The sequence below is a fragment of the Equus caballus genome, chromosome X (assembly GCF_041296265.1).
Source record: "Equus caballus isolate H_3958 breed thoroughbred chromosome X, TB-T2T, whole genome shotgun sequence".
Classification (NCBI taxonomy): Eukaryota; Metazoa; Chordata; class Mammalia; order Perissodactyla; family Equidae; genus Equus; species Equus caballus.
Genome location: NC_091715.1, coordinates 94,102,840 through 94,247,018, shown reverse-complemented (window position 1 = coordinate 94,247,018; position 144,179 = coordinate 94,102,840).

Sequence of the window (144,179 nt, the reverse complement as noted above, 5' to 3'; positions counted from 1 at the left end):
GCCCGGGCCTCACTCTTTCACAGCACGGGTGCAGATCACATTAGCACTCTTAGGAAATAGAGATTTCATGGGACGGTGCGGACAGAGGTCATAAAGAAGTAGCAATTGTGAGGGTCCGTTATCAATACGCCCCAGAAAAACAACCATGAGAATATTCCAATCTCTGAAGGCATCTGGTACACTTCCCCAAAGGAAGAAGGAAGGAAAACATGGGACCTGCCAAGGTGGACTTGGCAGAGTGCTAGGGGATGACACGATCATTGCGCATCAGAGGATTGCCTGGGCAACTTCAACTTGGGAGGGAGTCCAGGACTTTCTCTGGGGAAGGTCCAGCCACTTGGCCCTCTCCCCAAGACCTAAGAGATAAGAGCCAGGGTAATCTTACAGGGAAGAAACCAGTGTCTCGAGAGAATGGAGCAGGCCTTTCCAAGTTCGAGGAGAAAGTTAGAAACCGACAAGAAATCCAGAAAAAGGAAAACTATCCTACCTGGAAAGGGGGAGGAGTCAGACTGGTCTGAGATGGCTCTGAAACTCTGTGTGCTTGGAGGTTGTCAGGACAACTTAGCCTTCTGAGGTTGTTTATGACATCACGGTGAACATGTCCCCCAAGATGGCCGCATGGTTACAGTCTGAGGATTGGCCTAGGCTGGGCTATTAAAGGGAGACATACCCAGAAACAGCTTTGACAAACAGAAAGCGGGCACAGAAACTGGAAGAGAGCAAACAGACTCTGATTCCAGGCATAAGAAAGGAATCCTTGGCAAGAAGCGAGAATAGAGGGACAAGCACTGAGAGGAGAACATTGTCATCTGTTCAAGTCTATGGGGAGGCCATGCTGATTCAAGCTTGAAACTTGATTGGAAACCGGAGGCCGGACTTGGGCCTTATCAGACCTACAGTGTCCTTCTGCCTTAAGCATAATCCAAAGTCAAGAAGGATCTCTTGAGGACATTGAAGAGAAGAGTCGATGCCTCCTTTCCTAGGCCCCTAGCATTCTTTGAAGGTCAGTCTCACTTTCCATAGCTCTGGCGTCACGGGGGCCCACTGGCCACATGCTAATGCGTCCCAAGAGATGTCTTGGAAGCCTTGAAGGAATGGAGCCCTGTCATGCTTGGGGTAGGTCTCTTTGTTGGGAAGGGCTCTACAAGTGTGCTGAAAATCACCCTTTTCCAGAGGGCTTGCTTCCTTTGTGAAGGCTGCCCTCCCAGGCTACAGTGCTCACTTTGGCGCCAATGCCGTAGAAGGATTCTTGATTATGTGCTTTGACGCCATATGGAAGGAAGCTGGCTGAAAATGAGAACATTACAATTCTGTTTCCAGAAAAATAGACATGCCAGGGCTGAGGATGTAGGTCAAACCAATGGCACACCCTATAGACATAAAGTAAGCCCGTATCTAGAGGGAATCTAGGGCAACGTTCAAGGGTCAGGGGTCAAGTTCGAAACTTCCCAAATCCACAAAAGAGAAAGAAAAATATCTTTCCTGGAGAGAGGAATTCATCAGATTTGCCTAATTTGCCTCGGAAAAACATTATGTCCATGAAGGGGGTTGCCAGGACCACCTCGAATTTGGAGTTTCTGATCTCAGGATGTCAAACCAACCCAGATGACCACGGGTTCTCAGTGCTTCGTTTGACCTAGGCTAGGATAGCAAAGAGTCCTACAAGTGACCGGTGCAAATTCAAGACAGCAACCAAGAATCACGAAAGCACTCACACCTCGGCCTAGAGAACATACGGTGATTCAAGAAATACAAAATTAAACCCTGGGACTGAAGGAGAACGGACTGATAAGCATATCTAAGGGAGATAGCTGAGAAAGACCATGACGAGTATACTGTGGAAAAGAAAAAAAGGTCCCAGAAAATGCAAGGCGAACAGATATCACACCTGAATAATCCACGATGAAAGATGTCAGTCTTTAGACAGGCTCTGCTGGAACGTTTGAAAGTCAGAGAAAGTCACAAGCCAAAAAACGGCAGCGGAGGTCAAACCTGGGCTCACTGGGAATAGTGAGTTATGAGACTGCTCCAAGCGGGCTCTGAAGCCCTGTGTCCATGAAGCTTGCCGGGACAGCAGACACACAATTATGACCAATCCTCTGACGTCACAGTGGCCCCGACAAACAACCTGGCCTCCTCTACACAGTGTCAGAATTGGGCTCAAGCAGCATATTCAAGCCAAATTGCGCTCAACTGCAGGTTGCCAATGGAACATGAAAGGGGCCGGCCGGAGGTGCAGCGGTGAGGTCCGCAGCTTCTGGGTCGGTGGCCCGGGGTGGGCCGGGTGGAATCCTGGGGGTGAGCCTCCTCACCACTGCTTCAGTCATTCTGGGGCAGGCGTCCGAGGGGGTGTAGAGGCAGATGGGAAGGGACGTTAGATAGGGCCAGACTTCCACAGCAAATACAGGAGCATTGCCAGCAGATGTGAGCACAGCGATGCACTTCTGCCAAAACAGAACCAATTACAAGTTGCAAAGAATAGAAAAACGGAAGCTAAAAACAAACAAACAAACCAAAAACACAGCTTGCCAGTACGAAGAAGAAGATCTCTATGAAGAACCTTAGCAAAACAGGTGAAAGCTATGTCAATCGAAAACCAGCAAACGTTTGGGGAAAGAAATTCAAGAAGACACAAGGAAAAAGAAGGCTATTCCGGGACCTAGGAATGGAAGAATTAACACACTGGAAACGTCCATAGCGGAGAAATGAATCTCTGGATTCCATGCAATCCCAGTCAAAGTGGCAGCCATATTTGCCAGAGAGATAGAAGAGAGAATCCTAAAGTTTCTAGCCAGCAACAAGAGCCCCTGAATAGGCCAAGGAATCCTCAGGAAAACGAACAAAGCAGGACGTATCACTCTTTCTGATTTCAACCTAGAGGACGAAGCGCTAGGTACCGAAACGGCACAGTCCGGGCCCAAAAACAGGCACACAGACCCATGCAACAGAATCGAGAGCCCAGAGCCCAACTCAAACATACATGGACAGCCCATTTGCGACCAGGGAGCCAAGAGGAGACAGTGGACAAAGGAGAGTCTCTCCAATAAACGGTGCTGGGAAGCCTGCACAGCCACATGGAACACAACGAGAGTACACCATGATGTTCCACCTGGCACACGCACCACCTGAAATGGATGAAAGCCCTGAATGGCACACTTGAAACCGTGAAACTTGTAGGAGAAGACCTAGGCAGAGTGCTCTTTGCCATCTGTCTGAGCCGCCTATTTGGAAGAAGCCTGTCTGACTGGGCAAGGGCAGCAAAGGAGACAAGAAACAAACGGGACCACCTCAAATGCAGACGCTTCTGCCCAGTCAAGGAAACCATCGACTCAATGCAAAGACAGCACAACACCTGGGAGTGGATGTTTGCAAAGCACACATCGGACAAGGGGTGAAAAGCCCAAAGATACAATCAACTCACACGTCTCCACAAGAAAAAAACAAGCCAATGAAAACCTGGGCAAAAGATGGACACAGAGATTTCTCCCAAGAAGATCTAAAGAGGGCCAACAGGTGCATGAAAAGTTGTTCACCCTCATTAAGTCTGAGGCCAATGCAAATCCAAACCGCAATGACATAGCAGCTCACTGTGGTCAGAATGGCTATTAGGAGGCCGACAGGAAAACAACAAGTGTCAGAGAGGAGGTGGAGAGAAGGGAAGCCTCCTGCACTGCTGGTGGCAGTGTAAACGGGTGCAGCCACTAGGCCAAGCGGTGTGGAACTGCCTCCGAAATTTAAGAATCCATGTCCCATAGGATCCAGCTATTCCTCGGGGGCGTGTTTAGCCAAAGAACTCGGAAACACATCCGCCTAAAGACATGTGCACCGCTGAGTTCACCACAGCCTTACTCCCGCTCTCCAAGACATGGAAGCCGCCCTGGTGCCCAGCAAGGGAAGAATGGAGAAGGAACATGGGCTATAGCCACACAGTGGCATACCACTCAGCGGGAACAAAGGATGCAATCCAGCCATTTGTGACCACCAGAATGGCTGGGAGGGTTGTAGGGGAAGTGAAACAGGCCCCAGGGACATAGTCAAACACCGTAGCATCTCACTTACAAGGAGAAGAAAAAAGAAGCACTAACCAACAGGTGGCGCTGGACATTTGATTGGGGGTGCCCAGAGGCAAAGCGGGGCGGTGGGGGAGGGTGAAAGAGATGATGAGGCACAAGTGTGTGGTGAGGGCCTGTGATTCGGCTTACGCTGGTGAAGAGGATGTCACCTACACGGAAGTCTAAATCGATGAGGATGTAAATCTGAAAGACATAGGATGTTCTAATGCAGGGTTATGGCAATAAATTCACCTACAATCAAAAATCCAAAAAGGGGTCCAGAATGACGGCATACAGCTCTGGGGGCTGAAAGAGATTAGAGAAGGTGAACTTCCAAGGATGGAAAATCACCTCAAAAGGCTTACTGATGCTACAGAAGGGTAGACCATTCCAAATACATGCAGAGGAATACTACCAAGAGAACCTGATCCGTGCTAAGCCCAGGAACCAACGGAAAACGTTACCGTCCATGATGTTACTACTAATCACCTTCACGAATAATCCAAACAGGCCCACATCTTCCCAAGTTCAGGCCACAGGTTGGTCCAAAAGTACAAGTCAGGGCCGGCCCTGTGGTGGAGCGGGCAAGTGCCCACGTTCCGCTTGGGTGGCCCGGGCCTCACTCTTTCACAGCACGGGTGCAGATCACATTAGCACTCTTAGGAAATAGAGATTTCATGGGACGGTGCGGACAGAGGTCATAAAGAAGTAGCAATTGTGAGGGTCCGTTATCAATACGCCCCAGAAAAACAACCATGAGAATATTCCAATCTCTGAAGGCATCTGGTACACTTCCCCAAAGGAAGAAGGAAGGAAAACATGGGACCTGCCAAGGTGGACTTGGCAGAGTGCTAGGGGATGACACGATCATTGCGCATCAGAGGATTGCCTGGGCAACTTCAACTTGGGAGGGAGTCCAGGACTTTCTCTGGGGAAGGTCCAGCCACTTGGCCCTCTCCCCAAGACCTAAGAGATAAGAGCCAGGGTAATCTTACAGGGAAGAAACCAGTGTCTCGAGAGAATGGAGCAGGCCTTTCCAAGTTCGAGGAGAAAGTTAGAAACCGACAAGAAATCCAGAAAAAGGAAAACTATCCTACCTGGAAAGGGGGAGGAGTCAGACTGGTCTGAGATGGCTCTGAAACTCTGTGTGCTTGGAGGTTGTCAGGACAACTTAGCCTTCTGAGGTTGTTTATGACATCACGGTGAACATGTCCCCCAAGATGGCCGCATGGTTACAGTCTGAGGATTGGCCTAGGCTGGGCTATTAAAGGGAGACATACCCAGAAACAGCTTTGACAAACAGAAAGCGGGCACAGAAACTGGAAGAGAGCAAACAGACTCTGATTCCAGGCATAAGAAAGGAATCCTTGGCAAGAAGCGAGAATAGAGGGACAAGCACTGAGAGGAGAACATTGTCATCTGTTCAAGTCTATGGGGAGGCCATGCTGATTCAAGCTTGAAACTTGATTGGAAACAGGAGGCCGGACTTGGGCCTTATCAGACCTACAGTGTCCTTCTGCCTTAAGCATAATCCAAAGTCAAGAAGGATCTCTTGAGGACATTGAAGAGAAGAGTCGATGCCTCCTTTCCTAGGCCCCTAGCATTCTTTGAAGGTCAGTCTCACTTTCCATAGCTCTGGCGTCACGGGGGCCCACTGGCCACATGCTAATGCGTCCCAAGAGATGTCTTGGAAGCCTTGAAGGAATGGAGCCCTGTCATGCTTGGGGTAGGTCTCTTTGTTGGGAAGGGCTCTACAAGTGTGCTGAAAATCACCCTTTTCCAGAGGGCTTGCTTCCTTTGTGAAGGCTGCCCTCCCAGGCTACAGTGCTCACTTTGGCGCCAATGCCGTAGAAGGATTCTTGATTATGTGCTTTGACGCCATATGGAAGGAAGCTGGCTGAAAATGAGAACATTACAATTCTGTTTCCAGAAAAATAGACATGCCAGGGCTGAGGATGTAGGTCAAACCAATGGCACACCCTATAGACATAAAGTAAGCCCGTATCTAGAGGGAATCTAGGGCAACGTTCAAGGGTCAGGGGTCAAGTTCGAAACTTCCCAAATCCACAAAAGAGAAAGAAAAATATCTTTCCTGGAGAGAGGAATTCATCAGATTTGCCTAATTTGCCTCGGAAAAACATTATGTCCATGAAGGGGGTTGCCAGGACCACCTCGAATTTGGAGTTTCTGATCTCAGGATGTCAAACCAACCCAGATGACCACGGGTTCTCAGTGCTTCGTTTGACCTAGGCTAGGATAGCAAAGAGTCCTACAAGTGACCGGTGCAAATTCAAGACAGCAACCAAGAATCACGAAAGCACTCACACCTCGGCCTAGAGAACATACGGTGATTCAAGAAATACAAAATTAAACCCTGGGCCTGAAGGAGAACGGACTGATAAGCATATCTAAGGGAGATAGCTGAGAAAGACCATGACGAGTATACTGTGGAAAAGAAAAAAAGGTCCCAGAAAATGCAAGGCGAACAGATATCACACCTGAATAATCCACGATGAAAGATGTCAGTCTTTAGACAGGCTCTGCTGGAACGTTTGAAAGTCAGAGAAAGTCACAAGCCAAAAAACGGCAGCGGAGGTCAAACCTGGGCTCACTGGGAATAGTGAGTTATGAGACTGCTCCAAGCGGGCTCTGAAGCCCTGTGTCCATGAAGCTTGCCGGGACAGCAGACACACAATTATGACCAATCCTCTGACGTCACAGTGGCCCCGACAAACAACCTGGCCTCCTCTACACAGTGTCAGAATTGGGCTCAAGCAGCATATTCAAGCCAAATTGCGCTCAACTGCAGGTTGCCAATGGAACATGAAAGGGGCCGGCCGGAGGTGCAGCGGTGAGGTCCGCAGCTTCTGGGTCGGTGGCCCGGGGTGGGCCGGGTGGAATCCTGGGGGTGAGCCTCCTCACCACTGCTTCAGTCATTCTGGGGCAGGCGTCCGAGGGGGTGTAGAGGCAGATGGGAAGGGACGTTAGATAGGGCCAGACTTCCACAGCAAATACAGGAGCATTGCCAGCAGATGTGAGCACAGCGATGCACTTCTGCCAAAGCAGAACCAATTACAAGTTGCAAAGAATAGAAAAACGGAAGCTAAAAACAAACAAACAAACCAAAAACACAGCTTGCCAGTACGAAGAAGAAGATCTCTATGAAGAACCTTAGCAAAACAGGTGAAAGCTATGTCAATCGAAAACCAGCAAACGTTTGGGGAAAGAAATTCAAGAAGACACAAGGAAAAAGAAGGCTATTCCGGGACCTAGGAATGGAAGAATTAACACACTGGCAACGTCCATAGCGGAGAAATGAATCTCTGGATTCCATGCAATCCCAGTCAAAGTGGCAGCCATATTTGCCAGAGAGATAGAAGAGAGAATCCTAAAGTTTCTAGCCAGCAACAAGAGCCCCTGAATAGGCCAAGGAATCCTCAGGAAAACGAACAAAGCAGGACGTATCACTCTTTCTGATTTCAACCTAGAGGACGAAGCGCTAGGTACCGAAACGGCACAGTCCGGGCCCAAAAACAGGCACACAGACCCATGCAACAGAATCGAGAGCCCAGAGCCCAACTCAAACATACATGGACAGCCCATTTGCGACCAGGGAGCCAAGAGGAGACAGTGGACAAAGGAGAGTCTCTCCAATAAACGGTGCTGGGAAGCCTGCACAGCCACATGGAACACAACGAGAGTACACCATGATGTTCCACCTGGCACACGCACCACCTGAAATGGATGAAAGCCCTGAATGGCACACTTGAAACCGTGAAACTTGTAGGAGAAGACCTAGGCAGAGTGCTCTTTGCCATCTGTCTGAGCCGCCTATTTGGAAGAAGCCTGTCTGACTGGGCAAGGGCAGCAAAGGAGACAAGAAACAAACGGGACCACCTCAAATGCAGACGCTTCTGCCCAGTCAAGGAAACCATCGACTCAATGCAAAGACAGCACAACACCTGGGAGTGGATGTTTGCAAAGCACACATCGGACAAGGGGTGAAAAGCCCAAAGATACAATCAACTCACACGTCTCCACAAGAAAAAAACAAGCCAATGAAAACCTGGGCAAAAGATGGACACAGAGATTTCTCCCAAGAAGATCTAAAGAGGGCCAACAGGTGCATGAAAAGTTGTTCACCCTCATTAAGTCTGAGGCCAATGCAAATCCAAACCGCAATGACATAGCAGCTCACTGTGGTCAGAATGGCTATTAGGAGGCCGACAGGAAAACAACAAGTGTCAGAGAGGAGGTGGAGAGAAGGGAAGCCTCCTGCACTGCTGGTGGCAGTGTAAACGGGTGCAGCCACTAGGCCAAGCGGTGTGGAACTGCCTCCGAAATTTAAGAATCCATGTCCCATAGGATCCAGCTATTCCTCGGGGGCGTGTTTAGCCAAAGAACTCGGAAACACATCCGCCTAAAGACATGTGCACCGCTGAGTTCACCACAGCCTTACTCCCGCTCTCCAAGACATGGAAGCCGCCCTGGTGCCCAGCAAGGGAAGAATGGAGAAGGAACATGGGCTATAGCCACACAGTGGCATACCACTCAGCGGGAACAAAGGATGCAATCCAGCCATTTGTGACCACCAGAATGGCTGGGAGGGTTGTAGGGGAAGTGAAACAGGCCCCAGGGACATAGTCAAATACCGTAGCATCTCACTTACAAGGAGAAGAAAAAAGAAGCACTAACCAACAGGTGGCGCTGGACATTTGATTGGGGGTGCCCAGAGGCAAAGCGGGGCGGTGGGGGAGGGTGAAAGAGATGATGAGGCACAAGTGTGTGGTGAGGGCCTGTGATTCGGCTTACGCTGGTGAAGAGGATGTCACCTACACGGAAGTCTACATCGATGAGGATGTAAATCTGAAAGACATAGGATGTTCTAATGCAGGGTTATGGCAATAAATTCACCTACAATCAAAAATCCAAAAAGGGGTCCAGAATGACGGCATACAGCTCTGGGGGCTGAAAGAGATTAGAGAAGGTGAACTTCCAAGGATGGAAAATCACCTCAAAAGGCTTACTGATGCTACAGAAGGGTAGACCATTCCAAATACATGCAGAGGAATACTACCAAGAGAACCTGATCCGTGCTAAGCCCAGGAACCAACGGAAAACGTTACCGTCCATGATGTTACTACTAATCACCTTCACGAATAATCCAAACAGGCCCACATCTTCCCAAGTTCAGGCCACAGGTTGGTCCAAAAGTACAAGTCAGGGCCGGCCCTGTGGTGGAGCGGGCAAGTGCCCACGTTCCGCTTGGGTGGCCCGGGCCTCACTCTTTCACAGCACGGGTGCAGATCACATTAGCACTCTTAGGAAATAGAGATTTCATGGGACGGTGCGGACAGAGGTCATAAAGAAGTAGCAATTGTGAGGGTCCGTTATCAATACGCCCCAGAAAAACAACCATGAGAATATTCCAATCTCTGAAGGCATCTGGTACACTTCCCCAAAGGAAGAAGGAAGGAAAACATGGGACCTGCCAAGGTGGACTTGGCAGAGTGCTAGGGGATGACACGATCATTGCGCATCAGAGGATTGCCTGGGCAACTTCAACTTGGGAGGGAGTCCAGGACTTTCTCTGGGGAAGGTCCAGCCACTTGGCCCTCTCCCCAAGACCTAAGAGATAAGAGCCAGGGTAATCTTACAGGGAAGAAACCAGTGTCTAGAGAGAATGGAGCAGGCCTTTCCAAGTTCGAGGAGAAAGTTAGAAACCGACAAGAAATCCAGAAAAAGGAAAACTATCCTACCTGGAAAGGGGGAGGAGTCAGACTGGTCTGAGATGGCTCTGAAACTCTGTGTGCTTGGAGGTTGTCAGGACAACTTAGCCTTCTGAGGTTGTTTATGACATCACGGTGAACATGTCCCCCAAGATGGCCGCATGGTTACAGTCTGAGGATTGGCCTAGGCTGGGCTATTAAAGGGAGACATACCCAGAAACAGCTTTGACAAACAGAAAGCGGGCACAGAAACTGGAAGAGAGCAAACAGACTCTGATTCCAGGCATAAGAAAGGAATCCTTGGCAAGAAGCGAGAATAGAGGCACAAGCACTGAGAGGAGAACATTGTCATCTGTTCAAGTCTATGGGGAGGCCATGCTGATTCAAGCTTGAAACTTGATTGGAAACAGGAGGCCGGACTTGGGCCTTATCAGACCTACAGTGTCCTTCTGCCTTAAGCATAATCCAAAGTCAAGAAGGATCTCTTGAGGACATTGAAGAGAAGAGTCGATGCCTCCTTTCCTAGGCCCCTAGCATTCTTTGAAGGTCAGTCTCACTTTCCATAGCTCTGGCGTCACGGGGGCCCACTGGCCACATGCTAATGCGTCCCAAGAGATGTCTTGGAAGCCTTGAAGGAATGGAGCCCTGTCATGCTTGGGGTAGGTCTCTTTGTTGGGAAGGGCTCTACAAGTGTGCTGAAAATCACCCTTTTCCAGAGGGCTTGCTTCCTTTGTGAAGGCTGCCCTCCCAGGCTACAGTGCTCACTTTGGCGCCAATGCCGTAGAAGGATTCTTGATTATGTGCTTTGACGCCATATGGAAGGAAGCTGGCTGAAAATGAGAACATTACAATTCTGTTTCCAGAAAAATAGACATGCCAGGGCTGAGGATGTAGGTCAAACCAATGGCACACCCTATAGACATAAAGTAAGCCCGTATCTAGAGGGAATCTAGGGCAACGTTCAAGGGTCAGGGGTCAAGTTCGAAACTTCCCAAATCCACAAAAGAGAAAGAAAAATATCTTTCCTGGAGAGAGGAATTCATCAGATTTGCCTAATTTGCCTCGGAAAAACATTATGTCCATGAAGGGGGTTGCCAGGACCACCTCGAATTTGGAGTTTCTGATCTCAGGATGTCAAACCAACCCAGATGACCACGGGTTCTCAGTGCTTCGTTTGACCTAGGCTAGGATAGCAAAGAGTCCTACAAGTGACCGGTGCAAATTCAAGACAGCAACCAAGAATCACGAAAGCACTCACACCTCGGCCTAGAGAACATACGGTGATTCAAGAAATACAAAATTAAACCCTGGGACTGAAGGAGAACGGACTGATAAGCATATCTAAGGGAGATAGCTGAGAAAGACCATGACGAGTATACTGTGGAAAAGAAAAAAAGGTCCCAGAAAATGCAAGGCGAACAGATATCACACCTGAATAATCCACGATGAAAGATGTCAGTCTTTAGACAGGCTCTGCTGGAACGTTTGAAAGTCAGAGAAAGTCACAAGCCAAAAAACGGCAGCGGAGGTCAAACCTGGGCTCACTGGGAATAGTGAGTTATGAGACTGCTCCAAGCGGGCTCTGAAGCCCTGTGTCCATGAAGCTTGCCGGGACAGCAGACACACAATTATGACCAATCCTCTGACGTAACAGTGGCCCCGACAAACAACCTGGCCTCCTCTACACAGTGTCAGAATTGGGCTCAAGCAGCATATTCAAGCCAAATTGCGCTCAACTGCAGGTTGCCAATGGAACATGAAAGGGGCCGGCCGGAGGTGCAGCGGTGAGGTCCGCAGCTTCTGGGTCGGTGGCCCGGGGTGGGCCGGGTGGAATCCTGGGGGTGAGCCTCCTCACCACTGCTTCAGTCATTCTGGGGCAGGCGTCCGAGGGGGTGTAGAGGCAGATGGGAAGGGACGTTAGATAGGGCCAGACTTCCACAGCAAATACAGGAGCATTGCCAGCAGATGTGAGCACAGCGATGCACTTCTGCCAAAACAGAACCAATTACAAGTTGCAAAGAATAGAAAAACGGAAGCTAAAAACAAACAAACAAACCAAAAACACAGCTTGCCAGTACGAAGAAGAAGATCTCTATGAAGAACCTTAGCAAAACAGGTGAAAGCTATGTCAATCGAAAACCAGCAAACGTTTGGGGAAAGAAATTCAAGAAGACACAAGGAAAAAGAAGGCTATTCCGGGACCTAGGAATGGAAGAATTAACACACTGGAAACGTCCATAGCGGAGAAATGAATCTCTGGATTCCATGCAATCCCAGTCAAAGTGGCAGCCATATTTGCCAGAGAGATAGAAGAGAGAATCCTAAAGTTTCTAGCCAGCAACAAGAGCCCCTGAATAGGCCAAGGAATCCTCAGGAAAACGAACAAAGCAGGACGTATCACTCTTTCTGATTTCAACCTAGAGGACGAAGCGCTAGGTACCGAAACGGCACAGTCCGGGCCCAAAAACAGGCACACAGACCCATGCAACAGAATCGAGAGCCCAGAGCCCAACTCAAACATACATGGACAGCCCATTTGCGACCAGGGAGCCAAGAGGAGACAGTGGACAAAGGAGAGTCTCTCCAATAAACGGTGCTGGCAAGCCTGCACAGCCACATGGAACACAACGAGAGTACACCATGATGTTCCACCTGGCACACGCACCACCTGAAATGGATGAAAGCCCTGAATGGCACACTTGAAACCGTGAAACTTGTAGGAGAAGACCTAGGCAGAGTGCTCTTTGCCATCTGTCTGAGCCGCCTATTTGGAAGAAGCCTGTCTGACTGGGCAAGGGCAGCAAAGGAGACAAGAAACAAACGGGACCACCTCAAATGCAGACGCTTCTGCCCAGTCAAGGAAACCATCGACTCAATGCAAAGACAGCACAACACCTGGGAGTGGATGTTTGCAAAGCACACATCGGACAAGGGGTGAAAAGCCCAAAGATACAATCAACTCACACGTCTCCACAAGAAAAAAACAAGCCAATGAAAACCTGGGCAAAAGATGGACACAGAGATTTCTCCCAAGAAGATCTAAAGAGGGCCAACAGGTGCATGAAAAGTTGTTCACCCTCATTAAGTCTGAGGCCAATGCAAATCCAAACCGCAATGACATAGCAGCTCACTGTGGTCAGAATGGCTATTAGGAGGCCGACAGGAAAACAACAAGTGTCAGAGAGGAGGTGGAGAGAAGGGAAGCCTCCTGCACTGCTGGTGGCAGTGTAAACGGGTGCAGCCACTAGGCCAAGCGGTGTGGAACTGCCTCCGAAATTTAAGAATCCATGTCCCATAGGATCCAGCTATTCCTCGGGGGCGTGTTTAGCCAAAGAACTCGGAAACACATCCGCCTAAAGACATGTGCACCGCTGAGTTCACCACAGCCTTACTCCCGCTCTCCAAGACATGGAAGCCGCCCTGGTGCCCAGCAAGGGAAGAATGGAGAAGGAACATGGGCTATAGCCACACAGTGGCATACCACTCAGCGGGAACAAAGGATGCAATCCAGCCATTTGTGACCACCAGAATGGCTGGGAGGGTTGTAGGGGAAGTGAAACAGGCCCCAGGGACATAGTCAAATACCGTAGCATCTCACTTACAAGGAGAAGAAAAAAGAAGCACTAACCAACAGGTGGCGCTGGACATTTGATTGGGGGTGCCCAGAGGCAAAGCGGGGCGGTGGGGGAGGGTGAAAGAGATGATGAGGCACAAGTGTGTGGTGAGGGCCTGTGATTCGGCTTACGCTGGTGAAGAGGATGTCACCTACACGGAAGTCTACATCGATGAGGATGTAAATCTGAAAGACATAGGATGTTCTAATGCAGGGTTATGGCAATAAATTCACCTACAATCAAAAATCCAAAAAGGGGTCCAGAATGACGGCATACAGCTCTGGGGGCTGAAAGAGATTAGAGAAGGTGAACTTCCAAGGATGGAAAATCACCTCAAAAGGCTTACTGATGCTACAGAAGGGTAGACCATTCCAAATACATGCAGAGGAATACTACCAAGAGAACCTGATCCGTGCTAAGCCCAGGAACCAACGGAAAACGTTACCGTCCATGATGTTACTACTAATCACCTTCACGAATAATCCAAACAGGCCCACATCTTCCCAAGTTCAGGCCACAGGTTGGTCCAAAAGTACAAGTCAGGGCCGGCCCTGTGGTGGAGCGGGCAAGTGCCCACGTTCCGCTTGGGTGGCCCGGGCCTCACTCTTTCACAGCACGGGTGCAGATCACATTAGCACTCTTAGGAAATAGAGATTTCATGGGACGGTGCGGACAGAGGTCATAAAGAAGTAGCAATTGTGAGGGTCCGTTATCAATACGCCCCAGAAAAACAACCATGAGAATATTCCAATCTCTGAAGGCATCTGGTACACTTCCCCAAAGGAAGAAGGAAGGAAAACATGGGACCTGCCAAGGTGGACTTGGCAGAGTGCTAGGGGATGACACGATCATTGCGCATCAGAGGATTGCCTGGGCAACTTCAACTTGGGAGGGAGTCCAGGACTTTCTCTGGGGAAGGTCCAGCCACTTGGCCCTCTCCCCAAGACCTAAGAGATAAGAGCCAGGGTAATCTTACAGGGAAGAAACCAGTGTCTCGAGAGAATGGAGCAGGCCTTTCCAAGTTCGAGGAGAAAGTTAGAAACCGACAAGAAATCCAGAAAAAGGAAAACTATCCTACCTGGAAAGGGGGAGGAGTCAGACTGGTCTGAGATGGCTCTGAAACTCTGTGTGCTTGGAGGTTGTCAGGACAACTTAGCCTTCTGAGGTTGTTTATGACATCACGGTGAACATGTCCCCCAAGATGGCCGCATGGTTACAGTCTGAGGATTGGCCTAGGCTGGGCTATTAAAGGGAGACATACCCAGAAACAGCTTTGACAAACAGAAAGCGGGCACAGAAACTGGAAGAGAGCAAACAGACTCTGATTCCAGGCATAAGAAAGGAATCCTTGGCAAGAAGCGAGAATAGAGGCACAAGCACTGAGAGGAGAACATTGTCATCTGTTCAAGTCTATGGGGAGGCCATGCTGATTCAAGCTTGAAACTTGATTGGAAACCGGAGGCCGGACTTGGGCCTTATCAGACCTACAGTGTCCTTCTGCCTTAAGCATAATCCAAAGTCAAGAAGGATCTCTTGAGGACATTGAAGAGAAGAGTCGATGCCTCCTTTCCTAGGCCCCTAGCATTCTTTGAAGGTCAGTCTCACTTTCCATAGCTCTGGCGTCACGGGGGCCCACTGGCCACATGCTAATGCGTCCCAAGAGATGTCTTGGAAGCCTTGAAGGAATGGAGCCCTGTCATGCTTGGGGTAGGTCTCTTTGTTGGGAAGGGCTCTACAAGTGTGCTGAAAATCACCCTTTTCCAGAGGGCTTGCTTCCTTTGTGAAGGCTGCCCTCCCAGGCTACAGTGCTCACTTTGGCGCCAATGCCGTAGAAGGATTCTTGATTATGTGCTTTGACGCCATATGGAAGGAAGCTGGCTGAAAATGAGAACATTACAATTCTGTTTCCAGAAAAATAGACATGCCAGGGCTGAGGATGTAGGTCAAACCAATGGCACACCCTATAGACATAAAGTAAGCCCGTATCTAGAGGGAATCTAGGGCAACGTTCAAGGGTCAGGGGTCAAGTTCGAAACTTCCCAAATCCACAAAAGAGAAAGAAAAATATCTTTCCTGGAGAGAGGAATTCATCAGATTTGCCTAATTTGCCTCGGAAAAACATTATGTCCATGAAGGGGGTTGCCAGGACCACCTCGAATTTGGAGTTTCTGATCTCAGGATGTCAAACCAACCCAGATGACCACGGGTTCTCAGTGCTTCGTTTGACCTAGGCTAGGATAGCAAAGAGTCCTACAAGTGACCGGTGCAAATTCAAGACAGCAACCAAGAATCACGAAAGCACTCACACCTCGGCCTAGAGAACATACGGTGATTCAAGAAATACAAAATTAAACCCTGGGACTGAAGGAGAACGGACTGATAAGCATATCTAAGGGAGATAGCTGAGAAAGACCATGACGAGTATACTGTGGAAAAGAAAAAAAGGTCCCAGAAAATGCAAGGCGAACAGATATCACACCTGAATAATCCACGATGAAAGATGTCAGTCTTTAGACAGGCTCTGCTGGAACGTTTGAAAGTCAGAGAAAGTCACAAGCCAAAAAACGGCAGCGGAGGTCAAACCTGGGCTCACTGGGAATAGTGAGTTATGAGACTGCTCCAAGCGGGCTCTGAAGCCCTGTGTCCATGAAGCTTGCCGGGACAGCAGACACACAATTATGACCAATCCTCTGACGTCACAGTGGCCCCGACAAACAACCTGGCCTCCTCTACACAGTGTCAGAATTGGGCTCAAGCAGCATATTCAAGCCAAATTGCGCTCAACTGCAGGTTGCCAATGGAACATGAAAGGGGCCGGCCGGAGGTGCAGCGGTGAGGTCCGCAGCTTCTGGGTCGGTGGCCCGGGGTGGGCCGGGTGGAATCCTGGGGGTGAGCCTCCTCACCACTGCTTCAGTCATTCTGGGGCAGGCGTCCGAGGGGGTGTAGAGGCAGATGGGAAGGGACGTTAGATAGGGCCAGACTTCCACAGCAAATACAGGAGCATTGCCAGCAGATGTGAGCACAGCGATGCACTTCTGCCAAAACAGAACCAATTACAAGTTGCAAAGAATAGAAAAACGGAAGCTAAAAACAAACAAACAAACCAAAAACACAGCTTGCCAGTACGAAGAAGAAGATCTCTATGAAGAACCTTAGCAAAACAGGTGAAAGCTATGTCAATCGAAAACCAGCAAACGTTTGGGGAAAGAAATTCAAGAAGACACAAGGAAAAAGAAGGCTATTCCGGGACCTAGGAATGGAAGAATTAACACACTGGAAACGTCCATAGCGGAGAAATGAATCTCTGGATTCCATGCAATCCCAGTCAAAGTGGCAGCCATATTTGCCAGAGAGATAGAAGAGAGAATCCTAAAGTTTCTAGCCAGCAACAAGAGCCCCTGAATAGGCCAAGGAATCCTCAGGAAAACGAACAAAGCAGGACGTATCACTCTTTCTGATTTCAACCTAGAGGACGAAGCGCTAGGTACCGAAACGGCACAGTCCGGGCCCAAAAACAGGCACACAGACCCATGCAACAGAATCGAGAGCCCAGAGCCCAACTCAAACATACATGGACAGCCCATTTGCGACCAGGGAGCCAAGAGGAGACAGTGGACAAAGGAGAGTCTCTCCAATAAACGGTGCTGGCAAGCCTGCACAGCCACATGGAACACAACGAGAGTACACCATGATGTTCCACCTGGCACACGCACCACCTGAAATGGATGAAAGCCCTGAATGGCACACTTGAAACCGTGAAACTTGTAGGAGAAGACCTAGGCAGAGTGCTCTTTGCCATCTGTCTGAGCCGCCTATTTGGAAGAAGCCTGTCTGACTGGGCAAGGGCAGCAAAGGAGACAAGAAACAAACGGGACCACCTCAAATGCAGACGCTTCTGCCCAGTCAAGGAAACCATCGACTCAATGCAAAGACAGCACAACACCTGGGAGTGGATGTTTGCAAAGCACACATCGGACAAGGGGTGAAAAGCCCAAAGATACAATCAACTCACACGTCTCCACAAGAAAAAAACAAGCCAATGAAAACCTGGGCAAAAGATGGACACAGAGATTTCTCCCAAGAAGATCTAAAGAGGGCCAACAGGTGCATGAAAAGTTGTTCACCCTCATTAAGTCTGAGGCCAATGCAAATCCAAACCGCAATGACATAGCAGCTCACTGTGGTCAGAATGGCTATTAGGAGGCCGACAGGAAAACAACAAGTGTCAGAGAGGAGGTGGAGAGAAGGGAAGCCTCCTGCACTGCTGGTGGCAGTGTAAACGGGTGCAGCCACTAGGCCAAGCGGTGTGGAACTGCCTCCGAAATTTAAGAATCCATGTCCCATAGGATCCAGCTATTCCTCGGGGGCGTGTTTAGCCAAAGAACTCGGAAACACATCCGCCTAAAGACATGTGCACCGCTGAGTTCACCACAGCCTTACTCCCGCTCTCCAAGACATGGAAGCCGCCCTGGTGCCCAGCAAGGGAAGAATGGAGAAGGAACATGGGCTATAGCCACACAGTGGCATACCACTCAGCGGGAACAAAGGATGCAATCCAGCCATTTGTGACCACCAGAATGGCTGGGAGGGTTGTAGGGGAAGTGAAACAGGCCCCAGGGACATAGTCAAATACCGTAGCATCTCACTTACAAGGAGAAGAAAAAAGAAGCACTAACCAACAGGTGGCGCTGGACATTTGATTGGGGGTGCCCAGAGGCAAAGCGGGGCGGTGGGGGAGGGTGAAAGAGATGATGAGGCACAAGTGTGTGGTGAGGGCCTGTGATTCGGCTTACGCTGGTGAAGAGGATGTCACCTACACGGAAGTCTACATCGATGAGGATGTAAATCTGAAAGACATAGGATGTTCTAATGCAGGGTTATGGCAATAAATTCACCTACAATCAAAAATCCAAAAAGGGGTCCAGAATGACGGCATACAGCTCTGGGGGCTGAAAGAGATTAGAGAAGGTGAACTTCCAAGGATGGAAAATCACCTCAAAAGGCTTACTGATGCTACAGAAGGGTAGACCATTCCAAATACATGCAGAGGAATACTACCAAGAGAACCTGATCCGTGCTAAGCCCAGGAACCAACGGAAAACGTTACCGTCCATGATGTTACTACTAATCACCTTCACGAATAATCCAAACAGGCCCACATCTTCCCAAGTTCAGGCCACAGGTTGGTCCAAAAGTACAAGTCAGGGCCGGCCCTGTGGTGGAGCGGGCAAGTGCCCACGTTCCGCTTGGGTGGCCCGGGCCTCACTCTTTCACAGCACGGGTGCAGATCACATTAGCACTCTTAGGAAATAGAGATTTCATGGGACGGTGCGGACAGAGGTCATAAAGAAGTAGCAATTGTGAGGGTCCGTTATCAATACGCCCCAGAAAAACAACCATGAGAATATTCCAATCTCTGAAGGCATCTGGTACACTTCCCCAAAGGAAGAAGGAAGGAAAACATGGGACCTGCCAAGGTGGACTTGGCAGAGTGCTAGGGGATGACACGATCATTGCGCATCAGAGGATTGCCTGGGCAACTTCAACTTGGGAGGGAGTCCAGGACTTTCTCTGGGGAAGGTCCAGCCACTTGGCCCTCTCCCCAAGACCTAAGAGATAAGAGCCAGGGTAATCTTACAGGGAAGAAACCAGTGTCTCGAGAGAATGGAGCAGGCCTTTCCAAGTTCGAGGAGAAAGTTAGAAACCGACAAGAAATCCAGAAAAAGGAAAACTATCCTACCTGGAAAGGGGGAGGAGTCAGACTGGTCTGAGATGGCTCTGAAACTCTGTGTGCTTGGAGGTTGTCAGGACAACTTAGCCTTCTGAGGTTGTTTATGACATCACGGTGAACATGTCCCCCAAGATGGCCGCATGGTTACAGTCTGAGGATTGGCCTAGGCTGGGCTATTAAAGGGAGACATACCCAGAAACAGCTTTGACAAACAGAAAGCGGGCACAGAAACTGGAAGAGAGCAAACAGACTCTGATTCCAGGCATAAGAAAGGAATCCTTGGCAAGAAGCGAGAATAGAGGCACAAGCACTGAGAGGAGAACATTGTCATCTGTTCAAGTCTATGGGGAGGCCATGCTGATTCAAGCTTGAAACTTGATTGGAAACAGGAGGCCGGACTTGGGCCTTATCAGACCTACAGTGTCCTTCTGCCTTAAGCATAATCCAAAGTCAAGAAGGATCTCTTGAGGACATTGAAGAGAAGAGTCGATGCCTCCTTTCCTAGGCCCCTAGCATTCTTTGAAGGTCAGTCTCACTTTCCATAGCTCTGGCGTCACGGGGGCCCACTGGCCACATGCTAATGCGTCCCAAGAGATGTCTTGGAAGCCTTGAAGGAATGGAGCCCTGTCATGCTTGGGGTAGGTCTCTTTGTTGGGAAGGGCTCTACAAGTGTGCTGAAAATCACCCTTTTCCAGAGGGCTTGCTTCCTTTGTGAAGGCTGCCCTCCCAGGCTACAGTGCTCACTTTGGCGCCAATGCCGTAGAAGGATTCTTGATTATGTGCTTTGACGCCATATGGAAGGAAGCTGGCTGAAAATGAGAACATTACAATTCTGTTTCCAGAAAAATAGACATGCCAGGGCTGAGGATGTAGGTCAAACCAATGGCACACCCTATAGACATAAAGTAAGCCCGTATCTAGAGGGAATCTAGGGCAACGTTCAAGGGTCAGGGGTCAAGTTCGAAACTTCCCAAATCCACAAAAGAGAAAGAAAAATATCTTTCCTGGAGAGAGGAATTCATCAGATTTGCCTAATTTGCCTCGGAAAAACATTATGTCCATGAAGGGGGTTGCCAGGACCACCTCGAATTTGGAGTTTCTGATCTCAGGATGTCAAACCAACCCAGATGACCACGGGTTCTCAGTGCTTCGTTTGACCTAGGCTAGGATAGCAAAGAGTCCTACAAGTGACCGGTGCAAATTCAAGACAGCAACCAAGAATCACGAAAGCACTCACACCTCGGCCTAGAGAACATACGGTGATTCAAGAAATACAAAATTAAACCCTGGGACTGAAGGAGAACGGACTGATAAGCATATCTAAGGGAGATAGCTGAGAAAGACCATGACGAGTATACTGTGGAAAAGAAAAAAAGGTCCCAGAAAATGCAAGGCGAACAGATATCACACCTGAATAATCCACGATGAAAGATGTCAGTCTTTAGACAGGCTCTGCTGGAACGTTTGAAAGTCAGAGAAAGTCACAAGCCAAAAAACGGCAGCGGAGGTCAAACCTGGGCTCACTGGGAATAGTGAGTTATGAGACTGCTCCAAGCGGGCTCTGAAGCCCTGTGTCCATGAAGCTTGCCGGGACAGCAGACACACAATTATGACCAATCCTCTGACGTCACAGTGGCCCCGACAAACAACCTGGCCTCCTCTACACAGTGTCAGAATTGGGCTCAAGCAGCATATTCAAGCCAAATTGCGCTCAACTGCAGGTTGCCAATGGAACATGAAAGGGGCCGGCCGGAGGTGCAGCGGTGAGGTCCGCAGCTTCTGGGTCGGTGGCCCGGGGTGGGCCGGGTGGAATCCTGGGGGTGAGCCTCCTCACCACTGCTTCAGTCATTCTGGGGCAGGCGTCCGAGGGGGTGTAGAGGCAGATGGGAAGGGACGTTAGATAGGGCCAGACTTCCACAGCAAATACAGGAGCATTGCCAGCAGATGTGAGCACAGCGATGCACTTCTGCCAAAACAGAACCAATTACAAGTTGCAAAGAATAGAAAAACGGAAGCTAAAAACAAACAAACAAACCAAAAACACAGCTTGCCAGTACGAAGAAGAAGATCTCTATGAAGAACCTTAGCAAAACAGGTGAAAGCTATGTCAATCGAAAACCAGCAAACGTTTGGGGAAAGAAATTCAAGAAGACACAAGGAAAAAGAAGGCTATTCCGGGACCTAGGAATGGAAGAATTAACACACTGGCAACGTCCATAGCGGAGAAATGAATCTCTGGATTCCATGCAATCCCAGTCAAAGTGGCAGCCATATTTGCCAGAGAGATAGAAGAGAGAATCCTAAAGTTTCTAGCCAGCAACAAGAGCCCCTGAATAGGCCAAGGAATCCTCAGGAAAACGAACAAAGCAGGACGTATCACTCTTTCTGATTTCAACCTAGAGGACGAAGCGCTAGGTACCGAAACGGCACAGTCCGGGCCCAAAAACAGGCACACAGACCCATGCAACAGAATCGAGAGCCCAGAGCCCAACTCAAACATACATGGACAGCCCATTTGCGACCAGGGAGCCAAGAGGAGACAGTGGACAAAGGAGAGTCTCTCCAATAAACGGTGCTGGGAAGCCTGCACAGCCACATGGAACACAACGAGAGTACACCATGATGTTCCACCTGGCACACGCACCACCTGAAATGGATGAAAGCCCTGAATGGCACACTTGAAACCGTGAAACTTGTAGGAGAAGACCTAGGCAGAGTGCTCTTTGCCATCTGTCTGAGCCGCCTATTTGGAAGAAGCCTGTCTGACTGGGCAAGGGCAGCAAAGGAGACAAGAAACAAACGGGACCACCTCAAATGCAGACGCTTCTGCCCAGTCAAGGAAACCATCGACTCAATGCAAAGACAGCACAACACCTGGGAGTGGATGTTTGCAAAGCACACATCGGACAAGGGGTGAAAAGCCCAAAGATACAATCAACTCACACGTCTCCACAAGAAAAAAACAAGCCAATGAAAACCTGGGCAAAAGATGGACACAGAGATTTCTCCCAAGAAGATCTAAAGAGGGCCAACAGGTGCATGAAAAGTTGTTCACCCTCATTAAGTCTGAGGCCAATGCAAATCCAAACCGCAATGACATAGCAGCTCACTGTGGTCAGAATGGCTATTAGGAGGCCGACAGGAAAACAACAAGTGTCAGAGAGGAGGTGGAGAGAAGGGAAGCCTCCTGCACTGCTGGTGGCAGTGTAAACGGGTGCAGCCACTAGGCCAAGCGGTGTGGAACTGCCTCCGAAATTTAAGAATCCATGTCCCATAGGATCCAGCTATTCCTCGGGGGCGTGTTTAGCCAAAGAACTCGGAAACACATCCGCCTAAAGACATGTGCACCGCTGAGTTCACCACAGCCTTACTCCCGCTCTCCAAGACATGGAAGCCGCCCTGGTGCCCAGCAAGGGAAGAATGGAGAAGGAACATGGGCTATAGCCACACAGTGGCATACCACTCAGCGGGAACAAAGGATGCAATCCAGCCATTTGTGACCACCAGAATGGCTGGGAGGGTTGTAGGGGAAGTGAAACAGGCCCCAGGGACATAGTCAAATACCGTAGCATCTCACTTACAAGGAGAAGAAAAAAGAAGCACTAACCAACAGGTGGCGCTGGACATTTGATTGGGGGTGCCCAGAGGCAAAGCGGGGCGGTGGGGGAGGGTGAAAGAGATGATGAGGCACAAGTGTGTGGTGAGGGCCTGTGATTCGGCTTACGCTGGTGAAGAGGATGTCACCTACACGGAAGTCTACATCGATGAGGATGTAAATCTGAAAGACATAGGATGTTCTAATGCAGGGTTATGGCAATAAATTCACCTACAATCAAAAATCCAAAAAGGGGTCCAGAATGACGGCATACAGCTCTGGGGGCTGAAAGAGATTAGAGAAGGTGAACTTCCAAGGATGGAAAATCACCTCAAAAGGCTTACTGATGCTACAGAAGGGTAGACCATTCCAAATACATGCAGAGGAATACTACCAAGAGAACCTGATCCGTGCTAAGCCCAGGAACCAACGGAAAACGTTACAGTCCATGATGTTACTACTAATCACCTTCACGAATAATCCAAACAGGCCCACATCTTCCCAAGTTCAGGCCACAGGTTGGTCCAAAAGTACAAGTCAGGGCCGGCCCTGTGGTGGAGCGGGCAAGTGCCCACGTTCCGCTTGGGTGGCCCGGGCCTCACTCTTTCACAGCACGGGTGCAGATCACATTAGCACTCTTAGGAAATAGAGATTTCATGGGACGGTGCGGACAGAGGTCATAAAGAAGTAGCAATTGTGAGGGTCCGTTATCAATACGCCCCAGAAAAACAACCATGAGAATATTCCAATCTCTGAAGGCATCTGGTACACTTCCCCAAAGGAAGAAGGAAGGAAAACATGGGACCTGCCAAGGTGGACTTGGCAGAGTGCTAGGGGATGACACGATCATTGCGCATCAGAGGATTGCCTGGGCAACTTCAACTTGGGAGGGAGTCCAGGACTTTCTCTGGGGAAGGTCCAGCCACTTGGCCCTCTCCCCAAGACCTAAGAGATAAGAGCCAGGGTAATCTTACAGGGAAGAAACCAGTGTCTCGAGAGAATGGAGCAGGCCTTTCCAAGTTCGAGGAGAAAGTTAGAAACCGACAAGAAATCCAGAAAAAGGAAAACTATCCTACCTGGAAAGGGGGAGGAGTCAGACTGGTCTGAGATGGCTCTGAAACTCTGTGTGCTTGGAGGTTGTCAGGACAACTTAGCCTTCTGAGGTTGTTTATGACATCACGGTGAACATGTCCCCCAAGATGGCCGCATGGTTACAGTCTGAGGATTGGCCTAGGCTGGGCTATTAAAGGGAGACATACCCAGAAACAGCTTTGACAAACAGAAAGCGGGCACAGAAACTGGAAGAGAGCAAACAGACTCTGATTCCAGGCATAAGAAAGGAATCCTTGGCAAGAAGCGAGAATAGAGGCACAAGCACTGAGAGGAGAACATTGTCATCTGTTCAAGTCTATGGGGAGGCCATGCTGATTCAAGCTTGAAACTTGATTGGAAACAGGAGGCCGGACTTGGGCCTTATCAGACCTACAGTGTCCTTCTGCCTTAAGCATAATCCAAAGTCAAGAAGGATCTCTTGAGGACATTGAAGAGAAGAGTCGATGCCTCCTTTCCTAGGCCCCTAGCATTCTTTGAAGGTCAGTCTCACTTTCCATAGCTCTGGCGTCACGGGGGCCCACTGGCCACATGCTAATGCGTCCCAAGAGATGTCTTGGAAGCCTTGAAGGAATGGAGCCCTGTCATGCTTGGGGTAGGTCTCTTTGTTGGGAAGGGCTCTACAAGTGTGCTGAAAATCACCCTTTTCCAGAGGGCTTGCTTCCTTTGTGAAGGCTGCCCTCCCAGGCTACAGTGCTCACTTTGGCGCCAATGCCGTAGAAGGATTCTTGATTATGTGCTTTGACGCCATATGGAAGGAAGCTGGCTGAAAATGAGAACATTACAATTCTGTTTCCAGAAAAATAGACATGCCAGGGCTGAGGATGTAGGTCAAACCAATGGCACACCCTATAGACATAAAGTAAGCCCGTATCTAGAGGGAATCTAGGGCAACGTTCAAGGGTCAGGGGTCAAGTTCGAAACTTCCCAAATCCACAAAAGAGAAAGAAAAATATCTTTCCTGGAGAGAGGAATTCATCAGATTTGCCTAATTTGCCTCGGAAAAACATTATGTCCATGAAGGGGGTTGCCAGGACCACCTCGAATTTGGAGTTTCTGATCTCAGGATGTCAAACCAACCCAGATGACCACGGGTTCTCAGTGCTTCGTTTGACCTAGGCTAGGATAGCAAAGAGTCCTACAAGTGACCGGTGCAAATTCAAGACAGCAACCAAGAATCACGAAAGCACTCACACCTCGGCCTAGAGAACATACGGTGATTCAAGAAATACAAAATTAAACCCTGGGACTGAAGGAGAACGGACTGATAAGCATATCTAAGGGAGATAGCTGAGAAAGACCATGACGAGTATACTGTGGAAAAGAAAAAAAGGTCCCAGAAAATGCAAGGCGAACAGATATCACACCTGAATAATCCACGATGAAAGATGTCAGTCTTTAGACAGGCTCTGCTGGAACGTTTGAAAGTCAGAGAAAGTCACAAGCCAAAAAACGGCAGCGGAGGTCAAACCTGGGCTCACTGGGAATAGTGAGTTATGAGACTGCTCCAAGCGGGCTCTGAAGCCCTGTGTCCATGAAGCTTGCCGGGACAGCAGACACACAATTATGACCAATCCTCTGACGTCACAGTGGCCCCGACAAACAACCTGGCCTCCTCTACACAGTGTCAGAATTGGGCTCAAGCAGCATATTCAAGCCAAATTGCGCTCAACTGCAGGTTGCCAATGGAACATGAAAGGGGCCGGCCGGAGGTGCAGCGGTGAGGTCCGCAGCTTCTGGGTCGGTGGCCCGGGGTGGGCCGGGTGGAATCCTGGGGGTGAGCCTCCTCACCACTGCTTCAGTCATTCTGGGGCAGGCGTCCGAGGGGCTGTAGAGGCAGATGGGAAGGGACGTTAGATAGGGCCAGACTTCCACAGCAAATACAGGAGCATTGCCAGCAGATGTGAGCACAGCGATGCACTTCTGCCAAAACAGAACCAATTACAAGTTGCAAAGAATAGAAAAACGGAAGCTAAAAACAAACAAACAAACCAAAAACACAGCTTGCCAGTACGAAGAAGAAGATCTCTATGAAGAACCTTAGCAAAACAGGTGAAAGCTATGTCAATCGAAAACCAGCAAACGTTTGGGGAAAGAAATTCAAGAAGACACAAGGAAAAAGAAGGCTATTCCGGGACCTAGGAATGGAAGAATTAACACACTGGCAACGTCCATAGCGGAGAAATGAATCTCTGGATTCCATGCAATCCCAGTCAAAGTGGCAGCCATATTTGCCAGAGAGATAGAAGAGAGAATCCTAAAGTTTCTAGCCAGCAACAAGAGCCCCTGAATAGGCCAAGGAATCCTCAGGAAAACGAACAAAGCAGGACGTATCACTCTTTCTGATTTCAACCTAGAGGACGAAGCGCTAGGTACCGAAACGGCACAGTCCGGGCCCAAAAACAGGCACACAGACCCATGCAACAGAATCGAGAGCCCAGAGCCCAACTCAAACATACATGGACAGCCCATTTGCGACCAGGGAGCCAAGAGGAGACAGTGGACAAAGGAGAGTCTCTCCAATAAACGGTGCTGGGAAGCCTGCACAGCCACATGGAACACAACGAGAGTACACCATGATGTTCCACCTGGCACACGCACCACCTGAAATGGATGAAAGCCCTGAATGGCACACTTGAAACCGTGAAACTTGTAGGAGAAGACCTAGGCAGAGTGCTCTTTGCCATCTGTCTGAGCCGCCTATTTGGAAGAAGCCTGTCTGACTGGGCAAGGGCAGCAAAGGAGACAAGAAACAAACGGGACCACCTCAAATGCAGACGCTTCTGCCCAGTCAAGGAAACCATCGACTCAATGCAAAGACAGCACAACACCTGGGAGTGGATGTTTGCAAAGCACACATCGGACAAGGGGTGAAAAGCCCAAAGATACAATCAACTCACACGTCTCCACAAGAAAAAAACAAGCCAATGAAAACCTGGGCAAAAGATGGACACAGAGATTTCTCCCAAGAAGATCTAAAGAGGGCCAACAGGTGCATGAAAAGTTGTTCACCCTCATTAAGTCTGAGGCCAATGCAAATCCAAACCGCAATGACATAGCAGCTCACTGTGGTCAGAATGGCTATTAGGAGGCCGACAGGAAAACAACAAGTGTCAGAGAGGAGGTGGAGAGAAGGGAAGCCTCCTGCACTGCTGGTGGCAGTGTAAACGGGTGCAGCCACTAGGCCAAGCGGTGTGGAACTGCCTCCGAAATTTAAGAATCCATGTCCCATAGGATCCAGCTATTCCTCGGGGGCGTGTTTAGCCAAAGAACTCGGAAACACATCCGCCTAAAGACATGTGCACCGCTGAGTTCACCACAGCCTTACTCCCGCTCTCCAAGACATGGAAGCCGCCCTGGTGCCCAGCAAGGGAAGAATGGAGAAGGAACATGGGCTATAACCACACAGTGGCATACCACTCAGCGGGAACAAAGGATGCAATCCAGCCATTTGTGACCACCAGAATGGCTGGGAGGGTTGTAGGGGAAGTGAAACAGGCCCCAGGGACATAGTCAAATACCGTAGCATCTCACTTACAAGGAGAAGAAAAAAGAAGCACTAACCAACAGGTGGCGCTGGACATTTGATTGGGGGTGCCCAGAGGCAAAGCGGGGCGGTGGGGGAGGGTGAAAGAGATGATGAGGCACAAGTGTGTGGTGAGGGCCTGTGATTCGGCTTACGCTGGTGAAGAGGATGTCACCTACACGGAAGTCTACATCGATGAGGATGTAAATCTGAAAGACATAGGATGTTCTAATGCAGGGTTATGGCAATAAATTCACCTACAATCAAAAATCCAAAAAGGGGTCCAGAATGACGGCATACAGCTCTGGGGGCTGAAAGAGATTAGAGAAGGTGAACTTCCAAGGATGGAAAATCACCTCAAAAGGCTTACTGATGCTACAGAAGGGTAGACCATTCCAAATACATGAAGAGGAATACTACCAAGAGAACCTGATCCGTGCTAAGCCCAGGAACCAACGGAAAACGTTACCGTCCATGATGTTACTACTAATCACCTTCACGAATAATCCAAACAGGCCCACATCTTCCCAAGTTCAGGCCACAGGTTGGTCCAAAAGTACAAGTCAGGGCCGGCCCTGTGGTGGAGCGGGCAAGTGCCCACGTTCCGCTTGGGTGGCCCGGGCCTCACTCTTTCACAGCACGGGTGCAGATCACATTAGCACTCTTAGGAAATAGAGATTTCATGGGACGGTGCGGACAGAGGTCATAAAGAAGTAGCAATTGTGAGGGTCCGTTATCAATACGCCCCAGAAAAACAACCATGAGAATATTCCAATCTCTGAAGGCATCTGGTACACTTCCCCAAAGGAAGAAGGAAGGAAAACATGGGACCTGCCAAGGTGGACTTGGCAGAGTGCTAGGGGATGACACGATCATTGCGCATCAGAGGATTGCCTGGGCAACTTCAACTTGGGAGGGAGTCCAGGACTTTCTCTGGGGAAGGTCCAGCCACTTGGCCCTCTCCCCAAGACCTAAGAGATAAGAGCCAGGGTAATCTTACAGGGAAGAAACCAGTGTCTCGAGAGAATGGAGCAGGCCTTTCCAAGTTCGAGGAGAAAGTTAGAAACCGACAAGAAATCCAGAAAAAGGAAAACTATCCTACCTGGAAAGGGGGAGGAGTCAGACTGGTCTGAGATGGCTCTGAAACTCTGTGTGCTTGGAGGTTGTCAGGACAACTTAGCCTTCTGAGGTTGTTTATGACATCACGGTGAACATGTCCCCCAAGATGGCCGCATGGTTACAGTCTGAGGATTGGCCTAGGCTGGGCTATTAAAGGGAGACATACCCAGAAACAGCTTTGACAAACAGAAAGCGGGCACAGAAACTGGAAGAGAGCAAACAGACTCTGATTCCAGGCATAAGAAAGGAATCCTTGGCAAGAAGCGAGAATAGAGGCACAAGCACTGAGAGGAGAACATTGTCATCTGTTCAAGTCTATGGGGAGGCCATGCTGATTCAAGCTTGAAACTTGATTGGAAACAGGAGGCCGGACTTGGGCCTTATCAGACCTACAGTGTCCTTCTGCCTTAAGCATAATCCAAAGTCAAGAAGGATCTCTTGAGGACATTGAAGAGAAGAGTCGATGCCTCCTTTCCTAGGCCCCTAGCATTCTTTGAAGGTCAGTCTCACTTTCCATAGCTCTGGCGTCACGGGGGCCCACTGGCCACATGCTAATGCGTCCCAAGAGATGTCTTGGAAGCCTGGAAGGAATGGAGCCCTGTCATGCTTGGGGTAGGTCTCTTTGTTGGGAAGGGCTCTACAAGTGTGCTGAAAATCACCCTTTTCCAGAGGGCTTGCTTCCTTTGTGAAGGCTGCCCTCCCAGGCTACAGTGCTCACTTTGGCGCCAATGCCGTAGAAGGATTCTTGATTATGTGCTTTGACGCCATATGGAAGGAAGCTGGCTGAAAATGAGAACATTACAATTCTGTTTCCAGAAAAATAGACATGCCAGGGCTGAGGATGTAGGTCAAACCAATGGCACACCCTATAGACATAAAGTAAGCCCGTATCTAGAGGGAATCTAGGGCAACGTTCAAGGGTCAGGGGTCAAGTTCGAAACTTCCCAAATCCACAAAAGAGAAAGAAAAATATCTTTCCTGGAGAGAGGAATTCATCAGATTTGCCTAATTTGCCTCGGAAAAACATTATGTCCATGAAGGGGGTTGCCAGGACCACCTCGAATTTGGAGTTTCTGATCTCAGGATGTCAAACCAACCCAGATGACCACGGGTTCTCAGTGCTTCGTTTGACCTAGGCTAGGATAGCAAAGAGTCCTACAAGTGACCGGTGCAAATTCAAGACAGCAACCAAGAATCACGAAAGCACTCACACCTCGGCCTAGAGAACATACGGTGATTCAAGAAATACAAAATTAAACCCTGGGACTGAAGGAGAACGGACTGATAAGCATATCTAAGGGAGATAGCTGAGAAAGACCATGACGAGTATACTGTGGAAAAGAAAAAAAGGTCCCAGAAAATGCAAGGCGAACAGATATCACACCTGAATAATCCACGATGAAAGATGTCAGTCTTTAGACAGGCTCTGCTGGAACGTTTGAAAGTCAGAGAAAGTCACAAGCCAAAAAACGGCAGCGGAGGTCAAACCTGGGCTCACTGGGAATAGTGAGTTATGAGACTGCTCCAAGCGGGCTCTGAAGCCCTGTGTCCATGAAGCTTGCCGGGACAGCAGACACACAATTATGACCAATCCTCTGACGTCACAGTGGCCCCGACAAACAACCTGGCCTCCTCTACACAGTGTCAGAATTGGGCTCAAGCAGCATATTCAAGCCAAATTGCGCTCAACTGCAGGTTGCCAATGGAACATGAAAGGGGCCGGCCGGAGGTGCAGCGGTGAGGTCCGCAGCTTCTGGGTCGGTGGCCCGGGGTGGGCCGGGTGGAATCCTGGGGGTGAGCCTCCTCACCACTGCTTCAGTCATTCTGGGGCAGGCGTCCGAGGGGGTGTAGAGGCAGATGGGAAGGGACGTTAGATAGGGCCAGACTTCCACAGCAAATACAGGAGCATTGCCAGCAGATGTGAGCACAGCGATGCACTTCTGCCAAAACAGAACCAATTACAAGTTGCAAAGAATAGAAAAACGGAAGCTAAAAACAAACAAACAAACCAAAAACACAGCTTGCCAGTACGAAGAAGAAGATCTCTATGAAGAACCTTAGCAAAACAGGTGAAAGCTATGTCAATCGAAAACCAGCAAACGTTTGGGGAAAGAAATTCAAGAAGACACAAGGAAAAAGAAGGCTATTCCGGGACCTAGGAATGGAAGAATTAACACACTGGCAACGTCCATAGCGGAGAAATGAATCTCTGGATTCCATGCAATCCCAGTCAAAGTGGCAGCCATATTTGCCAGAGAGATAGAAGAGAGAATCCTAAAGTTTCTAGCCAGCAACAAGAGCCCCTGAATAGGCCAAGGAATCCTCAGGAAAACGAACAAAGCAGGACGTATCACTCTTTCTGATTTCAACCTAGAGGACGAAGCGCTAGGTACCGAAACGGCACAGTCCGGGCCCAAAAACAGGCACACAGACCCATGCAACAGAATCGAGAGCCCAGAGCCCAACTCAAACATACATGGACAGCCCATTTGCGACCAGGGAGCCAAGAGGAGACAGTGGACAAAGGAGAGTCTCTCCAATAAACGGTGCTGGGAAGCCTGCACAGCCACATGGAACACAACGAGAGTACACCATGATGTTCCACCTGGCACACGCACCACCTGAAATGGATGAAAGCCCTGAATGGCACACTTGAAACCGTGAAACTTGTAGGAGAAGACCTAGGCAGAGTGCTCTTTGCCATCTGTCTGAGCCGCCTATTTGGAAGAAGCCTGTCTGACTGGGCAAGGGCAGCAAAGGAGACAAGAAACAAACGGGACCACCTCAAATGCAGACGCTTCTGCCCAGTCAAGGAAACCATCGACTCAATGCAAAGACAGCACAACACCTGGGAGTGGATGTTTGCAAAGCACACATCGGACAAGGGGTGAAAAGCCCAAAGATACAATCAACTCACACGTCTCCACAAGAAAAAAACAAGCCAATGAAAACCTGGGCAAAAGATGGACACAGAGATTTCTCCCAAGAAGATCTAAAGAGGGCCAACAGGTGCATGAAAAGTTGTTCACCCTCATTAAGTCTGAGGCCAATGCAAATCCAAACCGCAATGACATAGCAGCTCACTGTGGTCAGAATGGCTATTAGGAGGCCGACAGGAAAACAACAAGTGTCAGAGAGGAGGTGGAGAGAAGGGAAGCCTCCTGCACTGCTGGTGGCAGTGTAAACGGGTGCAGCCACTAGGCCAAGCGGTGTGGAACTGCCTCCGAAATTTAAGAATCCATGTCCCATAGGATCCAGCTATTCCTCGGGGGCGTGTTTAGCCAAAGAACTCGGAAACACATCCGCCTAAAGACATGTGCACCGCTGAGTTCACCACAGCCTTACTCCCGCTCTCCAAGACATGGAAGCCGCCCTGGTGCCCAGCAAGGGAAGAATGGAGAAGGAACATGGGCTATAGCCACACAGTGGCATACCACTCAGCGGGAACAAAGGATGCAATCCAGCCATTTGTGACCACCAGAATGGCTGGGAGGGTTGTAGGGGAAGTGAAACAGGCCCCAGGGACATAGTCAAACACCGTAGCATCTCACTTACAAGGAGAAGAAAAAAGAAGCACTAACCAACAGGTGGCGCTGGACATTTGATTGGGGGTGCCCAGAGGCAAAGCGGGGCGGTGGGGGAGGGTGAAAGAGATGATGAGGCACAAGTGTGTGGTGAGGGCCTGTGATTCGGCTTACGCTGGTGAAGAGGATGTCACCTACACGGAAGTCTACATCGATGAGGATGTAAATCTGAAAGACATAGGATGTTCTAATGCAGGGTTATGGCAATAAATTCACCTACAATCAAAAATCCAAAAAGGGGTCCAGAATGACGGCATACAGCTCTGGGGGCTGAAAGAGATTAGAGAAGGTGAACTTCCAAGGATGGAAAATCACCTCAAAAGGCTTACTGATGCTACAGAAGGGTAGACCATTCCAAATACATGCAGAGGAATACTACCAAGAGAACCTGATCCGTGCTAAGCCCAGGAACCAACGGAAAACGTTACCGTCCATGATGTTACTACTAATCACCTTCACGAATAATCCAAACAGGCCCACATCTTCCCAAGTTCAGGCCACAGGTTGGTCCAAAAGTACAAGTCAGGGCCGGCCCTGTGGTGGAGCGGGCAAGTGCCCACGTTCCGCTTGGGTGGCCCGGGCCTCACTCTTTCACAGCACGGGTGCAGATCACATTAGCACTCTTAGGAAATAGAGATTTCATGGGACGGTGCGGACAGAGGTCATAAAGAAGTAGCAATTGTGAGGGTCCGTTATCAATACGCCCCAGAAAAACAACCATGAGAATATTCCAATCTCTGAAGGCATCTGGTACACTTCCCCAAAGGAAGAAGGAAGGAAAACATGGGACCTGCCAAGGTGGACTTGGCAGAGTGCTAGGGGATGACACGATCATTGCGCATCAGAGGATTGCCTGGGCAACTTCAACTTGGGAGGGAGTCCAGGACTTTCTCTGGGGAAGGTCCAGCCACTTGGCCCTCTCCCCAAGACCTAAGAGACAAGAGCCAGGGTAATCTTACAGGGAAGAAACCAGTGTCTAGAGAGAATGGAGCAGGCCTTTCCAAGTTCGAGGAGAAAGTTAGAAACCGACAAGAAATCCAGAAAAAGGAAAACTATCCTACCTGGAAAGGGGGAGGAGTCAGACTGGTCTGAGATGGCTCTGAAACTCTGTGTGCTTGGAGGTTGTCAGGACAACTTAGCCTTCTGAGGTTGTTTATGACATCACGGTGAACATGTCCCCCAAGATGGCCGCATGGTTACAGTCTGAGGATTGGCCTAGGCTGGGCTATTAAAGGGAGACATACCCAGAAACAGCTTTGACAAACAGAAAGCGGGCACAGAAACTGGAAGAGAGCAAACAGACTCTGATTCCAGGCATAAGAAAGGAATCCTTGGCAAGAAGCGAGAATAGAGGCACAAGCACTGAGAGGAGAACATTGTCATCTGTTCAAGTCTATGGGGAGACCATGCTGATTCAAGCTTGAAACTTGATTGGAAACAGGAGGCCGGACTTGGGCCTTATCAGACCTACAGTGTCCTTCTGCCTTAAGCATAATCCAAAGTCAAGAAGGATCTCTTGAGGACATTGAAGAGAAGAGTCGATGCCTCCTTTCCTAGGCCCCTAGCATTCTTTGAAGGTCAGTCTCACTTTCCATAGCTCTGGCGTCACGGGGGCCCACTGGCCACATGCTAATGCGTCCCAAGAGATGTCTTGGAAGCCTGGAAGGAATGGAGCCCTGTCATGCTTGGGGTAGGTCTCTTTGTTGGGAAGGGCTCTACAAGTGTGCTGAAAATCACCCTTTTCCAGAGGGCTTGCTTCCTTTGTGAAGGCTGCCCTCCCAGGCTACAGTGCTCACTTTGGCGCCAATGCCGTAGAAGGATTCTTGATTATGTGCTTTGACGCCATATGGAAGGAAGCTGGCTGAAAATGAGAACATTACAATTCTGTTTCCAGAAAAATAGACATGCCAGGGCTGAGGATGTAGGTCAAACCAATGGCACACCCTATAGACATAAAGTAAGCCCGTATCTAGAGGGAATCTAGGGCAACGTTCAAGGGTCAGGGGTCAAGTTCGAAACTTCCCAAATCCACAAAAGAGAAAGAAAAATATCTTTCCTGGAGAGAGGAATTCATCAGATTTGCCTAATTTGCCTCGGAAAAACATTATGTCCATGAAGGGGGTTGCCAGGACCACCTCGAATTTGGAGTTTCTGATCTCAGGATGTCAAACCAACCCAGATGACCACGGGTTCTCAGTGCTTCGTTTGACCTAGGCTAGGATAGCAAAGAGTCCTACAAGTGACCGGTGCAAATTCAAGACAGCAACCAAGAATCACGAAAGCACTCACACCTCGGCCTAGAGAACATACGGTGATTCAAGAAATACAAAATTAAACCCTGGGCCTGAAGGAGAACGGACTGATAAGCATATCTAAGGGAGATAGCTGAGAAAGACCATGACGAGTATACTGTGGAAAAGAAAAAAAGGTCCCAGAAAATGCAAGGCGAACAGATATCACACCTGAATAATCCACGATGAAAGATGTCAGTCTTTAGACAGGCTCTGCTGGAACGTTTGAAAGTCAGAGAAAGTCACAAGCCAAAAAACGGCAGCGGAGGTCAAACCTGGGCTCACTGGGAATAGTGAGTTATGAGACTGCTCCAAGCGGGCTCTGAAGCCCTGTGTCCATGAAGCTTGCCGGGACAGCAGACACACAATTATGACCAATCCTCTGACGTCACAGTGGCCCCGACAAACAACCTGGCCTCCTCTACACAGTGTCAGAATTGGGCTCAAGCAGCATATTCAAGCCAAATTGCGCTCAACTGCAGGTTGCCAATGGAACATGAAAGGGGCCGGCCGGAGGTGCAGCGGTGAGGTCCGCAGCTTCTGGGTCGGTGGCCCGGGGTGGGCCGGGTGGAATCCTGGGGGTGAGCCTCCTCACCACTGCTTCAGTCATTCTGGGGCAGGCGTCCGAGGGGGTGTAGAGGCAGATGGGAAGGGACGTTAGATAGGGCCAGACTTCCACAGCAAATACAGGAGCATTGCCAGCAGATGTGAGCACAGCGATGCACTTCTGCCAAAACAGAACCAATTACAAGTTGCAAAGAATAGAAAAACGGAAGCTAAAAACAAACAAACAAACCAAAAACACAGCTTGCCAGTACGAAGAAGAAGATCTCTATGAAGAACCTTAGCAAAACAGGTGAAAGCTATGTCAATCGAAAACCAGCAAACGTTTGGGGAAAGAAATTCAAGAAGACACAAGGAAAAAGAAGGCTATTCCGGGACCTAGGAATGGAAGAATTAACACACTGGAAACGTCCATAGCGGAGAAATGAATCTCTGGATTCCATGCAATCCCAGTCAAAGTGGCAGCCATATTTGCCAGAGAGATAGAAGAGAGAATCCTAAAGTTTCTAGCCAGCAACAAGAGCCCCTGAATAGGCCAAGGAATCCTCAGGAAAACGAACAAAGCAGGACGTATCACTCTTTCTGATTTCAACCTAGAGGACGAAGCGCTAGGTACCGAAACGGCACAGTCCGGGCCCAAAAACAGGCACACAGACCCATGCAACAGAATCGAGAGCCCAGAGCCCAACTCAAACATACATGGACAGCCCATTTGCGACCAGGGAGCCAAGAGGAGACAGTGGACAAAGGAGAGTCTCTCCAATAAACGGTGCTGGGAAGCCTGCACAGCCACATGGAACACAACGAGAGTACACCATGATGTTCCACCTGGCACACGCACCACCTGAAATGGATGAAAGCCCTGAATGGCACACTTGAAACCGTGAAACTTGTAGGAGAAGACCTAGGCAGAGTGCTCTTTGCCATCTGTCTGAGCCGCCTATTTGGAAGAAGCCTGTCTGACTGGGCAAGGGCAGCAAAGGAGACAAGAAACAAACGGGACCACCTCAAATGCAGACGCTTCTGCCCAGTCAAGGAAACCATCGACTCAATGCAAAGACAGCACAACACCTGGGAGTGGATGTTTGCAAAGCACACATCGGACAAGGGGTGAAAAGCCCAAAGATACAATCAACTCACACGTCTCCACAAGAAAAAAACAAGCCAATGAAAACCTGGGCAAAAGATGGACACAGAGATTTCTCCCAAGAAGATCTAAAGAGGGCCAACAGGTGCATGAAAAGTTGTTCACCCTCATTAAGTCTGAGGCCAATGCAAATCCAAACCGCAATGACATAGCAGCTCACTGTGGTCAGAATGGCTATTAGGAGGCCGACAGGAAAACAACAAGTGTCAGAGAGGAGGTGGAGAGAAGGGAAGCCTCCTGCACTGCTGGTGGCAGTGTAAACGGGTGCAGCCACTAGGCCAAGCGGTGTGGAACTGCCTCCGAAATTTAAGAATCCATGTCCCATAGGATCCAGCTATTCCTCGGGGGCGTGTTTAGCCAAAGAACTCGGAAACACATCCGCCTAAAGACATGTGCACCGCTGAGTTCACCACAGCCTTACTCCCGCTCTCCAAGACATGGAAGCCGCCCTGGTGCCCAGCAAGGGAAGAATGGAGAAGGAACATGGGCTATAGCCACACAGTGGCATACCACTCAGCGGGAACAAAGGATGCAATCCAGCCATTTGTGACCACCAGAATGGCTGGGAGGGTTGTAGGGGAAGTGAAACAGGCCCCAGGGACATAGTCAAACACCGTAGCATCTCACTTACAAGGAGAAGAAAAAAGAAGCACTAACCAACAGGTGGCGCTGGACATTTGATTGGGGGTGCCCAGAGGCAAAGCGGGGCGGTGGGGGAGGGTGAAAGAGATGATGAGGCACAAGTGTGTGGTGAGGGCCTGTGATTCGGCTTACGCTGGTGAAGAGGATGTCACCTACACGGAAGTCTAAATCGATGAGGATGTAAATCTGAAAGACATAGGATGTTCTAATGCAGGGTTATGGCAATAAATTCACCTACAATCAAAAATCCAAAAAGGGGTCCAGAATGACGGCATACAGCTCTGGGGGCTGAAAGAGATTAGAGAAGGTGAACTTCCAAGGATGGAAAATCACCTCAAAAGGCTTACTGATGCTACAGAAGGGTAGACCATTCCAAATACATGCAGAGGAATACTACCAAGAGAACCTGATCCGTGCTAAGCCCAGGAACCAACGGAAAACGTTACCGTCCATGATGTTACTACTAATCACCTTCACGAATAATCCAAACAGGCCCACATCTTCCCAAGTTCAGGCCACAGGTTGGTCCAAAAGTACAAGTCAGGGCCGGCCCTGTGGTGGAGCGGGCAAGTGCCCACGTTCCGCTTGGGTGGCCCGGGCCTCACTCTTTCACAGCACGGGTGCAGATCACATTAGCACTCTTAGGAAATAGAGATTTCATGGGACGGTGCGGACAGAGGTCATAAAGAAGTAGCAATTGTGAGGGTCCGTTATCAATACGCCCCAGAAAAACAACCATGAGAATATTCCAATCTCTGAAGGCATCTGGTACACTTCCCCAAAGGAAGAAGGAAGGAAAACATGGGACCTGCCAAGGTGGACTTGGCAGAGTGCTAGGGGATGACACGATCATTGCGCATCAGAGGATTGCCTGGGCAACTTCAACTTGGGAGGGAGTCCAGGACTTTCTCTGGGGAAGGTCCAGCCACTTGGCCCTCTCCCCAAGACCTAAGAGACAAGAGCCAGGGTAATCTTACAGGGAAGAAACCAGTGTCTCGAGAGAATGGAGCAGGCCTTTCCAAGTTCGAGGAGAAAGTTAGAAACCGACAAGAAATCCAGAAAAAGGAAAACTATCCTACCTGGAAAGGGGGAGGAGTCAGACTGGTCTGAGATGGCTCTGAAACTCTGTGTGCTTGGAGGTTGTCAGGACAACTTAGCCTTCTGAGGTTGTTTATGACATCACGGTGAACATGTCCCCCAAGATGGCCGCATGGTTACAGTCTGAGGATTGGCCTAGGCTGGGCTATTAAAGGGAGACATACCCAGAAACAGCTTTGACAAACAGAAAGCGGGCACAGAAACTGGAAGAGAGCAAACAGACTCTGATTCCAGGCATAAGAAAGGAATCCTTGGCAAGAAGCGAGAATAGAGGCACAAGCACTGAGAGGAGAACATTGTCATCTGTTCAAGTCTATGGGGAGACCATGCTGATTCAAGCTTGAAACTTGATTGGAAACAGGAGGCCGGACTTGGGCCTTATCAGACCTACAGTGTCCTTCTGCCTTAAGCATAATCCAAAGTCAAGAAGGATCTCTTGAGGACATTGAAGAGAAGAGTCGATGCCTCCTTTCCTAGGCCCCTAGCATTCTTTGAAGGTCAGTCTCACTTTCCATAGCTCTGGCGTCACGGGGGCCCACTGGCCACATGCTAATGCGTCCCAAGAGATGTCTTGGAAGCCTGGAAGGAATGGAGCCCTGTCATGCTTGGGGTAGGTCTCTTTGTTGGGAAGGGCTCTACAAGTGTGCTGAAAATCACCCTTTTCCAGAGGGCTTGCTTCCTTTGTGAAGGCTGCCCTCCCAGGCTACAGTGCTCACTTTGGCGCCAATGCCGTAGAAGGATTCTTGATTATGTGCTTTGACGCCATATGGAAGGAAGCTGGCTGAAAATGAGAACATTACAATTCTGTTTCCAGAAAAATAGACATGCCAGGGCTGAGGATGTAGGTCAAACCAATGGCACACCCTATAGACATAAAGTAAGCCCGTATCTAGAGGGAATCTAGGGCAACGTTCAAGGGTCAGGGGTCAAGTTCGAAACTTCCCAAATCCACAAAAGAGAAAGAAAAATATCTTTCCTGGAGAGAGGAATTCATCAGATTTGCCTAATTTGCCTCGGAAAAACATTATGTCCATGAAGGGGGTTGCCAGGACCACCTCGAATTTGGAGTTTCTGATCTCAGGATGTCAAACCAACCCAGATGACCACGGGTTCTCAGTGCTTCGTTTGACCTAGGCTAGGATAGCAAAGAGTCCTACAAGTGACCGGTGCAAATTCAAGACAGCAACCAAGAATCACGAAAGCACTCACACCTCGGCCTAGAGAACATACGGTGATTCAAGAAATACAAAATTAAACCCTGGGACTGAAGGAGAACGGACTGATAAGCATATCTAAGGGAGATAGCTGAGAAAGACCATGACGAGTATACTGTGGAAAAGAAAAACAGGTCCCAGAAAATGCAAGGCGAACAGATATCACACCTGAATAATCCACGATGAAAGATGTCAGTCTTTAGACAGGCTCTGCTGGAACGTTTGAAAGTCAGAGAAAGTCACAAGCCAAAAAACGGCAGCGGAGGTCAAACCTGGGCTCACTGGGAATAGTGAGTTATGAGACTGCTCCAAGCGGGCTCTGAAGCCCTGTGTCCATGAAGCTTGCCGGGACAGCAGACACACAATTATGACCAATCCTCTGACGTCACAGTGGCCCCGACAAACAACCTGGCCTCCTCTACACAGTGTCAGAATTGGGCTCAAGCAGCATATTCAAGCCAAATTGCGCTCAACTGCAGGTTGCCAATGGAACATGAAAGGGGCCGGCCGGAGGTGCAGCGGTGAGGTCCGCAGCTTCTGGGTCGGTGGCCCGGGGTGGGCCGGGTGGAATCCTGGGGGTGAGCCTCCTCACCACTGCTTCAGTCATTCTGGGGCAGGCGTCCGAGGGGGTGTAGAGGCAGATGGGAAGGGACGTTAGATAGGGCCAGACTTCCACAGCAAATACAGGAGCATTGCCAGCAGATGTGAGCACAGCGATGCACTTCTGCCAAAACAGAACCAATTACAAGTTGCAAAGAATAGAAAAACGGAAGCTAAAAACAAACAAACAAACCAAAAACACAGCTTGCCAGTACGAAGAAGAAGATCTCTATGAAGAACCTTAGCAAAACAGGTGAAAGCTATGTCAATCGAAAACCAGCAAACGTTTGGGGAAAGAAATTCAAGAAGACACAAGGAAAAAGAAGGCTATTCCGGGACCTAGGAATGGAAGAATTAACACACTGGAAACGTCCATAGTGGAGAAATGAATCTCTGGATTCCATGCAATCCCAGTCAAAGTGGCAGCCATATTTGCCAGAGAGATAGAAGAGAGAATCCTAAAGTTTCTAGCCAGCAACAAGAGCCCCTGAATAGGCCAAGGAATCCTCAGGAAAACGAACAAAGCAGGACGTATCACTCTTTCTGATTTCAACCTAGAGGACGAAGCGCTAGGTACCGAAACGGCACAGTCCGGGCCCAAAAACAGGCACACAGACCCATGCAACAGAATCGAGAGCCCAGAGCCCAACTCAAACATACATGGACAGCCCATTTGCGACCAGGGAGCCAAGAGGAGACAGTGGACAAAGGAGAGTCTCTCCAATAAACGGTGCTGGCAAGCCTGCACAGCCACATGGAACACAACGAGAGTACACCATGATGTTCCACCTGGCACACGCACCACCTGAAATGGATGAAAGCCCTGAATGGCACACTTGAAACCGTGAAACTTGTAGGAGAAGACCTAGGCAGAGTGCTCTTTGCCATCTGTCTGAGCCGCCTATTTGGAAGAAGCCTGTCTGACTGGGCAAGGGCAGCAAAGGAGACAAGAAACAAACGGGACCACCTCAAATGCAGACGCTTCTGCCCAGTCAAGGAAACCATCGACTCAATGCAAAGACAGCACAACACCTGGGAGTGGATGTTTGCAAAGCACACATCGGACAAGGGGTGAAAAGCCCAAAGATACAATCAACTCACACGTCTCCACAAGAAAAAAACAAGCCAATGAAAACCTGGGCAAAAGATGGACACAGAGATTTCTCCCAAGAAGATCTAAAGAGGGCCAACAGGTGCATGAAAAGTTGTTCACCCTCATTAAGTCTGAGGCCAATGCAAATCCAAACCGCAATGACATAGCAGCTCACTGTGGTCAGAATGGCTATTAGGAGGCCGACAGGAAAACAACAAGTGTCAGAGAGGAGGTGGAGAGAAGGGAAGCCTCCTGCACTGCTGGTGGCAGTGTAAACGGGTGCAGCCACTAGGCCAAGCGGTGTGGAACTGCCTCCGAAATTTAAGAATCCATGTCCCATAGGATCCAGCTATTCCTCGGGGGCGTGTTTAGCCAAAGAACTCGGAAACACATCCGCCTAAAGACATGTGCACCGCTGAGTTCACCACAGCCTTACTCCCGCTCTCCAAGACATGGAAGCCGCCCTGGTGCCCAGCAAGGGAAGAATGGAGAAGGAACATGGGCTATAGCCACACAGTGGCATACCACTCAGCGGGAACAAAGGATGCAATCCAGCCATTTGTGACCACCAGAATGGCTGGGAGGGTTGTAGGGGAAGTGAAACAGGCCCCAGGGACATAGTCAAATACCATAGGATCTCAATTTCAAGGAGAAGAAAAAAGAAGCACTAACCAACAGGTGGCGCTGGACATTTGATTGGGGGTGCCCAGAGGCAAAGCGGGGCGGTGAGGGAGGGTGAAAGAGATGATGAGGCACAAGTGTGTGGTGAGGGCCTGTGATTCGGCTTACGCTGGTGAAGAGGATGTCACCTACACGGAAGTCTAAATCGATGAGGATGTAAATCTGAAAGACATAGGATGTTCTAATGCAGGGTTATGGCAATAAATTCACCTACAATCAAAAATCCAAAAAGGGGTCCAGAATGACGGCATACAGCTCTGGGGGCTGAAAGAGATTAGAGAAGGTGAACTTCCAAGGATGGAAAATCACCTCAAAAGGCTTACTGATGCTACAGAAGGGTAGACCATTCCAAATACATGAAGAGGAATACTACCAAGAGAACCTGATCCGTGCTAAGCCCAGGAACCAACGGAAAACGTTACCGTCCATGATGTTACTACTAATCACCTTCACGAATAATCCAAACAGGCCCACATCTTCCCAAGTTCAGGCCACAGGTTGGTCCAAAAGTACAAGTCAGGGCCGGCCCTGTGGTGGAGCGGGCAAGTGCCCACGTTCCGCTTGGGTGGCCCGGGCCTCACTCTTTCACAGCACGGGTGCAGATCACATTAGCACTCTTAGGAAATAGAGATTTCATGGGACGGTGCGGACAGAGGTCATAAAGAAGTAGCAATTGTGAGGGTCCGTTATCAATACGCCCCAGAAAAACAACCATGAGAATATTCCAATCTCTGAAGGCATCTGGTACACTTCCCCAAAGGAAGAAGGAAGGAAAACATGGGACCTGCCAAGGTGGACTTGGCAGAGTGCTAGGGGATGACACGATCATTGCGCATCAGAGGATTGCCTGGGCAACTTCAACTTGGGAGGGAGTCCAGGACTTTCTCTGGGGAAGGTCCAGCCACTTGGCCCTCTCCCCAAGACCTAAGAGATAAGAGCCAGGGTAATCTTACAGGGAAGAAACCAGTGTCTCGAGAGAATGGAGCAGGCCTTTCCAAGTTCGAGGAGAAAGTTAGAAACCGACAAGAAATCCAGAAAAAGGAAAACTATCCTACCTGGAAAGGGGGAGGAGTCAGACTGGTCTGAGATGGCTCTGAAACTCTGTGTGCTTGGAGGTTGTCAGGACAACTTAGCCTTCTGAGGTTGTTTATGACATCACGGTGAACATGTCCCCCAAGATGGCCGCATGGTTACAGTCTGAGGATTGGCCTAGGCTGGGCTATTAAAGGGAGACATACCCAGAAACAGCTTTGACAAACAGAAAGCGGGCACAGAAACTGGAAGAGAGCAAACAGACTCTGATTCCAGGCATAAGAAAGGAATCCTTGGCAAGAAGCGAGAATAGAGGGACAAGCACTGAGAGGAGAACATTGTCATCTGTTCAAGTCTATGGGGAGGCCATGCTGATTCAAGCTTGAAACTTGATTGGAAACACGAGGCCGGACTTGGGCCTTATCAGACCTACAGTGTCCTTCTGCCTTAAGCATAATCCAAAGTCAAGAAGGATCTCTTGAGGACATTGAACAGAAGAGTCGATGCCTCCTTTCCTAGGCCCCTAGCATTCTTTGAAGATCAGTCTCACTTTCCATAGCTCTGGCGTCACGGGGGCCCACTGGCCACATGCTAATGCGTCCCAAGAGATGTCTTGGAAGCCTTGAAGGAATGGAGCCCTGTCATGCTTGGGGTAGGTCTCTTTGTTGGGAAGGGGTCTACAAGTGTGCTGAAAATCACCCTTTTCCAGAGGACTTGCTTCCTTTGTGAAGGCTGCCCTCCCAGGCTAGAGTGCTCACTTTGGCTCCAATGAAATTCTCTCCCCCTACCTCTTGCCGTAGAAGGATTATTGATTATGTGCTTTGACGCCATATGGAAGGAAGCTGGCTGGAAATTAGAACATTACAATTCTGTTTCCAGAAAAATAAACATGCCAGGGCTGAGGATGTAGGTCAAACAAATGGCACACCCTATAGACATAAAGTAAGCCCGTATCTAGACTGAATCTAGAGCAACGTTCAAGGGTCAGGGGTCAAGTTCGAAACTCCCCAAATCCACCAAAGAGAAAGAAAAATATCTTTCCTGGAGAGAGGAATTCATCAGATTTGCCTAATTTGTCTCGGAAAAACATTATGTCCATGAAGGGGGTGGCCAGGACCACCTCGAATTTTTAGTTTCTGATCTCAGGATGTCAAACCAACCCAGATGACCACGGGTTCTCAGTGCTTCGTTTGACCTAGGCTAGGATAGCAAAGAGTCCTACAAGTGACCGGTGCAAATTCAAGACAGCAACCAAGAATCACGAAAGCACTCACACCTCGGCCTAGAGAACATACGGTGATTCAAGAAATACAAAATTAAACCCTGGGACTGAAGGAGAACGGACTGATAAGCATATCTAAGGGAGATAGCTGAGAAAGACCATGACGAGTATACTGTGGAAAAGAAAAACAGGTCCCAGAAAATGCAAGGCGAACAGATATCACACCTGAATAATCCACGATGAAAGATGTCAGTCTTTAGACAGGCTCTGCTGGAACGTTTGAAAGTCAGAGAAAGTCACAAGCCAAAAAACGGCAGCGGAGGTCAAACCTGGGCTCACTGGGAATAGTGAGTTATGAGACTGCTCCAAGCGGGCTCTGAAGCCCTGTGTCCATGAAGCTTGCCGGGACAGCAGACACACAATTATGACCAATCCTCTGACGTCACAGTGGCCCCGACAAACAACCTGGCCTCCTCTACACAGTGTCAGAATTGGGCTCAAGCAGCATATTCAAGCCAAATTGCGCTCAACTGCAGGTTGCCAATGGAACATGAAAGGGGCCGGCCGGAGGTGCAGCGGTGAGGTCCGCAGCTTCTGGGTCGGTGGCCCGGGGTGGGCCGGGTGGAATCCTGGGGGTGAGCCTCCTCACCACTGCTTCAGTCATTCTGGGGCAGGCGTCCGAGGGGGTGTAGAGGCAGATGGGAAGGGACGTTAGATAGGGCCAGACTTCCACAGCAAATACAGGAGCATTGCCAGCAGATGTGAGCACAGCGATGCACTTCTGCCAAAACAGAACCAATTACAAGTTGCAAAGAATAGAAAAACGGAAGCTAAAAACAAACAAACAAACCAAAAACACAGCTTGCCAGTACGAAGAAGAAGATCTCTATGAAGAACCTTAGCAAAACAGGTGAAAGCTATGTCAATCGAAAACCAGCAAACGTTTGGGGAAAGAAATTCAAGAAGGCACAAGGAAAAAGAAGGCTATTCCGGGACCTAGGAATGGAAGAATTAACACACTGGAAACGTCCATAGCGGAGAAATGAATCTCTGGATTCCATGCAATCCCAGTCAAAGTGGCAGCCATATTTGCCAGAGAGATAGAAGAGAGAATCCTAAAGTTTCTAGCCAGCAACAAGAGCCCCTGAATAGGCCAAGGAATCCTCAGGAAAACGAACAAAGCAGGACGTATCACTCTTTCTGATTTCAACCTAGAGGACGAAGCGCTAGGTACCGAAACGGCACAGTCCGGGCCCAAAAACAGGCACACAGACCCATGCAACAGAATCGAGAGCCCAGAGCCCAACTCAAACATACATGGACAGCCCATTTGCGACCAGGGAGCCAAGAGGAGACAGTGGACAAAGGAGAGTCTCTCCAATAAACGGTGCTGGCAAGCCTGCACAGCCACATGGAACACAACGAGAGTACACCATGATGTTCCACCTGGCACACGCACCACCTGAAATGGATGAAAGCCCTGAATGGCACACTTGAAACCGTGAAACTTGTAGGAGAAGACCTAGGCAGAGTGCTCTTTGCCATCTGTCTGAGCCGCCTATTTGGAAGAAGCCTGTCTGACTGGGCAAGGGCAGCAAAGGAGACAAGAAACAAACGGGACCACCTCAAATGCAGACGCTTCTGCCCAGTCAAGGAAACCATCGACTCAATGCAAAGACAGCACAACACCTGGGAGTGGATGTTTGCAAAGCACACATCGGACAAGGGGTGAAAAGCCCAAAGATACAATCAACTCACACGTCTCCACAAGAAAAAAACAAGCCAATGAAAACCTGGGCAAAAGATGGACACAGAGATTTCTCCCAAGAAGATCTAAAGAGGGCCAACAGGTGCATGAAAAGTTGTTCACCCTCATTAAGTCTGAGGCCAATGCAAATCCAAACCGCAATGACATAGCAGCTCACTGTGGTCAGAATGGCTATTAGGAGGCCGACAGGAAAACAACAAGTGTCAGAGAGGAGGTGGAGAGAAGGGAAGCCTCCTGCACTGCTGGTGGCAGTGTAAACGGGTGCAGCCACTAGGCCAAGCGGTGTGGAACTGCCTCCGAAATTTAAGAATCCATGTCCCATAGGATCCAGCTATTCCTCGGGGGCGTGTTTAGCCAAAGAACTCGGAAACACATCCGCCTAAAGACATGTGCACCGCTGAGTTCACCACAGCCTTACTCCCGCTCTCCAAGACATGGAAGCCGCCCTGGTGCCCAGCAAGGGAAGAATGGAGAAGGAACATGGGCTATAGCCACACAGTGGCATACCACTCAGCGGGAACAAAGGATGCAATCCAGCCATTTGTGACCACCAGAATGGCTGGGAGGGTTGTAGGGGAAGTGAAACAGGCCCCAGGGACATAGTCAAACACCGTAGCATCTCACTTACAAGGAGAAGAAAAAAGAAGCACTAACCAACAGGTGGCGCTGGACATTTGATTGGGGGTGCCCAGAGGCAAAGCGGGGCGGTGGGGGAGGGTGAAAGAGATGATGAGGCACAAGTGTGTGGTGAGGGCCTGTGATTCGGCTTACGCTGGTGAAGAGGATGTCACCTACACGGAAGTCTACATCGATGAGGATGTAAATCTGAAAGACATAGGATGTTCTAATGCAGGGTTATGGCAATAAATTCACCTACAATCAAAAATCCAAAAAGGGGTCCAGAATGACGGCATACAGCTCTGGGGGCTGAAAGAGATTAGAGAAGGTGAACTTCCAAGGATGGAAAATCACCTCAAAAGGCTTACTGATGCTACAGAAGGGTAGACCATTCCAAATACATGCAGAGGAATACTACCAAGAGAACCTGATCCGTGCTAAGCCCAGGAACCAACGGAAAACGTTACCGTCCATGATGTTACTACTAATCACCTTCACGAATAATCCAAACAGGCCCACATCTTCCCAAGTTCAGGCCACAGGTTGGTCCAAAAGTACAAGTCAGGGCCGGCCCTGTGGTGGAGCGGGCAAGTGCCCACGTTCCGCTTGGGTGGCCCGGGCCTCACTCTTTCACAGCACGGGTGCAGATCACATTAGCACTCTTAGGAAATAGAGATTTCATGGGACGGTGCGGACAGAGGTCATAAAGAAGTAGCAATTGTGAGGGTCCGTTATCAATACGCCCCAGAAAAACAACCATGAGAATATTCCAATCTCTGAAGGCATCTGGTACACTTCCCCAAAGGAAGAAGGAAGGAAAACATGGGACCTGCCAAGGTGGACTTGGCAGAGTGCTAGGGGATGACACGATCATTGCGCATCAGAGGATTGCCTGGGCAACTTCAACTTGGGAGGGAGTCCAGGACTTTCTCTGGGGAAGGTCCAGCCACTTGGCCCTCTCCCCAAGACCTAAGAGATAAGAGCCAGGGTAATCTTACAGGGAAGAAACCAGTGTCTAGAGAGAATGGAGCAGGCCTTTCCAAGTTCGAGGAGAAAGTTAGAAACCGACAAGAAATCCAGAAAAAGGAAAACTATCCTACCTGGAAAGGGGGAGGAGTCAGACTGGTTTGAGATGGCTCTGAAACTCTGTGTGCTTGGAGGTTGTCAGGACAACTTAGCCTTCTGAGGTTGTTTATGACATCACGGTGAACATGTCCCCCAAGATGGCCGCATGGTTACAGTCTGAGGATTGGCCTAGGCTGGGCTATTAAAGGGAGACATACCCAGAAACAGCTTTGACAAACAGAAAGCGGGCACAGAAACTGGAAGAGATCAAACAGACTCTGATTCCAGGCATAAGAAAGGAATCCTTGGCAAGAAGCGAGAATAGAGGCACAAGCACTGAGAGGAGAACATTGTCATCTGTTCAAGTCTATGGGGAGGCCATGCTGATTCAAGCTTGAAACTTGATTGGAAACACGAGGCCGGACTTGGGCCTTATCAGACCTACAGTGTCCTTCTGCCTTAAGCATAATCCAAAGTCAAGAGGGATCTCTTGAGGACATTGAAGAGAAGAGTCGATGCCTCCTTTCCTAGGCCCCTAGCATTCTTTGAAGGTCAGTCTCACTTTCCATAGCTCTGGCGTCACGGGGGCCCACTGGCCACATGCTAATGCGTCCCAAGAGATGTCTTGGAAGCCTTGAAGGAATGGAGCCCTGTCATGCTTGGGGTAGGTCTCTTTGTTGGGAAGGGCTCTACAAGTGTGCTGAAAATCACCCTTTTCCAGAGGGCTTGCTTCCTTTGTGAAGGCTGCCCTCCCAGGCTAGAGTGCTCACTTTGGCTCCAATGAAATTCTCTCCCCCTACCTCTTGCCGTAGAAGGATTATTGATTATGTGCTTTGACGCCATATGGAAGGAAGCTGGCTGAAAATTAGAACATTACAATTCTGTTTCCAGAAAAATAAACATGCCAGGGCTGAGGATGTAGGTCAAACAAATGGCACACCCTATAGACATAAAGTAAGCCCGTATCTAGACTGAATCTAGAGCAACGTTCAAGGGTCAGGGGTCAAGTTTGAAACTCCCCAAATCCACCAAAGAGAAAGAAAAATATCTTTCCTGGAGAGAGGAATTCATCAGATTTGCCTAATTTGTCTCGGAAAAACATTATGTCCATGAAGGGGGTTGCCAGGACCACCTCGAATTTGGAGTTTCTGATCTCAGGATGTCAAACCAACCCAGATGACCACGGGTTCTCAGTGCTTCGTTTGACCTAGGCTAGGATAGCAAAGAGTCCTACAAGTGACCGGTGCAAATTCAAGACAGCAACCAAGAATCACGAAAGCACTCACACCTCGGCCTAGAGAACATACGGTGATTCAAGAAATACAAAATTAAACCCTGGGACTGAAGGAGAACGGACTGATAAGCATATCTAAGGGAGATAGCTGAGAAAGACCATGACGAGTATACTGTGGAAAAGAAAAACAGGTCCCAGAAAATGCAAGGCGAACAGATATCACACCTGAATAATCCACGATGAAAGATGTCAGTCTTTAGACAGGCTCTGCTGGAACGTTTGAAAGTCAGAGAAAGTCACAAGCCAAAAAACGGCAGCGGAGGTCAAACCTGGGCTCACTGGGAATAGTGAGTTATGAGACTGCTCCAAGCGGGCTCTGAAGCCCTGTGTCCATGAAGCTTGCCGGGACAGCAGACACACAATTATGACCAATCCTCTGACGTCACAGTGGCCCCGACAAACAACCTGGCCTCCTCTACACAGTGTCAGAATTGGGCTCAAGCAGCATATTCAAGCCAAATTGCGCTCAACTGCAGGTTGCCAATGGAACATGAAAGGGGCCGGCCGGAGGTGCAGCGGTGAGGTCCGCAGCTTCTGGGTCGGTGGCCCGGGGTGGGCCGGGTGGAATCCTGGGGGTGAGCCTCCTCACCACTGCTTCAGTCATTCTGGGGCAGGCGTCCGAGGGGGTGTAGAGGCAGATGGGAAGGGACGTTAGATAGGGCCAGACTTCCACAGCAAATACAGGAGCATTGCCAGCAGATGTGAGCACAGCGATGCACTTCTGCCAAAACAGAACCAATTACAAGTTGCAAAGAATAGAAAAACGGAAGCTAAAAACAAACAAACAAACCAAAAACACAGCTTGCCAGTACGAAGAAGAAGATCTCTATGAAGAACCTTAGCAAAACAGGTGAAAGCTATGTCAATCGAAAACCAGCAAACGTTTGGGGAAAGAAATTCAAGAAGACACAAGGAAAAAGAAGGCTATTCCGGGACCTAGGAATGGAAGAATTAACACACTGGAAACGTCCATAGCGGAGAAATGAATCTCTGGATTCCATGCAATCCCAGTCAAAGTGGCAGCCATATTTGCCAGAGAGATAGAAGAGAGAATCCTAAAGTTTCTAGCCAGCAACAAGAGCCCCTGAATAGGCCAAGGAATCCTCAGGAAAACGAACAAAGCAGGACGTATCACTCTTTCTGATTTCAACCTAGAGGACGAAGCGCTAGGTACCGAAACGGCACAGTCCGGGCCCAAAAACAGGCACACAGACCCATGCAACAGAATCGAGAGCCCAGAGCCCAACTCAAACATACATGGACAGCCCATTTGCGACCAGGGAGCCAAGAGGAGACAGTGGACAAAGGAGAGTCTCTCCAATAAACGGTGCTGGGAAGCCTGCACAGCCACATGGAACACAACGAGAGTACACCATGATGTTCCACCTGGCACACGCACCACCTGAAATGGATGAAAGCCCTGAATGGCACACTTGAAACCGTGAAACTTGTAGGAGAAGACCTAGGCAGAGTGCTCTTTGCCATCTGTCTGAGCCGCCTATTTGGAAGAAGCCTGTCTGACTGGGCAAGGGCAGCAAAGGAGACAAGAAACAAACGGGACCACCTCAAATGCAGACGCTTCTGCCCAGTCAAGGAAACCATCGACTCAATGCAAAGACAGCACAACACCTGGGAGTGGATGTTTGCAAAGCACACATCGGACAAGGGGTGAAAAGCCCAAAGATACAATCAACTCACACGTCTCCACAAGAAAAAAACAAGCCAATGAAAACCTGGGCAAAAGATGGACACAGAGATTTCTCCCAAGAAGATCTAAAGAGGGCCAACAGGTGCATGAAAAGTTGTTCACCCTCATTAAGTCTGAGGCCAATGCAAATCCAAACCGCAATGACATAGCAGCTCACTGTGGTCAGAATGGCTATTAGGAGGCCGACAGGAAAACAACAAGTGTCAGAGAGGAGGTGGAGAGAAGGGAAGCCTCCTGCACTGCTGGTGGCAGTGTAAACGGGTGCAGCCACTAGGCCAAGCGGTGTGGAACTGCCTCCGAAATTTAAGAATCCATGTCCCATAGGATCCAGCTATTCCTCGGGGGCGTGTTTAGCCAAAGAACTCGGAAACACATCCGCCTAAAGACATGTGCACCGCTGAGTTCACCACAGCCTTACTCCCGCTCTCCAAGACATGGAAGCCGCCCTGGTGCCCAGCAAGGGAAGAATGGAGAAGGAACATGGGCTATAGCCACACAGTGGCATACCACTCAGCGGGAACAAAGGATGCAATCCAGCCATTTGTGACCACCAGAATGGCTGGGAGGGTTGTAGGGGAAGTGAAACAGGCCCCAGGGACATAGTCAAACACCGTAGCATCTCACTTACAAGGAGAAGAAAAAAGAAGCACTAACCAACAGGTGGCGCTGGACATTTGATTGGGGGTGCCCAGAGGCAAAGCGGGGCGGTGGGGGAGGGTGAAAGAGATGATGAGGCACAAGTGTGTGGTGAGGGCCTGTGATTCGGCTTACGCTGGTGAAGAGGATGTCACCTACACGGAAGTCTACATCGATGAGGATGTAAATCTGAAAGACATAGGATGTTCTAATGCAGGGTTATGGCAATAAATTCACCTACAATCAAAAATCCAAAAAGGGGTCCAGAATGACGGCATACAGCTCTGGGGGCTGAAAGAGATTAGAGAAGGTGAACTTCCAAGGATGGAAAATCACCTCAAAAGGCTTACTGATGCTACAGAAGGGTAGACCATTCCAAATACATGCAGAGGAATACTACCAAGAGAACCTGATCCGTGCTAAGCCCAGGAACCAACGGAAAACGTTACCGTCCATGATGTTACTACTAATCACCTTCACGAATAATCCAAACAGGCCCACATCTTCCCAAGTTCAGGCCACAGGTTGGTCCAAAAGTACAAGTCAGGGCCGGCCCTGTGGTGGAGCGGGCAAGTGCCCACGTTCCGCTTGGGTGGCCCGGGCCTCACTCTTTCACAGCACGGGTGCAGATCACATTAGCACTCTTAGGAAATAGAGATTTCATGGGACGGTGCGGACAGAGGTCATAAAGAAGTAGCAATTGTGAGGGTCCGTTATCAATACGCCCCAGAAAAACAACCATGAGAATATTCCAATCTCTGAAGGCATCTGGTACACTTCCCCAAAGGAAGAAGGAAGGAAAACATGGGACCTGCCAAGGTGGACTTGGCAGAGTGCTAGGGGATGACACGATCATTGCGCATCAGAGGATTGCCTGGGCAACTTCAACTTGGGAGGGAGTCCAGGACTTTCTCTGGGGAAGGTCCAGCCACTTGGCCCTCTCCCCAAGACCTAAGAGATAAGAGCCAGGGTAATCTTACAGGGAAGAAACCAGTGTCTAGAGAGAATGGAGCAGGCCTTTCCAAGTTCGAGGAGAAAGTTAGAAACCGACAAGAAATCCAGAAAAAGGAAAACTATCCTACCTGGAAAGGGGGAGGAGTCAGACTGGTTTGAGATGGCTCTGAAACTCTGTGTGCTTGGAGGTTGTCAGGACAACTTAGCCTTCTGAGGTTGTTTATGACATCACGGTGAACATGTCCCCCAAGATGGCCGCATGGTTACAGTCTGAGGATTGGCCTAGGCTGGGCTATTAAAGGGAGACATACCCAGAAACAGCTTTGACAAACAGAAAGCGGGCACAGAAACTGGAAGAGATCAAACAGACTCTGATTCCAGGCATAAGAAAGGAATCCTTGGCAAGAAGCGAGAATAGAGGCACAAGCACTGAGAGGAGAACATTGTCATCTGTTCAAGTCTATGGGGAGGCCATGCTGATTCAAGCTTGAAACTTGATTGGAAACACGAGGCCGGACTTGGGCCTTATCAGACCTACAGTGTCCTTCTGCCTTAAGCATAATCCAAAGTCAAGAGGGATCTCTTGAGGACATTGAAGAGAAGAGTCGATGCCTCCTTTCCTAGGCCCCTAGCATTCTTTGAAGGTCAGTCTCACTTTCCATAGCTCTGGCGTCACGGGGGCCCACTGGCCACATGCTAATGCGTCCCAAGAGATGTCTTGGAAGCCTTGAAGGAATGGAGCCCTGTCATGCTTGGGGTAGGTCTCTTTGTTGGGAAGGGCTCTACAAGTGTGCTGAAAATCACCCTTTTCCAGAGGGCTTGGTTCCTTTGTGAAGGCTGCCCTCCCAGGCTAGAGTGCTCACTTTGGCTCCAATGAAATTCTCTCCCCCTACCTCTTGCCGTAGAAGGATTATTGATTATGTGCTTTGACGCCATATGGAAGGAAGCTGGCTGAAAATTAGAACATTACAATTCTGTTTCCAGAAAAATAAACATGCCAGGGCTGAGGATGTAGGTCAAACAAATGGCACACCCTATAGACATAAAGTAAGCCCGTATCTAGACTGAATCTAGAGCAACGTTCAAGGGTCAGGGGTCAAGTTTGAAACTCCCCAAATCCACCAAAGAGAAAGAAAAATATCTTTCCTGGAGAGAGGAATTCATCAGATTTGCCTAATTTGTCTCGGAAAAACATTATGTCCATGAAGGGGGTTGCCAGGACCACCTCGAATTTGGAGTTTCTGATCTCAGGATGTCAAACCAACCCAGATGACCACGGGTTCTCAGTGCTTCGTTTGACCTAGGCTAGGATAGCAAAGAGTCCTACAAGTGACCGGTGCAAATTCAAGACAGCAACCAAGAATCACGAAAGCACTCACACCTCGGCCTAGAGAACATACGGTGATTCAAGAAATACAAAATTAAACCCTGGGACTGAAGGAGAACGGACTGATAAGCATATCTAAGGGAGATAGCTGAGAAAGACCATGACGAGTATACTGTGGAAAAGAAAAACAGGTCCCAGAAAATGCAAGGCGAACAGATATCACACCTGAATAATCCACGATGAAAGATGTCAGTCTTTAGACAGGCTCTGCTGGAACGTTTGAAAGTCAGAGAAAGTCACAAGCCAAAAAACGGCAGCGGAGGTCAAACCTGGGCTCACTGGGAATAGTGAGTTATGAGACTGCTCCAAGCGGGCTCTGAAGCCCTGTGTGCATGAAGCTTGCCGGGACAGCAGACACACAATTATGACCAATCCTCTGACGTCACAGTGGCCCCGACAAACAACCTGGCCTCCTCTACACAGTGTCAGAATTGGGCTCAAGCAGCATATTCAAGCCAAATTGCGCTCAACTGCAGGTTGCCAATGGAACATGAAAGGGGCCGGCCGGAGGTGCAGCGGTGAGGTCCGCAGCTTCTGGGTCGGTGGCCCGGGGTGGGCCGGGTGGAATCCTGGGGGTGAGCCTCCTCACCACTGCTTCAGTCATTCTGGGGCAGGCGTCCGAGGGGGTGTAGAGGCAGATGGGAAGGGACGTTAGATAGGGCCAGACTTCCACAGCAAATACAGGAGCATTGCCAGCAGATGTGAGCACAGCGATGCACTTCTGCCAAAACAGAACCAATTACAAGTTGCAAAGAATAGAAAAACGGAAGCTAAAAACAAACAAACAAACCAAAAACACAGCTTGCCAGTACGAAGAAGAAGATCTCTATGAAGAACCTTAGCAAAACAGGTGAAAGCTATGTCAATCGAAAACCAGCAAACGTTTGGGGAAAGAAATTCAAGAAGACACAAGGAAAAAGAAGGCTATTCCGGGACCTAGGAATGGAAGAATTAACACACTGGAAACGTCCATAGCGGAGAAATGAATCTCTGGATTCCATGCAATCCCAGTCAAAGTGGCAGCCATATTTGCCAGAGAGATAGAAGAGAGAATCCTAAAGTTTCTAGCCAGCAACAAGAGCCCCTGAATAGGCCAAGGAATCCTCAGGAAAACGAACAAAGCAGGACGTATCACTCTTTCTGATTTCAACCTAGAGGACGAAGCGCTAGGTACCGAAACGGCACAGTCCGGGCCCAAAAACAGGCACACAGACCCATGCAACAGAATCGAGAGCCCAGAGCCCAACTCAAACATACATGGACAGCCCATTTGCGACCAGGGAGCCAAGAGGAGACAGTGGACAAAGGAGAGTCTCTCCAATAAACGGTGCTGGGAAGCCTGCACAGCCACATGGAACACAACGAGAGTACACCATGATGTTCCACCTGGCACACGCACCACCTGAAATGGATGAAAGCCCTGAATGGCACACTTGAAACCGTGAAACTTGTAGGAGAAGACCTAGGCAGAGTGCTCTTTGCCATCTGTCTGAGCCGCCTATTTGGAAGAAGCCTGTCTGACTGGGCAAGGGCAGCAAAGGAGACAAGAAACAAACGGGACCACCTCAAATGCAGACGCTTCTGCCCAGTCAAGGAAACCATCGACTCAATGCAAAGACAGCACAACACCTGGGAGTGGATGTTTGCAAAGCACACATCGGACAAGGGGTGAAAAGCCCAAAGATACAATCAACTCACACGTCTCCACAAGAAAAAAACAAGCCAATGAAAACCTGGGCAAAAGATGGACACAGAGATTTCTCCCAAGAAGATCTAAAGAGGGCCAACAGGTGCATGAAAAGTTGTTCACCCTCATTAAGTCTGAGGCCAATGCAAATCCAAACCGCAATGACATAGCAGCTCACTGTGGTCAGAATGGCTATTAGGAGGCCGACAGGAAAACAACAAGTGTCAGAGAGGAGGTGGAGAGAAGGGAAGCCTCCTGCACTGCTGGTGGCAGTGTAAACGGGTGCAGCCACTAGGCCAAGCGGTGTGGAACTGCCTCCGAAATTTAAGAATCCATGTCCCATAGGATCCAGCTATTCCTCGGGGGCGTGTTTAGCCAAAGAACTCGGAAACACATCCGCCTAAAGACATGTGCACCGCTGAGTTCACCACAGCCTTACTCCCGCTCTCCAAGACATGGAAGCCGCCCTGGTGCCCAGCAAGGGAAGAATGGAGAAGGAACATGGGCTATAGCCACACAGTGGCATACCACTCAGCGGGAACAAAGGATGCAATCCAGCCATTTGTGACCACCAGAATGGCTGGGAGGGTTGTAGGGGAAGTGAAACAGGCCCCAGGGACATAGTCAAATACCGTAGCATCTCACTTACAAGGAGAAGAAAAAAGAAGCACTAACCAACAGGTGGCGCTGGACATTTGATTGGGGGTGCCCAGAGGCAAAGCGGGGCGGTGAGGGAGGGTGAAAGAGATGATGAGGCACAAGTGTGTGGTGAGGGCCTGTGATTCGGCTTACGCTGGTGAAGAGGATGTCACCTACACGGAAGTCTAAATCGATGAGGATGTAAATCTGAAAGACATAGGATGTTCTAATGCAGGGTTATGGCAATAAATTCACCTACAATCAAAAATCCAAAAAGGGGTCCAGAATGACGGCATACAGCTCTGGGGGCTGAAAGAGATTAGAGAAGGTGAACTTCCAAGGATGGAAAATCACCTCAAAAGGCTTACTGATGCTACAGAAGGGTAGACCATTCCAAATACATGCAGAGGAATACTACCAAGAGAACCTGATCCGTGCTAAGCCCAGGAACCAACGGAAAAGGTTACCGTCCATGATGTTACTACTAATCACCTTCACGAATAATCCAAACAGGCCCACATCTTCCCAAGTTCAGGCCACAGGTTGGTCCAAAAGTACAAGTCAGGGCCGGCCCTGTGGTGGAGCGGGCAAGTGCCCACGTTCCGCTTGGGTGGCCCGGGCCTCACTCTTTCACAGCACGGGTGCAGATCACATTAGCACTCTTAGGAAATAGAGATTTCATGGGACGGTGCGGACAGAGGTCATAAAGAAGTAGCAATTGTGAGGGTCCGTTATCAATACGCCCCAGAAAAACAACCATGAGAATATTCCAATCTCTGAAGGCATCTGGTACACTTCCCCAAAGGAAGAAGGAAGGAAAACATGGGACCTGCCAAGGTGGACTTGGCAGAGTGCTAGGGGATGACACGATCATTGCGCATCAGAGGATTGCCTGGGCAACTTCAACTTGGGAGGGAGTCCAGGACTTTCTCTGGGGAAGGTCCAGCCACTTGGCCCTCTCCCCAAGACCTAAGAGATAAGAGCCAGGGTAATCTTACAGGGAAGAAACCAGTGTCTAGAGAGAATGGAGCAGGCCTTTCCAAGTTCGAGGAGAAAGTTAGAAACCGACAAGAAATCCAGAAAAAGGAAAACTATCCTACCTGGAAAGGGGGAGGAGTCAGACTGGTTTGAGATGGCTCTGAAACTCTGTGTGCTTGGAGGTTGTCAGGACAACTTAGCCTTCTGAGGTTGTTTATGACATCACGGTGAACATGTCCCCCAAGATGGCCGCATGGTTACAGTCTGAGGATTGGCCTAGGCTGGGCTATTAAAGGGAGACATACCCAGAAACAGCTTTGACAAACAGAAAGCGGGCACAGAAACTGGAAGAGATCAAACAGACTCTGATTCCAGGCATAAGAAAGGAATCCTTGGCAAGAAGCGAGAATAGAGGCACAAGCACTGAGAGGAGAACATTGTCATCTGTTCAAGTCTATGGGGAGGCCATGCTGATTCAAGCTTGAAACTTGATTGGAAACACGAGGCCGGACTTGGGCCTTATCAGACCTACAGTGTCCTTCTGCCTTAAGCATAATCCAAAGTCAAGAGGGATCTCTTGAGGACATTGAAGAGAAGAGTCGATGCCTCCTTTCCTAGGCCCCTAGCATTCTTTGAAGGTCAGTCTCACTTTCCATAGCTCTGGCGTCACGGGGGCCCACTGGCCACATGCTAATGCGTCCCAAGAGATGTCTTGGAAGCCTTGAAGGAATGGAGCCCTGTCATGCTTGGGGTAGGTCTCTTTGTTGGGAAGGGCTCTACAAGTGTGCTGAAAATCACCCTTTTCCAGAGGGCTTGCTTCCTTTGTGAAGGCTGCCCTCCCAGGCTAGAGTGCTCACTTTGGCTCCAATGAAATTCTCTCCCCCTACCTCTTGCCGTAGAAGGATTATTGATTATGTGCTTTGACGCCATATGGAAGGAAGCTGGCTGAAAATTAGAACATTACAATTCTGTTTCCAGAAAAATAAACATGCCAGGGCTGAGGATGTAGGTCAAACAAATGGCACACCCTATAGACATAAAGTAAGCCCGTATCTAGACTGAATCTAGAGCAACGTTCAAGGGTCAGGGGTCAAGTTTGAAACTCCCCAAATCCACCAAAGAGAAAGAAAAATATCTTTCCTGGAGAGAGGAATTCATCAGATTTGCCTAATTTGTCTCGGAAAAACATTATGTCCATGAAGGGGGTTGCCAGGACCACCTCGAATTTGGAGTTTCTGATCTCAGGATGTCAAACCAACCCAGATGACCACGGGTTCTCAGTGCTTCGTTTGACCTAGGCTAGGATAGCAAAGAGTCCTACAAGTGACCGGTGCAAATTCAAGACAGCAACCAAGAATCACGAAAGCACTCACACCTCGGCCTAGAGAACATACGGTGATTCAAGAAATACAAAATTAAACCCTGGGACTGAAGGAGAACGGACTGATAAGCATATCTAAGGGAGATAGCTGAGAAAGACCATGACGAGTATACTGTGGAAAAGAAAAACAGGTCCCAGAAAATGCAAGGCGAACAGATATCACACCTGAATAATCCACGATGAAAGATGTCAGTCTTTAGACAGGCTCTGCTGGAACGTTTGAAAGTCAGAGAAAGTCACAAGCCAAAAAACGGCAGCGGAGGTCAAACCTGGGCTCACTGGGAATAGTGAGTTATGAGACTGCTCCAAGCGGGCTCTGAAGCCCTGTGTGCATGAAGCTTGCCGGGACAGCAGACACACAATTATGACCAATCCTCTGACGTCACAGTGGCCCCGACAAACAACCTGGCCTCCTCTACACAGTGTCAGAATTGGGCTCAAGCAGCATATTCAAGCCAAATTGCGCTCAACTGCAGGTTGCCAATGGAACATGAAAGGGGCCGGCCGGAGGTGCAGCGGTGAGGTCCGCAGCTTCTGGGTCGGTGGCCCGGGGTGGGCCGGGTGGAATCCTGGGGGTGAGCCTCCTCACCACTGCTTCAGTCATTCTGGGGCAGGCGTCCGAGGGGGTGTAGAGGCAGATGGGAAGGGACGTTAGATAGGGCCAGACTTCCACAGCAAATACAGGAGCATTGCCAGCAGATGTGAGCACAGCGATGCACTTCTGCCAAAACAGAACCAATTACAAGTTGCAAAGAATAGAAAAACGGAAGCTAAAAACAAACAAACAAACCAAAAACACAGCTTGCCAGTACGAAGAAGAAGATCTCTATGAAGAACCTTAGCAAAACAGGTGAAAGCTATGTCAATCGAAAACCAGCAAACGTTTGGGGAAAGAAATTCAAGAAGACACAAGGAAAAAGAAGGCTATTCCGGGACCTAGGAATGGAAGAATTAACACACTGGAAACGTCCATAGCGGAGAAATGAATCTCTGGATTCCATGCAATCCCAGTCAAAGTGGCAGCCATATTTGCCAGAGAGATAGAAGAGAGAATCCTAAAGTTTCTAGCCAGCAACAAGAGCCCCTGAATAGGCCAAGGAATCCTCAGGAAAACGAACAAAGCAGGACGTATCACTCTTTCTGATTTCAACCTAGAGGACGAAGCGCTAGGTACCGAAACGGCACAGTCCGGGCCCAAAAACAGGCACACAGACCCATGCAACAGAATCGAGAGCCCAGAGCCCAACTCAAACATACATGGACAGCCCATTTGCGACCAGGGAGCCAAGAGGAGACAGTGGACAAAGGAGAGTCTCTCCAATAAACGGTGCTGGGAAGCCTGCACAGCCACATGGAACACAACGAGAGTACACCATGATGTTCCACCTGGCACACGCACCACCTGAAATGGATGAAAGCCCTGAATGGCACACTTGAAACCGTGAAACTTGTAGGAGAAGACCTAGGCAGAGTGCTCTTTGCCATCTGTCTGAGCCGCCTATTTGGAAGAAGCCTGTCTGACTGGGCAAGGGCAGCAAAGGAGACAAGAAACAAACGGGACCACCTCAAATGCAGACGCTTCTGCCCAGTCAAGGAAACCATCGACTCAATGCAAAGACAGCACAACACCTGGGAGTGGATGTTTGCAAAGCACACATCGGACAAGGGGTGAAAAGCCCAAAGATACAATCAACTCACACGTCTCCACAAGAAAAAAACAAGCCAATGAAAACCTGGGCAAAAGATGGACACAGAGATTTCTCCCAAGAAGATCTAAAGAGGGCCAACAGGTGCATGAAAAGTTGTTCACCCTCATTAAGTCTGAGGCCAATGCAAATCCAAACCGCAATGACATAGCAGCTCACTGTGGTCAGAATGGCTATTAGGAGGCCGACAGGAAAACAACAAGTGTCAGAGAGGAGGTGGAGAGAAGGGAAGCCTCCTGCACTGCTGGTGGCAGTGTAAACGGGTGCAGCCACTAGGCCAAGCGGTGTGGAACTGCCTCCGAAATTTAAGAATCCATGTCCCATAGGATCCAGCTATTCCTCGGGGGCGTGTTTAGCCAAAGAACTCGGAAACACATCCGCCTAAAGACATGTGCACCGCTGAGTTCACCACAGCCTTACTCCCGCTCTCCAAGACATGGAAGCCGCCCTGGTGCCCAGCAAGGGAAGAATGGAGAAGGAACATGGGCTATAGCCACACAGTGGCATACCACTCAGCGGGAACAAAGGATGCAATCCAGCCATTTGTGACCACCAGAATGGCTGGGAGGGTTGTAGGGGAAGTGAAACAGGCCCCAGGGACATAGTCAAACACCGTAGCATCTCACTTACAAGGAGAAGAAAAAAGAAGCACTAACCAACAGGTGGCGCTGGACATTTGATTGGGGGTGCCCAGAGGCAAAGCGGGGCGGTGGGGGAGGGTGAAAGAGATGATGAGGCACAAGTGTGTGGTGAGGGCCTGTGATTCGGCTTACGCTGGTGAAGAGGATGTCACCTACACGGAAGTCTAAATCGATGAGGATGTAAATCTGAAAGACATAGGATGTTCTAATGCAGGGTTATGGCAATAAATTCACCTACAATCAAAAATCCAAAAAGGGGTCCAGAATGACGGCATACAGCTCTGGGGGCTGAAAGAGATTAGAGAAGGTGAACTTCCAAGGATGGAAAATCACCTCAAAAGGCTTACTGATGCTACAGAAGGGTAGACCATTCCAAATACATGCAGAGGAATACTACCAAGAGAACCTGATCCGTGCTAAGCCCAGGAACCAACGGAAAACGTTACCGTCCATGATGTTACTACTAATCACCTTCACGAATAATCCAAACAGGCCCACATCTTCCCAAGTTCAGGCCACAGGTTGGTCCAAAAGTACAAGTCAGGGCCGGCCCTGTGGTGGAGCGGGCAAGTGCCCACGTTCCGCTTGGGTGGCCCGGGCCTCACTCTTTCACAGCACGGGTGCAGATCACATTAGCACTCTTAGGAAATAGAGATTTCATGGGACGGTGCGGACAGAGGTCATAAAGAAGTAGCAATTGTGAGGGTCCGTTATCAATACGCCCCAGAAAAACAACCATGAGAATATTCCAATCTCTGAAGGCATCTGGTACACTTCCCCAAAGGAAGAAGGAAGGAAAACATGGGACCTGCCAAGGTGGACTTGGCCTAGTGCTAGGAGATGACACGATCATTGCGCATCAGAGGATTGCCTGGGCAACTTCAACTTGGGAGGGAGTCCAGGACTTTCTCTGGGGAAGGTCCAGCCACTTGGCCCTCTCCCCAAGACCTAAGAGATAAGAGCCAGGGTAATCTTACAGGGATGAAACCAGTGTCTAGAGAGAATGGAGCAGGCCTTTCCAAGTTCGAGGAGAAAGTTAGAAACCGACAAGAAATCCAGAAAAAGGAAAACTATCCTACCTGGAAAGGGGGAGGAGTCAGACTGGTCTGAGATGGCTCTGAAACTCTGTGTGCTTGGAGGTTGTCAGGACAACTTAGCCTTCTGAGGTTGTTTATGACATCACGGTGAACATGTCCCCCAAGATGGCCGCATGGTTACAGTCTGAGGATTGGCCTAGGCTGGGCTATTAAAGGGAGACATACCCAGAAACAGCTTTGACAAACAGAAAGCGGGCACAGAAACTGGAAGAGAGCAAACAGACTCTGATTCCAGGCATAAGAAAGGAATCCTTGGCAAGAAGCGAGAATAGAGGCACAAGCACTGAGAGGAGAACATTGTCATCTGTTCAAGTCTATGGGGAGGCCATGCTGATTCAAGCTTGAAACTTGATTGGAAACACGAGGCCGGACTTGGGCCTTATCAGACCCACAGTGTCCTTCGGCCTTAAGCATAATCCAAAGTCAAGAAGGATCTCTTGAGGACATTGAAGAGAAGAGTCGATGCCTCCTTTCCTAGGCCCCTAGCATTCTTTGAAGTTCAGTCTCACTTTCCATAGCTCTGGCGTCACGGGGGCCCACTGGCCACATGCTAATGCGTCCCAAGAGATGTCTTGGAAGCCTTGAAGCAATGGAGCCCTGTCATGCTTGGGGTAGGTCTCTTTGTTGGGAAGGGGTCTACAAGTGTGCTGAAAATCACCCTTTTCCGGAGGGCTTGCTTCCTTTGTGAAGGCTGCCCTCCCAGGCTAGAGTGCTCACTTTGGCTCCAATGAAATTCTATCCCCCTACCTCTTGCCGTAGAAGGATTATTGATTATGTGCTTTGACGCCATATGGAAGGAAGCTGGCTGAAAATTAGAACATTACAATTCTGTTTCCAGAAAAATAAACATGCCAGGGCTGAGGATGTAGGTCAAACCAATGGCACACCCTATAGACATAAAGTAAGCCCGTATCTAGACTGAATCTAGGGCAACGTTCAAGGGTCAGGGGTCAAGTTCGAAACTCCCCAAATCCACCAAAGAGAAAGAAAAATATCTTTCCTGGAGAGAGGAATTCATCAGATTTGCCTAATTTGTCTCGGAAAAACATTATGTCCATGAAGGGGGTGGCCAGGACCACTTCGAATTTGGAGTTTCTGATCTCAGGATGTCAAACCAACCCAGATGACCACGGGTTCTCAGTGCTTCGTTTGACCTAGGCTAGGATAGCAAAGAGTCCTACAAGTGACCGGTGCAAATTCAAGACAGCAACCAAGAATCACGAAAGCACTCACACCTCGGCCTAGAGAACATACGGTGATTCAAGAAATACAAAATTAAACCCTGGGACTGAAGGAGAACGGACTGATAAGCATATCTAAGGGAGATAGCTGAGAAAGACCATGACGAGTATACTGTGGAAAAGAAAAACAGGTCCCAGAAAATGCAAGGCGAACAGATATCACACCTGAATAATCCACGATGAAAGATGTCAGTCTTTAGACAGGCTCTGCTGGAACGTTTGAAAGTCAGAGAAAGTCACAAGCCAAAAAACGGCAGCGGAGGTCAAACCTGGGCTCACTGGGAATAGTGAGTTATGAGACTGCTCCAAGCGGGCTCTGAAGCCCTGTGTGCATGAAGCTTGCCGGGACAGCAGACACACAATTATGACCAATCCTCTGACGTCACAGTGGCCCCGACAAACAACCTGGCCTCCTCTACACAGTGTCAGAATTGGGCTCAAGCAGCATATTCAAGCCAAATTGCGCTCAACTGCAGGTTGCCAATGGAACATGAAAGGGGCCGGCCGGAGGTGCAGCGGTGAGGTCCGCAGCTTCTGGGTCGGTGGCCCGGGGTGGGCCGGGTGGAATCCTGGGGGTGAGCCTCCTCACCACTGCTTCAGTCATTCTGGGGCAGGCGTCCGAGGGGGTGTAGAGGCAGATGGGAAGGGACGTTAGATAGGGCCAGACTTCCACAGCAAATACAGGAGCATTGCCAGCAGATGTGAGCACAGCGATGCACTTCTGCCAAAACAGAACCAATTACAAGTTGCAAAGAATAGAAAAACGGAAGCTAAAAACAAACAAACAAACCAAAAACACAGCTTGCCAGTACGAAGAAGAAGATCTCTATGAAGAACCTTAGCAAAACAGGTGAAAGCTATGTCAATCGAAAACCAGCAAACGTTTGGGGAAAGAAATTCAAGAAGACACAAGGAAAAAGAAGGCTATTCCGGGACCTAGGAATGGAAGAATTAACACACTGGAAACGTCCATAGCGGAGAAATGAATCTCTGGATTCCATGCAATCCCAGTCAAAGTGGCAGCCATATTTGCCAGAGAGATAGAAGAGAGAATCCTAAAGTTTCTAGCCAGCAACAAGAGCCCCTGAATAGGCCAAGGAATCCTCAGGAAAACGAACAAAGCAGGACGTATCACTCTTTCTGATTTCAACCTAGAGGACGAAGCGCTAGGTACCGAAACGGCACAGTCCGGGCCCAAAAACAGGCACACAGACCCATGCAACAGAATCGAGAGCCCAGAGCCCAACTCAAACATACATGGACAGCCCATTTGCGACCAGGGAGCCAAGAGGAGACAGTGGACAAAGGAGAGTCTCTCCAATAAACGGTGCTGGGAAGCCTGCACAGCCACATGGAACACAACGAGAGTACACCATGATGTTCCACCTGGCACACGCACCACCTGAAATGGATGAAAGCCCTGAATGGCACACTTGAAACCGTGAAACTTGTAGGAGAAGACCTAGGCAGAGTGCTCTTTGCCATCTGTCTGAGCCGCCTATTTGGAAGAAGCCTGTCTGACTGGGCAAGGGCAGCAAAGGAGACAAGAAACAAACGGGACCACCTCAAATGCAGACGCTTCTGCCCAGTCAAGGAAACCATCGACTCAATGCAAAGACAGCACAACACCTGGGAGTGGATGTTTGCAAAGCACACATCGGACAAGGGGTGAAAAGCCCAAAGATACAATCAACTCACACGTCTCCACAAGAAAAAAACAAGCCAATGAAAACCTGGGCAAAAGATGGACACAGAGATTTCTCCCAAGAAGATCTAAAGAGGGCCAACAGGTGCATGAAAAGTTGTTCACCCTCATTAAGTCTGAGGCCAATGCAAATCCAAACCGCAATGACATAGCAGCTCACTGTGGTCAGAATGGCTATTAGGAGGCCGACAGGAAAACAACAAGTGTCAGAGAGGAGGTGGAGAGAAGGGAAGCCTCCTGCACTGCTGGTGGCAGTGTAAACGGGTGCAGCCACTAGGCCAAGCGGTGTGGAACTGCCTCCGAAATTTAAGAATCCATGTCCCATAGGATCCAGCTATTCCTCGGGGGCGTGTTTAGCCAAAGAACTCGGAAACACATCCGCCTAAAGACATGTGCACCGCTGAGTTCACCACAGCCTTACTCCCGCTCTCCAAGACATGGAAGCCGCCCTGGTGCCCAGCAAGGGAAGAATGGAGAAGGAACATGGGCTATAGCCACACAGTGGCATACCACTCAGCGGGAACAAAGGATGCAATCCAGCCATTTGTGACCACCAGAATGGCTGGGAGGGTTGTAGGGGAAGTGAAACAGGCCCCAGGGACATAGTCAAACACCGTAGCATCTCACTTACAAGGAGAAGAAAAAAGAAGCACTAACCAACAGGTGGCGCTGGACATTTGATTGGGGGTGCCCAGAGGCAAAGCGGGGCGGTGGGGGAGGGTGAAAGAGATGATGAGGCACAAGTGTGTGGTGAGGGCCTGTGATTCGGCTTACGCTGGTGAAGAGGATGTCACCTACACGGAAGTCTAAATCGATGAGGATGTAAATCTGAAAGACATAGGATGTTCTAATGCAGGGTTATGGCAATAAATTCACCTACAATCAAAAATCCAAAAAGGGGTCCAGAATGACGGCATACAGCTCTGGGGGCTGAAAGAGATTAGAGAAGGTGAACTTCCAAGGATGGAAAATCACCTCAAAAGGCTTACTGATGCTACAGAAGGGTAGACCATTCCAAATACATGCAGAGGAATACTACCAAGAGAACCTGATCCGTGCTAAGCCCAGGAACCAACGGAAAACGTTACCGTCCATGATGTTACTACTAATCACCTTCACGAATAATCCAAACAGGCCCACATCTTCCCAAGTTCAGGCCACAGGTTGGTCCAAAAGTACAAGTCAGGGCCGGCCCTGTGGTGGAGCGGGCAAGTGCCCACGTTCCGCTTGGGTGGCCCGGGCCTCACTCTTTCACAGCACGGGTGCAGATCACATTAGCACTCTTAGGAAATAGAGATTTCATGGGACGGTGCGGACAGAGGTCATAAAGAAGTAGCAATTGTGAGGGTCCGTTATCAATACGCCCCAGAAAAACAACCATGAGAATATTCCAATCTCTGAAGGCATCTGGTACACTTCCCCAAAGGAAGAAGGAAGGAAAACATGGGACCTGCCAAGGTGGACTTGGCCTAGTGCTAGGAGATGACATGATCATTGCGCATCAGAGGATTGCCTGGGCAACTTCAACTTGGGAGGGAGTCCAGGACTTTCTCTGGGGAAGGTCCAGCCACTTGGCCCTCTCCCCAAGACCTAAGAGATAAGAGCCAGGGTAATCTTACAGGGATGAAACCAGTGTCTAGAGAGAATGGAGCAGGCCTTTCCAAGTTCGAGGAGAAAGTTAGAAACCGACAAGAAATCCAGAAAAAGGAAAACTATCCTACCTGGAAAGGGGGAGGAGTCAGACTGGTCTGAGATGGCTCTGAAACTCTGTGTGCTTGGAGGTTGTCAGGACAACTTAGCCTTCTGAGGTTGTTTATGACATCACGGTGAACATGTCCCCCAAGATGGCCGCATGGTTACAGTCTGAGGATTGGCCTAGGCTGGGCTATTAAAGGGAGACATACCCAGAAACAGCTTTGACAAACAGAAAGCGGGCACAGAAACTGGAAGAGAGCAAACAGACTCTGATTCCAGGCATAAGAAAGGAATCCTTGGCAAGAAGCGAGAATAGAGGCACAAGCACTGAGAGGAGAACATTGTCATCTGTTCAAGTCTATGGGGAGGCCATGCTGATTCAAGCTTGAAACTTGATTGGAAACACGAGGCCGGACTTGGGCCTTATCAGACCCACAGTGTCCTTCGGCCTTAAGCATAATCCAAAGTCAAGAAGGATCTCTTGAGGACATTGAACAGAAGAGTCGATGCCTCCTTTCCTAGGCCCCTAGCATTCTTTGAAGATCAGTCTCACTTTCCATAGCTCTGGCGTCACGGGGGCCCACTGGCCACATGCTAATGCGTCCCAAGAGATGTCTTGGAAGCCTTGAAGGAATGGAGCCCTGTCATGCTTGGGCTAGGTCTCTTTGTTGGGAAGGGCTCTACAAGTGTGCTGAAAATCACCCTTTTCCAGAGGGCTTTTTTCCTTTGTGAAGGCTGCCCTCCCAGGCTGGAGTGCTCACTTTGGCTCCAATGAAATTCTCTCCCCCTACCTCTTGCCGTAGAGGGATTATTGATTATGTGCTTTGACGCCATATGGAAGGAAGCTGGCTGAAAATTAGAACATTACAATTCTGTTTCCAGAAAAATAGACATGCCAGGGCTGAGGATGTAGGTCAAACCAATGGCACACCCTATAGACATAAAGTAAGCCCGTATCTAGACGGAATCTAGGGCAACGTTCAAGGGTCAGGGGTCAAGTTCGAAACTTCCCAAATCCACAAAAGAGAAAGAAAAATATCTTTCCTGGAGAGAGGAATTCATCAGATTTGTCTAATTTGTTTCGGGAAAACATTATGTCCATGAAGGGGGTTGCCAGGACCACCTCGAATTTGGAGTTTCTGATCTCAGGATGTCAAACCAACCCAGATGACCACGGGTTCTCAGTGCTTCGTTTGACCTAGGCTAGGATAGCAAAGAGTCCTACAAGTGACCGGTGCAAATTCAAGACAGCAACCAAGAATCACGAAAGCACTCACACCTCGGCCTAGAGAACATACGGTGATTCAAGAAATACAAAATTAAACCCTGGGACTGAAGGAGAACGGACTGATAAGCATATCTAAGGGAGATAGCTGAGAAAGACCATGACGAGTATACTGTGGAAAAGAAAAACAGGTCCCAGAAAATGCAAGGCGAACAGATATCACACCTGAATAATCCACGATGAAAGATGTCAGTCTTTAGACAGGCTCTGCTGGAACGTTTGAAAGTCAGAGAAAGTCACAAGCCAAAAAACGGCAGCGGAGGTCAAACCTGGGCTCACTGGGAATAGTGAGTTATGAGACTGCTCCAAGCGGGCTCTGAAGCCCTGTGTGCATGAAGCTTGCCGGGACAGCAGACACACAATTATGACCAATCCTCTGACGTCACAGTGGCCCCGACAAACAACCTGGCCTCCTCTACACAGTGTCAGAATTGGGCTCAAGCAGCATATTCAAGCCAAATTGCGCTCAACTGCAGGTTGCCAATGGAACATGAAAGGGGCCGGCCGGAGGTGCAGCGGTGAGGTCCGCAGCTTCTGGGTCGGTGGCCCGGGGTGGGCCGGGTGGAATCCTGGGGGTGAGCCTCCTCACCACTGCTTCAGTCATTCTGGGGCAGGCGTCCGAGGGGGTGTAGAGGCAGATGGGAAGGGACGTTAGATAGGGCCAGACTTCCACAGCAAATACAGGAGCATTGCCAGCAGATGTGAGCACAGCGATGCACTTCTGCCAAAACAGAACCAATTACAAGTTGCAAAGAATAGAAAAACGGAAGCTAAAAACAAACAAACAAACCAAAAACACAGCTTGCCAGTACGAAGAAGAAGATCTCTATGAAGAACCTTAGCAAAACAGGTGAAAGCTATGTCAATCGAAAACCAGCAAACGTTTGGGGAAAGAAATTCAAGAAGACACAAGGAAAAAGAAGGCTATTCCGGGACCTAGGAATGGAAGAATTAACACACTGGAAACGTCCATAGCGGAGAAATGAATCTCTGGATTCCATGCAATCCCAGTCAAAGTGGCAGCCATATTTGCCAGAGAGATAGAAGAGAGAATCCTAAAGTTTCTAGCCAGCAACAAGAGCCCCTGAATAGGCCAAGGAATCCTCAGGAAAACGAACAAAGCAGGACGTATCACTCTTTCTGATTTCAACCTAGAGGACGAAGCGCTAGGTACCGAAACGGCACAGTCCGGGCCCAAAAACAGGCACACAGACCCATGCAACAGAATCGAGAGCCCAGAGCCCAACTCAAACATACATGGACAGCCCATTTGCGACCAGGGAGCCAAGAGGAGACAGTGGACAAAGGAGAGTCTCTCCAATAAACGGTGCTGGGAAGCCTGCACAGCCACATGGAACACAACGAGAGTACACCATGATGTTCCACCTGGCACACGCACCACCTGAAATGGATGAAAGCCCTGAATGGCACACTTGAAACCGTGAAACTTGTAGGAGAAGACCTAGGCAGAGTGCTCTTTGCCATCTGTCTGAGCCGCCTATTTGGAAGAAGCCTGTCTGACTGGGCAAGGGCAGCAAAGGAGACAAGAAACAAACGGGACCACCTCAAATGCAGACGCTTCTGCCCAGTCAAGGAAACCATCGACTCAATGCAAAGACAGCACAACACCTGGGAGTGGATGTTTGCAAAGCACACATCGGACAAGGGGTGAAAAGCCCAAAGATACAATCAACTCACACGTCTCCACAAGAAAAAAACAAGCCAATGAAAACCTGGGCAAAAGATGGACACAGAGATTTCTCCCAAGAAGATCTAAAGAGGGCCAACAGGTGCATGAAAAGTTGTTCACCCTCATTAAGTCTGAGGCCAATGCAAATCCAAACCGCAATGACATAGCAGCTCACTGTGGTCAGAATGGCTATTAGGAGGCCGACAGGAAAACAACAAGTGTCAGAGAGGAGGTGGAGAGAAGGGAAGCCTCCTGCACTGCTGGTGGCAGTGTAAACGGGTGCAGCCACTAGGCCAAGCGGTGTGGAACTGCCTCCGAAATTTAAGAATCCATGTCCCATAGGATCCAGCTATTCCTCGGGGGCGTGTTTAGCCAAAGAACTCGGAAACACATCCGCCTAAAGACATGTGCACCGCTGAGTTCACCACAGCCTTACTCCCGCTCTCCAAGACTTGGAAGCCGCCGTGGTGCCCAGCAAGGGAAGAATGGAGAAGGAACATGGGCTATAGCCACACAATGGCATACCACTCAGCAGGAACAAAGGATGCAATCCAGCCATTTGTGACCCCCAGAACGGCTGGGAGGGTTTTAGGGGAAGTGAAACAGGCCCCAGGGACATAGTCAAATACCGTAGGATCTCACTTTCAAGGAGAAGGAAAAAGAAGCACTAACCAACAGGTGGCGCTGGACATTTGATTGGGGGTGCCCAGAGGCAAAGCGGGGTGGTGGGGGAGGGTGAAAGAGATGATGAGGCACAAGTGTGTGGTGAGGGCCTGTGATTCGGCTTACGCTGGTGAAGAGGATGTCACCTACACGGAAGTCTAAATCGATGAGGATGTAAATCTGAAAGACATAGGATGTTCTAATGCAGGGTTATGGCAATAAATTCACCTACAATCAAAAATCCAAAAAGGGGTCCAGAATGACGGCATACAGCTCTGGGGGCTGAAAGAGATTAGAGAAGGTGAACTTCCAAGGATGGAAAATCACCTCAAAAGGCTTACTGATGCTACAGAAGGGTAGACCATTCCAAATACATGCAGAGGAATACTACCAAGAGAACCTGATCCGTGCTAAGCCCAGGAACCAACGGAAAACGTTACCGTCCATGATGTTACTACTAATCACCTTCACGAATAATCCAAACAGGCCCACATCTTCCCAAGTTCAGGTCACAGGTTGCTCCAAAAGTACAAGTCAGGGCCGGCCCTGTGGTAGAGAGGGCAAGTGCCCACGTTCCGCTTGGGTGGCCCGGGCCTCACTCTTTCACAGCACGGGTGCAGATCACATTAGCACTGTTAGGAAATAGAGATTTCATGGGACGGTGCGGACAGAGGTCATAAAGAAGTAGCAATTGTGAGGGTCCGTTATCAATACGCCCCAGAAAAACAACCATGAGAATATTCCAATCTCTGAAGGCATCTGGTACACTTCCCCAAAGGAAGAAGGAAGGAAAACATGGGACCTGCCAAGGTGGACTTGGCAGAGTGCTAGGAGATGACACGATCATTGCGCATCAGAGGATTGCCTGGGCAACTTCAACTTGGGAGGGAGTCCAGGACTTTCTCGGGGGAAGGTCCAGCCACTTGGCCCTCTCCCCAAGACATAAGAGAGAAGAGCCAGGGTAATCTTGCAGGGAAGAAACCAGTGTCTCGAGAGAATGGAGCAGGCCTTTCCAAGTTCGAGGAGAAAGTTAGAAACCCACAAGAAATCCAGAAAAAGGAAAACTATCCTACCTGGAAAGGGGGAGGAGTCAGACTGGTCTGAGATGGCTCTGAAACTCTGTGTGCTTGGAGGTTGTCAGGACAACTTAGCCTTCTGAGGTTGTTTATGACGTCACGGTGAACATGTCCCCCAAGATGGCCGCATGGTTACCGTCTGAGCATTGGCCTAGGCTGGGCTATTAAAGGGAGACATACCCAGAAACAGCTTTGACAAACAGAAAGCGGGCACAGAAACTGGAAGAGATCAAACAGACTCTGATTCCAGGCATAAGAAAGGAATCCTTGGCAAGAAGCGAGAATAGAGGGACAAGCACTGAGAGGACAACATTGTCATCTGTTCAAGTCTATGGGGAGGCCATGCTGATTCAAGCTTGAAACTTGATTGGAAACACGAGGCCGGACTTGGGCCTTATCAGACCTACAGTGTCCTTCTGCCTTAAGCATAATCCAAAGTCAAGAAGGATCTCTTGAGGACATTGAAGAGAAGAGTCGATGCCTCCTTTCCTAGGCCCCTAGCATTCTTTGAAGATCAGTCTCACTTTCCATAGCTCTGGCGTCACGGGGGCCCACTGGCCACATGCTAATGCGTCCCAAGAGATGTCTTGGAAGCCTTGAAGGAATGGAGCCCTGTCATGCTTGGGCTAGGTCTCTTTGTTGGGAAGGGCTCTACAAGTGTGCTGAAAATCACCCTTTTCCAGAGGGCATTTTTCCTTTGTGAAGGCTGCCCTCCCAGGCTGGAGTGCTCACTTTGGCTCCAATGAAATTCTCTCCCCGTACCTCTTGCCGTAGAGGGATTATTGATTATGTGCTTTGACGCCATATGGAAGGAAGCTGGCTGAAAATTAGAACATTACAATTCTGTTTCCAGAAAAATAGACATGCCAGGGCTGAGGATGTAGGTCAAACCAATGGCACACCCTATAGACATAAAGTAAGCCCGTATCTAGACGGAATCTAGGGCAACGTTCAAGGGTCAGGGGTCAAGTTCGAAACTTCCCAAATCCACAAAAGAGAAAGAAAAATATCTTTCCTGGAGAGAGGAATTCATCAGATTTGTCTAATTTGTTTCGGGAAAACATTATGTCCATGAAGGGGGTTGCCAGGACCACCTCGAATTTGGAGTTTCTGATCTCAGGATGTCAAACCAACCCAGATGACCACGGGTTCTCAGTGCTTCGTTTGACCTAGGCTAGGATAGCAAAGAGTCCTACAAGTGACCGGTGCAAATTCAAAGACAGCAACCAAGAATCACGAAAGCACTCACACCTCGGCCTAGAGAACATCCGGTGATTCAAGAAATACAAAATTAATCCCTGGGACTGAAGGAGAACGGACTGATAAGCATATCTAAGGGAGATAGCTGAGAAAGACCATGACGAGTATACTGTGGAAAAGAAAAAAAGGTCCCAGAAAATGCAAGGCGAACAGATATCACACCTGAATAATCCACGATGAAAGAAGTCAGTCTTTAGACAGGCTCTGCTTGAACGTGTGAAAGTCAGAGAAAGTCACAAGCCAAAAGACGGCAGCGGAGGTCAAACCTGGGCTCACTGGGAAGGGTGAGTTATGAGACTGCTCCAAGCGGGCTCTGAAGTCCTGTGTCCATGAAGCTTGCCGGGACAGCAGACACACAATTATGCCCAATCCTCTGACGTCACAGTGGCCCCGACAAACAACCTGGCCTCCTCTACACAGTGCCAGAGTTGGGCTCAAGCAGCATATTCAAGCCCCATTGCGCTCAACTGCAGGTTGCCAATGGAACATGAAAGGGGCCGGCCGGTGGTGCAGCGGTGAGGTCCGCATCTTCTGGGTCGGTGGCCCGGGGTGGGCCGGGTGGAATCCTGGGGGTGAGCCTCCTCACCACTGCTTCAGTCATTCTGGGGCAGGCGTCCGAGGGGGTGTAGAACTGCCTCAGAAATTTAAGAATCCATGTCCCATAGGATCCAGCTATTCCTCGGGGGCGTGTTTAGCCAAAGAACTCGGAAACACAACCGCCTAAAGACATGTGCACCGCTGAGTTCACCACAGCCTTACTCCCGCTCTCCAAGACTTGGAAGCCGCCCTGGTGCCCAGCAAGGGAAGAATGGAGAAGGAACATGGGCTATAGCCACACAATGGCATACCACTCAGCGGGAACAAAGGATGCAATCCAGCCATTTGTGACCACCAGAACGGCTGGGAGGGTTTTAGGGGAAGTGAAACAGGCCCCAGGGACATAGTCAAATACCGTAGGATCTCACTTTCAAGGAGAAGAAAAAAGAAGCACTAACCAACAGGTGGCGCTGGACATTTGATTGGGGGTGCCCAGAGGCAAAGCGGGGTGGTGGGGGAGGGTGAAAGAGATGATGAGGCACAAGTGTGTGGTGAGGGCCTGTGATTCGGCTTACGCTGGTGAAGAGGATGTCACCTACACGGAAGTCTAAATCGATGAGGATGTAAATCTGAAAGACATGGGATGTTCTAATGCAGGGTTATGGCAATAAATTCACCTACAATCAAAACTCCAAAAAGGGGTCCAGAATGACGGCATACAGCTCTGGGGGCTGAAAGAGATTAGAGAAGGTGAACTTCCAAGGATGGAAAATCACCTCAAAAGGCTTACTGATGCTACAGAAGGGTAGACCATTCCAAATACATGCAGAGGAATACTACCAAGAGAACCTGATCCGTGCTAAGCCCAGGAACCAACGGAAAACGTTACCGTCCATGATGTTACTACTAATCACCTTCACGAATAATCCAAACAGGCCCACATCTTCCCAAGTTCAGGCCACAGGTTGGTCCAAAAGTACAAGTCAGGGCCGGCCCTGTGGTAGAGAGGGCTAGTGCCCACGTTCCGCTTGGGTGGCCCGGGCCTCACTCTTTCACAGCACGGGTGCAGATCACATTAGCACTGTTAGGAAATAGAGATTTCATGGGACGGTGCGGACAGAGGTCATAAAGAAGTAGCAATTATGAGGGTCCGTTATCAATACGCCCCAGAAAAACAACCATGAGAATATTCCAATCTCTGAAGGCATCTGGTACACTTCCCCAAAGGAAGAAGGAAGGAAAACATGGGACCTGCCAAGGTGGACTTGGCAGAGTGCTAGGAGATGACACGATCATTGCGCATCAGAGGATTGCCTGGGCAACTTCAACTTGGGAGGGAGTCCAGGACTTTCTCTGGGGAAGGTCCAGCCACTTGGCCCTCTCCCCAAGACATAAGAGAGAAGAGCCAGGGTAATCTTACAGGGAAGAAACCAGTGTCTCGAGAGAATGGAGCAGGCCTTTCCAAGTTCGAGGAGAAAGTTAGAAACCCACAAGAAATCCAGAAAAAGGAAAACTATCCTACCTGGAAAGGGGGAGGAGTCAGACTGGTCTGAGATGGCTCTGAAACTCTGTGTGCTTGGAGGTTGTCAGGACAACTTAGCCTTCTGAGGTTGTTTATGACGTCACGGTGAACATGTCCCCCAAGATGGCCGCATGGTTACAGTCTGAGGATTGGCCTAGGCTGGGCTATTAAAGGGAGACATACCCAGAAACAGCTTTGACAAACAGAAAGCGGGCACAGAAACTGGAAGAGATCAAACAGACTCTGATTCCAGGCATAAGAAAGGAATCCTTGGCAAGAAGCGAGAATAGAGGGACAAGCACTGAGAGGACAACATTGTCATCTGTTCAAGTCTATGGGGAGGCCATGCTGATTCAAGCTTGAAACTTGATTGGAAACACGAGGCCGGACTTGGGCTTTATCAGACCTACAGTGTCCTTCTGCCTTAAGCATAATCCAAAGTCAAGAAGGATCTCTTGAGGACATTGAAGAGAAGAGTCGATGCCTCCTTTCCTAGGCCCCTAGCATTCTTTGAAGATCAGTCTCACTTTCCATAGCTCTGGCGTCACGGGGGCCCACTGGCCACATGCTAATGCGTCCCAAGAGATGTCTTGGAAGCCTTGAAGGAATGGAGCCCTGTCATGCTTGGGCTAGGTCTCTTTGTTGGGAAGGGCTCTACAAGTGTGCTGAAAATCACCCTTTTCCAGAGGGCTTTTTTCCTTTGTGAAGGCTGCCCTCCCAGGCTGGAGTGCTCACTTTGGCTCCAATGAAATTCTCTCCCCGTACCTCTTGCCGTAGAGGGATTATTGATTATGTGCTTTGACGCCATATGGAAGGAAGCTGGCTGAAAATTAGAATATTACAATTCTGTTTCCAGAAAAATAGACATGCCAGGGCTGAGGATGTAGGTCCAACAAATGGCACACCCCATAGACATAAAGTAAGCCCGTATATAGACGGAATCTAGGGCAACGTTCAAGGGTCAGGGGTCAAGTTCGAAACTTCCCAAATCCACAAAAGAGAAAGAAAAATATCTTTCCTGGAGAGACGAATTCATCAGATTTGTCTAATTTGTTTCGGGAAAACATTATGTCCATGAAGGGGGTTGCCAGGACCACCTCGAATTTGGAGTTTCTGCTCTCAGGATGTCATACCAACCCAGATGACCACGGGTTCTCAGTGCTTCGTTTGACCTAGGCTAGGATAGCAAAGAGTCCTACAAGTGACCGGTGCAAATTCAAAGACAGCAACCAAGAATCACGAAAGCACTCACACCTCGGCCTAGAGAACATCCGGTGATTCAAGAAATACAAAATTAATCCCTGGGACTGAAGGAGAACGGACTGATAAGCATATCTAAGGGAGATAGCTGAGAAAGACCATGACGAGTATACTGTGGAAAAGAAAAAAAGGTCCCAGAAAATGCAAGGCGAACAGATATCACACCTGAATAATCCACGATGAAAGATGTCAGTCTTTAGACAGGCTCTGCTTGAACGTGTGAAAGTCAGAGAAAGTCACAAGCCAAAAGACGGCAGCGGAGGTCAAACCTGGGCTCACTGGGAAGGGTGAGTTATGAGACTGCTCCAAGCGGGCTCTGAAGCCCTGTGTCCATGAAGCTTGCCGGGACAGCAGACACACAATTATGCCCAATCCTCTGACGTCACAGTGGCCCCGACAAACAACCTGGCCTCCTCTACGCAGTGCCAGAGTTGGGCTCAAGCAGCATATTCAAGCCCCATTGCGCTCAACTGCAGGTTGCCAATGGAACATGAAAGGGGCCGGCCGGTGGTGCAGCGGTGAGGTCCGCATCTTCTGGGTCGGTGGCCCGGGGTGGGCCGGGTGGAATCCTGGGGGTGAGCCTCCTCACCACTGCTTCAGTCATTCTGGGGCAGGTGTCCGAGGGGGTGTAGAACTGCCTCAGAAATTTAAGAATCCATGTCCCATAGGATCCAGCTATTCCTCGGGGGCGTGTTTAGCCAAAGAACTCGGAAACACAACCGCCTAAAGACATGTGCACCGCTGAGTTCACCACAGCCTTACTCCCGCTCTCCAAGACTTGGAAGCCGCCCTGGTGCCCAGCAAGGGAAGAATGGAGAAGGAACATGGGCTATAGCCACACAATGGCATACCACTCAGCGGGAACAAAGGATGCAATCCAGCCATTTGTGACCCCCATAACGGCTGGGAGGGTTTTAGGGGAAGTGAAACAGGCCCCAGGGACATAGTCAAATACCGTAGGATCTCACTTTCAAGGAGAAGAAAAAAGAAGCACTAACCAACAGGTGGCGCTGGACATTTGATTGGGGGTGCCCAGAGGCAAAGCGGGGTGGTGGGGGAGGGTGAAAGAGATGATGAGGCACAAGTGTGTGGTGAGGGCCTGTGATTCGGCTTACGCTGGTGAAGAGGATGTCCCCTACACGGAAGTCAAAATCGATGAGGATGTAAATCTGAAAGACATAGGATGTTCTAATGCAGGGTTATGGCAATAAATTCACCTACAATCAAAACTCCAAAAAGGGGTCCAGAATGACGGCATACAGCTCTGGGGGCTGAAAGAGATTAGAGAAGGTGAACTTCCAAGGATGGAAAATCACCTCAAAAGGCTTACTGATGCTACAGAAGGGTAGACCATTCCAAATACATGCAGAGGAATACTACCAAGAGAACCTGATCCGTGCTAAGTCCAGGAACCAACGGAAAACGTTACCGTCCATGATGTTACTACTAATCACCTTCACGAATAATCCAAACAGGCCCACATCTTCCCAAGTTCAGGCCACAGGTTGGTCCAAAAGTACAAGTCAGGGCCGGCCCTGTGGTAGAGAGGGCTAGTGCCCACGTTCCGCTTGGGTGGCCCGGGCCTCACTCTTTCACAGCACGGGTGCAGATCACATTAGCACTGTTAGGAAATAGAGATTTCATGGGACGGTGCGGACAGAGGTCATAAAGAAGTAGCAATTGTGAGGGTCCGTTATCAATACGCCCCAGCAAAACAACCATGAGAATATTCCAATCTCTGAAGGCATCTGGTACACTTCCCCAAAGGAAGAAGGAAGGAAAACATGGGACCTGCCAAGGTGGACTTGGCAGAGTGCTAGGAGATGACACGATCATTGCGCATCAGAGGATTGCCTGGGCAACTTCAACTTGGGAGGGAGTCCAGGACTTTCTCTGGGGAAGGTCCAGCCACTTGGCCCTCTCCCCAAGACATAAGAGAGAAGAGCCAGGGTAATCTTGCAGGGAAGAAACCAGTGTCTCGAGAGAATGGAGCAGGCCTTTCCAAGTTCGAGGAGAAAGTTAGAAACCCACAAGAAATCCAGAAAAAGGAAAACTATCCTACCTGGAAAGGGGGAGGAGTCAGACTGGTCTGAGATGGCTCTGAAACTCTGTGTGCTTGGAGGTTGTCAGGACAACTTAGCCTTCTGAGGTTGTTTATGACGTCACGGTGAACATGTCCCCCAAGATGGCCGCATGGTTACCGTCTGAGGATTGGCCTAGGCTGGGCTATTAAAGGGAGACATACCCAGAAACAGCTTTGACAAACAGAAAGCGGGCACAGAAACTGGAAGAGATGAAACAGACTCTGATTCCAGGCATAAGAAAGGAATCCTTGGCAAGAAGCGAGAATAGAGGGACAAGCACTGAGAGGACAACATTGTCATCTGTTCAAGTCTATGGGGAGGCCATGCTGATTCAAGCTTGAAACTTGATTGGAAACACGAGGCCGGACTTGGGCCTTATCAGACCTACAGTGTCCTTCTGCCTTAAGCATAATCCAAAGTCAAGAAGGATCTCTTGAGGACATTGAACAGAAGAGTCGATGCCTCCTTTCCTAGGCCCCTAGCATTCTTTGAAGATCAGTCTCACTTTCCATAGCTCTGGCGTCACGGGGGCCCACTGGCCACATGCTAATGCGTCCCCAGAGATGTCTTGGAAGCCTTGAAGGAATGGAGCCCTGTCATGCTTGGGCTAGGTCTCTTTGTTGGGAAGGGCTCTACAAGTGTGCTGAAAATCACCCTTTTCCAGAGGGCTTTTTTCCTTTGTGAAGGCTGCCCTCCCAGGCTTGAGTGCTCACTTTGGCTCCAATGAAATTCTCTCCCCGTACCTCTTGCCGTAGAGGGATTATTGATTATGTGCTTTGACGCCATATGGAAGGAAGCTGGCTGAAAATTAGAACATTACAATTCTGTTTCCAGAAAAATAGACATGCCAGGGCTGAGGATGTAGGTCCAACAAATGGCACACCCTATAGACATAAAGTAAGCCCGTATCTAGACGGAATCTAGGGCAACGTTCAAGGGTCAGGGGTCAAGTTCGAAACTTCCCAAATCCACAAAAGAGAAAGAAAAATATCTTTCCTGGAGAGAGGAATTCATCAGATTTGTCTAATTTGTTTCGGGAAAACATTATGTCCATGAAGGGGGTTGCCAGGACCACCTCGAATTTGGAGTTTCTGATCTCAGGATGTCAAACCAACCCAGATGACCACGGGTTCTCAGTGCTTCGTTTGACCTAGGCTAGGATAGCAAAGAGTCCTACAAGTGACCGGTGCAAATTCAAAGACAGCAACCAAGAATCACGAAAGCACTCACACCTCGGCCTAGAGAACATCCGGTGATTCAAGAAATACAAAATTAATCCCTGGGACTGAAGGAGAACGGACTGATAAGCATATCTAAGGGAGATAGCTGAGAAAGACCATGACGAGTATACTGTGGAAAAGAAAAAAAGGTCCCAGAAAATGCAAGGCGAACAGATATCACACCTGAATAATCCACGATGAAAGAAGTCAGTCTTTAGACAGGCTCTGCTTGAACGTGTGAAAGTCAGAGAAAGTCACAAGCCAAAAGACGGCAGCGGAGGTCAAACCTGGGCTCACTGGGAAGGGTGAGTTATGAGACTGCTCCAAGCGGGCTCTGAAGTCCTGTGTCCATGAAGCTTGCCGGGACAGCAGACACACAATTATGCCCAATCCTCTGACGTCACAGTGGCCCCGACAAACAACCTGGCCTCCTCTACACAGTGCCAGAGTTGGGCTCAAGCAGCATATTCAAGCCCCATTGCGCTCAACTGCAGGTTGCCAATGGAACATGAAAGGGGCCGGCCGGTGGTGCAGCGGTGAGGTCCGCATCTTCTGGGTCGGTGGCCCGGGGTGGGCCGGGTGGAATCCTGGGGGTGAGCCTCCTCACCACTGCTTCAGTCATTCTGGGGCAGGCGTCCGAGGGGGTGTAGAACTGCCTCAGAAATTTAAGAATCCATGTCCCATAGGATCCAGCTATTCCTCGGGGGCGTGTTTAGCCAAAGAACTCGGAAACACAACCGCCTAAAGACATGTGCACCGCTGAGTTCACCACAGCCTTACTCCCGCTCTCCAAGACTTGGAAGCCGCCCTGGTGCCCAGCAAGGGAAGAATGGAGAAGGAACATGGGCTATAGCCACACAATGGCATACCACTCAGCGGGAACAAAGGATGCAATCCAGCCATTTGTGACCACCAGAACGGCTGGGAGGGTTTTAGGGGAAGTGAAACAGGCCCCAGGGACATAGTCAAATACCGTAGGATCTCACTTTCAAGGAGAAGAAAAAAGAAGCACTAACCAACAGGTGGCGCTGGACATTTGATTGGGGGTGCCCAGAGGCAAAGCGGGGTGGTGGGGGAGGGTGAAAGAGATGATGAGGCACAAGTGTGTGGTGAGGGCCTGTGATTCGGCTTACGCTGGTGAAGAGGATGTCACCTACACGGAAGTCTAAATCGATGAGGATGTAAATCTGAAAGACATGGGATGTTCTAATGCAGGGTTATGGCAATAAATTCACCTACAATCAAAACTCCAAAAAGGGGTCCAGAATGACGGCATACAGCTCTGGGGGCTGAAAGAGATTAGAGAAGGTGAACTTCCAAGGATGGAAAATCACCTCAAAAGGCTTACTGATGCTACAGAAGGGTAGACCATTCCAAATACATGCAGAGGAATACTACCAAGAGAACCTGATCCGTGCTAAGCCCAGGAACCAACGGAAAACGTTACCGTCCATGATGTTACTACTAATCACCTTCACGAATAATCCAAACAGGCCCACATCTTCCCAAGTTCAGGCCACAGGTTGGTCCAAAAGTACAAGTCAGGGCCGGCCCTGTGGTAGAGAGGGCTAGTGCCCACGTTCCGCTTGGGTGGCCCGGGCCTCACTCTTTCACAGCACGGGTGCAGATCACATTAGCACTGTTAGGAAATAGAGATTTCATGGGACGGTGCGGACAGAGGTCATAAAGAAGTAGCAATTATGAGGGTCCGTTATCAATACGCCCCAGAAAAACAACCATGAGAATATTCCAATCTCTGAAGGCATCTGGTACACTTCCCCAAAGGAGGAAGGAAGGAAAACATGGGACCTGCCAAGGTGGACTTGGCAGAGTGCTAGGAGATGACACGATCATTGCGCATCAGAGGATTGCCTGGGCAACTTCAACTTGGGAGGGAGTCCAGGACTTTCTCTGGGGAAGGTCCAGCCACTTGGCCCTCTCCCCAAGACATAAGAGAGAAGAGCCAGGGTAATCTTACAGGGAAGAAACCAGTGTCTCGAGAGAATGGAGCAGGCCTTTCCAAGTTCGAGGAGAAAGTGAGAAACCCACAAGAAATCCAGAAAAAGGAAAACTATCCTACCTGGAAAGGGGGAGGAGTCAGACTGGTCTGAGATGGCTCTGAAACTCTGTGTGCTTGGAGGTTGTCAGGACAACTTAGCCTTCTGAGGTTGTTTATGACGTCACGGTGAACATGTCCCCCAAGATGGCCGCATGGTTACAGTCTGAGGATTGGCCTAGGCTGGGCTTTTAAAGGGAGACATACCCAGAAACAGCTTTGACAAACAGAAAGCGGGCACAGAAACTGGAAGAGATCAAACAGACTCTGATTCCAGGCATAAGAAAGGAATCCTTGGCAAGAAGCGAGAATAGAGGGACAAGCACTGAGAGGACAACATTGTCATCTGTTCAAGTCTATGGGGAGGCCATGCTGATTCAAGCTTGAAACTTGATTGGAAACACGAGGCCGGACTTGGGCTTTATCAGACCTACAGTGTCCTTCTGCCTTAAGCATAATCCAAAGTCAAGAAGGATCTCTTGAGGACATTGAAGAGAAGAGTCGATGCCTCCTTTCCTAGGCCCCTAGCATTCTTTGAAGATCAGTCTCACTTTCCATAGCTCTGGCGTCACGGGGGCCCACTGGCCACATGCTAATGCGTCCCAAGAGATGTCTTGGAAGCCTTGAAGGAATGGAGCCCTGTCATGCTTGGGCTAGGTCTCTTTTTTGGGAAGGGCTCTACAAGTGTGCTGAAAATCACCCTTTTCCAGAGGGCTTTTTTCCTTTGTGAAGGCTGCCCTCCCAGGCTGGAGTGCTCACTTTGGCTCCAATGAAATTCTCTCCCCGTACCTCTTGCCGTAGAGGGATTATTGATTATGTGCTTTGACGCCATATGGAAGGAAGCTGGCTGAAAATTAGAATATTACAATTCTGTTTCCAGAAAAATAGACATGCCAGGGCTGAGGATGTAGGTCCAACAAATGGCACACCCCATAGACATAAAGTAAGCCCGTATATAGATGGAATCTAGGGCAACGTTCAAGGGTCAGGGGTCAAGTTCGAAACTTCCCAAATCCACAAAAGAGAAAGAAAAATATCTTTCCTGGAGAGACGAATTCATCAGATTTGTCTAATTTGTCTCGGAAAAACATTATGTCCATGAAGGGGGTTGCCAGGACCACCTCGAATTTGGAGTTTCTGCTCTCAGGATGTCAAACCAACCCAGATGACCACGGGTTCTCAGTGCTTCGTTTGACCTAGGCTAGGATAGCAAAGAGTCCTACAAGTGACCGGTGCAAATTCAAAGACAGCAACCAAGAATCACGAAAGCACTCACACCTCGGCCTAGAGAACATCCGGTGATTCAAGAAATACAAAATTAATCCCTGGGACTGAAGGAGAACGGACTGATAAGCATATCTAAGGGAGATAGCTGAGAAAGACCATGACGAGTATACTGTGGAAAAGAAAAAAAGGTCCCAGAAAATGCAAGGCGAACAGATATCACACCTGAATAATCCACGATGAAAGATGTCAGTCTTTAGACAGGCTCTGCTTGAACGTGTGAAAGTCAGAGAAAGTCACAAGCCAAAAGACGGCAGCGGAGGTCAAACCTGGGCTCACTGGGAAGGGTGAGTTATGAGACTGCTCCAAGCGGGCTCTGAAGCCCTGTGTCCATGAAGCTTGCCGGGACAGCAGACACACAATTATGCCCAATCCTCTGACGTCACAGTGGCCCCGACAAACAACCTGGCCTCCTCTACACAGTGCCAGAGTTGGGCTCAAGCAGCATATTCAAGCCCCATTGCGCTCAACTGCAGGTTGCCAATGGAACATGAAAGGGGCCGGCCGGTGGTGCAGCGGTGAGGTCTGCATCTTCTGGGTCGGTGGCCCGGGGTGGGCCGGGTGGAATCCTGGGGGTGAGCCTCCTCACCACTGCTTCAGTCATTCTGGGGCAGGCGTCCGAGGGGGTGTAGAACTGCCTCAGAAATTTAAGAATCCATGTCCCATAGGATCCAGCTATTCCTCGGGGGCGTGTTTAGCCAAAGAACTCGGAAACACAACCGCCTAAAGACATGTGCACCGCTGAGTTCACCACAGCCTTACTCCCGCTCTCCAAGACTTGGAAGCCGCCCTGGTGCCCAGCAAGGGAAGAATGGAGAAGGAACATGGGCTATAGCCACACAATGGCATACCACTCAGCGGGAACAAAGGATGCAATCCAGCCATTTGTGACCACCAGAACGGCTGGGAGGGTTTTAGGGGAAGTGAAACAGGCCCCAGGGACATAGTCAAATACCGTAGGATCTCACTTTCAAGGAGAAGAAAAAAGAAGCACTAACCAACAGGTGGCGCTGGACATTTGATTGGGGGTGCCCAGAGGCAAAGCGGGGTGGTGGGGGAGGGTGAAAGAGATGATGAGGCACAAGTGTGTGGTGAGGGCCTGTGATTCGGCTTACGCTGGTGAAGAGGATGTCCCCTACACGGAAGTCTAAATCGATGAGGATGTAAATCTGAAAGACATAGGATGTTCTAATGCAGGGTTATGGCAATAAATTCACCTACAATCAAAACTCCAAAAAGGGGTCCAGAATGACGGCATACAGCTCTGGGGGCTGAAAGAGATTAGAGAAGGTGAACTTCCAAGGATGGAAAATCACCTCAAAAGGCTTACTGATGCTACAGAAGGGTAGACCATTCCAAATACATGCAGAGGAATACTACCAAGAGAACCTGATCCGTGCTAAGCCCAGGAACCAACGGAAAACGTTACCGTCCATGATGTTACTACTAATCACCTTCACGAATAATCCAAACAGGCCCACATCTTCCCAAGTTCAGGCCACAGGTTGGTCCAAAAGTACAAGTCAGGGCCGGCCCTGTGGTAGAGAGGGCTAGTGCCCACGTTCCGCTTGGGTGGCCCGGGCCTCACTCTTTCACAGCACGGGTGCAGATCACATTAGCACTGTTAGGAAATAGAGATTTCATGGGACGGTGCGGACAGAGGTCATAAAGAAGTAGCAATTGTGAGGGTCCGTTATCAATACGCCCCAGCAAAACAACCATGAGAATATTCCAATCTCTGAAGGCATCTGGTACACTTCCCCAAAGGAAGAAGGAAGGAAAACATGGGACCTGCCAAGGTGGACTTGGCAGAGTGCTAGGAGATGACACGATCATTGCGCATCAGAGGATTGCCTGGGCAACTTCAACTTGGGAGGGAGTCCAGGACTTTCTCGGGGGAAGGTCCAGCCACTTGGCCCTCTCCCCAAGACATAAGAGAGAAGAGCCAGGGTAATCTTGCAGGGAAGAAACCAGTGTCTCGAGAGAATGGAGCAGGCCTTTCCAAGTTCGAGGAGAAAGTTAGAAACCCACAAGAAATCCAGAAAAAGGAAAACTATCCTACCTGGAAAGGGGGAGGAGTCAGACTGGTCTGAGATGGCTCTGAAACTCTGTGTGCTTGGAGGTTGTCAGGACAACTTAGCCTTCTGAGGTTGTTTATGACGTCACGGTGAACATGTCCCCCAAGATGGCCGCATGGTTACCGTCTGAGGATTGGCCTAGGCTGGGCTATTAAAGGGAGACATACCCAGAAACAGCTTTGACAAACAGAAAGCGGGCACAGAAACTGGAAGAGATGAAACAGACTCTGATTCCAGGCATAAGAAAGGAATCCTTGGCAAGAAGCGAGAATAGAGGGACAAGCACTGAGAGGACAACATTGTCATCTGTTCAAGTCTATGGGGAGGCCATGCTGATTCAAGCTTGAAACTTGATTGGAAACACGAGGCCGGACTTGGGCCTTATCAGACCTACAGTGTCCTTCTGCCTTAAGCATAATCCAAAGTCAAGAAGGATCTCTTGAGGACATTGAACAGAAGAGTCGATGCCTCCTTTCCTAGGCCCCTAGCATTCTTTGAAGATCAGTCTCACTTTCCATAGCTCTGGCGTCACGGGGGCCCACTGGCCACATGCTAATGCGTCCCAAGAGATGTCTTGGAAGCCTTGAAGGAATGGAGCCCTGTCATGCTTGGGCTAGGTCTCTTTGTTGGGAAGGGCTCTACAAGTGTGCTGAAAATCACCCTTTTCCAGAGGGCTTTTTTCCTTTGTGAAGGCTGCCCTCCCAGGCTGGAGTGCTCACTTTGGCTCCAATGAAATTCTCTCCCCGTACCTCTTGCCGTAGAGGGATTATTGATTATGTGCTTTGACGCCATATGGAAGGAAGCTGGCTGAAAATTAGAACATTACAATTCTGTTTCCAGAAAAATAGACATGCCAGGGCTGAGGATGTAGGTCAAACCAATGGCACACCCTATAGACATAAAGTAAGCCCGTATCTAGACGGAATCTAGGGCAACGTTCAAGGGTCAGGGGTCAAGTTCGAAACTTCCCAAATCCACAAAAGAGAAAGAAAAATATCTTTCCTGGAGAGAGGAATTCATCAGATTTGTCTAATTTGTTTCGGGAAAACATTATGTCCATGAAGGGGGTTGCCAGGACCACCTCGAATTTGGAGTTTCTGATCTCAGGATGTCAAACCAACCCAGATGACCACGGGTTCTCAGTGCTTCGTTTGACCTAGGCTAGGATAGCAAAGAGTCCTACAAGTGACCGGTGCAAATTCAAAGACAGCAACCAAGAATCACGAAAGCACTCACACCTCGGCCTAGAGAACATCCGGTGATTCAAGAAATACAAAATTAATCCCTGGGACTGAAGGAGAACGGACTGATAAGCATATCTAAGGGAGATAGCTGAGAAAGACCATGACGAGTATACTGTGGAAAAGAAAAAAAGGTCCCAGAAAATGCAAGGCGAACAGATATCACACCTGAATAATCCACGATGAAAGATGTCAGTCTTTAGACAGGCTCTGCTTGAACGTGTGAAAGTCAGAGAAAGTCACAAGCCAAAAGACGGCAGCGGAGGTCAAACCTGGGCTCACTGGGAAGGGTGAGTTATGAGACTGCTCCAAGCGGGCTCTGAAGCCCTGTGTCCATGAAGCTTGCCGGGACAGCAGACACACAATTATGCCCAATCCTCTGACGTCACAGTGGCCCCGACAAACAACCTGGCCTCCTCTACACAGTGCCAGAGTTGGGCTCAAGCAGCATATTCAAGCCCCATTGCGCTCAACTGCAGGTTGCCAATGGAACATGAAAGGGGCCGGCCGGTGGTGCAGCGGTGAGGTCCGCATCTTCTGGGTCGGTGGCCCGGGGTGGGCCGGGTGGAATCCTGGGGGTGAGCCTCCTCACCACTGCTTCAGTCATTCTGGGGCAGGCGTCCGAGGGTGTGTAGAACTGCCTCAGAAATTTAAGAATCCATGTCCCATAGGATCCAGCTATTCCTCGGGGGCGTGTTTAGCCAAAGAACTCGGAAACACAACCGCCTAAAGACATGTGCACCGCTGAGTTCACCACAGCCTTACTCCCGCTCTCCAAGACTTGGAAGCCGCCCTGGTGCCCAGCAAGGGAAGAATGGAGAAGGAACATGGGCTATAGCCACACAATGGCATACCACTCAGCGGGAACAAAGGATGCAATCCAGCCATTTGTGACCACCAGAACGGCTGGGAGGGTTTTAGGGGAAGTGAAACAGGCCCCAGGGACATAGTCAAATACCGTAGGATCTCACTTTCAAGGAGAAGAAAAAAGAAGCACTAACCAACAGGTGGCGCTGGACATTTGATTGGGGGTGCCCAGAGGCAAAGCGGGGTGGTGGGGGAGGGTGAAAGAGATGATGAGGCACAAGTGTGTGGTGAGGGCCTGTGATTCGGCTTACGCTGGTGAAGAGGATGTCACCTACACGGAAGTCTAAATCGATGAGGATGTAAATCTGAAAGACATAGGATGTTCTAATGCAGGGTTATGGCAATAAATTCACCTACAATCAAAAATCCAAAAAGGGGTCCAGAATGACGGCATACAGCTCTGGGGGCTGAAAGAGATTAGAGAAGGTGAACTTCCAAGGATGGAAAATCACCTCAAAAGGCTTACTGATGCTACAGAAGGGTAGACCATTCCAAATACATGCAGAGGAATACTACCAAGAGAACCTGATCCGTGCTAAGCCCAGGAACCAACGGAAAACGTTACCGTCCATGATGTTACTACTAATCACCTTCACGAATAATCCAAACAGGCCCACATCTTCCCAAGTTCAGGCCACAGGTTGGTCCAAAAGTACAAGTCAGGGCCGGCCCTGTGGTAGAGAGGGCAAGTGCCCACGTTCCGCTTGGGTGGCCCGGGCCTCACTCTTTCACAGCACGGGTGCAGATCACATTAGCACTGTTAGGAAATAGAGATTTCATGGGACGGTGCGGACAGAGGTCATAAAGAAGTAGCAATTGTGAGGGTCCGTTATCAATACGCCCCAGAAAAACAACCATGAGAATATTCCAATCTCTGAAGGCATCTGGTACACTTCCCCAAAGGAAGAAGGAAGGAAAACATGGGACCTGCCAAGGTGGACTTGGTAGAGTGCTAGGAGATGACACGATCATTGCGCATCAGAGGATTGCCTGGGCAACTTCAACTTGGGAGGGAGTCCAGGACTTTCTCGGGGGAAGGTCCAGCCACTTGGCCCTCTCCCCAAGACATAAGAGAGAAGAGCCAGGGTAATCTTGCAGGGAAGAAACCAGTGTCTCGAGAGAATGGAGCAGGCCTTTCCAAGTTCGAGGAGAAAGTTAGAAACCGACAAGAAATCCAGAAAAAGGAAAACTATCCTACCTGGAAAGGGGGAGGAGTCAGACTGGTCTGAGATGGCTCTGAAACTCTGTGTGCTTGGAGGTTGTCAGGACAACTTAGCCTTCTGAGGTTGTTTATGACGTCACGGTGAACATGTCCCCCAAGATGGCCGCATGGTTACCGTCTGAGGATTGGCCTAGGCTGGGCTATTAAAGGGAGACATACCCAGAAACAGCTTTGACAAACAGAAAGCGGGCACAGAAACTGGAAGAGATCAAACAGACTCTGATTCCAGGCATAAGAAAGGAATCCTTGGCAAGAAGCGAGAATAGAGGGACAAGCACTGAGAGGACAACATTGTCATCTGTTCAAGTCTATGGGGAGGCCATGCTGATTCAAGCTTGAAACTTGATTGGAAACACGAGGCCGGACTTGGGCCTTATCAGACCTACAGTGTCCTTCTGCCTTAAGCATAATCCAAAGTCAAGAAGGATCTCTTGAGGACATTGAACAGAAGAGTCGATGCCTCCTTTCCTAGGCCCCTAGCATTCTTTGAAGATCAGTCTCACTTTCCATAGCTCTGGCGTCACGGGGGCCCACTGGCCACATGCTAATGCGTCCCAAGAGATGTCTTGGAAGCCTTGAAGGAATGGAGCCCTGTCATGCTTGGGCTAGGTCTCTTTGTTGGGAAGGGCTCTACAAGTGTGCTGAAAATCACCCTTTTCCAGAGGGCTTTTTTCCTTTGTGAAGGCTGCCCTCCCAGGCTGGAGTGCTCACTTTGGCTCCAATGAAATTCCCTCCCCGTACCTCTTGCCGTAGAGGGATTATTGATTATGTGCTTTGACGCCATATGGAAGGAAGCTGGCTGAAAATTAGAACATTACAATTCTGTTTCCAGAAAAATAGACATGCCAGGGCTGAGGATGTAGGTCGAACAAATGGCACACCCTATAGACATAAAGTAAGCCCGTATCTAGACGGAATCTAGGGCAACGTTCAAGGGTCAGGGGTCAAGTTCGAAACTTCCCAAATCCACAAAAGAGAAAGAAAAATATATTTCCTGGAGAGAGGAATTCATCAGATTTGTCTAATTTGTCTCGGGAAAACATTATGTCCATGAAGGGGGTTGCCAGGACCACCTCGAATTTGGAGTTTCTGATCTCAGGATGTCAAACCAACCCAGATGACCACGGGTTCTCAGTGCTTCGTTTGACCTAGGCTAGGATAGCAAAGAGTCCTACAAGTGACCGGTGCAAATTCAAAGACAGCAACCAAGAATCACGAAAGCACTCACACCTCGGCCTAGAGAACATCCGGTGATTCAAGAAATACAAAATTAATCCCTGGGACTGAAGGAGAACGGACTGATAAGCATATCTAAGGGAGATAGCTGAGAAAGACCATGACGAGTATACTGTGGAAAAGAAAAAAAGGTCCCAGAAAATGCAAGGCGAACAGATATCACACCTGAATAATCCACGATGAAAGATGTCAGTCTTTAGACAGGCTCTGCTTGAACGTGTGAAAGTCAGAGAAAGTCACAAGCCAAAAGACGGCAGCGGAGGTCAAACCTGGGCTCACTGGGAAGGGTGAGTTATGAGACTGCTCCAAGCGGGCTCTGAAGCCCTGTGTCCATGAAGCTTGCCGGGACAGCAGACACACAATTATGCCCAATCCTCTGACGTCACAGTGGCCCCGACAAACAACCTGGCCTCCTCTACACAGTGCCAGAGTTGGGCTCAAGCAGCATATTCAAGCCCCATTGCGCTCAACTGCAGGTTGCCAATGGAACATGAAAGGGGCCGGCCGGTGGTGCAGCGGTGAGGTCCGCATCTTCTGGGTCGGTGGCCCGGGGTGGGCCGGGTGGAATCCTGGGGGTGAGCCTCCTCACCACTGCTTCAGTCATTCTGGGGCAGGCGTCCGAGGGTGTGTAGAACTGCCTCAGAAATTTAAGAATCCATGTCCCATAGGATCCAGCTATTCCTCGGGGGCGTGTTTAGCCAAAGAACTCGGAAACACAACCGCCTAAAGACATGTGCACCGCTGAGTTCACCACAGCCTTACTCCCGCTCTCCAAGACTTGGAAGCTGCCCTGGTGCCCAGCAAGGGAAGAATGGAGAAGGAACATGGGCTATAGCCACACAATGGCATACCACTCAGCGGGAACAAAGGATGCAATCCAGCCATTTGTGACCACCAGAACGGCTGGGAGGGTTTTAGGGGAAGTGAAACAGGCCCCAGGGACATAGTCAAATACCGTAGGATCTCACTTTCAAGGAGAAGAAAAAAGAAGCACTAACCAACAGGTGGCGCTGGACATTTGATTGGGGGTGCCCAGGGGCAAAGCGGGGTGGTGGGGGAGGGTGAAAGAGATGATGAGGCACAAGTGTGTGGTGAGGGCCTGTGATTCGGCTTACGCTGGTGAAGAGGATGTCACCTACACGGAAGTCTAAATCGATGAGGATGTAAATCTGAAAGACATAGGATGTTCTAATGCAGGGTTATGGCAATAAATTCACCTACAATCAAAACTCCAAAAAGGGGTCCAGAATGACGGCATACAGCTCTGGGGGCTGAAAGAGATTAGAGAAGGTGAACTTCCAAGGATGGAAAATCACCTCAAAAGGCTTACTGATGCTACAGAAGGGTAGACCATTCCAAATACATGCAGAGGAATACTACCAAGAGAACCTGATCCGTGCTAAGCCCAGGAACCAACGGAAAACGTTACCGTCCATGATGTTGCTACTAATCACCTTCACGAATAATCCAAACAGGCCCACATCTTCCCAAGTTCAGGCCACAGGTTGGTCCAAATGTACAAGTCAGGGCCGGCCCTGTGGTAGAGAGGGCAAGTGCCCACGTTCCGCTTGGGTGGCCCGGGCCTCACTCTTTCACAGCACGGGTGCAGATCACATTCGCACTGTTAGGAAATAGAGATTTCATGGGACGGTGCGGACAGAGGTCATAAAGAAGTAGCAATTGTGAGGGTCCGTTACCAATACGCCCCAGAAAAACAACCATGAGAATATTCCAATCTCTGAAGGCATCTGGTACACTTCCCCAAAGGAAGAAGGAAGGAAAACATGGGACCTGCCAAGGTGGACTTGGCCTAGTGCTAGGAGATGACACGATCATTGCGCATCAGAGGATTGCCTGGGCAACTTCAACTTGGGAGGGAGTCCAGGACTTTCTCTGGGGAAGGTCCAGCCACTTGGCCCTCTCCCCAAGACATAAGAGAGAAGAGCCAGGGTAATCTTGCAGGGAAGAAACCAGTGTCTCGAGAGAATGGGGCAGGCCTTTCCAAGTTCGAGGAGAAAGTTAGAAACCCACAAGAAATCCAGAAAAAGGAAAACTATCCTACCTGGAAAGGGGGAGGAGTCAGACTGGTCTGAGATGGCTCTGAAACTCTGTGTGCTTGGAGGTTGTCAGGACAACTTAGCCTTCTGAGGTTGTTTATGACGTCACGGTGAACATGTCCCCCAAGATGGCCGCATGGTTACAGTCTGAGGATTGGCCTAGGCTGGGCTATTAAAGGGAGACATACCCAGAAACAGCTTTGACAAACAGAAAGCGGGCACAGAAACTGGAAGAGATCAAACAGACTCTGATTCCAGGCATAAGAAAGGAATCCTTGGCAAGAAGCGAGAATAGAGGGACAAGCACTGAGAGGACAACATTGTCATCTGTTCAAGTCTATGGGGAGGCCATGCTGATTCAAGCTTGAAACTTGATTGGAAACACGAGGCCGGACTTGGGCCTTATCAGACCCACAGTGTCCTTCTGCCTTAAGCATAATCCAAAGTCAAGAAGGATCTCTTGAGGACGTTGAACAGAAGAGTCGATGCCTCCTTTCCTAGGCCCCTAGCATTCTTTGAAGATCAGTCTCACTTTCCATAGCTCTGGCGTCACGGGGGCCCACTGGCCACATGCTAATGCATCCCCAGAGATGTCTTGGAAGCCTTGAAGGAATGGAGCCCTGTCATGCTTGGGCTAGGTCTCTTTGTTGGGAAGGGCTCTACAAGTGTGCTGAAAATCACCCTTTTCCAGAGGGCTTTTTTCCTTTGTGAAGGCTGCCCTCCCAGGCTGGAGTGCTCACTTTGGCTCCAATGAAATTCTCTCCCCGTACCTCTTGCCGTAGAGGGATTATTGATTATGTGCTTTGACGCCATATGGAAGGAAGCTGGCTGAAAATTAGAACATTACAATTCTGTTTCCAGAAAAATAGACATGCCAGGGCTGAGGATGTAGGTCAAACCAATGGCACAACCTATAGACATAAAGTAAGCCCGTATCTAGACGGAATATAGGGCAACGTTCAAGGGTCAGGGCTCAAGTTCGAAACTTCCCAAATCCACAAAAGAGAAAGAAAAATATCTTTCCTGGAGAGAGGAATTCATCAGATTTGTCTAATTTGTCTCGGAAAAACATTATGTCCATGAAGGGGGTTGCCAGGACCACCTCGAATTTGGAGTTTCTGCTCCCAGGATGTCAAACCAACCCAGATGACCACGGGTTCTCAGTGCTTCGTTTGACCTAGGCTAGGATAGCAAAGAGTCCTACAAGTGACCGGTGCAAATTCAAAGACAGCAACCAAGAATCACGAAAGCACTCACACCTCGGCCTAGAGAACATCCGGTGATTCAAGAAATACAAAATTAATCCCTGGGACTGAAGGAGAACGGACTGATAAGCATATCTAAGGGAGATAGCTGAGAAAGACCATGACGAGTATACTGTGGAAAAGAAAAAAAGGTCCCAGAAAATGCAAGGCGAACAGATATCACACCTGACTAATCCACGATGAAAGATGTCAGTCTTTAGACAGGCTCTGCTTGAACGTGTGAAAGTCAGAGAAAGTCACAAGCCAAAAGACGGCAGCGGAGGTCAAACCTGGGCTCACTGGGAAGGGTGAGTTATGAGACTGCTCCAAGCGGGCTCTGAAGCCCTGTGTCCATGAAGCTTGCCGGGACAGCAGACACACAATTATGCCCAATCCTCTGACGTCACAGCGGCCCCGACAAACAACCTGGCCTCCTCTACACAGTGCCAGACTTGGGCTCAAGCAGCATATTCAAGCCCCATTGCGCTCAACTGCAGGTTGCCAATGGAACATGAAAGGGGCCGGCCGGTGGTGCAGCGGTGAGGTCCGCATCTTCTGGGTCGGTGGCCCGGGGTGGGCCGGGTGGAATCCTGGGGGTGAGCCTCCTCACCACTGCTTCAGTCATTCTGGGGCAGGCGTCCGAGGGGGTGTAGAACTGCCTCAGAAATTTAAGAATCCATGTCCCATAGGATCCAGCTATTCCTCGGGGGCGTGTTTAGCCAAAGAACTCGGAAACACAACCGCCTAAAGACATGTGCACCGCTGAGTTCACCACAGCCTTACTCCCGCTCTCCAAGACTTGGAAGCCGCCCTGGTGCCCAGCAAGGGAAGAATGGAGAAGGAACATGGGCTATAGCCACACAATGGCATACCACTCAGCGGGAACAAAGGATGCAATCCAGCCATTTGTGACCACCAGAACGGCTGGGAGGGTTTTAGGGGAAGTGAAACAGGCCCCAGGGACATAGTCAAATACCGTAGGATCTCACTTTCAAGGAGAAGAAAAAAGAAGCACTAACCAACAGGTGGCGCTGGACATTTGATTGGGGGTGCCCAGGGGCAAAGCGGGGTGGTGGGGGAGGGTGAAAGAGATGATGAGGCACAAGTGTGTGGTGAGGGCCTGTGATTCGGCTTACGCTGGTGAAGAGGATGTCACCTACACGGAAGTCTAAATCGATGAGGATGTAAATCTGAAAGACATAGGATGTTCTAATGCAGGGTTATGGCAATAAATTCACCTACAATCAAAAATCCAAAAAGGGGTCCAGAATGACGGCATACAGCTCTGGGGGCTGAAAGAGATTAGAGAAGGTGAACTTCCAAGGATGGAAAATCACCTCAAAAGGCTTACTGATGCTACAGAAGGGTAGACCATTCCAAATACATGCAGAGGAATACTACCAAGAGAACCTGATCCGTGCTAAGCCCAGGAACCAACGGAAAACGTTACCGTCCATGATGTTGCTACTAATCACCTTCACGAATAATCCAAACAGGCCCACATCTTCCCAAGTTCAGGCCACAGGTTGGTCCAAAAGTACAAGTCAGGGCCGGCCCTGTGGTAGAGAGGGCAAGTGCCCACGTTCCGCTTGGGTGGCCCGGGCCTCACTCTTTCACAGCACGGGTGCAGATCACATTCGCACTGTTAGGAAATAGAGATTTCATGGGATGGTGCGGACAGAGGTCATAAAGAAGTAGCAATTGTGAGGGTCCGTTACCAATACGCCCCAGAAAAACAACCATGAGAATATTCCAATCTATGAAGGCATCTGGTACACTTCCCCAAAGGAAGAAGGAAGGAAAACATGGGACCTGCCAAGGTGGACTTGGCCTAGTGCTAGGAGATGACACGATCATTGCGCATCAGAGGATTGCCTGGGCAACTTCAACTTGGGAGGGAGTCCAGGACTTTCTCGGGGGAAGGTCCAGCCACTTGGCCCTCTCCCCAAGACATAAGAGAGAAGAGCCAGGGTAATCTTGCAGGGAAGAAACCAGTGTCTCGAGAGAATGGGGCAGGCCTTTCCAAGTTCGAGGAGAAAGTTAGAAACCCACAAGAAATCCAGAAAAAGGAAAACTATCCTACCTGGAAAGGGGGAGGAGTCAGACTGGTCTGAGATGGCTCTGAAACTCTGTGTGCTTGGAGGTTGTCAGGACAACTTAGCCTTCTGAGGTTGTTTATGACGTCACGGTGAACATGTCCCCCAAGATGGCCGCATGGTTACAGTCTGAGGATTGGCCTAGGCTGGGCTATTAAAGGGAGACATACCCAGAAACAGCTTTGACAAACAGAAAGCGGGCACAGAAACTGGAAGAGATCAAACAGACTCTGATTCCAGGCATAAGAAAGGAATCCTTGGCAAGAAGCGAGAATAGAGGGACAAGCACTGAGAGGACAACATTGTCATCTGTTCAAGTCTATGGGGAGGCCATGCTGATTCAAGCTTGAAACTTGATTGGAAACACGAGGCCGGACTTGGGCCTTATCAGACCTACAGTGTCCTTCTGCCTTAAGCATAATCCAAAGTCAAGAAGGATCCTTTGAGGACGTTGAACAGAAGAGTCGATGCCTCCTTTCCTAGGCCCCTAACATTCTTTGAAGATAAGTCTCACTTTCCATAGCTCTGGCGTCACGGGGGCCCACTGGCCACATGCTAATGCGTCCCCAGAGATGTCTTGGAAGCCTTGAAGGAATGGAGCCCTGTCATGCTTGGGCTAGGTCTCTTTGTTGGGAAGGGCTCTACAAGTGTGCTGAAAATCACCCTTTTCCAGAGGGCTTTTTTCCTTTGTGAAGGCTGCCCTCCCAGGCTGGAGTGCTCACTTTGGCTCCAATGAAATTCTCTCCCCGTACCTCTTGCCGTAGAGGGATTATTGATTATGTGCTTTGACGCCATATGGAAGGAAGCTGGCTGAAAATTAGAACATTACAATTCTGTTTCCAGAAAAATAGACATGCCAGGGCTGAGGATGTAGGTCAAACCAATGGCACAACCTATAGACATAAAGTAAGCCCGTATCTAGACGGAATCTAGGGCAACGTTCAAGGGTCAGGGGTCAAGTTCGAAACTTCCCAAATCCACAAAAGAGAAAGAAAAATATCTTTCCTGGAGAGAGGAATTCATCAGATTTGTCTAATTTGTCTCGGAAAAACATTATGTCCATGAAGGGGGTTGCCAGGACCACCTCGAATTTGGAGTTTCTGCTCCCAGGATGTCAAACCAACCCAGATGACCACGGGTTCTCAGTGCTTCGTTTGACCTAGGCTAGGATAGCAAAGAGTCCTACAAGTGACCGGTGCAAATTCAAAGACAGCAACAAAGAATCACGAAAGCACTCACACCTCGGCCTAGAGAACATCCGGTGATTCAAGAAATACAAAATTAATCCCTGGGACTGAAGGAGAACGGACTGATAAGCATATCTAAGGGAGATAGCTGAGAAAGACCATGACGAGTATACTGTGGAAAAGAAAAAAAGGTCCCAGAAAATGCAAGGCGAACAGATATCACACCTGAATAATCCACGATGAAAGATGTCAGTCTTTAGACAGGCTCTGCTTGAACGTGTGAAAGTCAGAGAAAGTCACAAGCCAAAAGACGGCAGCGGAGGTCAAACCTGGGCTCACTGGGAAGGGTGAGTTATGAGACTGCTCCAAGCGGGCTCTGAAGCCCTGTGTCCATGAAGCTTGCCGGGACAGCAGACACACAATTATGCCCAATCCTCTGACGTCACAGCGGCCCCGACAAACAACCTGGCCTCCTCTACACAGTGCCAGACTTGGGCTCAAGCAGCATATTCAAGCCCCATTGCGCTCAACTGCAGGTTGCCAATGGAACATGAAAGGGGCCGGCCGGTGGTGCAGCGGTGAGGTCCGCATCTTCTGGGTCGGTGGCCCGGGGTGGGCCGGGTGGAATCCTGGGGGTGAGCCTCCTCACCACTGCTTCAGTCATTCTGGGGCAGGCGTCCGAGGGGGTGTAGAACTGCCTCAGAAATTTAAGAATCCATGTCCCATAGGATCCAGCTATTCCTCGGGGGCGTGTTTAGCCAAAGAACTCGGAAACACAACCGCCTAAAGACATGTGCACCGCTGAGTTCACCACAGCCTTACTCCCGCTCTCCAAGACTTGGAAGCCGCCCTGGTGCCCAGCAAGGGAAGAATGGAGAAGGAGCATGGGCTATAGCCACACAATGGCATACCACTCAGCGGGAACAAAGGATGCAATCCAGCCATTTGTGACCACCAGAACGGCTGGGAGGGTTTTAGGGGAAGTGAAACAGGCCCCAGGGACATAGTCAAATACCGTAGGATCTCACTTTCAAGGAGAAGAAAAAAGAAGCACTAACCAACAGGTGGCGCTGGACATTTGATTGGGGGTGCCCAGGGGCAAAGCGGGGTGGTGGGGGAGGGTGAAAGAGATGATGAGGCACAAGTGTGTGGTGAGGGCCTGTGATTCGGCTTACGCTGGTGAAGAGGATGTCACCTACACGGAAGTCTAAATCGATGAGGATGTAAATCTGAAAGACATAGGATGTTCTAATGCAGGGTTATGGCAATAAATTCACCTACAATCAAAACTCCAAAAAGGGGTCCAGAATGACGGCATACAGCTCTGGGGGCTGAAAGAGATTAGAGAAGGTGAACTTCCAAGGATGGAAAATCACCTCAAAAGGCTTACTGATGCTACAGAAGCGTAGACCATTCCAAATACATGCAGAGGAATACTACCAAGAGAACCTGATCCGTGCTAAGCCCAGGAACCAACGGAAAACGTTACCGTCCATGATGTTGCTACTAATCACCTTCACGAATAATCCAAACAGGCCCACATCTTCCCAAGTTCAGGCCACAGGTTGGTCCAAAAGTACAAGTCAGGGCCGGCCCTGTGGTAGAGAGGGCAAGTGCCCACGTTCCGCTTGGGTGGCCCGGGCCTCACTCTTTCACAGCACGGGTGCAGATCACATTCGCACTGTTAGGAAATAGAGATTTCATGGGACGGTGCGGACAGAGGTCATAAAGAAGTAGCAATTGTGAGGGTCCGTTACCAATACGCCCCAGAAAAACAACCATGAGAATATTCCAATCTCTGAAGGCATCTGGTACACTTCCCCAAAGGAAGAAGGAAGGAAAACATGGGACCTGCCAAGGTGGACTTGGCCTAGTGCTAGGAGATGACACGATCATTGCGCATCAGAGGATTGCCTGGGCAACTTCAACTTGGGAGGGAGTCCAGGACTTTCTCTGGGGAAGGTCCAGCCACTTGGCCCTCTCCCCAAGACATAAGAGAGAAGAGCCAGGGTAATCTTGCAGGGAAGAAACCAGTGTCTCGAGAGAATGGGGCAGGCCTTTCCAAGTTCGAGGAGAAAGTTAGAAACCCACAAGAAATCCAGAAAAAGGAAAACTATCCTACCTGGAAAGGGGGAGGAGTCAGACTGGTCTGAGATGGCTCTGAAACTCTGTGTGCTTGGAGGTTGTCAGGACAACTTAGCCTTCTGAGGTTGTTTATGACGTCACGGTGAACATGTCCCCCAAGATGGCCGCATGGTTACAGTCTGAGGATTGGCCTAGGCTGGGCTATTAAAGGGAGACATACCCAGAAACAGCTTTGACAAACAGAAAGCGGGCACAGAAACTGGAAGAGATCAAACAGACTCTGATTCCAGGCATAAGAAAGGAATCCTTGGCAAGAAGCGAGAATAGAGGGACAAGCACTGAGAGGACAACATTGTCATCTGTTCAAGTCTATGGGGAGGCCATGCTGATTCAAGCTTGAAACTTGATTGGAAACACGAGGCCGGACTTGGGCCTTATCAGACCTACAGTGTCCTTCTGCCTTAAGCATAATCCAAAGTCAAGAAGGATCTCTTGAGGACGTTGAACAGAAGAGTCGATGCCTCCTTTCCTAGGCCCCTAGCATTCTTTGAAGATCAGTCTCACATTCCATAGCTCTGGCGTCACGGGGGCCCACTGGCCACATGCTAATGCGTCCCCAGAGATGTCTTGGAAGCCTTGAAGGAATGGAGCCCTGTCATGCTTGGGCTAGGTCTCTTTGTTGGGAAGGGCTCTACAAGTGTGCTGAAAATCACCCTTTTCCAGAGGGCTTTTTTCCTTTGTGAAGGCTGCCCTCCCAGGCTGGAGTGCTCACTTTGGCTCCAATGAAATTCTCTCCCCCTACCTCTTGCCGTAGAGGGATTATTGATTATGTGCTTTGACGCCATATGGAAGGAAGCTGGCTGAAAATTAGAACATTACAATTCTGTTTCCAGAAAAATAGACATGCCAGGGCTGAGGATGTAGGTCCAACAAATGGCACACCCTATAGACATAAAGTAAGCCCGTATCTAGACGGAATCTAGGGCAACGTTCAAGGGTCAGGGCTCAAGTTCGAAACTTCCCAAATCCACAAAAGAGAAAGAAAAATATCTTTCCTGGAGAGAGGAATTCATCAGATTTGTCTAATTTGTCTCGGAAAAACATTATGTCCATGAAGGGGGTTGCCAGGACCACCTCGAATTTGGAGTTTCTGCTCCCAGGATGTCAAACCAACCCAGATGACCACGGGTTCTCAGTGCTTCGTTTGACCTAGGCTAGGATAGCAAAGAGTCCTACAAGTGACCGGTGCAAATTCAAAGACAGCAACCAAGAATCACGAAAGCACTCACACCTCGGCCTAGAGAACATCCGGTGATTCAAGAAATACAAAATTAATCCCTGGGACTGAAGGAGAACGGACTGATAAGCATATCTAAGGGAGATAGCTGAGAAAGACCATGACGAGTATACTGTGGAAAAGAAAAAAAGGTCCCAGAAAATGCAAGGCGAACAGATATCACACCTGAATAATCCACGATGAAAGATGTCAGTCTTTAGACAGGCTCTGCTTGAACGTGTGAAAGTCAGAGAAAGTCACAAGCCAAAAGACGGCAGCGGAGGTCAAACCTGGGCTCACTGGGAAGGGTGAGTTATGAGACTGCTCCAAGCGGGCTCTGAAGCCCTGTGTCCATGAAGCTTGCCGGGACAGCAGACACACAATTATGCCCAATCCTCTGACGTCACAGCGGCCCCGACAAACAACCTGGCCTCCTCTACACAGTGCCAGACTTGGGCTCAAGCAGCATATTCAAGCCCCATTGCGCTCAACTGCAGGTTGCCAATGGAACATGAAAGGGGCCGGCCGGTGGTGCAGCGGTGAGGTCCGCATCTTCTGGGTCGGTGGCCCGGGGTGGGCCGGGTGGAATCCTGGGGGTGAGCCTCCTCACCACTGCTTCAGTCATTCTGGGGCAGGCGTCCGAGGGGGTGTAGAACTGCCTCAGAAATTTAAGAATCCATGTCCCATAGGATCCAGCTATTCCTCGGGGGCGTGTTTAGCCAAAGAACTCGGAAACACAACCGCCTAAAGACATGTGCACCGCTGAGTTCACCACAGCCTTACTCCCGCTCTCCAAGACTTGGAAGCCGCCCTGGTGCCCAGCAAGGGAAGAATGGAGAAGGAGCATGGGCTATAGCCACACAATGGCATACCACTCAGCGGGAACAAAGGATGCAATCCAGCCATTTGTGACCACCAGAACGGCTGGGAGGGTTTTAGGGGAAGTGAAACAGGCCCCAGGGACATAGTCAAATACCGTAGGATCTCACTTTCAAGGAGAAGAAAAAAGAAGCACTAACCAACAGGTGGCGCTGGACATTTGATTGGGGGTGCCCAGGGGCAAAGCGGGGTGGTGGGGGAGGGTGAAAGAGATGATGAGGCACAAGTGTGTGGTGAGGGCCTGTGATTCGGCTTACGCTGGTGAAGAGGATGTCACCTACACGGAAGTCTAAATCGATGAGGATGTAAATCTGAAAGACATAGGATGTTCTAATGCAGGGTTATGGCAATAAATTCACCTACAATCAAAACTCCAAAAAGGGGTCCAGAATGACGGCATACAGCTCTGGGGGCTGAAAGAGATTAGAGAAGGTGAACTTCCAAGGATGGAAAATCACCTCAAAAGGCTTACTGATGCTACAGAAGGGTAGACCATTCCAAATACATGCAGAGGAATACTACCAAGAGAACCTGATCCGTGCTAAGCCCAGGAACCAACGGAAAACGTTACCGTCCATGATGTTGCTACTAATCACCTTCACGAATAATCCAAACAGGCCCACATCTTCCCAAGTTCAGGCCACAGGTTGGTCCAAAAGTACAAGTCAGGGCCGGCCCTGTGGTAGAGAGGGCAAGTGCCCACGTTCCGCTTGGGTGGCCCGGGCCTCACTCTTTCACAGCACGGGTGAAGATCACATTAGCACTGTTAGGAAATAGAGATTTCATGGGACGGTGCGGACAGAGGTCATAAAGAAGCAGAAATTGTGAGGGTCCGTTATCAATACGCCCCAGAAAAACAACCATGAGAATATTCCAATCTATGAAGGCATCTGGTACACTTCCCCAAAGGAAGAAGGAAGGAAAACATGGGACCTGCCAAGGTGGACTTGGCAGAGTGCTAGGAGATGACACGATCATTGCGCATCAGAGGATTGCCTGGGCAACTTCAACTTGGGAGGGAGTCCAGGACTTTCTCGGGGGAAGGTCCAGCCACTTGGCCCTCTCCCCAAGACATAAGAGAGAAGAGCCAGGGTAATCTTGCAGGGAAGAAACCAGTGTCTCGAGAGAATGGGGCAGGCCTTTCCAAGTTCGAGGAGAAAGTTAGAAACCCACAAGAAATCCAGAAAAAGGAAAACTATCCTACCTGGAAAGGGGGAGGAGTCAGACTGGTCTGAGATGGCTCTGAAACTCTGTGTGCTTGGAGGTTGTCAGGACAACTTAGCCTTCTGAGGTTGTTTATGACGTCACGGTGAACATGTCCCCCAAGATGGCCGCATGGTTACCGTCTGAGGATTGGCCTAGGCTGGGCTATTAAAGGGAGACATACCCAGAAACAGCTTTGACAAACAGAAAGCGGGCACAGAAACTGGAAGAGATCAAACAGACTCTGATTCCAGGCATAAGAAAGGAATCCTTGGCAAGAAGCGAGAATAGAGGGACAAGCACTGAGAGGACAACATTGTCATCTGTTCAAGTCTATGGGGAGGCCATGCTGATTCAAGCTTGAAACTTGATTGGAAACACGAGGCCGGACTTGGGCCTTATCAGACCTACAGTGTCCTTCTGCCTTAAGCATAATCCAAAGTCAAGAAGGATCTCTTGAGGACATCGAAGAGAAGAGTCGATGCCTCCTTTCCTAGGCCCCTAGCATTCTTTGAAGATCAGTCTCACTTTCCATAGCTCTGGCGTCACGGGGGCCCACTGGCCACATGCTAATGCGTCCCCAGAGATGTCTTGGAAGCCTTGAAGGAATGGAGCCCTGTCATGCTTGGGGTAGGTCTCTTTGTTGGGAAGGGCTCTACAAGTGTGCTGAAAATCACCCTTTTCCAGAGGGCTTGGTTCCTTTGTGAAGGCTGCCCTCCCAGGCTGGAGTGCTCACTTTGGCTCCAATGAAATTCTCTCCCCCTACCTCTTGCCGTAGAGGGATTATTGATTATGTGCTTTGACGCCATCTGGAAGGAAGCTGGCTGAAAATTAGAACACTACAATTCTGTTTCCAGAAAAATAGACATGCCAGGGCTGAGGATGTAGGTCAAACCAATGGCACACCCTATAGACATAAAGTAAGCCCGTATCTAGAGGGAATCTAGGGCAACGTTCAAGGGTCAGGGGTCAAGTTCGAAACTTCCCAAATCCACAAAAGAGAAAGAAAAATATCTTTCCTGGAGAGAGGAATTCATCAGATTTGCCTAATTTGCCTCGGAAAAACATTATGTCCATGAAGGGGGTTGCCAGGACCACCTCGAATTTGGAGTTTCTGATCTCAGGATGTCAAACCAACCCAGATGACCACGGGTTCTCAGTGCTTCGTTTGACCTAGGCTAGGATAGCAAAGAGTCCTACAAGTGACCGGTGCAAATTCAAAGACAGCAACCAAGAATCACGAAAGCACTCACACCTCGGCCTAGAGAACATCCGGTGATTCAAGAAATACAAAATTAATCCCTGGGACTGAAGGAGAACGGACTGATAAGCATATCTAAGGGAGATAGCTGAGAAAGACCATGACGAGTATACTGTGGAAAAGAAAAAAAGGTCCCAGAAAATGCAAGGCGAACAGATATCACACCTGAATAATCCACGATGAAAGATGTCAGTCTTTAGACAGGCTCTGCTTGAACGTGTGAAAGTCAGAGAAAGTCACAAGCCAAAAGACGGCAGCGGAGGTCAAACCTGGGCTCACTGGGAAGGGTGAGTTATGAGACTGCTCCAAGCGGGCTCTGAAGCCCTGTGTCCATGAAGCTTGCCGGGACAGCAGACACACAATTATGCCCAATCCTCTGACGTCACAGCGGCCCCGACAAACAACCTGGCCTCCTCTACACAGTGCCAGACTTGGGCTCAAGCAGCATATTCAAGCCCCATTGCGCTCAACTGCAGGTTGCCAATGGAACATGAAAGGGGCCGGCCGGTGGTGCAGCGGTGAGGTCCGCATCTTCTGGGTCGGTGGCCCGGGGTGGGCCGGGTGGAATCCTGGGGGTGAGCCTCCTCACCACTGCTTCAGTCATTCTGGGGCAGGCGTCCGAGGGGGTGTAGAACTGCCTCAGAAATTTAAGAATCCATGTCCCATAGGATCCAGCTATTCCTCGGGGGCGTGTTTAGCCAAAGAACTCGGAAACACAACCGCCTAAAGACATGTGCACCGCTGAGTTCACCACAGCCTTACTCCCGCTCTCCAGGACTTGGAAGCCGCCCTGGTGCCCAGCAAGGGAAGAATGGAGAAGGAGCATGGGCTATAGCCACACAATGGCATACCACTCAGCGGGAACAAAGGATGCAATCCAGCCATTTGTGACCACCAGAACGGCTGGGAGGGTTTTAGGGGAAGTGAAACAGGCCCCAGGGACATAGTCAAATACCGTAGGATCTCACTTTCAAGGAGAAGAAAAAAGAAGCACTAACCAACAGGTGGCGCTGGACATTTGATTGGGGGTGCCCAGGGGCAAAGCGGGGTGGTGGGGTAGGGTGAAAGAGATGATGAGGCACAAGTGTGTGGTGAGGGCCTGTGATTCGGCTTACGCTGGTGAAGAGGATGTCACCTACACGGAAGTCTAAATCGATGAGGATGTAAATCTGAAAGACATAGGATGTTCTAATGCAGGGTTATGGCAATAAATTCACCTACAATCAAAACTCCAAAAAGGGGTCCAGAATGACGGCATACAGCTCTGGGGGCTGAAAGAGATTAGAGAAGGTGAACTTCCAAGGATGGAAAATCACCTCAAAAGGCTTACTGATGCTACAGAAGGGTAGACCATTCCAAATACATGCAGAGGAATACTACCAAGAGAACCTGATCCGTGCTAAGCCCAGGAACCAACGGAAAACGTTACCGTCCATGATGTTGCTACTAATCACCTTCACGAATAATCCAAACAGGCCCACATCTTCCCAAGTTCAGGCCACAGGTTGGTCCAAAAGTACAAGTCAGGGCCGGCCCTGTGGTAGAGAGGGCAAGTGCCCACGTTCCGCTTGGGTGGCCCGGGCCTCACTCTTTCACAGCACGGGTGCAGATCACATTAGCACTGTTAGGAAATAGAGATTTCATGGGACGGTGCGGACAGAGGTCATAAAGAAGCAGAAATTGTGAGGGTCCGTTATCAATACGCCCCAGAAAAACAACCATGAGAATATTCCAATCTATGAAGGCATCTGGTACACTTCCCCAAAGGAAGAAGGAAGGAAAACATGGGACCTGCCTAGGTGGACTTGGCAGAGTGCTAGGAGATGACACGATCATTGCGCATCAGAGGATTGCCTGGGCAACTTCAACTTGGGAGGGAGTCCAGGACTTTCTCGGGGGAAGGTCCAGCCACTTGGCCCTCTCCCCAAGACATAAGAGAGAAGAGCCAGGGTAATCTTGCAGGGAAGAAACCAGTGTCTCGAGAGAATGGGGCAGGCCTTTCCAAGTTCGAGGAGAAAGTTAGAAACCCACAAGAAATCCAGAAAAAGGAAAACTATCCTACCTGGAAAGGGGGAGGAGTCAGACTGGTCTGAGATGGCTCTGAAACTCTGTGTGCTTGGAGGTTGTCAGGACAACTTAGCCTTCTGAGGTTGTTTATGACGTCACGGTGAACATGTCCCCCAAGATGGCCGCATGGTTACCGTCTGAGGATTGGCCTAGGCTGGGCTATTAAAGGGAGACATACCCAGAAACAGCTTTGACAAACAGAAAGCGGGCACAGAAACTGGAAGAGATCAAACAGACTCTGATTCCAGGCATAAGAAAGGAATCCTTGGCAAGAAGCGAGAATAGAGGGACAAGCTCTGAGAGGACAACATTGTCATCTGTTCAAGTCTATGGGGAGGCCATGCTGATTCAAGCTTGAAACTTGATTGGAAACACGAGGCCGGACTTGGGCCTTATCAGACCTACAGTGTCCTTCTGCCTTAAGCATAATCCAAAGTCAAGAAGGATCTCTTGAGGACATCGAAGAGAAGAGTCGATGCCTCCTTTCCTAGGCCCCTAGCATTCTTTGAAGATCAGTCTCACTTTCCATAGCTCTGGCGTCACGGGGGCCCACTGGCCACATGCTAATGCGTCCCCAGAGATGTCTTGGAAGCCTTGAAGGAATGGAGCCCTGTCATGCTTGGAGTAGGTCTCTTTGTTGGGAAGGGCTCTACAAGTGTGCTGAAAATCACCCTTTTCCAGAGGGCTTGGTTCCTTTGTGAAGGCTGCCCTCCCAGGCTGGAGTGCTCACTTTGGCTCCAATGAAATTCTCTCCCCCTACCTCTTGCCGTAGAGGGATTATTGATTATGTGCTTTGACGCCATCTGGAAGGAAGCTGGCTGAAAATTAGAACACTACAATTCTGTTTCCAGAAAAATAGACATGCCAGGGCTGAGGATGTAGGTCAAACCAATGGCACACCCTATAGACATAAAGTAAGCCCGTATCTAGACGGAATCTAGGGCAACGTTCAAGGGTCAGGGGTCAAGTTCGAAACTTCCCAAATCCACAAAAGAGAAAGAAAAATATCTTTCCTGGAGAGAGGAATTCATCAGATTTGTCTAATTTGTCTCGGAAAAACATTATGTCCATGAAGGGGGTTGCCAGGACCACCTCGAATTTGGAGTTTCTGATCTCAGGATGTCAAACCAACCCAGATGACCACGGGTTCTCAGTGCTTCGTTTGACCTAGGCTAGGATAGCAAAGAGTCCTACAAGTGACCGGTGCAAATTCAAAGACAGCAACCAAGAATCACGAAAGCACTCACACCTCGGCCTAGAGAACATCCGGTGATTCAAGAAATACAAAATTAATTCCTGGGACTGAAGGAGAACGGACTGATAAGCATATCTAAGGGAGATAGCTGAGAAAGACCATGACGAGTATACTGTGGAAAAGAAAAAAAGGTCCCAGAAAATGCAAGGCGAACAGATATCACACCTGAATAATCCACGATGAAAGATGTCAGTCTTTAGACAGGCTCTGCTTGAACGTGTGAAAGTCAGAGAAAGTCACAAGCCAAAAGACGGCAGCGGAGGTCAAACCTGGGCTCACTGGGAAGGGTGAGTTATGAGACTGCTCCAAGCGGGCTCTGAAGCCCTGTGTCCATGAAGCTTGCCGGGACAGCAGACACACAATTATGCCCAATCCTCTGACGTCACAGCGGCCCCGACAAACAACCTGGCCTCCTCTACACAGTGCCAGACTTGGGCTCAAGCAGCATATTCAAGCCCCATTGCGCTCAACTGCAGGTTGCCAATGGAACATGAAAGGGGCCGGCCGGTGGTGCAGCGGTGAGGTCCGCATCTTCTGGGTCGGTGGCCCGGGGTGGGCCGGGTGGAATCCTGGGGGTGAGCCTCCTCACCACTGCTTCAGTCATTCTGGGGCAGGCGTCCGAGGGGGTGTAGAACTGCCTCAGAAATTTAAGAATCCATGTCCCATAGGATCCAGCTATTCCTCGGGGGCGTGTTTAGCCAAAGAACTCGGAAACACAACCGCCTAAAGACATGTGCACCGCTGAGTTCACCACAGCCTTACTCCCGCTCTCCAAGACTTGGAAGCCGCCCTGGTGCCCAGCAAGGGAAGAATGGAGAAGGAGCATGGGCTATAGCCACACAATGGCATACCACTCAGCGGGAACAAAGGATGCAATCCAGCCATTTGTGACCACCAGAACGGCTGGGAGGGTTTTAGGGGAAGTGAAACAGGCCCCAGGGACATAGTCAAATACCGTAGGATCTCACTTTCAAGGAGAAGAAAAAAGAAGCACTAACCAACAGGTGGCGCTGGACATTTGATTGGGGGTGCCCAGGGGCAAAGCGGGGTGGTGGGGGAGGGTGAAAGAGATGATGAGGCACAAGTGTGTGGTGAGGGCCTGTGATTCGGCTTACGCTGGTGAAGAGGATGTCACCTACACGGAAGTCTAAATCGATGAGGATGTAAATCTGAAAGACATAGGATGTTCTAATGCAGGGTTATGGCAATAAATTCACCTACAATCAAAACTCCAAAAAGGGGTCCAGAATGACGGCATACAGCTCTGGGGGCTGAAAGAGATTAGAGAAGGTGAACTTCCAAGGATGGAAAATCACCTCAAAAGGCTTACTGATGCTACAGAAGGGTAGACCATTCCAAATACATGCAGAGGAATACTACCAAGAGAACCTGATCCGTGCTAAGCCCAGGAACCAACGGAAAACGTTACCGTCCATGATGTTGCTACTAATCACCTTCACGAATAATCCAAACAGGCCCACATCTTCCCAAGTTCAGGCCACAGGTTGGTCCAAAAGTACAAGTCAGGGCCGGCCCTGTGGTAGAGAGGGCAAGTGCCCACGTTCCGCTTGGGTGGCCCGGGCCTCACTCTTTCACAGCACGGGTGCAGATCACATTAGCACTGTTAGGAAATAGAGATTTCATGGGACGGTGCGGACAGAGGTCATAAAGAAGCAGAAATTGTGAGGGTCCGTTATCAATACGCCCCAGAAAAACAACCATGAGAATATTCCAATCTATGAAGGCATCTGGTACACTTCCCCAAAGGAAGAAGGAAGGAAAACATGGGACCTGCCTAGGTGGACTTGGCAGAGTGCTAGGAGATGACACGATCATTGCGCATCAGAGGATTGCCTGGGCAACTTCAACTTGGGAGGGAGTCCAGGACTTTCTCGGGGGAAGGTCCAGCCACTTGGCCCTCTCCCCAAGACATAAGAGAGAAGAGCCAGGGTAATCTTGCAGGGAAGAAACCAGTGTCTCGAGAGAATGGGGCAGGCCTTTCCAAGTTCGAGGAGAAAGTTAGAAACCCACAAGAAATCCAGAAAAAGGAAAACTATCCTACCTGGAAAGGGGGAGGAGTCAGACTGGTCTGAGATGGCTCTGAAACTCTGTGTGCTTGGAGGTTGTCAGGACAACTTAGCCTTCTGAGGTTGTTTATGACGTCACGGTGAACATGTCCCCCAAGATGGCCGCATGGTTACCGTCTGAGGATTGGCCTAGGCTGGGCTATTAAAGGGAGACATACCCAGAAACAGCTTTGACAAACAGAAAGCGGGCACAGAAACTGGAAGAGATCAAACAGACTCTGATTCCAGGCATAAGAAAGGAATCCTTGGCAAGAAGCGAGAATAGAGGGACAAGCTCTGAGAGGACAACATTGTCATCTGTTCAAGTCTATGGGGAGGCCATGCTGATTCAAGCTTGAAACTTGATTGGAAACACGAGGCCGGACTTGGGCCTTATCAGACCTACAGTGTCCTTCTGCCTTAAGCATAATCCAAAGTCAAGAAGGATCTCTTGAGGACATCGAAGAGAAGAGTCGATGCCTCCTTTCCTAGGCCCCTAGCATTCTTTGAAGATCAGTCTCACTTTCCATAGCTCTGGCGTCACGGGGGCCCACTGGCCACATGCTAATGCGTCCCCAGAGATGTCTTGGAAGCCTTGAAGGAATGGAGCCCTGTCATGCTTGGGCTAGGTCTCTTTGTTGGGAAGGGCTCTACAAGTGTGCTGAAAATCACCCTTTTCCAGAGGGCTTGGTTCCTTTGTGAAGGCTGCCCTCCCAGGCTGGAGTGCTCACTTTGGCTCCAATGAAATTCTCTCCCCCTACCTCTTGCCGTAGAGGGATTATTGATTATGTGCTTTGACGCCATCTGGAAGGAAGCTGGCTGAAAATTAGAACACTACAATTCTGTTTCCAGAAAAATAGACATGCCAGGGCTGAGGATGTAGGTCAAACCAATGGCACACCCTATAGACATAAAGTAAGCCCGTATCTAGACGGAATCTAGGGCAACGTTCAAGGGTCAGGGGTCAAGTTCGAAACTTCCCAAATCCACAAAAGAGAAAGAAAAATATCTTTCCTGGAGAGAGGAATTCATCAGATTTGTCTAATTTGTCTCGGAAAAACATTATGTCCATGAAGGGGGTTGCCAGGACCACCTCGAATTTGGAGTTTCTGATCTCAGGATGTCAAACCAACCCAGATGACCACGGGTTCTCAGTGCTTCGTTTGACCTAGGCTAGGATAGCAAAGAGTCCTACAAGTGACCGGTGCAAATTCAAAGACAGCAACCAAGAATCACGAAAGCACTCACACCTCGGCCTAGAGAACATCCGGTGATTCAAGAAATACAAAATTAATTCCTGGGACTGAAGGAGAACGGACTGATAAGCATATCTAAGGGAGATAGCTGAGAAAGACCATGACGAGTATACTGTGGAAAAGAAAAAAAGGTCCCAGAAAATGCAAGGCGAACAGATATCACACCTGAATAATCCACGATGAAAGATGTCAGTCTTTAGACAGGCTCTGCTTGAACGTGTGAAAGTCAGAGAAAGTCACAAGCCAAAAGACGGCAGCGGAGGTCAAACCTGGGCTCACTGGGAAGGGTGAGTTATGAGACTGCTCCAAGCGGGCTCTGAAGCCCTGTGTCCATGAAGCTTGCCGGGACAGCAGACACACAATTATGCCCAATCCTCTGACGTCACAGCGGCCCCGACAAACAACCTGGCCTCCTCTACACAGTGCCAGACTTGGGCTCAAGCAGCATATTCAAGCCCCATTGCGCTCAACTGCAGGTTGCCAATGGAACATGAAAGGGGCCGGCCGGTGGTGCAGCGGTGAGGTCCGCATCTTCTGGGTCGGTGGCCCGGGGTGGGCCGGGTGGAATCCTGGGGGTGAGCCTCCTCACCACTGCTTCAGTCATTCTGGGGCAGGCGTCCGAGGGGGTGTAGAACTGCCTCAGAAATTTAAGAATCCATGTCCCATAGGATCCAGCTATTCCTCGGGGGCGTGTTTAGCCAAAGAACTCGGAAACACAACCGCCTAAAGACATGTGCACCGCTGAGTTCACCACAGCCTTACTCCCGCTCTCCAAGACTTGGAAGCCGCCCTGGTGCCCAGCAAGGGAAGAATGGAGAAGGAGCATGGGCTATAGCCACACAATGGCATACCACTCAGCGGGAACAAAGGATGCAATCCAGCCATTTGTGACCACCAGAACGGCTGGGAGGGTTTTAGGGGAAGTGAAACAGGCCCCAGGGACATAGTCAAATACCGTAGGATCTCACTTTCAAGGAGAAGAAAAAAGAAGCACTAACCAACAGGTGGCGCTGGACATTTGATTGGGGGTGCCCAGGGGCAAAGCGGGGTGGTGGGGGAGGGTGAAAGAGATGATGAGGCACAAGTGTGTGGTGAGGGCCTGTGATTCGGCTTACGCTGGTGAAGAGGATGTCACCTACACGGAAGTCTAAATCGATGAGGATGTAAATCTGAAAGACATAGGATGTTCTAATGCAGGGTTATGGCAATAAATTCACCTACAATCAAAACTCCAAAAAGGGGTCCAGAATGACGGCATACAGCTCTGGGGGCTGAAAGAGATTAGAGAAGGTGAACTTCCAAGGATGGAAAATCACCTCAAAAGGCTTACTGATGCTACAGAAGGGTAGACCATTCCAAATACATGCAGAGGAATACTACCAAGAGAACCTGATCCGTGCTAAGCCCAGGAACCAACGGAAAACGTTACCGTCCATGATGTTGCTACTAATCACCTTCACGAATAATCCAAACAGGCCCACATCTTCCCAAGTTCAGGCCACAGGTTGGTCCAAAAGTACAAGTCAGGGCCGGCCCTGTGGTAGAGAGGGCAAGTGCCCACGTTCCGCTTGGGTGGCCCGGGCCTCACTCTTTCACAGCACGGGTGCAGATCACATTAGCACTGTTAGGAAATAGAGATTTCATGGGACGGTGCGGACAGAGGTCATAAAGAAGCAGAAATTGTGAGGGTCCGTTATCAATACGCCCCAGAAAAACAACCATGAGAATATTCCAATCTATGAAGGCATCTGGTACACTTCCCCAAAGGAAGAAGGAAGGAAAACATGGGACCTGCCTAGGTGGACTTGGCAGAGTGCTAGGAGATGACACGATCATTGCGCATCAGAGGATTGCCTGGGCAACTTCAACTTGGGAGGGAGTCCAGGACTTTCTCGGGGGAAGGTCCAGCCACTTGGCCCTCTCCCCAAGACATAAGAGAGAAGAGCCAGGGTAATCTTGCAGGGAAGAAACCAGTGTCTCGAGAGAATGGGGCAGGCCTTTCCAAGTTCGAGGAGAAAGTTAGAAACCCACAAGAAATCCAGAAAAAGGAAAACTATCCTACCTGGAAAGGGGGAGGAGTCAGACTGGTCTGAGATGGCTCTGAAACTCTGTGTGCTTGGAGGTTGTCAGGACAACTTAGCCTTCTGAGGTTGTTTATGACGTCACGGTGAACATGTCCCCCAAGATGGCCGCATGGTTACCGTCTGAGGATTGGCCTAGGCTGGGCTATTAAAGGGAGACATACCCAGAAACAGCTTTGACAAACAGAAAGCGGGCACAGAAACTGGAAGAGATCAAACAGACTCTGATTCCAGGCATAAGAAAGGAATCCTTGGCAAGAAGCGAGAATAGAGGGACAAGCTCTGAGAGGACAACATTGTCATCTGTTCAAGTCTATGGGGAGGCCATGCTGATTCAAGCTTGAAACTTGATTGGAAACACGAGGCCGGACTTGGGCCTTATCAGACCTACAGTGTCCTTCTGCCTTAAGCATAATCCAAAGTCAAGAAGGATCTCTTGAGGACATCGAAGAGAAGAGTCGATGCCTCCTTTCCTAGGCCCCTAGCATTCTTTGAAGATCAGTCTCACTTTCCATAGCTCTGGCGTCACGGGGGCCCACTGGCCACATGCTAATGCGTCCCCAGAGATGTCTTGGAAGCCTTGAAGGAATGGAGCCCTGTCATGCTTGGGCTAGGTCTCTTTGTTGGGAAGGGCTCTACAAGTGTGCTGAAAATCACCCTTTTCCAGAGGGCTTGGTTCCTTTGTGAAGGCTGCCCTCCCAGGCTGGAGTGCTCACTTTGGCTCCAATGAAATTCTCTCCCCCTACCTCTTGCCGTAGAGGGATTATTGATTATGTGCTTTGACGCCATCTGGAAGGAAGCTGGCTGAAAATTAGAACACTACAATTCTGTTTCCAGAAAAATAGACATGCCAGGGCTGAGGATGTAGGTCAAACCAATGGCACACCCTATAGACATAAAGTAAGCCCGTATCTAGACGGAATCTAGGGCAACGTTCAAGGGTCAGGGGTCAAGTTCGAAACTTCCCAAATCCACAAAAGAGAAAGAAAAATATCTTTCCTGGAGAGAGGAATTCATCAGATTTGTCTAATTTGTCTCGGAAAAACATTATGTCCATGAAGGGGGTTGCCAGGACCACCTCGAATTTGGAGTTTCTGATCTCAGGATGTCAAACCAACCCAGATGACCACGGGTTCTCAGTGCTTCGTTTGACCTAGGCTAGGATAGCAAAGAGTCCTACAAGTGACCGGTGCAAATTCAAAGACAGCAACCAAGAATCACGAAAGCACTCACACCTCGGCCTAGAGAACATCCGGTGATTCAAGAAATACAAAATTAATCCCTGGGACTGAAGGAGAACGGACTGATAAGCATATCTAAGGGAGATAGCTGAGAAAGACCATGACGAGTATACTGTGGAAAAGAAAAAAAGGTCCCAGAAAATGCAAGGCGAACAGATATCACACCTGAATAATCCACGATGAAAGATGTCAGTCTTTAGACAGGCTCTGCTTGAACGTGTGAAAGTCAGAGAAAGTCACAAGCCAAAAGACGGCAGCGGAGGTCAAACCTGGGCTCACTGGGAAGGGTGAGTTATGAGACTGCTCCAAGCGGGCTCTGAAGCCCTGTGTCCATGAAGCTTGCCGGGACAGCAGACACACAATTATGCCGAATCCTCTGACGTCACAGCGGCCCCGACAAACAACCTGGCCTCCTCTACACAGTGCCAGAGTTGGGCTCAAGCAGCATATTCAAGCCCCATTGCGCTCAACTGCAGGTTGCCAATGGAACATGAAAGGGGCCGGCCGGTGGTGCAGCGGTGAGGTCCGCATCTTCTGGGTCGGTGGCCCGGGGTGGGCCGGGTGGAATCCTGGGGGTGAGCCTCCTCACCACTGCTTCAGTCATTCTGGGGCAGGCGTCCGAGGGGGTGTAGAACTGCCTCAGAAATTTAAGAATCCATGTCCCATAGGATCCAGCTATTCCTCGGGGACGTGTTTAGCCAAAGAACTCGGAAACACAACCGCCTAAAGACATGTGCACCGCTGAGTTCACCACAGCCTTGCTCCCGCTCTCCAAGACTTGGAAGCCGCCCTGGTGCCCAGCAAGGGAAGAATGGAGAAGGAGCATGGGCTATAGCCACACAATGGCATACCACTCAGCGGGAACAAAGGATGCAATCCAGCCATTTGTGACCCCCATAACGGCTGGGAGGGTTTTAGGGGAAGTGAAACAGGCCCCAGGGACATAGTCAAATACCGTAGGATCTCACTTTCAAGGAGAAGAAAAAAGAAGCACTAACCAACAGGTGGCGCTGGACATTTGATTGGGGGTGCCCAGAGGCAAAGCGGGGTGGTGGGGGAGGGTGAAAGAGATGATGAGGCACAAGTGTGTGGTGAGGGCCTGTGATTCGGCTTACGCTGGTGAAGAGGATGTCACCTACACGGAAGTCTAAATCGATGAGGATGTAAATCTGAAAGACATAGGATGTTCTAATGCAGGGTTATGGCAATAAATTCACCTACAATCAAAAATCCAAAAAGGGGTCCAGAATGACGGCATACAGCTCTGGGGGCTGAAAGAGATTAGAGAAGGTGAACTTCCAAGGATGGAAAATCACCTCAAAAGGCTTACTGATGCTACAGAAGGGTAGACCATTCCAAATACATGCAGAGGAATACTACCAAGAGAACCTGATCCGTGCTAAGCCCAGGAACCAACGGAAAACGTTACCGTCCATGATGTTACTACTAATCACCTTCACGAATAATCCAAACAGGCCCACATCTTCCCAAGTTCAGGCCACAGGTTGCTCCAAAAGTACAAGTCAGGGCCGGCCCTGTGGTAGAGAGGGCAATTGCCCACGTTCCGCTTGGGTGGCCCGGGCCTCACTCTTTCACAGCACGGGTGCAGATCACATTAGCACTGTTAGGAAATAGAGATTGCATGGGACGGTGCGGAAAGAGGTCATAAAGAAGTAGCAATTGTGAGGGTCCGTTATCAATACGCCCCAGAAAAACAACCATGAGAATATTCCAATCTCTGAAGGCATCTGGTACACTTCCCCAAAGGAAGAAGGAAGGAAAACATGGGACCTGCCAAGGTGGACTTGGCAGAGTGCTAGGAGATGACACGATCATTGCGCATCAGAGGATTGCCTGGGCAACTTCAACTTGGGAGGGAGTCCAGGACTTTCTCTGGGGAAGGTCCAGCCACTTGGCCCTCTCCCCAAGACATAAGAGAGAAGAGCCAGGGTAATCTTGCAGGGAAGAAACCAGTGTCTCGAGAGAATGGAGCAGGCCTTTCCAAGTTCGAGGAGAAAGTTAGAAACCCACAAGAAATCCAGAAAAAGGAAAACTATCCTCCCTGGAAAGGGGGAGGAGTCAGACTGGTCTGAGATGGCTCTGAAACTCTGTGTGCTTGGAGGTTGTCAGGACAACTTAGCCTTCTGAGGTTGTTTATGACGTCACGGTGAACATGTCCCCCAAGATGGCCGCATGGTTACAGTCTGAGGATTGGCCTAGGCTGGGCTATTAAAGGGAGACATACCCAGAAACAGCTTTGACAAACAGAAAGCGGGCACAGAAACTGGAAGAGATCAAACAGACTCTGATTCCAGGCATAAGAAAGGAATCCTTGGCAAGAAGCGAGAATAGAGGGACAAGCACTGAGAGGACAACATTGTCATCTGTTCAAGTCTATGGGGAGGCCATGCTGATTCAAGCTTGAAACTTGATTGGAAACACGAGGCCGGACTTGGGCCTTTTCAGACCTACAGTGTCCTTCTGCCTTAAGCATAATCCAAAGTCAAGAAGGATCTCTTGAGGACATTGAAGAGAAGAGTCGATGCCTCCTTTCCTAGGCCCCTAGCATTCTTTGAAGATCAGTCTCACTTTCCATAGCTCTGGTGTCACGGGGGCCCACTGGCCACATGCTAATGCGTCCCAAGAGATGTCTTGGAAGCCTTGAAGAATGGAGCCCTGTCATGCTTGGGGTAGGTCTCTTTGTTGGGAAGGGCTCTACAAGTGTGCTGAAAATCACCCTTTTCCAGAGGGCTTGGTTCCTTTGTGAAGGCTGCCCTCCCAGGCTGGAGTGCTCACTTTGGCTCCAATGAAATTCTCTCCCCCTACCTCTTGCCGTAGAGGGATTATTGATTATGTGCTTTGACGCCATATGGCAGGAAGCTGGCTGAAAATTAGAACACTACAATTCTGTTTCCAGAAAAATAGACATGCCAGGGCTGAGGATGTAGGTCCAACAAATGGCACACCCTATAGACATAAAGTAAGCCCGTATCTAGACGGAATCTAGGGCAACGTTCAAGGGTCAGGGGTCAAGTTCGAAACTTCCCAAATCCACAAAAGAGAAAGAAAAATATCTTTCCTGGAGAGAGGAATTCATCAGATTTGTCTAATTTGTCTCGGAAAAACATTATGTCCATGAAGGGGGTTGCCAGGACCACCTCGAATTTGGAGTTTCTGATCTCAGGATGTCAAACCAACCCAGATGACCACGGGTTCTCAGTGCTTCGTTTGACCTAGGCTAGGATAGCAAAGAGTCCTACAAGTGACCGGTGCAAATTCAAAGACAGCAACCAAGAATCACGAAAGCACTCACACCTCGGCCTAGAGAACATCCGGTGATTCAAGAAATACAAAATTAATCCCTGGGACTGAAGGAGAACGGACTGATAAGCATATCTAAGGGAGATAGCTGAGAAAGACCATGACGAGTATACTGTGGAAAAGAAAAAAACGTCCCAGAAAATGCAAGGCGAACAGATATCGCACCTGAATAATCCACGATGAAAGATGTCAGTCTTTAGACAGGCTCTGCTTGAACGTGTGAAAGTCAGAGAAAGTCACAAGCCCAAAGACGGCAGCGGAGGTCAAACCTGGGCTCACTGGGAAGGGTGAGTTATGAGACTGCTCCAAGCGGGCTCTGAAGCCCTGTGTCCATGAAGCTTGCCGGGACAGCAGACACACAATTATGCCGAATCCTCTGACGTCACAGTGGCCCCGACAAACAACCTGGCCTCCTCTACACAGTGCCAGAGTTGGGCTCAAGCAGCATATTCAAGCCCCATTGCGCTCAACTGCAGGTTGCCAATGGAACATGAAAGGGGCCGGCCGGTGGTGCAGCGGTGAGGTCCGCATCTTCTGGGTCGGTGGCCCGGGGTGGGCCGGGTGGAATCCTGGGGGTGAGCCTCCTCACCACTGCTTCAGTCATTCTGGGGCAGGCGTCCGAGGGGGTGTAGATCTGCCTCAGAAATTTAAGAATCCATGTCCCATGGGATCCAGCTATTCCTCGGGGGCGTGTTTAGCCAAAGAACTCGGAAACACAACCGCCTAAAGACATGTGCACCGCTGAGTTCACCACAGCCTTACTCCCGCTCTCCAAGACTTGGAAGCCGCCCTGGTGCCCAGCAAGGGAAGAATGGAGAAGGATCATGGGCTATAGCCACACAATGGCATACCACTCAGCGGGAACAAAGGATGCAATCCAGCCATTTGTGACCCCCATAACGGCTGGGAGGGTTTTAGGGGAAGTGAAACAGGCCCCAGGGACATAGTCAAATACCGTAGGATCTCACTTTCCAGGAGAAGAAAAAAGAAGCACTAACCAACAGGTGGCGCTGGACATTTGATTGGGGGTGCCCAGAGGCAAAGCTGGGTGGTGGGGGAGGGTGAAAGAGATGATGAGGCACAAGTGTGTGGTGAGGGCCTGTGATTCGGCCTACGCTGGTGAAGAGGATGTCACCTACACAGAAGTCTAAATCGATGAGGATGTAAATCTGAAAGACATAGGATGTTCTAATGCAGGGTTATGGCAATAAATTCACCTACAATCAAAAATCCAAAAAGGGGTCCAGAATGACGGCATACAGCTCTGGGGGCTGAAAGAGATTAGAGAAGGTGAACTTCCAAGGATGGAAAATCACCTCAAAAGGCTTACTGATGCTACAGAAGGGTAGACCATTCCAAACACATGCAGAGGAATACTACCAAGAGAACCTGATCCGTGCTAAGCCCAGGAACCAACGGAAAACGTTACCGTCCATGATGTTACTACTAATCACCTTCACGAATAATCCAAACAGGCCCACATCTTCCCAAGTTCAGGCCACAGGTTGCTCCAAAAGTACAAGTCAGGGCCGGCCCTGTGGTAGAGAGGGCAATTGCCCACGTTCCGCTTGGGTGGACCGGGCCTCACTCTTTCACAGCACGGGTGCAGATCACATTAGCACTGTTAGGAAATAGAGATTGCATGGGACGGTGCGGAAAGAGGTCATAAAGAAGTAGCAATTGTGAGGGTCCGTTATCAATACGCCCCAGAAAAACAACCATGAGAATATTCCAATCTCTGAAGGCATCTGGTACACTTCCCCAAAGGAAGAAGGAAGGAAAACATGGGACCTGCCAAGGTGGACTTGGCAGAGTGCTAGGAGATGACACGATCATTGCGCATCAGAGGATTGCCTGGGCAACTTCAACTTGGGAGGGAGTCCAGGACTTTCTCTGGGGAAGGTCCAGCCACTTGGCCCTCTCCCCAAGACATAAGAGAGAAGAGCCAGGGTAATCTTGCAGGGAGGAAACGAGTGTCTAGAGAGAATGGAGCAGGCCTTTCCAAGTTCGAGGAGAAAGTTAGAAACCCACAAGAAATCCAGAAAAAGGAAAACTATCCTCCCTGGAAAGGGGGAGGAGTCAGACTGGTCTGAGATGGCTCTGAAACTCTGTGTGCTTGGAGGTTGTCAGGACAACTTAGCCTTCTGAGGTTGTTTATGACGTCACGGTGAACATGTCCCCCAAGATGGCCGCATGGTTACAGTCTGAGGATTGGCCTAGGCTGGGCTATTAAAGGGAGACATACCCAGAAACAGCTTTGACAAACAGAAAGCGGGCACAGAAACTGGAAGAGATCAAACAGACTCTGATTCCAGGCATAAGAAAGGAATCCTTGGCAAGAAGCGAGAATAGAGGGACAAGCACTGAGAGGACAACATTGTCATCTGTTCAAGTCTATGGGGAGGCCATGCTGATTCAAGCTTGAAACTTGATTGGAAACACGAGGCCGGACTTGGGCCTTTTCAGACCTACAGTGTCCTTCTGCCTTAAGCATAATCCAAAGTCAAGAAGGATCTCTTGAGGACATTGAAGAGAAGAGTCGATGCCTCCTTTCCTAGGCCCCTAGCATTCTTTGAAGATCAGTCTCACTTTCCATAGCTCTGGTGTCACGGGGGCCCACTGGCCACATGCTAATGCGTCCCAAGAGATGTCTTGGAAGCCTTGAAGAATGGAGCCCTGTCATGCTTGGGGTAGGTCTCTTTGTTGGGAAGGGCTCTACAAGTGTGCTGAAAATCACCCTTTTCCAGAGGGCTTGGTTCCTTTGTGAAGGCTGCCCTCCCAGGCTGGAGTGCTCACTTTGGCTCCAATGAAATTCTCTCCCCCTACCTCTTGCCGTAGAGGGATTATTGATTATGTGCTTTGACGCCATATGGCAGGAAGCTGGCTGAAAATTAGAACACTACAATTCTGTTTCCAGAAAAATAGACATGCCAGGGCTGAGGATGTAGGTCCAACAAATGGCACACCCTATAGACATAAAGTAAGCCCGTATCTAGACGGAATCTAGGGCAACGTTCAAGGGTCAGGGGTCAAGTTCGAAACTTCCCAAATCCACAAAAGAGAAAGAAAAATATCTTTCCTGGAGAGAGGAATTCATCAGATTTGTCTAATTTGTCTCGGGAAAACATTATGTCCATGAAGGGGGTTGCCAGGACCACCTCGAATTTGGAGTTTCTGATCTCAGGATGTCAAACCAACCCAGATGACCACGGGTTCTCAGTGCTTCGTTTGACCTAGGCTAGGATAGCAAAGAGTCCTACAAGTGACCGGTGCAAATTCAAAGACAGCAACCAAGAATCACGAAAGCACTCACACCTCGGCCTAGAGAACATCCGGTGATTCAAGAAATACAAAATTAATCCCTGGGACTGAAGGAGAACGGACTGATAAGCATATCTAAGGGAGATAGCTGAGAAAGACCATGACGAGTATACTGTGGAAAAGAAAAAAACGTCCCAGAAAATGCAAGGCGAACAGATATCGCACCTGAATAATCCACGATGAAAGATGTCAGTCTTTAGACAGGCTCTGCTTGAACGTGTGAAAGTCAGAGAAAGTCACAAGCCCAAAGACGGCAGCGGAGGTCAAACCTGGGCTCACTGGGAAGGGTGAGTTATGAGACTGCTCCAAGCGGGCTCTGAAGCCCTGTGTCCATGAAGCTTGCCGGGACAGCAGACACACAATTATGCCGAATCCTCTGACGTCACAGTGGCCCCGACAAACAACCTGGCCTCCTCTACACAGTGCCAGAGTTGGGCTCAAGCAGCATATTCAAGCCCCATTGCGCTCAACTGCAGGTTGCCAATGGAACATGAAAGGGGCCGGCCGGTGGTGCAGCGGTGAGGTCCGCATCTTCTGGGTCGGTGGCCCGGGGTGGGCCGGGTGGAATCCTGGGGGTGAGCCTCCTCACCACTGCTTCAGTCATTCTGGGGCAGGCGTCCGAGGGGGTGTAGATCTGCCTCAGAAATTTAAGAATCCATGTCCCATGGGATCCAGCTATTCCTCGGGGGCGTGTTTAGCCAAAGAACTCGGAAACACAACCGCCTAAAGACATGTGCACCGCTGAGTTCACCACAGCCTTACTCCCGCTCTCCAAGACTTGGAAGCCGCCCTGGTGCCCAGCAAGGGAAGAATGGAGAAGGATCATGGGCTATAGCCACACAATGGCATACCACTCAGCGGGAACAAAGGATGCAATCCAGCCATTTGTGACCCCCATAACGGCTGGGAGGGTTTTAGGGGAAGTGAAACAGGCCCCAGGGACATAGTCAAATACCGTAGGATCTCACTTTCCAGGAGAAGAAAAAAGAAGCACTAACCAACAGGTGGCGCTGGACATTTGATTGGGGGTGCCCAGAGGCAAAGCTGGGTGGTGGGGGAGGGTGAAAGAGATGATGAGGCACAAGTGTGTGGTGAGGGCCTGTGATTCGGCCTACGCTGGTGAAGAGGATGTCACCTACACAGAAGTCTAAATCGATGAGGATGTAAATCTGAAAGACATAGGATGTTCTAATGCAGGGTTATGGCAATAAATTCACCTACAATCAAAAATCCAAAAAGGGGTCCAGAATGACGGCATACAGCTCTGGGGGCTGAAAGAGATTAGAGAAGGTGAACTTCCAAGGATGGAAAATCACCTCAAAAGGCTTACTGATGCTACAGAAGGGTAGACCATTCCAAACACATGCAGAGGAATACTACCAAGAGAACCTGATCCGTGCTAAGCCCAGGAACCAACGGAAAACGTTACCGTCCATGATGTTACTACTAATCACCTTCACGAATAATCCAAACAGGCCCACATCTTCCCAAGTTCAGGCCACAGGTTGCTCCAAAAGTACAAGTCAGGGCCGGCCCTGTGGTAGAGAGGGCAATTGCCCACGTTCCGCTTGGGTGGACCGGGCCTCACTCTTTCACAGCACGGGTGCAGATCACATTAGCACTGTTAGGAAATAGAGATTGCATGGGACGGTGCGGAAAGAGGTCATAAAGAAGTAGCAATTGTGAGGGTCCGTTATCAATACGCCCCAGAAAAACAACCATGAGAATATTCCAATCTCTGAAGGCATCTGGTACACTTCCCCAAAGGAAGAAGGAAGGAAAACATGGGACCTGCCAAGGTGGACTTGGCAGAGTGCTAGGAGATGACACGATCATTGCGCATCAGAGGATTGCCTGGGCAACTTCAACTTGGGAGGGAGTCCAGGACTTTCTCTGGGGAAGGTCCAGCCACTTGGCCCTCTCCCCAAGACATAAGAGAGAAGAGCCAGGGTAATCTTGCAGGGAGGAAACGAGTGTCTAGAGAGAATGGAGCAGGCCTTTCCAAGTTCGAGGAGAAAGTTAGAAACCCACAAGAAATCCAGAAAAAGGAAAACTATCCTCCCTGGAAAGGGGGAGGAGTCAGACTGGTCTGAGATGGCTCTGAAACTCTGTGTGCTTGGAGGTTGTCAGGACAACTTAGCCTTCTGAGGTTGTTTATGACGTCACGGTGAACATGTCCCCCAAGATGGCCGCATGGTTACAGTCTGAGGATTGGCCTAGGCTGGGCTATTAAAGGGAGACATACCCAGAAACAGCTTTGACAAACAGAAAGCGGGCACAGAAACTGGAAGAGATCAAACAGACTCTGATTCCAGGCATAAGAAAGGAATCCTTGGCAAGAAGCGAGAATAGAGGGACAAGCACTGAGAGGACAACATTGTCATCTGTTCAAGTCTATGGGGAGGCCATGCTGATTCAAGCTTGAAACTTGATTGGAAACACGAGGCCGGACTTGGGCCTTTTCAGACCTACAGTGTCCTTCTGCCTTAAGCATAATCCAAAGTCAAGAAGGATCTCTTGAGGACATTGAAGAGAAGAGTCGATGCCTCCTTTCCTAGGCCCCTAGCATTCTTTGAAGATCAGTCTCACTTTCCATAGCTCTGGTGTCACGGGGGCCCACTGGCCACATGCTAATGCGTCCCAAGAGATGTCTTGGAAGCCTTGAAGAATGGAGCCCTGTCATGCTTGGGGTAGGTCTCTTTGTTGGGAAGGGCTCTACAAGTGTGCTGAAAATCACCCTTTTCCAGAGGGCTTGGTTCCTTTGTGAAGGCTGCCCTCCCAGGCTGGAGTGCTCACTTTGGCTCCAATGAAATTCTCTCCCCCTACCTCTTGCCGTAGAGGGATTATTGATTATGTGCTTTGACGCCATATGGCAGGAAGCTGGCTGAAAATTAGAACACTACAATTCTGTTTCCAGAAAAATAGACATGCCAGGGCTGAGGATGTAGGTCCAACAAATGGCACACCCTATAGACATAAAGTAAGCCCGTATCTAGACGGAATCTAGGGCAACGTTCAAGGGTCAGGGGTCAAGTTCGAAACTTCCCAAATCCACAAAAGAGAAAGAAAAATATCTTTCCTGGAGAGAGGAATTCATCAGATTTGTCTAATTTGTCTCGGGAAAACATTATGTCCATGAAGGGGGTTGCCAGGACCACCTCGAATTTGGAGTTTCTGATCTCAGGATGTCAAACCAACCCAGATGACCACGGGTTCTCAGTGCTTCGTTTGACCTAGGCTAGGATAGCAAAGAGTCCTACAAGTGACCGGTGCAAATTCAAAGACAGCAACCAAGAATCACGAAAGCACTCACACCTCGGCCTAGAGAACATCCGGTGATTCAAGAAATACAAAATTAATCCCTGGGACTGAAGGAGAACGGACTGATAAGCATATCTAAGGGAGATAGCTGAGAAAGACCATGACGAGTATACTGTGGAAAAGAAAAAAACGTCCCAGAAAATGCAAGGCGAACAGATATCGCACCTGAATAATCCACGATGAAAGATGTCAGTCTTTAGACAGGCTCTGCTTGAACGTGTGAAAGTCAGAGAAAGTCACAAGCCCAAAGACGGCAGCGGAGGTCAAACCTGGGCTCACTGGGAAGGGTGAGTTATGAGACTGCTCCAAGCGGGCTCTGAAGCCCTGTGTCCATGAAGCTTGCCGGGACAGCAGACACACAATTATGCCGAATCCTCTGACGTCACAGTGGCCCCGACAAACAACCTGGCCTCCTCTACACAGTGCCAGAGTTGGGCTCAAGCAGCATATTCAAGCCCCATTGCGCTCAACTGCAGGTTGCCAATGGAACATGAAAGGGGCCGGCCGGTGGTGCAGCGGTGAGGTCCGCATCTTCTGGGTCGGTGGCCCGGGGTGGGCCGGGTGGAATCCTGGGGGTGAGCCTCCTCACCACTGCTTCAGTCATTCTGGGGCAGGCGTCCGAGGGGGTGTAGATCTGCCTCAGAAATTTAAGAATCCATGTCCCATGGGATCCAGCTATTCCTCGGGGGCGTGTTTAGCCAAAGAACTCGGAAACACAACCGCCTAAAGACATGTGCACCGCTGAGTTCACCACAGCCTTACTCCCGCTCTCCAAGACTTGGAAGCCGCCCTGGTGCCCAGCAAGGGAAGAATGGAGAAGGATCATGGGCTATAGCCACACAATGGCATACCACTCAGCGGGAACAAAGGATGCAATCCAGCCATTTGTGACCCCCATAACGGCTGGGAGGGTTTTAGGGGAAGTGAAACAGGCCCCAGGGACATAGTCAAATACCGTAGGATCTCACTTTCCAGGAGAAGAAAAAAGAAGCACTAACCAACAGGTGGCGCTGGACATTTGATTGGGGGTGCCCAGAGGCAAAGCTGGGTGGTGGGGGAGGGTGAAAGAGATGATGAGGCACAAGTGTGTGGTGAGGGCCTGTGATTCGGCCTACGCTGGTGAAGAGGATGTCACCTACACAGAAGTCTAAATCGATGAGGATGTAAATCTGAAAGACATAGGATGTTCTAATGCAGGGTTATGGCAATAAATTCACCTACAATCAAAAATCCAAAAAGGGGTCCAGAATGACGGCATACAGCTCTGGGGGCTGAAAGAGATTAGAGAAGGTGAACTTCCAAGGATGGAAAATCACCTCAAAAGGCTTACTGATGCTACAGAAGGGTAGACCATTCCAAACACATGCAGAGGAATACTACCAAGAGAACCTGATCCGTGCTAAGCCCAGGAACCAACGGAAAACGTTACCGTCCATGATGTTACTACTAATCACCTTCACGAATAATCCAAACAGGCCCACATCTTCCCAAGTTCAGGCCACAGGTTGCTCCAAAAGTACAAGTCAGGGCCGGCCCTGTGGTAGAGAGGGCAATTGCCCACGTTCCGCTTGGGTGGACCGGGCCTCACTCTTTCACAGCACGGGTGCAGATCACATTAGCACTGTTAGGAAATAGAGATTGCATGGGACGGTGCGGAAAGAGGTCATAAAGAAGTAGCAATTGTGAGGGTCCGTTATCAATACGCCCCAGAAAAACAACCATGAGAATATTCCAATCTCTGAAGGCATCTGGTACACTTCCCCAAAGGAAGAAGGAAGGAAAACATGGGACCTGCCAAGGTGGACTTGGCAGAGTGCTAGGAGATGACACGATCATTGCGCATCAGAGGATTGCCTGGGCAACTTCAACTTGGGAGGGAGTCCAGGACTTTCTCTGGGGAAGGTCCAGCCACTTGGCCCTCTCCCCAAGACATAAGAGAGAAGAGCCAGGGTAATCTTGCAGGGAGGAAACGAGTGTCTAGAGAGAATGGAGCAGGCCTTTCCAAGTTCGAGGAGAAAGTTAGAAACCCACAAGAAATCCAGAAAAAGGAAAACTATCCTCCCTGGAAAGGGGGAGGAGTCAGACTGGTCTGAGATGGCTCTGAAACTCTGTGTGCTTGGAGGTTGTCAGGACAACTTAGCCTTCTGAGGTTGTTTATGACGTCACGGTGAACATGTCCCCCAAGATGGCCGCATGGTTACAGTCTGAGGATTGGCCTAGGCTGGGCTATTAAAGGGAGACATACCCAGAAACAGCTTTGACAAACAGAAAGCGGGCACAGAAACTGGAAGAGATCAAACAGACTCTGATTCCAGGCATAAGAAAGGAATCCTTGGCAAGAAGCGAGAATAGAGGGACAAGCACTGAGAGGACAACATTGTCATCTGTTCAAGTCTATGGGGAGGCCATGCTGATTCAAGCTTGAAACTTGATTGGAAACACGAGGCCGGACTTGGGCCTTTTCAGACCTACAGTGTCCTTCTGCCTTAAGCATAATCCAAAGTCAAGAAGGATCTCTTGAGGACATTGAAGAGAAGAGTCGATGCCTCCTTTCCTAGGCCCCTAGCATTCTTTGAAGATCAGTCTCACTTTCCATAGCTCTGGTGTCACGGGGGCCCACTGGCCACATGCTAATGCGTCCCAAGAGATGTCTTGGAAGCCTTGAAGAATGGAGCCCTGTCATGCTTGGGGTAGGTCTCTTTGTTGGGAAGGGCTCTACAAGTGTGCTGAAAATCACCCTTTTCCAGAGGGCTTGGTTCCTTTGTGAAGGCTGCCCTCCCAGGCTGGAGTGCTCACTTTGGCTCCAATGAAATTCTCTCCCCCTACCTCTTGCCGTAGAGGGATTATTGATTATGTGCTTTGACGCCATATGGCAGGAAGCTGGCTGAAAATTAGAACACTACAATTCTGTTTCCAGAAAAATAGACATGCCAGGGCTGAGGATGTAGGTCCAACAAATGGCACACCCTATAGACATAAAGTAAGCCCGTATCTAGACGGAATCTAGGGCAACGTTCAAGGGTCAGGGGTCAAGTTCGAAACTTCCCAAATCCACAAAAGAGAAAGAAAAATATCTTTCCTGGAGAGAGGAATTCATCAGATTTGTCTAATTTGTCTCGGGAAAACATTATGTCCATGAAGGGGGTTGCCAGGACCACCTCGAATTTGGAGTTTCTGATCTCAGGATGTCAAACCAACCCAGATGACCACGGGTTCTCAGTGCTTCGTTTGACCTAGGCTAGGATAGCAAAGAGTCCTACAAGTGACCGGTGCAAATTCAAAGACAGCAACCAAGAATCACGAAAGCACTCACACCTCGGCCTAGAGAACATCCGGTGATTCAAGAAATACAAAATTAATCCCTGGGACTGAAGGAGAACGGACTGATAAGCATATCTAAGGGAGATAGCTGAGAAAGACCATGACGAGTATACTGTGGAAAAGAAAAAAACGTCCCAGAAAATGCAAGGCGAACAGATATCGCACCTGAATAATCCACGATGAAAGATGTCAGTCTTTAGACAGGCTCTGCTTGAACGTGTGAAAGTCAGAGAAAGTCACAAGCCCAAAGACGGCAGCGGAGGTCAAACCTGGGCTCACTGGGAAGGGTGAGTTATGAGACTGCTCCAAGCGGGCTCTGAAGCCCTGTGTCCATGAAGCTTGCCGGGACAGCAGACACACAATTATGCCGAATCCTCTGACGTCACAGTGGCCCCGACAAACAACCTGGCCTCCTCTACACAGTGCCAGAGTTGGGCTCAAGCAGCATATTCAAGCCCCATTGCGCTCAACTGCAGGTTGCCAATGGAACATGAAAGGGGCCGGCCGGTGGTGCAGCGGTGAGGTCCGCATCTTCTGGGTCGGTGGCCCGGGGTGGGCCGGGTGGAATCCTGGGGGTGAGCCTCCTCACCACTGCTTCAGTCATTCTGGGGCAGGCGTCCGAGGGGGTGTAGATCTGCCTCAGAAATTTAAGAATCCATGTCCCATGGGATCCAGCTATTCCTCGGGGGCGTGTTTAGCCAAAGAACTCGGAAACACAACCGCCTAAAGACATGTGCACCGCTGAGTTCACCACAGCCTTACTCCCGCTCTCCAAGACTTGGAAGCCGCCCTGGTGCCCAGCAAGGGAAGAATGGAGAAGGATCATGGGCTATAGCCACACAATGGCATACCACTCAGCGGGAACAAAGGATGCAATCCAGCCATTTGTGACCCCCATAACGGCTGGGAGGGTTTTAGGGGAAGTGAAACAGGCCCCAGGGACATAGTCAAATACCGTAGGATCTCACTTTCCAGGAGAAGAAAAAAGAAGCACTAACCAACAGGTGGCGCTGGACATTTGATTGGGGGTGCCCAGAGGCAAAGCTGGGTGGTGGGGGAGGGTGAAAGAGATGATGAGGCACAAGTGTGTGGTGAGGGCCTGTGATTCGGCCTACGCTGGTGAAGAGGATGTCACCTACACAGAAGTCTAAATCGATGAGGATGTAAATCTGAAAGACATAGGATGTTCTAATGCAGGGTTATGGCAATAAATTCACCTACAATCAAAAATCCAAAAAGGGGTCCAGAATGACGGCATACAGCTCTGGGGGCTGAAAGAGATTAGAGAAGGTGAACTTCCAAGGATGGAAAATCACCTCAAAAGGCTTACTGATGCTACAGAAGGGTAGACCATTCCAAACACATGCAGAGGAATACTACCAAGAGAACCTGATCCGTGCTAAGCCCAGGAACCAACGGAAAACGTTACCGTCCATGATGTTACTACTAATCACCTTCACGAATAATCCAAACAGGCCCACATCTTCCCAAGTTCAGGCCACAGGTTGCTCCAAAAGTACAAGTCAGGGCCGGCCCTGTGGTAGAGAGGGCAATTGCCCACGTTCCGCTTGGGTGGACCGGGCCTCACTCTTTCACAGCACGGGTGCAGATCACATTAGCACTGTTAGGAAATAGAGATTGCATGGGACGGTGCGGAAAGAGGTCATAAAGAAGTAGCAATTGTGAGGGTCCGTTATCAATACGCCCCAGAAAAACAACCATGAGAATATTCCAATCTCTGAAGGCATCTGGTACACTTCCCCAAAGGAAGAAGGAAGGAAAACATGGGACCTGCCAAGGTGGACTTGGCAGAGTGCTAGGAGATGACACGATCATTGCGCATCAGAGGATTGCCTGGGCAACTTCAACTTGGGAGGGAGTCCAGGACTTTCTCTGGGGAAGGTCCAGCCACTTGGCCCTCTCCCCAAGACATAAGAGAGAAGAGCCAGGGTAATCTTGCAGGGAGGAAACGAGTGTCTAGAGAGAATGGAGCAGGCCTTTCCAAGTTCGAGGAGAAAGTTAGAAACCCACAAGAAATCCAGAAAAAGGAAAACTATCCTCCCTGGAAAGGGGGAGGAGTCAGACTGGTCTGAGATGGCTCTGAAACTCTGTGTGCTTGGAGGTTGTCAGGACAACTTAGCCTTCTGAGGTTGTTTATGACGTCACGGTGAACATGTCCCCCAAGATGGCCGCATGGTTACAGTCTGAGGATTGGCCTAGGCTGGGCTATTAAAGGGAGACATACCCAGAAACAGCTTTGACAAACAGAAAGCGGGCACAGAAACTGGAAGAGATCAAACAGACTCTGATTCCAGGCATAAGAAAGGAATCCTTGGCAAGAAGCGAGAATAGAGGGACAAGCACTGAGAGGACAACATTGTCATCTGTTCAAGTCTATGGGGAGGCCATGCTGATTCAAGCTTGAAACTTGATTGGAAACACGAGGCCGGACTTGGGCCTTTTCAGACCTACAGTGTCCTTCTGCCTTAAGCATAATCCAAAGTCAAGAAGGATCTCTTGAGGACATTGAAGAGAAGAGTCGATGCCTCCTTTCCTAGGCCCCTAGCATTCTTTGAAGATCAGTCTCACTTTCCATAGCTCTGGTGTCACGGGGGCCCACTGGCCACATGCTAATGCGTCCCAAGAGATGTCTTGGAAGCCTTGAAGAATGGAGCCCTGTCATGCTTGGGGTAGGTCTCTTTGTTGGGAAGGGCTCTACAAGTGTGCTGAAAATCACCCTTTTCCAGAGGGCTTGGTTCCTTTGTGAAGGCTGCCCTCCCAGGCTGGAGTGCTCACTTTGGCTCCAATGAAATTCTCTCCCCCTACCTCTTGCCGTAGAGGGATTATTGATTATGTGCTTTGACGCCATATGGCAGGAAGCTGGCTGAAAATTAGAACACTACAATTCTGTTTCCAGAAAAATAGACATGCCAGGGCTGAGGATGTAGGTCCAACAAATGGCACACCCTATAGACATAAAGTAAGCCCGTATCTAGACGGAATCTAGGGCAACGTTCAAGGGTCAGGGGTCAAGTTCGAAACTTCCCAAATCCACAAAAGAGAAAGAAAAATATCTTTCCTGGAGAGAGGAATTCATCAGATTTGTCTAATTTGTCTCGGGAAAACATTATGTCCATGAAGGGGGTTGCCAGGACCACCTCGAATTTGGAGTTTCTGATCTCAGGATGTCAAACCAACCCAGATGACCACGGGTTCTCAGTGCTTCGTTTGACCTAGGCTAGGATAGCAAAGAGTCCTACAAGTGACCGGTGCAAATTCAAAGACAGCAACCAAGAATCACGAAAGCACTCACACCTCGGCCTAGAGAACATCCGGTGATTCAAGAAATACAAAATTAATCCCTGGGACTGAAGGAGAACGGACTGATAAGCATATCTAAGGGAGATAGCTGAGAAAGACCATGACGAGTATACTGTGGAAAAGAAAAAAACGTCCCAGAAAATGCAAGGCGAACAGATATCGCACCTGAATAATCCACGATGAAAGATGTCAGTCTTTAGACAGGCTCTGCTTGAACGTGTGAAAGTCAGAGAAAGTCACAAGCCCAAAGACGGCAGCGGAGGTCAAACCTGGGCTCACTGGGAAGGGTGAGTTATGAGACTGCTCCAAGCGGGCTCTGAAGCCCTGTGTCCATGAAGCTTGCCGGGACAGCAGACACACAATTATGCCGAATCCTCTGACGTCACAGTGGCCCCGACAAACAACCTGGCCTCCTCTACACAGTGCCAGAGTTGGGCTCAAGCAGCATATTCAAGCCCCATTGCGCTCAACTGCAGGTTGCCAATGGAACATGAAAGGGGCCGGCCGGTGGTGCAGCGGTGAGGTCCGCATCTTCTGGGTCGGTGGCCCGGGGTGGGCCGGGTGGAATCCTGGGGGTGAGCCTCCTCACCACTGCTTCAGTCATTCTGGGGCAGGCGTCCGAGGGGGTGTAGATCTGCCTCAGAAATTTAAGAATCCATGTCCCATGGGATCCAGCTATTCCTCGGGGGCGTGTTTAGCCAAAGAACTCGGAAACACAACCGCCTAAAGACATGTGCACCGCTGAGTTCACCACAGCCTTACTCCCGCTCTCCAAGACTTGGAAGCCGCCCTGGTGCCCAGCAAGGGAAGAATGGAGAAGGATCATGGGCTATAGCCACACAATGGCATACCACTCAGCGGGAACAAAGGATGCAATCCAGCCATTTGTGACCCCCATAACGGCTGGGAGGGTTTTAGGGGAAGTGAAACAGGCCCCAGGGACATAGTCAAATACCGTAGGATCTCACTTTCCAGGAGAAGAAAAAAGAAGCACTAACCAACAGGTGGCGCTGGACATTTGATTGGGGGTGCCCAGAGGCAAAGCTGGGTGGTGGGGGAGGGTGAAAGAGATGATGAGGCACAAGTGTGTGGTGAGGGCCTGTGATTCGGCCTACGCTGGTGAAGAGGATGTCACCTACACAGAAGTCTAAATCGATGAGGATGTAAATCTGAAAGACATAGGATGTTCTAATGCAGGGTTATGGCAATAAATTCACCTACAATCAAAAATCCAAAAAGGGGTCCAGAATGACGGCATACAGCTCTGGGGGCTGAAAGAGATTAGAGAAGGTGAACTTCCAAGGATGGAAAATCACCTCAAAAGGCTTACTGATGCTACAGAAGGGTAGACCATTCCAAACACATGCAGAGGAATACTACCAAGAGAACCTGATCCGTGCTAAGCCCAGGAACCAACGGAAAACGTTACCGTCCATGATGTTACTACTAATCACCTTCACGAATAATCCAAACAGGCCCACATCTTCCCAAGTTCAGGCCACAGGTTGCTCCAAAAGTACAAGTCAGGGCCGGCCCTGTGGTAGAGAGGGCAATTGCCCACGTTCCGCTTGGGTGGACCGGGCCTCACTCTTTCACAGCACGGGTGCAGATCACATTAGCACTGTTAGGAAATAGAGATTGCATGGGACGGTGCGGAAAGAGGTCATAAAGAAGTAGCAATTGTGAGGGTCCGTTATCAATACGCCCCAGAAAAACAACCATGAGAATATTCCAATCTCTGAAGGCATCTGGTACACTTCCCCAAAGGAAGAAGGAAGGAAAACATGGGACCTGCCAAGGTGGACTTGGCAGAGTGCTAGGAGATGACACGATCATTGCGCATCAGAGGATTGCCTGGGCAACTTCAACTTGGGAGGGAGTCCAGGACTTTCTCTGGGGAAGGTCCAGCCACTTGGCCCTCTCCCCAAGACATAAGAGAGAAGAGCCAGGGTAATCTTGCAGGGAGGAAACGAGTGTCTAGAGAGAATGGAGCAGGCCTTTCCAAGTTCGAGGAGAAAGTTAGAAACCCACAAGAAATCCAGAAAAAGGAAAACTATCCTCCCTGGAAAGGGGGAGGAGTCAGACTGGTCTGAGATGGCTCTGAAACTCTGTGTGCTTGGAGGTTGTCAGGACAACTTAGCCTTCTGAGGTTGTTTATGACGTCACGGTGAACATGTCCCCCAAGATGGCCGCATGGTTACAGTCTGAGGATTGGCCTAGGCTGGGCTATTAAAGGGAGACATACCCAGAAACAGCTTTGACAAACAGAAAGCGGGCACAGAAACTGGAAGAGATCAAACAGACTCTGATTCCAGGCATAAGAAAGGAATCCTTGGCAAGAAGCGAGAATAGAGGGACAAGCACTGAGAGGACAACATTGTCATCTGTTCAAGTCTATGGGGAGGCCATGCTGATTCAAGCTTGAAACTTGATTGGAAACACGAGGCCGGACTTGGGCCTTTTCAGACCTACAGTGTCCTTCTGCCTTAAGCATAATCCAAAGTCAAGAAGGATCTCTTGAGGACATTGAAGAGAAGAGTCGATGCCTCCTTTCCTAGGCCCCTAGCATTCTTTGAAGATCAGTCTCACTTTCCATAGCTCTGGTGTCACGGGGGCCCACTGGCCACATGCTAATGCATCCCAAGAGATGTCTTGGAAGCCTTGAAGAATGGAGCCCTGTCATGCTTGGGGTAGGTCTCTTTGTTGGGAAGGGCTCTACAAGTGTGCTGAAAATCACCCTTTTCCAGAGGGCTTGGTTCCTTTGTGAAGGCTGCCCTCCCAGGCTGGAGTGCTCACTTTGGCTCCAATGAAATTCTCTCCCCCTACCTCTTGCCGTAGAGGGATTATTGATTATGTGCTTTGACGCCATATGGCAGGAAGCTGGCTGAAAATTAGAACACTACAATTCTGTTTCCAGAAAAATAGACATGCCAGGGCTGAGGATGTAGGTCCAACAAATGGCACACCCTATAGACATAAAGTAAGCCCGTATCTAGACGGAATCTAGGGCAACGTTCAAGGGTCAGGGGTCAAGTTCGAAACTTCCCAAATCCACAAAAGAGAAAGAAAAATATCTTTCCTGGAGAGAGGAATTCATCAGATTTGTCTAATTTGTCTCGGGAAAACATTATGTCCATGAAGGGGGTTGCCAGGACCACCTCGAATTTGGAGTTTCTGATCTCAGGATGTCAAACCAACCCAGATGACCACGGGTTCTCAGTGCTTCGTTTGACCTAGGCTAGGATAGCAAAGAGTCCTACAAGTGACCGGTGCAAATTCAAAGACAGCAACCAAGAATCACGAAAGCACTCACACCTCGGCCTAGAGAACATCCGGTGATTCAAGAAATACAAAATTAATCCCTGGGACTGAAGGAGAACGGACTGATAAGCATATCTAAGGGAGATAGCTGAGAAAGACCATGACGAGTATACTGTGGAAAAGAAAAAAACGTCCCAGAAAATGCAAGGCGAACAGATATCGCACCTGAATAATCCACGATGAAAGATGTCAGTCTTTAGACAGGCTCTGCTTGAACGTGTGAAAGTCAGAGAAAGTCACAAGCCCAAAGACGGCAGCGGAGGTCAAACCTGGGCTCACTGGGAAGGGTGAGTTATGATACTGCTCCAAGCGGGCTCTGAAGCCCTGTGTCCATGAAGCTTGCCGGGACAGCAGACACACAATTATGCCGAATCCTCTGACGTCACAGTGGCCCCGACAAACAACCTGGCCTCCTCTACACAGTGCCAGAGTTGGGCTCAAGCAGCATATTCAAGCCCCATTGCGCTCAACTGCAGGTTGCCAATGGAACATGAAAGGGGCCGGCCGGTGGTGCAGCGGTGAGGTCCGCATCTTCTGGGTCGGTGGCCCGGGGTGGGCCGGGTGGAATCCTGGGGGTGAGCCTCCTCACCACTGCTTCAGTCATTCTGGGGCAGGCGTCCGAGGGGGTGTAGATCTGCCTCAGAAATTTAAGAATCCATGTCCCATGGGATCCAGCTATTCCTCGGGGGCGTGTTTAGCCAAAGAACTCGGAAACACAACCGCCTAAAGACATGTGCACCGCTGAGTTCACCACAGCCTTACTCCCGCTCTCCAAGACTTGGAAGCCGCCCTGGTGCCCAGCAAGGGAAGAATGGAGAAGGAACATGGGCTATAGCCACACAATGGCATACCACTCAGCGGGAACAAAGGATGCAATCCAGCCATTTGTGACCCCCATAACGGCTGGGAGGGTTTTAGGGGAAGTGAAACAGGCCCCAGGGACATAGTCAAATACCGTAGGATCTCACTTTCAAGGAGAAGAAAAAAGAAGCACTAACCAACAGGTGGCGCTGGACATTTGATTGGGGGTGCCCAGAGGCAAAGCTGGGTGGTGGGGGAGGGTGAAAGAGATGATGAGGCACAAGTGTGTGGTGAGGGCCTGTGATTCGGCCTACGCTGGTGAAGAGGATGTCACCTACACAGAAGTCTAAATCGATGAGGATGTAAATCTGAAAGACATAGGATGTTCTAATGCAGGGTTATGGCAATAAATTCACCTACAATCAAAAATCCAAAAAGGGGTCCAGAATGACGGCATACAGCTCTGGGGGCTGAAAGAGATTAGAGAAGGTGAACTTCCAAGGATGGAAAATCACCTCAAAAGGCTTACTGATGCTACAGAAGGGTAGACCATTCCAAACACATGCAGAGGAATACTACCAAGAGAACCTGATCCGTGCTAAGCCCAGGAACCAACGGAAAACGTTACCGTCCATGATGTTACTACTAATCACCTTCACGAATAATCCAAACAGGCCCACATCTTCCCAAGTTCAGGCCACAGGTTGGTCCAAAAGTACAAGTCAGGGCCGGCCCTGTGGTAGAGAGGGCAAGTGCCCACGTTCCGCTTGGGTGGCCCGGGCCTCACTCTTTCACAGCACGGGTGCAGATCACATTAGCACTGTTAGGAAATAGAGATTGCATGGGACGGTGCGGAAAGAGGTCATAAAGAAGTAGCAATTGTGAGGGTCCGTTATCAATACGCCCCAGAAAAACAACCATGAGAATATTCCAATCTCTGAAGGCATCTGGTACACTTCCCCAAAGGAAGAAGGAAGGAAAACATGGGACCTGCCAAGGTGGACTTGGCAGAGTGCTAGGAGATGACACGATCATTGCGCATCAGAGGATTGCCTGGGCAACTTCAACTTGGGAGGGAGTCCAGGACTTTCTCTGGGGAAGGTCCAGCCACTTGGCCCTCTCCCCAAGACATAAGAGAGAAGAGCCAGGGTAATCTTGCAGGGAGGAAACCAGTGTCTCGAGAGAATGGAGCAGGCCTTTCCAAGTTCGAGGAGAAAGTTAGAAACCCACAAGAAATCCAGAAAAAGGAAAACTATCCTCCCTGGAAAGGGGGAGGAGTCAGACTGGTCTGAGATGGCTCTGAAACTCTGTGTGCTTGGAGGTTGTCAGGACAACTTAGCCTTCTGAGGTTGTTTATGACGTCACGGTGAACATGTCCCCCAAGATGGCCGCATGGTTACAGTCTGAGGATTGGCCTAGGCTGGGCTATTAAAGGGAGACATACCCAGAAACAGCTTTGACAAACAGAAAGCGGGCACAGAAACTGGAAGAGATCAAACAGACTCTGATTCCAGGCATAAGAAAGGAATCCTTGGCAAGAAGCGAGAATAGAGGGACAAGCACTGAGAGGACAACATTGTCATCTGTTCAAGTCTATGGGGAGGCCATGCTGATTCAAGCTTGAAACTTGATTGGAAACACGAGGCCGGACTTGGGCCTTATCAGACCTACAGTGTCCTTCTGCCTTAAGCATAATCCAAAGTCAAGAAGGATCTCTTGAGGACATTGAAGAGAAGAGTCGATGCCTCCTTTCCTAGGCCCCTAGCATTCTTTGAAGATCAGTCTCACTTTCCATAGCTCTGGTGTCACGGGGGCCCACTGGCCACATGCTAATGCGTCCCAAGAGATGTCTTGGAAGCCTTGAAGAATGGAGCCCTGTCATGCTTGGGGTAGGTCTCTTTGTTGGGAAGGGCTCTACAAGTGTGCTGAAAATCACCCTTTTCCAGAGGGCTTGGTTCCTTTGTGAAGGCTGCCCTCCCAGGCTGGAGTGCTCACTTTGGCTCCAATGAAATTCTCTCCCCCTACCTCTTGCCGTAGAGGGATTATTGATTATGTGCTTTGACGCCATATGGCAGGAAGCTGGCTGAAAATTAGAACACTACAATTCTGTTTCCAGAAAAATAGACATGCCAGGGCTGAGGATGTAGGTCCAACAAATGGCACACCCTATAGACATAAAGTAAGCCCGTATCTAGACGGAATCTAGGGCAACGTTCAAGGGTCAGGGGTCAAGTTCGAAACTTCCCAAATCCACAAAAGAGAAAGAAAAATATCTTTCCTGGAGAGAGGAATTCATCAGATTTGTCTAATTTGTCTCGGGAAAACATTATGTCCATGAAGGGGGTTGCCAGGACCACCTCGAATTTGGAGTTTCTGATCTCAGGATGTCAAACCAACCCAGATGACCACGGGTTCTCAGTGCTTCGTTTGACCTAGGCTAGGATAGCAAAGAGTCCTACAAGTGACCGGTGCAAATTCAAAGACAGCAACCAAGAATCACGAAAGCACTCACACCTCGGCCTAGAGAACATCCGGTGATTCAAGAAATACAAAATTAATCCCTGGGACTGAAGGAGAACGGACTGATAAGCATATCTAAGGGAGATAGCTGAGAAAGACCATGACGAGTATACTGTGGAAAAGAAAAAAACGTCCCAGAAAATGCAAGGCGAACAGATATCGCACCTGAATAATCCACGATGAAAGATGTCAGTCTTTAGACAGGCTCTGCTTGAACGTGTGAAAGTCAGAGAAAGTCACAAGCCCAAAGACGGCAGCGGAGGTCAAACCTGGGCTCACTGGGAAGGGTGAGTTATGAGACTGCTCCAAGCGGGCTCTGAAGCCCTGTGTCCATGAAGCTTGCCGGGACAGCAGACACACAATTATGCCGAATCCTCTGACGTCACAGTGGCCCCGACAAACAACCTGGCCTCCTCTACACAGTGCCAGAGTTGGGCTCAAGCAGCATATTCAAGCCCCATTGCGCTCAACTGCAGGTTGCCAATGGAACATGAAAGGGGCCGGCCGGTGGTGCAGCGGTGAGGTCCGCATCTTCTGGGTCGGTGGCCCGGGGTGGGCCGGGTGGAATCCTGGGGGTGAGCCTCCTCACCACTGCTTCAGTCATTCTGGGGCAGGCGTCCGAGGGGGTGTAGATCTGCCTCAGAAATTTAAGAATCCATGTCCCATGGGATCCAGCTATTCCTCGGGGGCGTGTTTAGCCAAAGAACTCGGAAACACAACCGCCTAAAGACATGTGCACCGCTGAGTTCACCACAGCCTTACTCCCGCTCTCCAAGACTTGGAAGCCGCCCTGGTGCCCAGCAAGGGAAGAATGGAGAAGGAACATGGGCTATAGCCACACAATGGCATACCACTCAGCGGGAACAAAGGATGCAATCCAGCCATTTGTGACCCCCATAACGGCTGGGAGGGTTTTAGGGGAAGTGAAACAGGCCCCAGGGACATAGTCAAATACCGTAGGATCTCACTTTCAAGGAGAAGAAAAAAGAAGCACTAACCAACAGGTGGCGCTGGACATTTGATTGGGGGTGCCCAGAGGCAAAGCTGGGTGGTGGGGGAGGGTGAAAGAGATGATGAGGCACAAGTGTGTGGTGAGGGCCTGTGATTCGGCCTACGCTGGTGAAGAGGATGTCACCTACACAGAAGTCTAAATCGATGAGGATGTAAATCTGAAAGACATAGGATGTTCTAATGCAGGGTTATGGCAATAAATTCACCTACAATCAAAAATCCAAAAAGGGGTCCAGAATGACGGCATACAGCTCTGGGGGCTGAAAGAGATTAGAGAAGGTGAACTTCCAAGGATGGAAAATCACCTCAAAAGGCTTACTGATGCTACAGAAGGGTAGACCATTCCAAACACATGCAGAGGAATACTACCAAGAGAACCTGATCCGTGCTAAGCCCAGGAACCAACGGAAAACGTTACCGTCCATGATGTTACTACTAATCACCTTCACGAATAATCCAAACAGGCCCACATCTTCCCAAGTTCAGGCCACAGGTTGGTCCAAAAGTACAAGTCAGGGCCGGCCCTGTGGTAGAGAGGGCAAGTGCCCACGTTCCGCTTGGGTGGCCCGGGCCTCACTCTTTCACAGCACGGGTGCAGATCACATTAGCACTGTTAGGAAATAGAGATTGCATGGGACGGTGCGGAAAGAGGTCATAAAGAAGTAGCAATTGTGAGGGTCCGTTATCAATACGCCCCAGAAAAACAACCATGAGAATATTCCAATCTCTGAAGGCATCTGGTACACTTCCCCAAAGGAAGAAGGAAGGAAAACATGGGACCTGCCAAGGTGGACTTGGCAGAGTGCTAGGAGATGACACGATCATTGCGCATCAGAGGATTGCCTGGGCAACTTCAACTTGGGAGGGAGTCCAGGACTTTCTCTGGGGAAGGTCCAGCCACTTGGCCCTCTCCCCAAGACATAAGAGAGAAGAGCCAGGGTAATCTTGCAGGGAGGAAACCAGTGTCTCGAGAGAATGGAGCAGGCCTTTCCAAGTTCGAGGAGAAAGTTAGAAACCCACAAGAAATCCAGAAAAAGGAAAACTATCCTCCCTGGAAAGGGGGAGGAGTCAGACTGGTCTGAGATGGCTCTGAAACTCTGTGTGCTTGGAGGTTGTCAGGACAACTTAGCCTTCTGAGGTTGTTTATGACGTCACGGTGAACATGTCCCCCAAGATGGCCGCATGGTTACAGTCTGAGGATTGGCCTAGGCTGGGCTATTAAAGGGAGACATACCCAGAAACAGCTTTGACAAACAGAAAGCGGGCACAGAAACTGGAAGAGATCAAACAGACTCTGATTCCAGGCATAAGAAAGGAATCCTTGGCAAGAAGCGAGAATAGAGGGACAAGCACTGAGAGGACAACATTGTCATCTGTTCAAGTCTATGGGGAGGCCATGCTGATTCAAGCTTGAAACTTGATTGGAAACACGAGGCCGGACTTGGGCCTTATCAGACCTACAGTGTCCTTCTGCCTTAAGCATAATCCAAAGTCAAGAAGGATCTCTTGAGGACATTGAAGAGAAGAGTCGATGCCTCCTTTCCTAGGCCCCTAGCATTCTTTGAAGATCAGTCTCACTTTCCATAGCTCTGGTGTCACGGGGGCCCACTGGCCACATGCTAATGCGTCCCAAGAGATGTCTTGGAAGCCTTGAAGAATGGAGCCCTGTCATGCTTGGGGTAGGTCTCTTTGTTGGGAAGGGCTCTACAAGTGTGCTGAAAATCACCCTTTTCCAGAGGGCTTGGTTCCTTTGTGAAGGCTGCCCTCCCAGGCTGGAGTGCTCACTTTGGCTCCAATGAAATTCTCTCCCCCTACCTCTTGCCGTAGAGGGATTATTGATTATGTGCTTTGACGCCATATGGCAGGAAGCTGGCTGAAAATTAGAACACTACAATTCTGTTTCCAGAAAAATAGACATGCCAGGGCTGAGGATGTAGGTCCAACAAATGGCACACCCTATAGACATAAAGTAAGCCCGTATCTAGACGGAATCTAGGGCAACGTTCAAGGGTCAGGGGTCAAGTTCGAAACTTCCCAAATCCACAAAAGAGAAAGAAAAATATCTTTCCTGGAGAGAGGAATTCATCAGATTTGTCTAATTTGTCTCGGGAAAACATTATGTCCATGAAGGGGGTTGCCAGGACCACCTCGAATTTGGAGTTTCTGATCTCAGGATGTCAAACCAACCCAGATGACCACGGGTTCTCAGTGCTTCGTTTGACCTAGGCTAGGATAGCAAAGAGTCCTACAAGTGACCGGTGCAAATTCAAAGACAGCAACCAAGAATCACGAAAGCACTCACACCTCGGCCTAGAGAACATCCGGTGATTCAAGAAATACAAAATTAATCCCTGGGACTGAAGGAGAACGGACTGATAAGCATATCTAAGGGAGATAGCTGAGAAAGACCATGACGAGTATACTGTGGAAAAGAAAAAAACGTCCCAGAAAATGCAAGGCGAACAGATATCGCACCTGAATAATCCACGATGAAAGATGTCAGTCTTTAGACAGGCTCTGCTTGAACGTGTGAAAGTCAGAGAAAGTCACAAGCCCAAAGACGGCAGCGGAGGTCAAACCTGGGCTCACTGGGAAGGGTGAGTTATGAGACTGCTCCAAGCGGGCTCTGAAGCCCTGTGTCCATGAAGCTTGCCGGGACAGCAGACACACAATTATGCCGAATCCTCTGACGTCACAGTGGCCCCGACAAACAACCTGGCCTCCTCTACACAGTGCCAGAGTTGGGCTCAAGCAGCATATTCAAGCCCCATTGCGCTCAACTGCAGGTTGCCAATGGAACATGAAAGGGGCCGGCCGGTGGTGCAGCGGTGAGGTCCGCATCTTCTGGGTCGGTGGCCCGGGGTGGGCCGGGTGGAATCCTGGGGGTGAGCCTCCTCACCACTGCTTCAGTCATTCTGGGGCAGGCGTCCGAGGGGGTGTAGATCTGCCTCAGAAATTTAAGAATCCATGTCCCATGGGATCCAGCTATTCCTCGGGGGCGTGTTTAGCCAAAGAACTCGGAAACACAACCGCCTAAAGACATGTGCACCGCTGAGTTCACCACAGCCTTACTCCCGCTCTCCAAGACTTGGAAGCCGCCCTGGTGCCCAGCAAGGGAAGAATGGAGAAGGAACATGGGCTATAGCCACACAATGGCATACCACTCAGCGGGAACAAAGGATGCAATCCAGCCATTTGTGACCCCCATAACGGCTGGGAGGGTTTTAGGGGAAGTGAAACAGGCCCCAGGGACATAGTCAAATACCGTAGGATCTCACTTTCAAGGAGAAGAAAAAAGAAGCACTAACCAACAGGTGGCGCTGGACATTTGATTGGGGGTGCCCAGAGGCAAAGCTGGGTGGTGGGGGAGGGTGAAAGAGATGATGAGGCACAAGTGTGTGGTGAGGGCCTGTGATTCGGCCTACGCTGGTGAAGAGGATGTCACCTACACAGAAGTCTAAATCGATGAGGATGTAAATCTGAAAGACATAGGATGTTCTAATGCAGGGTTATGGCAATAAATTCACCTACAATCAAAAATCCAAAAAGGGGTCCAGAATGACGGCATACAGCTCTGGGGGCTGAAAGAGATTAGAGAAGGTGAACTTCCAAGGATGGAAAATCACCTCAAAAGGCTTACTGATGCTACAGAAGGGTAGACCATTCCAAATACATGCAGAGGAATACTACCAAGAGAACCTGATCCGTGCTAAGCCCAGGAACCAACGGAAAACGTTACCGTCCATGATGTTACTACTAATCACCTTCACGAATAATCCAAACAGGCCCACATCTTCCCAACTTCAGGCCACAGGTTGGTCCAAAAGTACAAGTCAGGGCCGGCCCTGTGGTAGAGAGGGCAAGTGCCCACGTTCCGCTTGGGTGGCCCGGGCCTCACTCTTTCACAGCACGGGTGCAGATCACATTAGCACTGTTAGGAAATAGAGATTGCATGGGACGGTGCGGAAAGAGGTCATAAAGAAGTAGCAATTGTGAGGGTCCGTTATCAATACGCCCCAGAAAAACAACCATGAGAATATTCCAATCTCTGAAGGCATCTGGTACACTTCCCCAAAGGAAGAAGGAAGGAAAACATGGGACCTGCCAAGGTGGACTTGGCAGAGTGCTAGGAGATGACACGATCATTGCGCATCAGAGGATTGCCTGGGCAACTTCAACTTGGGAGGGAGTCCAGGACTTTCTCTGGGGAAGGTCCAGCCACTTGGCCCTCTCCCCAAGACATAAGAGAGAAGAGCCAGGGTAATCTTGCAGGGAGGAAACGAGTGTCTAGAGAGAATGGAGCAGGCCTTTCCAAGTTCGAGGAGAAAGTTAGAAACCCACAAGAAATCCAGAAAAAGGAAAACTATCCTCCCTGGAAAGGGGGAGGAGTCAGACTGGTCTGAGATGGCTCTGAAACTCTGTGTGCTTGGAGGTTGTCAGGACAACTTAGCCTTCTGAGGTTGTTTATGACGTCACGGTGAACATGTCCCCCAAGATGGCCGCATGGTTACAGTCTGAGGATTGGCCTAGGCTGGGCTATTAAAGGGAGACATACCCAGAAACAGCTTTGACAAACAGAAAGCGGGCACAGAAACTGGAAGAGATCAAACAGACTCTGATTCCAGGCATAAGAAAGGAATCCTTGGCAAGAAGCGAGAATAGAGGGACAAGCACTGAGAGGACAACATTGTCATCTGTTCAAGTCTATGGGGAGGCCATGCTGATTCAAGCTTGAAACTTGATTGGAAACACGAGGCCGGACTTGGGCCTTATCAGACCTACAGTGTCCTTCTGCCTTAAGCATAATCCAAAGTCAAGAAGGATCTCTTGAGGACATTGAAGAGAAGAGTCGATGCCTCCTTTCCTAGGCCCCTAGCATTCTTTGAAGATCAGTCTCACTTTCCATAGCTCTGGCGTCACGGGGGCCCACTGGCCACATGCTAATGCGTCCCAAGAGATGTCTTGGAAGCCTTGAAGAATGGAGCCCTGTCATGCTTGGGGTAGGTCTCTTTGTTGGGAAGGGCTCTACAAGTGTGCTGAAAATCACCCTTTTCCAGAGGGCTTGGTTCCTTTGTGAAGGCTGCCCTCCCAGGCTGGAGTGCTCACTTTGGCTCCAATGAAATTCTCTCCCCCTACCTCTTGCCGTAGAGGGATTATTGATTATGTGCTTTGACGCCATATGGCAGGAAGCTGGCTGAAAATTAGAACACTACAATTCTGTTTCCAGAAAAATAGACATGCCAGGGCTGAGGATGTAGGTCCAACAAATGGCACACCCTATAGACATAAAGTAAGCCCGTATCTAGACGGAATCTAGGGCAACGTTCAAGGGTCAGGGGTCAAGTTCGAAACTTCCCAAATCCACAAAAGAGAAAGAAAAATATCTTTCCTGGAGAGAGGAATTCATCAGATTTGTCTAATTTGTCTCGGGAAAACATTATGTCCATGAAGGGGGTTGCCAGGACCACCTCGAATTTGGAGTTTCTGATCTCAGGATGTCAAACCAACCCAGATGACCACGGGTTCTCAGTGCTTCGTTTGACCTAGGCTAGGATAGCAAAGAGTCCTACAAGTGACCGGTGCAAATTCAAAGACAGCAACCAAGAATCACGAAAGCACTCACACCTCGGCCTAGAGAACATCCGGTGATTAAAGAAATACAAAATTAATCCCTGGGACTGAAGGAGAACGGACTGATAAGCATATCTAAGGGAGATAGCTGAGAAAGACCATGACGAGTATACTGTGGAAAAGAAAAAAACGTCCCAGAAAATGCAAGGCGAACAGATATCGCACCTGAATAATCCACGATGAAAGATGTCAGTCTTTAGACAGGCTCTGCTTGAACGTGTGAAAGTCAGAGAAAGTCACAAGCCCAAAGACGGCAGCGGAGGTCAAACCTGGGCTCACTGGGAAGGGTGAGTTATGAGACTGCTCCAAGCGGGCTCTGAAGCCCTGTGTCCATGAAGCTTGCCGGGACAGCAGACACACAATTATGCCGAATCCTCTGACGTCACAGTGGCCCCGACAAACAACCTGGCCTCCTCTACACAGTGCCAGAGTTGGGCTCAAGCAGCATATTCAAGCCCCATTGCGCTCAACTGCAGGTTGCCAATGGAACATGAAAGGGGCCGGCCGGTGGTGCAGCGGTGAGGTCCGCATCTTCTGGGTCGGTGGCCCGGGGTGGGCCGGGTGGAATCCTGGGGGTGAGCCTCCTCACCACTGCTTCAGTCATTCTGGGGCAGGCGTCCGAGGGGGTGTAGATCTGCCTCAGAAATTTAAGAATCCATGTCCCATGGGATCCAGCTATTCCTCGGGGGCGTGTTTAGCCAAAGAACTCGGAAACACAACCGCCTAAAGACATGTGCACCGCTGAGTTCACCACAGCCTTACTCCCGCTCTCCAAGACTTGGAAGCCGCCCTGGTGCCCAGCAAGGGAAGAATGGAGAAGGAACATGGGCTATAGCCACACAATGGCATACCACTCAGCGGGAACAAAGGATGCAATCCAGCCATTTGTGACCCCCATAACGGCTGGGAGGGTTTTAGGGGAAGTGAAACAGGCCCCAGGGACATAGTCAAATACCGTAGGATCTCACTTTCAAGGAGAAGAAAAAAGAAGCACTAACCAACAGGTGGCGCTGGACATTTGATTGGGGGTGCCCAGAGGCAAAGCTGGGTGGTGGGGGAGGGTGAAAGAGATGATGAGGCACAAGTGTGTGGTGAGGGCCTGTGATTCGGCCTACGCTGGTGAAGAGGATGTCACCTACACAGAAGTCTAAATCGATGAGGATGTAAATCTGAAAGACATAGGATGTTCTAATGCAGGGTTATGGCAATAAATTCACCTACAATCAAAAATCCAAAAAGGGGTCCAGAATGACGGCATACAGCTCTGGGGGCTGAAAGAGATTAGAGAAGGTGAACTTCCAAGGATGGAAAATCACCTCAAAAGGCTTACTGATGCTACAGAAGGGTAGACCATTCCAAATACATGCAGAGGAATACTACCAAGAGAACCTGATCCGTGCTAAGCCCAGGAACCAACGGAAAACGTTACCGTCCATGATGTTACTACTAATCACCTTCACGAATAATCCAAACAGGCCCACATCTTCCCAACTTCAGGCCACAGGTTGGTCCAAAAGTACAAGTCAGGGCCGGCCCTGTGGTAGAGAGGGCAAGTGCCCACGTTCCGCTTGGGTGGCCCGGGCCTCACTCTTTCACAGCACGGGTGCAGATCACATTAGCACTGTTAGGAAATAGAGATTGCATGGGACGGTGCGGAAAGAGGTCATAAAGAAGTAGCAATTGTGAGGGTCCGTTATCAATACGCCCCAGAAAAACAACCATGAGAATATTCCAATCTCTGAAGGCATCTGGTACACTTCCCCAAAGGAAGAAGGAAGGAAAACATGGGACCTGCCAAGGTGGACTTGGCAGAGTGCTAGGAGATGACACGATCATTGCGCATCAGAGGATTGCCTGGGCAACTTCAACTTGGGAGGGAGTCCAGGACTTTCTCTGGGGAAGGTCCAGCCACTTGGCCCTCTCCCCAAGACATAAGAGAGAAGAGCCAGGGTAATCTTGCAGGGAGGAAACGAGTGTCTAGAGAGAATGGAGCAGGCCTTTCCAAGTTCGAGGAGAAAGTTAGAAACCCACAAGAAATCCAGAAAAAGGAAAACTATCCTCCCTGGAAAGGGGGAGGAGTCAGACTGGTCTGAGATGGCTCTGAAACTCTGTGTGCTTGGAGGTTGTCAGGACAACTTAGCCTTCTGAGGTTGTTTATGACGTCACGGTGAACATGTCCCCCAAGATGGCCGCATGGTTACAGTCTGAGGATTGGCCTAGGCTGGGCTATTAAAGGGAGACATACCCAGAAACAGCTTTGACAAACAGAAAGCGGGCACAGAAACTGGAAGAGATCAAACAGACTCTGATTCCAGGCATAAGAAAGGAATCCTTGGCAAGAAGCGAGAATAGAGGGACAAGCACTGAGAGGACAACATTGTCATCTGTTCAAGTCTATGGGGAGGCCATGCTGATTCAAGCTTGAAACTTGATTGGAAACACGAGGCCGGACTTGGGCCTTATCAGACCTACAGTGTCCTTCTGCCTTAAGCATAATCCAAAGTCAAGAAGGATCTCTTGAGGACATTGAAGAGAAGAGTCGATGCCTCCTTTCCTAGGCCCCTAGCATTCTTTGAAGATCAGTCTCACTTTCCATAGCTCTGGCGTCACG